Source organism: Esox lucius, chromosome 17 (assembly GCF_011004845.1).
Source record: "Esox lucius isolate fEsoLuc1 chromosome 17, fEsoLuc1.pri, whole genome shotgun sequence".
NCBI lineage: Eukaryota > Metazoa > Chordata > Actinopteri > Esociformes > Esocidae > Esox > Esox lucius.
The window spans coordinates 11707975-11835389 of record NC_047585.1 but is presented as its reverse complement, the minus strand read 5'-3'; the positions used below and the strand labels follow the sequence as shown (position 1 = coordinate 11835389).

Sequence of the window (127415 nt, the reverse complement as noted above, 5' to 3'; positions counted from 1 at the left end):
CTCCTGGCTAAAATTTGTTTGAGATGTTTGAGATGTTTCTCATCAGACCAGATAATATTTTTGCTCATGACCTTCAGCTAGTATGCCATATGCATTTTACTCAGGAGTGGTTTGAATCTTGCTACTCTACCATTAAGACCTGATTGATGGAGTGCTGCAGAAATGGTTGTCCTTCTGTCAGGTTCTCTCATCCCTGCAGAGAAACCCAAAGTGGCCTTTGGCTTCTTGGTCACCACCCTTCTTGCCTGGTTACTTAATTTGGCCTAACATTCAGCTCTAGGAGGAGTTTTGGTGCTTCCAACCTTCTTACATTTCACAACAATGAAGCCCACTGTCTCCTGGGAACCTTCAGTGCTTTAATCAGTGGTTTTTGCTCTGACATGCACTGAGAAGGGTGGAACTTTAAACAGACACATGCACTGATGAGCCAAAACATTATTATCACCACGTGATGCCAAAACAGCGACACCGACCTGCTCAGGCAAGGACTCTACAAGACCCCTGAAGGTGTCCTGTGGTATCTGGCACCAAGACATTAGCAGCAGATTCTTCAAGTCCTGTAGGTTGTGAGGTGGAGCAGCTGTGGATCGGAATAGTTGGTCCAGCACCTCCCACAGATGCTCAATTGTATTGAGATCTAGGGAGTTTGGAGGCCAGGGCAACACCTTGAACTCTTCACCATGTTCCTCAAACTATTCCTGAACAATGTGTGCCGTGTGGCAGGACTCCTTATCCTGCTGAAAGAGGCCACTGCCATCAGGGAATATCATTGCCATGAAGGGGAGTGTCTGGTCTGCAAAAATGTTTAGGTAGGTGGCACGTGTCAAATTTGACGTCCACATGAATCCCCGGAACCCAGGGTTCCCCAGCAGAACACTGCCCCGAGCATCGTACTCCCTCCACCTGCTTGTCGTCTTCCCACAGTGCATCCTGGTGCCATCACTCCCCAGGAAAACAGCACACACGTACACAGCCTTACGCGTGATGAAAAAATACATGGGACTCATTGGACCAGGCAACCTTCTTCCACTCCTCCAAGGTCCAGTTCCGATGCTTGCGTGCCCATTGTAGATGCTTTCAATGGTGGACAGGGGTCATTATGGGCCCTCTGACGGGTCTGTGGCTACACAGCCCCAAACGCAGCAGAATGCGATGCACTGTGTGTTGTGACACATTCCTCCCGTAACCATCATTAACATTTTCTTGTGCCACAATAGAACTTCTTTCGGTTCAGACCAGACGGGATAGCTTCCGTTGACCTTGCACATTAATGAGCCCCGGTCACCCAACACCCTGTCGCTGATTTGGGGTTTGTCTCTCCTTGGATCCCTGTTGGTAGGTACTCCCCACTGCTGACCAGGAGCACCCCACAAGCCTTGTCATTTCAGAGTTGTTCTGACCCAATCATCTGGCCATAACGATTTGGCCCTTGTCAAAGTCACTCTGGTCTTTACTCCTGGCCATTTCTCCTGCATGCAACATGTTGACTACGAGAACTGATTGTTCACTTACCATCTAATCTACCCAGTCCTGACATGTGCCTTGATGAGATGATAAAAGTTTTTTACTTCACCTGTGAGTGGTCATAATGTTTTGGCTCATCAGTGTGTGGCCTTGCTGAGTACTTAAAATAGTTCCACTGCCAACACCTCTGTCTGTTGTTTTTTGTTAGCACTTTCTGTTTTATGTATATTAATTGTATGGTCTTCATTTACTAATTAATTGATAGGAATGCATGCTACTACTGAACTGTGTGGTTGTTTCAATTGTTTTGAAATGTATCCACTTAATGGAAATCACTCTGGATAAGATTGTCTGCTGAATGACGAAGATTTTAATATACCTATTTTCCTTTAGTTATTCTCAATAAATTGGCAAAACATTTTTGTCTTGGCCATTATGGGATATTACGTATAGATTAATGGAAAAAGTTATTAAGTATAAATTAAGTCTACAACTCTGTATAGTGTGAAGAATGTGTCAGAATACATTGTCAAGGCACTGTATAGTATTATATTTGTAACCGGTTTATAATAGCACTAAGGCATCTTGGCAAAGTGGATAGTGAACACAAATCAAATACTGAGTAACTGTCCAGAAAGACCAACTGCAATTTTGATCCAAATCTCAACCTGAAGGCAATATCAGTGTTCAGTGAGCTGCCAAATCAGAGCTGGCCTTGTTTTCATGATAATTGGCATGTCTTCAAACATCCCACAACTGACACTGTAGTTTATGTGCTAAACGTCTAGTTACACTGACATGTTTATTCACGTTTATGCATGATAAGGTATTTTACTTCTCCTTTTAGGTGTTGAAGGGAGGTGGTATATTTAATAGTGCAAAGGCAGTGTTGAGCCCAGAGGGTCCATCTACAGTTGAAAATGTGACATCTCTGTTTTCCATTTTTTATATAAATTTGCAAAAAAATCGAATAAGCCATTTTTGTATTGTCTTTATCGGGTACTGTGTAGACATATGAGAAAAAGGATTTTAGAAAAAGGATGTAACATAAAACATTTGGAAAAAGTGAAGGGGTCTGAATACTTTCCAAATACATTGTATAAAAAGGTACACAATGATTTATTAGACAAAATTGTGATAAAAATTACAATAAAAAAAGCATGGGGACATCAATATTGATTTATGCATTAGATAATTTGCTAGTTTGACTTTTTGGCAGGCATTTATTGAAAACAGGGCTCAATCCACAACCATGGGGTCAGTTTTTGCACCTTTTATCACCAAATCCAACTTCTCCAATTGAACTGCCAATGCTGTTTATGAGTTTAGTAGACAATATTGGCAACTCAATTGGAAAAGATGGATTTATTGAAAACAGATTTATTGAAATGTGTTGCTGGCTTCAAATTCGAAGTGGGCATACATTTTTCAAGAGACAATAAAATGGCTTTGTACTATTTTCTATTGCATATAGCGTTTAAATTATTTGCACATTTTTGCATTCTGTTTTTATTTCCATTTTCCACAGAGCCCGAATTTATTTGGAAACAGGGCTGAAGAAGGAAACAAAACAGTGCACAATTAGCTGGACTGGAAAACAAATTTATTATTGGATAAGAAGCTTGTCATCACTTACAGAGGAAAACAGAAAATAATTATTTTAAGATTCAAATGCAATTGGATTCTCTGGGCTAAAATTAGTAAATCCTTTCATTATAAAAAACTAACTTACTTTAAATTTGGTGACAAAACATTACTCGCTAGACTAACAGAATAAAACAGAGAGCAATTTTGTGATTCACAATGTCCTTCTGCTATTGGGCAAGTATTTTCATTTCCCGAGGACATTAATTAGAGTTTCAGTAGTTATGTGAATTGTTATAAACACTACACCAAAAGCAGATGCTAATCCTTCAAACATACACAACTTTCTGGAGGAGTGTCATCTCCACTGCCTGAATCAAAAGGATTCAGACTAACTGAAAGCAGGAAGAAAAACAAGCCTAAGTAATGACAGGACCCTAGTGCCAGATGGATTCCCTGTGAATCCTATAAATGATAAACAATATTCTCTCACCTTACCTGAATGAACAAAATGTTTGGTTAGGCCAGTGATGAGGCTGGTACTTCATTTTCACCTTCCGATGTTTGTCTGTCGTTGTTTGATTTCTTTCCAGCACTTTCTGAGTCTCTCTTTTCCACAGAACTCTCCTCCCTCTCCACATCCTCTGACTTTCACTGTTCCCTTTCCTCACGGCTAGCTTGGTTTTCTCCCTATTTTCTCCAGTTGATATCTTGCAGTGAGTACCCAGTGGAGTGACCCTAGACAACAATGTGAACCGTCCCAAGTTCTCCCATGTCACCCTGCTCCTCTGCTCACTTCACTGGCTTCCAGTTGAAGCTCGCATCCGCTTCAAATGCGTGGGGCTTGTCTACAGAACGACAAAGGGAACTTACCCTCAGAACCTTACGGCTCAAACCCTACATGTCAACCCGGGATCTTTGTTCTGCCACGTCTCGACTGATGACCATCACACTCTGAAGGGGCAAGGCAGATCTACTCAGTAAAACTCTGTCCCTGCACTTCAATAGTGAAATCAGCTTCCCTTGATTCTAGCATAGCAGGCTCTCCCCATTTTCCCGAAAGTAATCTGAAACCCTATGTCTCAAAGAGTACTTACAATAACTTACATCCACACTTTCTGTTGCCTTTGTAAGCTAAACCTTGCTATGTTTATTATGTTTATTTTTAGTGTTGTTTTCTTTTCAACATTGACTGTTGCTGATAAATCATTCATTGAGTAGAGTGTATTTACTACTTCTACTACTAGTCGTACAACGTTGTGTGGTTGTTCCACATAGCTTCTTAAAATGTACTATAATTGCTATGGATAAGAATTTCATCTAAATTAATACAATATTTATTTCAAAATGTACAAAAAGATGGATATCCGGAAGATGTATCGTCAGAACAATTGATTTATTAGCAGAAATATTAGCAAAAACATTTCCTATCAGCCTTAGCCTATTGGTGGGAATACTGGTGAATTCGGATCCGACCAGGTTAATAGATAAAAGTGACTTCGTTAAGCTAATTGTATTACGTCCTCAATGTAACTGTATGCCATAAATTGTTGTATATTTGCAAAGGTTATCAAATGTGGACCTTGACATTACTGCTCTTGATGTCAGAAGATCTTTGGCCAAGTTTAATAGCAGCAAAGATTCTCTAAACATCTCTATATGAAAATCCAATCCAAATCCTTTCATAGTATGATAGACAAACTGAAAACAATCATAACATTTTTTAGGGAAAAAACATTAATATTTTTGCAACGGCCAATTCCAGGTCCAGACTATTTGAAAACCTATGGTTTTCAAGGATATGGTAATAGTCTATAGAGCTAAGAGGACCCAGACTTTCTGGAGAGAAAAACATTAATCCTAAACGATATCTGTTTCTCTTGGTTAGAGAAAAAAAAAGGGTCAGACAAAAACAGAAATACAAACGTTTCGTACCTACTTAAAATTAGAAGCCTGATTACGGGGTGAGTGGCATTTTCTCTTTTTGTAGTGATTGTATTCTTCGTCTTTACACTCAGCAATTACACCAGGCAAGTGTAGTATAAACGTCTCCCCAGTAGAGGGAGGGAGAGTATAGGAAATGAGTAGCAGTTTGGTTCATCTGCTGATCAAACTATGAAAATGTAATATAGCAATGGTTACCCTGCAATAATGAAATCCACAGCTCTGTTTTAGCAAGCACCATGTTCCAAACAACTGGGGCATTAACTGGAGCGACACATGCCATATTCCTTGAGAAACATTTCCTGTATTGCTAACGGCTGGGAGCAATTTATTTTGTTATGTTACTGATTAGAATACATTAAAATGACTATTTTATGCATGTTTTTGCTTACTGTTTGTAATACTGTGACACTTGTTGGTGTTCTAGAAAGAGCAGAATTAAGATGCTGCCAACAAATCCAGGGAAAGCAACATTTTTAAATGATAGGCTACCTGAAAACAAAATGAAAATGTTTTCCTCTAAGGAAGATGTTTTTTTTTTTACTTTTCAATCTCGTCTAAGATAAAGTACACCGGCCCGTCTGAGGATGTCATTGAAGATGTAATCTTGGAGCTGATCAATGGCCTTGTACTTGTCTGATCCACTGGGCCAAATGTGTAACCCCAGACCTGAGCTGTATCATATTGGAAACAGGAAGAATGACACGAGAATGAGTTTCTTTCATCTCCTCCTACTCTCTCTGTCTCCCTCTATATCTCTCTGTCTCTCTCTCTCTCTCTGTAGGCATTTGCTCCTGGAGAGGCAGCCAAGCCTGTCAGGGTAAGTCTGTCAGGGGAAGAAAAGTTGAGATGGAACAGAAAGAAAGGGAGGAAGACAGAGAGTGATGGTGAGAGGGAAAGAAAGACAGGGGGAGATTGACTGTTATCCAGAGAGTGAGACAGAAAATTTGAAAGAAAGTGAGAAAAGAGAAAATGAAACAGGAAGGAAAGAGACGGCGAAAGGGAGAATGCCAGGTGCAGAATTAAAATGACTAAAATTTAGCTGAATACTTTTATATTATTTTTGGTAGTGTAAAATAATTAAAATAATGATTTTGTTATTACGTGCTATGAAATTAAAATCACCTCTGAATAATTTGCCATTCAATTGAAATGTACCACCTCAAAAGTCTGTGATCCAATTCCGACTTCAGTCGATTCAACAAACAGTTCTTCTTTGTGTTCTGCAACAAAAGCTTTGAAAAAATTGCAGTCTAATTCCATAGGTGTTTATCATTAATAATGTAGACAGAAAATATTTTTGTCATTCTTAACTTTTTCATTGTATTACAATCATAGTCTGATATACAATATTTTGTGGATGTTTTGCATGCACTTGCCCCTCAGATCTTACATATCACAGGTGTTTGGTCTTCAAAGGTATCATCAGACTGATGAAAAACACCCACTGAAATCTTAAAATGTGCTTCACAGCATTCTTATATGTTATTAAGAAAAATGTTTTATTTAAAAAATTGCAGATTTGAAGAACCAGTTTGGGTGTTTCAGAGTAATTCTATTCTGTTTTCAAAACACATTCTGTGCATCACAACACATTAAAACCCCTGATCTTAGCTTCGGTTCAGTCCTTTTGTTGATGTAATATTCCTAGTGTTTTGAGTCTTTCTATTTTTACAGTGTAGAAGCCCCCTGGTGCTTCTATTAGGTTCTATCCAACAAATTGCAGCAATATCTTTGATAGTCTTCTATTTTCCATATGCTTGCAGTTGAAGTGGCTCTAAGCATAAGAATAGTTGGAAAGTGGAAACGACTGAACATTAAAATGGCCCTTAATGCAAACCCATTAGTGATTTCCTCAGTATCTCCATGGAGTTACTACTTGGAAAGGCCTGGCACGAAGACTTCTGTAGCCATAAACCTTGATGCTTCTCTACCTTTCCACTGCCTGTACATTCTGGGTGGTCCACAGGACGCTTGAGGAAAATAAGTGTCAGTGAGTATACCGACCTGTTGAATCAAGGGGCATTAACTGATGGTGTGGCTGAATAATTGATGGATCGCTACATGCCAGATACCATTACGGCTCCTGTTTTGCCTGCTGCACTTTTCTGGACTCTTTTCTGCAGAAAACAGCGAGGGGTTCACACAGAGGACTGCCTATGGATGTCATGGAGTTACTTGTCTCTCAGAGCCTGTTATTTTAAGCAGACCCACTGCAAACAATGGCCCTGTTCCCAGGGGTTCTGCAGTCTCCCCTACTCAGGGTGTGAGACAACAATTGCTGAGACTACAGGCATTTGGGTTGCAACTCAATCATCAAAACTGTAGCAACATAAATTCAGCTATGAAGATATATTGGCAACCGTGGGTAGATTTGCAGAAATCCAGGCAATGTCAATGATTTCCCCACTTTTTCAGAAATTGCCATTGAAGGATTCAGGATTTCCGTTTTCTTCTCTAACCGGGTTTCTGGAATCCAAGGCAATTATATTAAAATGTATTAAATATGCAACTCTTATCGATGGGCTAAAGCAACAGTGAAACCAAAGCATTCAACCCTGAAGTTAAGAAATGATTGCCATGAGCTGGGATTCAACCTGCTAACCTTGGAGCTGGAGCTCAAGGTTTACACCCATCTGCCGTCCCCGGGAAGCGACCTGCCTACCAGATAGTGACAGCACATTGCAGGACTGCACGGAAACACTCATCCATCCCACTTTGCAGATCCACTCACTGCTATCACCATTATTCACAGCTATGGTCCTTTAGTGGGATGTCAAATGCACATATGATAGCATCCCCGCGGAACTGTATTCCCCGCATTGCTTTAGCACCAGAAGTTGCCCGTTGTGTGACCTCGGCTGATATTAGGAACAGTGTTGAATGGCCATGAGGCTTCATGGTTAATATGTGTTCATCTTATAAAGACTAATGCTGGGGCCTCTGTGAGGTATTCCCATAATAAAGAGGTGTGGGTCTGCCTCCGGGGACGGCATTGCATTGATCTTTCCTCCCCGTGCAGATTTCCGAGCCTTACCTCATGGCTGAAGCCCCTGAATCACATGACCCGATGAGAACAGCAAGTCCACAGAGATGTGTAACCGGGATGTTCGCCTGCTCCACTTTCTGTGTAAATACACATTAGCACTGGAGATTAATAAGGTAATCTCCTTTTAGTGTGTGCTTGTGCGTATGTGCATGTGTGAGCATATTTGCTCGCTCTTATGTTTATGGGTGTGTGTGTTTTCGTGAGTCTGTGTGTATGTGAGTGTGTGAGATAGCAGTCGGAGCTGGGCGGGGTGCTGGGGTGTTGCCAGAGAGATATTGACAGGCTTGCTTCTATCCATTGATCCAAAGCTCCTCGTTAAAATGCATTCTGGTAGGATTTGTGTTAAGATGAACACATCTGTTTCATTAACTGGAGAAATCATAACCTACAAATGTGTATTTGCCATACCACGCAGCTTGCACCACAACAACAAGCTACTGGTTTAAGAGGAAGTGGAAAGAGACTGTAGAACAACTGTATACATTTGGACATTTATGGGACATTACTCTACGGGATAATTTCTTTCTCTCGTCCAGACCATGAATGTGGGAAACTTCTCTTAGGTGATTCTTTGAATTCCTGATAATTTATTGCTGCATGGAAGGCATTTCCCAATCATAAATCATCAGCCACTCAGTGATTCTCATGATCAGTGCAATCTACACAGTTTTTCCATAAGTGGTAGTGTGTACTATATATGTGTGTGTGTATCAATGTGTGTGTGTTTGTACAAGTATGTGCCTGTAGATGGCCTGAGTTTTCTATGACAACACTCTGAGGGTGTCCAAAAGCAATCAAAGTCAAATCCAAATGTTTGCCTCCTCTCTCCGCAGGCTATTTCAAAGCATTATATCGATTATTCTGCACATTTTTCTCTTTTGGGGCAGGCATAAGACAGTGCTTGAGAAATGGAGAGATGATAATGCAATTACTAGAGAGTAAGCTTTTTAGTCTGTGCGCACAGCGGTAATGCTTTGGGAGGAGAGGGTGAGTCTCTGAGAAGAACAGAACTCCCCACCTTAGAGAGTGTCAGGGACCTAATGCATCCAGTAATACTTCAACTCCTCTCAGCCAAGAGGTTTTCATGCAGACAAACAAACTCAGGGCTTCTCTGAAATCCTAACAAATAGTTTTTCCTTTTACTGTTTGGTGTTACAGCCTGCCCAAGGCACCTCTTTTATCCTCTAATCTCATCAGTTTCCTCCAGGTTTCCACTCCACAGTGAACATTCACACTGATAGAGCCTGAACTAGGAATTCCTGTTTGCTGTATTTCCTTAGGGCTTCCTGAAGGCTATTATCGGAAGGAATTAAATGCAGTGTTAATACATTGTGCATAAACACACTTTCCTGGATAAGTTCAAACATTTGAAAATTAAAAACCTGATTAATGGTATTTGTTCATTGTGTTACTGTTGTCCTAAACTGACAGTGCTTCTCTTAGCAATTATATTTAGCCTAATTTAGCCTACGTTTTTTTTATATATGCATTTATTACAATTTGCAGGTGTCAGACCACCTCTCTGTACTTGCAATGTCCTTGGCACTATAAAGGTCTATCAAAAGGTTAAAAACATTCAGAGGATGCATTTCACAGCCTAGTGCTAGCCCTTGAGATGTGAGATATCCACTGCTCGAGACCAAGGCATGGCATGAAAATGCCACTGAGTGGCGCCAAATCATCGAATGCCGTATTTTCTTGAGCTCGCTGATAACGTCGCTTGAAATAATACTCTCTTCTCAGGTGCGTGAGTATCCTATAGGATAGCCTTCTCTGCCTCCCGTTGCTAACGCTTCGGACCCCTCATCTGAAATGCGTCGTTTGTAACGATGATGAAACATACCTACAACAAATTACCAAAGCGATACTTGGTGATTTGCAACAATAATATGTTCTTGCGAAATAATTATTGACTATCAGTCGTTTTCGCGCTTTAGCGGTTGGAAAGTTCTGAAAAAGCGCAAAAGACCAGGAACTTCAGAAGACTTTGCGACACAGACACAGTCGCTTTGCGTTCAACTGTTCAAGCCGGGAGTCCGGTCGAGCTTGAAAGTGTATATGCAATACATTTTAGACTTCTCTCTCGACTCTGGGATTTGTGCGCTTGGGAAGCTTGATTTAAAATAAACATTGTTCTTGGTTATGTTTTTTCGTGGTGGGCACCTTCATGCGCTAAGGAAATGGTATTTCTTTAACATAACCCTGTTTTTATTTTTGACAATGGAGAACAAATGAGAGGGGCATTTCCCGGGATTAATTGACAGCACATCGACAGGTAGGCAATGCGTAATTATATTTTATCATTCTAGGCTCAATAATTTTGCTCATACGAGATTAATCTAGGCTACTTGGTGTTTGATATTGTAATAATGAATGCAAGTGTTAATTTGAGATATTTTTAAATAAGCAAACGCTTTTACACTTAAGGCTGTGTAGAAGCCTTAATGCATCACACTTTCTATGGACCGAGTATATGAATGTACAGTCACATAGCTACATGTAGGTGGCTACATACTGAATCTTAAAACCAAGCTCTCCGATGTTGAATAGCCTTCCCTTGTTTGGGACTGTTGTTATTTCTGTTTATGAAAACTGTATTTTTAAGTTGAAATGCTTAATTTGCATTTGGAATGCTTTCCATTGTCACAGATGGTGAACCAAACCAATACAATTCATTTAAATAATGGTTGATGAGAACGGCGCTTCACAATACAAAGCACAAAACAAACTGTCCATAGTCACAGCAAACAACAGAAATGTGTATTTCAGTTATCTATGCCTGAACACATACAGATACACACTTGAGAGGAGCATAGGGTCAAGCCGCAGGGCAGCTCCCTGGATGGGGATCACGTTTTGTGTTGGTTTCTTCAAGAGGGTGGGTATTGGTTTATTTTTTCTATCCCATGCATAGAATGGGAATATGCTTGAAATGGGAGGATCAAAAGTTTGCACAAGGTTATAAATGTCATCCACAAAAGTGTGATATTGTTGCATTTCTCCCTTATTTGCCAAAATGCTTATGTCATTTAGTAGATGCGCTTATTCATAGCAATTTACAGGAGGTAGTAAAGTTAAAGTGCCTTGCTCAAGGGCATATAAACAGATTTTGTTAACCTTGTCGTTACAGGGATTCAAACCAGTGGCCTTTTGCTAACTGGCAAATGCTCTAAGCACTAGGCTGCTTGCCCTGTCTTTGTACTGTACATACATTGTAATGCGGTTCATTTCCATAATGACATGACAAGAAACATGAAATAATTTCCTCCCCAGTGTATGTCACAGGTCCTGGTGCAGCTTAGAAAAAACTGATGAAATTCTGTGAAGGGATTCATTTACTCATAATCTGAAGGCCCATAACAGAGCCTATTTAAATATATTTTAATAAAGCATACAATGGCTGATTCCCTTTCTCTCTCTCTCTGTTTGTCTGTCATACTGTCTCTCTCTCTCTCTCTCTCTCTCTCTCACACACACACACACACACCCACACACACACACACACACACACACACACACCCCACACACACACTGTTCAACTAGTAATTTTTGGACATTTTTTGTAGCTTGTTGGTAGTGGGACTAAATTCCAAACCAGATACTGTTTTAGTAGTTAATTACTTTGCCACGTAATGGTGTAGTTAACTTCTTAATCTACACACCTGTTTTGTGAAAAATAAGAATGGTTGAAGTAGGCAACACTTATCACTTCCTGATTCTCACTCGTGTCTAATAGGCTACAGTCTTTGAAATACGTCTGATCTCTTTAAAAAGGTTCTCTGTTCTTGCTATTTCTGGTCAGTGAAAATTCTGATTTCCCAGTGATAATGTTTCAGAAAGTAGTTGGGATTTAGGGAACTATTTTTCAAAGTGGCTTTAGCTAAGTAAATGATATTTCTCTGAGGGTAGATTTAGTTCAACTTCTTTCAGTGTGAAGTAATTAGGAGCTTGGTAGACTATTTTTTCAAAGTAGCTTTCTAAACTCACTCACACAGCCCTGCACACGCTTGCATACACACACATCTACACACCAACACATACACACACAAAATGGACTACTGTTTTATGTGTATATTCTGCTTTTTTTAGGCCTACATAATATATATTGCTACATGAATTATTCTAATAGTGGGGACCCTAAATCACATAATTGTGATCACCTGGATTTGATGATACATTCCCTCTAATTTGTCTGTCCAGACCACATTTCTGATGCTATTCAGGGAATATTATACACTGACATTTGCTGCTATGAAATTATGACTCATATAACTAGGAACTTTTAACAAAAAATAAAGACCCAGTCTTTCATCAATTCAAATTAATGTATCACGGAAGTTCTTTGTTGTAGACAAAAATTGCTCCCAAACACCAAAAGGCCAAGCATTAGTGGACCTGTCTGTGTTGAAAACTAGGAAAAGCTGAGCTCCGTGCCAAGACACAATGCGCATTGGAGCGGGAAGTGAATATGACTGTTCACAGTATGGGGCTCTGTCTTTTGAATGTGATTTTTCTCTTGGTTCTCAATGCTCCAATAAAGCAGCTGTCTGATGAAGGAGATAGAGAAACAGTGGATTTGTGTTTTGGGGACACAAACAACTGTCCTCTTAGGAAATCAGCCATGCTCTTCCATGTCTGCCCCTGTAGATATTTATGATTATACCCCCACACAACACAGCACAGTGGGGCATACTCCTTCTTCTGTCTCCCTCCTTCTCTGCTACCCTCCCTGACTCATTCTCTCTGTCTGTTTTCCTCTCTCTTTCTCTCTCTCTGTTTCCCTGTCTTCCTCTCAGCCTACCGCAACTCCGCCCTCCCTCTCTTCCTCTGTCTCTCTGTCTCCCTGTCAGCCCTCTCAACCTTTCCTCCCTCCCTCCCTCCCTCCCACTCTCTCCCCTCCTTCTCTTATTTCCTCTCTTTCCCCCTCTTTCTGTTGCTCTCCCCCTCTCTCTCCGCCCCTCCCTTCCCCACGCCCTCCTCAGCTCTTTATCTCAATTGATCTCGTCTTCCTACCTCGTCATCCTTGTTCTCCGTTCTTTCATCTGTCCTTCATCTCACTCACGTGCGTTGTGCGGTCAGCTGTTTTTCTGCAATTAGCGCTCTCATCGCATTTCATCCTGCGGAACACGAATGATAATAACCTTACAGCTCCTATTGCGCTGCGGCAATACAACTCGGCTGTGATTAATTGAAGTCCCTCCAGAGAGTCAGAAGGAAGCGTAGCTCTTCCCTTTCACTCCCGCTGACAGGCAACCCATTACAGTGGTTTACAGACTGCCGTCAGGAGACCCTGGAGCCGCTTGCGGTCCCACTGTTGTTCTGAGTTGTTTTTTTTAATCGGGGCACGTGATTGGTAAGGTGCTGCTGACACCCCGACCAACCCGGGATCATTCGGGAGTTAGCTCCTGGTGTTGGTTGAATTGCACCGGGTGCAGCCCGTGTTGGACAATTCCATAGGCGCCGAGTTGGGTGGAGGGTTCACGGAACGGGGGGGGGGGGCGTCAGAATAAGGGCTGTGGTGAAATTAGGCGCAGCTCGGTGAAATTTGGACACCCGCGTTGGTGTCCTCAGTTTCATCTGGGTTTACCTGTGGTTGAAAACGGAGATGTTTGGGCTGCAATGTGGCGCGGTGTTTTATTTCTCAGTGGTCACCTACCGAGCAGTATGGCCCAGACTGTTCTCCAGTGACCAGCTGCGGTGCTATCAAATGCACGACGGCAGCTTCTGACCCGTCTCAACGTCAGCGGCACACCATCTGCACTCGCTTCCTCTTTCTCTCTTTTTAGCTCTCTTCTCTTACTTTATATTATCTTGGCACTAAAAGAGACATGGTGCAGGAGAGGTGCAGTCGCCACGGTGCTTTTTTGGGTTTCACAAAGGTATTTTGGTTAAAATGTGGTGATGGAGGAGGAGTCTAAGTGCGTCAGGCAGACAGAGCTGGAGTGGTGATCACTTGATATGCATGAGACAGCAGGTGATTTCTAGAAGAAGCGAAACATGAGGGATACGAGGCTTGTGTCTAGTTTTAAGGAGAAACCCCTAGGCAGTGTTTGTGTTCTCTGCCGGCTCTTGGCTGTCAGATCAATTGTCGAAAAAAACCTGACTCTGTTTGCATACAGGGGAAAAGCAAAAGAGGTATTTTGCATTTTCCGCACGATGCACATGCTCGTAGCCCACGTGAAGTCCAGCTGGAAATCGTGCAATTATCTCACTGAGACGAGCTCAGGCAACCAGAAGAAAGAAAAACATTATTCACAACAACAAAATGAAGGGGAAAAAATCTGACCACTCAATTTTGAGTTGTCGAAATTGAGGGGTCAGAGTGGTCACGTGGTGACGGGATCACGACGTGAGGCCTACGTGAACATCCACTGTCTTACACACGGCATCTGGCATGTCACTTTCCTGAACAAAATGAGCAGCGTTACAGTGTCCTCATAACCAATCACCTACCCAAAGCGCAGTCGAAGACAGCTCATGCAATATGGCAGTTCATAACCGCGATGTCTCAACGGGGGTTGAGCGCCTTATGTTCCGTCTACAGAGAACAAAAACGCCGGATTGCGCGTAACACCATACACAATTTTACAGGGATCCGAACGCGGCTCATGGTGGCGTGTCGGAGGGAAAAGGCTTTAGGTCTTGCGTCAGACATGTCGCATTTTAGTCTATACGAGGCAGCCAGCCGTGTACAGGATTGCACCATATTTTAGCAGTTCAAAGCGCTTCAGCAAAAGGCCCTTTCTCTGGTGTTCTTCAAGGGCTAATATGTTTAGTCGGGTCGTATATCACGTTACACAGCGTGTCCCACTCTACCCTTCGGAACCACTGAGGTGGATGCAAGAGTGTTTCAGGAAAATATCTGAGCTTCATCACGGCTTGTGAGAGAGAGAGAGAGAGGGGAAGCAGCCACGGCGACGGCTCTCGCTCCGTCTTGTGAGAAGGTGGAGGAGAATAGCCCATGTTTTATAGATGCCATTTAAAGAAGCATGCCCAAGCTGGGCCAGCCGCAATGAACTGTAACCGCGACAAAACACCAAGACAATAAACAAACAAATTGGTTGCCGGGGAGCCAGCAGCGTCACCGCGGGCCGATGGCGCGGATGGAGAGGCGGCAGGCAGGGCGGGCAGGCAGCCACTCCTGAGAGATTAGACTGAGAAACACAACTCCCCTCTCTTATTTATTTATGCTTATTCTGTGTCACTCTGCTACTGCGTGTGTGTGTGCGCGGGTGTGTGCGCGCGTGGGTGTGTGGGGGGTTGGGGGGGGGGGGTAGCGCACGTTGTTACTGTTTCGTAAAAACGTAACGGATCTCAGCTGCTTCTGTTGTCCAGCCAGCAAACCTGATGTGGCTGCAGATTGGAGTCCCATGGGACTGTCACGTAAAGTTCATATGGCATTTGTTGTGAGGCGTCGTTTAAACAGCGTGCACGTTACCCAGGGGGGTGGGCAACATATTTTTTAGTTTTGAACAGGTTTGAACTCTTATTTAATGGAAAACTATGTTCATTTGGTTTCAGCGTTCGGCAACAATGGACTCTCAGACGCTGCTGGGACTGCAACGGGACCCTTTGCTGTGTATCACGTTTCGTTCTGATTAATGTCAAGTGAACCAGAAAGGAAGCACGGCACAACGTTCTCTCACAGCACTACGTATTCCCTTTGTGTTCGACCGTACATCGTTTTGTTTCTCTTTTCGACGCTAACCCTAACCCCTTCAAGTGAAGGACCACAGTACTGTTAAGGAATTTGGGGACTGCAGCAGCGCAGGAGACTCCCCTATCCTGCCTCCAGAAGTGGACGGCACTCTGAACGCCCAGACAGCTTAGGAGCTCACTCCCACTTCTATAGAGGAGTCTTTCCACACCGCTGGGGAACCGTTTCCCCTCCCCGGCCCTTCTCTTTTCCGCTCCTCCCTGTTTTGAGCGTGTCGACATTTGGCAGCCTTTACTCCCACCACCTTGCAGTTGCAGTGAATTCCTATTAACTCATTCTCCACGGTAGCTGAGGGGGCTGGGACCCAATCCGTCCGCTTTTCCTATCATCCCTGCGAAAGGCTGGTTTGGGGAAATGGAGGTTTGGAAGGGCCCAGTTCCATGCTGCCTTTCCTTCAGGTGGAAGGGAGCAGTCATTTCTTCTGGCCGTTTTTTTAAGCACAGAAGGCACCCTGAAATATATTTATTTTTCCTATTTGCTGCCCTTGTCAGGCTCCACCTCATGTCTGTAATCATTAGGCTGCAATTTGGGCGGAAAATGACAATTACCGGGTTTAAAAATGAGCCTGTTATTTTCTATGTTTATTATTTCTTTGTTTAGAAAGGCTGGGGGGATGGCGACTCAGCTCTGATTATAATTAAGAAAATAAAAAAATGCAGTTATGGCCACAGTCTTTTCTTGAAGGGCCAGAGTCTATGCGGTTGTTCATATCCAGTCCAGATGAACTGTTGCAACTCAGACTACAGCATGGTTTCACTGATTAAGGGGTTGGATCCGCCACACCAACCTGCAAAACTGGGAAGCGGTGTCATAACCTTACACAAAGGCGGTTCAAGTCTCTCATCTTTTGATCCCTTTACGGACGAGCTGGGACTTCAAAGAAAGGGCTTATCGTCAGAATGTTTTACCCATGTTATTAAATATATTGTACTGAGACTGGGTCTCTTCCTTGATCTATCTGTAGTACAAGATAGAAATGAGAAAAATAAATCAGCCATAGTTCTGTTGTTATCTCTCTGATGACAGAATTAGCTGAAGGGCAACTTCAGTTCAGTTCTTCGCTTTGATAAGATCTCCAGCCTGATCATATTTTTTGGTTATGTATACGTTTTAAGCTGTATTTTTACAACATGCTGGAGTCCCATCGTGTCATGGTTTATTTAAAGTAACTTTCATTTATTTATTTCAAATGCATGTAATATGTTTGCTATGCTACGTTTTGTAAGACAGGTATTGCAGTTGCCTTGAATTTGAATAAGTTGCCATTATTTTAATGGAATGGGAGAGAAAGCATGTTAAGAACTCAGGTGTATGGTGAAATGTTTTCAACCTGAACAGGATTCATTTACTACAAAGGACAGAAACTATCAGATGAATGATCAGTAGCCTCCATAATGGAAGCAAATACAGCATTTGGGACTTTTTCACGATGCAAATTCTAATAATTGTTTTGTTCCTGTGAGTCCTTAATTACACAATAATTACTGAGCTACAGCCTGAAGCTGTGTTTTCCAGGTCTTATGTGCAGCTCTTGGCTTTTTTTCCTTGACGCCAAATTCATGAGACTCCTGCTCTCTTATGGTACCAAGTTATGTCCTTTTTAATGCCATCAGAGACTCTTCTGACGTTGCATACATTTTTGGAACTAGGGCAGGAATCTCTCTCTCTCCTTCTCTCTCTGCTTCAGTGCTCTGTGCACAGTGTGCAGGTGACTAATTTCTCTTGGGCTTTGGACTTTGAAGCAGGAGAAGGGCAAAGGAGGAGAAAATGAAGAGGAGAGGGAGAGGCAGCGTTCGGCTTGGCAGCTTAGAGCGGGCCGCCCACATCATAGAACCCTGATATCTCTTCTCATCTTCTCCCTGTCTGTGTTCACTCCCGGCCCTGAGTGAGCCCAGCATGTGAGGCCCGCTAGTATCTGCAGTGTCGCAGTGTTGTCAGTATGATCAGTGTTTACTCTTGGAGAGTTCAAGGTACTTCAGATGGACCTATTGTAAAGCTGCCATGAGCCTTCTCTTTCTCTGGAGAAAAGACAACAAAGATGTGCTATTTTTGCGTCTTCCCGATTCCCGTTCTTCATTGTGGTTGTCAGCAGAGTGGAAAACCCATGTCACTCAGAAGGGCAGTGGGTTCTCCTTTCCGGCTGTGCCCCCCTCCCCCCTCCCCCCCCCCCCAGGGTTCAGCTGTCACGGATTGAAAATAAAGGATGCCTGTGGAAGGCAGGGTTTTACATATAGATCATAAAGACTCAAATTCAACCACATTTGCATTTGCATACAAGTGCAAGTGACAGTAATTGATTATCCATGTCTATGTCTGTTCCCACTAGATAGAACACAGAGAGGAAACATACCAGATTAAAGATTGAATTTGGCCATGATGATTCAGCAAGTCCTTATGGTATATCTTTAAAGGAAACACATTGAAGGGGAAAAACAAGAAAATCTGCAAATAAAGTGCTACAAAAATGAGTTTGGCTCTACTTTTTGTTGGGCGACAGGGGGACAGGGGGTATTGAAGTGGTGTTGCCACAGCGATTCCACTACACCCCTGACAGCCTTCCACCTTCTATAATTAGTAACATATTGAAAAATGTTTTCTCCAGTTCCCTCCGTTTCCCCTGCATGTCTCTTAACACTCCCTCCCCTGGCCCTAATTCATCTAACATTTTCAAGCCGGGCCTTAATTATTCATGCCCCCCACGGTGGCCCCCTCCTCCCTGGGTACAACACGAGCAGAGTGTGTCTGGATGGACATGCTGCCGGGCCTCTCATTAATTGATGCCACAGTCGATGCCCCAGCTTTCCTCCACTAATGCACTCTCCCTATCCTGTTTCCTTCCCTGCGTTACCGTGCGCTGCCTCTCTGTCCGACAGAGGGTTGAGGGCTTTTCAGAGCGGGCGTAATGTCGTGATGTCGTTCCGGGGGATGAGTGGAACCTCAGGGAACCCAGGCTGATTTTTACGATGAGAGGTGAGATTGGAGGAGAGGAATTCCAGCCATGGTCTGACTACTGAGGTGTCCACGGATGCCGGATCGCTTTTTTCTCTCTCTCTCTCTTTCTCATTCACTCACTCTCTCGTTCATTCTTTTTCCTCTCTTTATTTGGTTCACTTTCTGCCCTGCTTTTATTTCTCCTGAGCCAGGTCCTACATCCTTCCTCCTGTCAGTATGGCATGGAGGTAGTTAGGACCGTCTCTCCTGCTGCTTCATTTAACCATCTGTCTAGAGCGTGGAGCACAGAGGAGGAGACTGAAGGCCAGCCTTACTAATTGTTTTCCACAGAGAGTAAAAAGTGAAGGAGGTCGAATGGAAGGTAAAATAAAGACTACAGGAAAGAGCTCTGAGTCTGTCAAATACGATTCAGGAACCTCCCAACAGCATTAGCAATTCCCTCTGTTAGTAGCAGTCGGCTTGATAATCGACACACACGATTTATAGTGTTTACAGTAGTGGCTTAGGGTGCATATCTGTAACCATAGATTACACAGCAAAACTATCGATCGCACCCGGAGAGCAATACATCTTTTGTTTGAGTGTTGTTTTTTCTTCGGTTGTGTGGGTAACCCCAGCCCTTGTAATAAGACTGAAAAGAAGGGGCTCCTGCCTTAACTTTTACTTCGACTAAGTATTTTGCTTTCAAAACACAGGCTGTCGTGGAGTGTGTGTGTGTCTCAGTTTTCTTGTGCGTGTGGGTGTGTGTAGGTTTGAATGTGTGTGTGTTGCTTTGAAACAAGAAGTCCACATTCAGGCTGACGCGTACTCTTCAGAGCAGGCTAGACCACTGTATTAGAACTGTGGAAGAAATCAATTCAGGAAATATAGAGGCAATTATTTTGTCTCCCACACACACATGCTGACAAAACAAGAGCTAACGGAGGCGAGGAGCAGTAGAATTAAACAAGGAAATAAGTCTGTGTGCTGTGGGCTGGGGACTGCAAATGCAGGTGGGTGATTGAACATCTTGGCTACTCCTCCGAAGGTATAATTAATGAAGTGTTAGAAATGATTGTCTTGTTAAAACCGTCACTTTTATTATTCAGGCCCAAGAAAGGCGATAAATACCATGTCTTATAACAATTTAAAGAGTAACTATCACAAAAAAAAAAACTCCAAAGGAAACTTGCTTTTTTAGGCTCAGCCATGGTGAAACATCAGTTTGAGTCTTCATTTTGACAGTTCATTGCTAAAGTGAAATATGTTTGTATTTTGATAGTAAATCTTGCTCTTTTTGCCCCAAACCGTTCCACCATGCCATTGAAATTTGTGACGTAGCCTAAAGGCACACTTTTCTCATCTCAAGGGAGAAGTTCACTCCCTGCTAGATGTGCTGGGCCTCAAGGCTCAATATAAAAGTAGATGACAGCGTGCAAATCTGGCTGTAAGAGTTGGAGAGGTACAGTGGATATAAAAAGTCTACACACCCCTGTGAAAATGCCAGGTTTTTGTGATGTAAAAGAATGAGACAAAGATAAATCATGTCAGAACTTTTTAAATTTTTAATGTGACCTATAATGTGAAATATTCAATCGAAAAATAAACTAAAATCTTTTAGGGGGAAAAATGCAAAATAAAAACCTTACAATAACCTGGTTCCATAAGTGTGCACACCCTCTTATAACTGGGGTTGTGTCTGTGTTCAGAATTAACCAATCACATTCAAACTCATGTTGAATAGATGTAATTACACACCTGCCATCATTTAAAGTGACTCTGATTAATCACAAATAAAGTTCAGCTGTTCTAGTAGGATTTTCCTGACATTTTCTTAGTTGCATCTCAGAGCAAAAGCCATGGTCCGCATTGAGCTTCTAAAGCATCAGAGAGATCTCATTGTTGAAAGATCTCAGTCAGGAGAAGGGTACAAAATAATTTCCAAAGCATTAGATATACCATGGAACACAGTGAAGACAGTCATCATCAAGTGGACAAAATATGGCACAACAGAGACATTACCAAGAACTGGACATCCCTCCCAAATTGATGAAAAGATGAGAAGAAAACTGATCAGGGAGGCTTCCAAGAGGCCTACAGCAACATTAAAGGAACTGCAGGAATTTCTGGCAAGTACTGGCTACATGTGACAACAATCTCCTGTATTCTTCATATGAATAGGCTATGGGGTAGGGTGGCAAGACGAAAGCTTTTTCTTACAAAGAAAAACATCCAAGCCCGGCTGAAGTTTGCAAAAACAAACATTAAGTCACCCAAAAGCATGTGGGAAAATTTATTATAGTCTGATGAAACCAAGGTTGAACTTTTTGGCCATAATTCCAAAAGGTAATTCCAAAAGGTATCACCCAAAGAACACCATACCCATAGTGAGGTATGGTGGTGGCAGCATCATGCTTTGGGGCTGTTTTTCTTCAGTTGGAACTGGGGCCTTAGTCAGGGTGGAGAGAATTATGAACAGTTCCAAATACCAGGCAATTTTGGCACAAAACCTTCAGACATCCGTTAGAAAGCTGAAGATGAAGTTTACCTTTCAGCATGACAATGACCCAAAGCACACATCCAAATCCACAAAAGCATGGCTTCACCAGAAGAAGATTAATATTTTGGAATGGCCCAGCCAGATGTGCCATGCTAAGATGTGCCATGCTAATAGACTCCTACCCAAAAAGACTGAGTGCTGTAATAAAATCAAAAGGTGCTTAAACAAAGTATTAGTTTAAGGGTTTGCACACTTATGCAACCAGTTTGTTGTGAGTTTTATTTATTTATACATTTTTCCTCAAAGATTTCAGTTTATTTTTCAATTGAGTTGTTCACGTTATAGGTCACATTAAAGGTGGAAAAAGTTCTGACATTACTTTTTATATCCACTGTAATGGCAAGCAAGCAAGCAAGTTACTCAGTTTAAGGTAGTACATAGTTACAGTATATTTGCATTAGAAATATACTAAATTAGGAAGAATACAGAAAGCATGGCCATGCAAATACAGAGAAGATTAGCATGCCCTTGACATTGCAAACAGTGCGCGATAAGTTATTTAGCTGTATTTCAATTTCAAATTTGTTCTTTTTCTTATTGAATAGCCTGTACACTATATATGTTTTAAACATCCTTGGGAAGTTCTTCTGCCTGTCTGTGGGAGCCATGAGAGGCCGAGAGGCTATATAGGAGAATGGTGGGGAGGGGCATGTGACGGATGTAGCAGCCGGTGGAGATCAAACAGAGCCAAACAGCACAGCTGAGCTCTGTCAAGTTCCACATACACAAACAGGGAAGTCACAAAATCAACTCAAAGTCGCTCTGGCAGCTTTAAAAACTTGATTTACTAGATTCTTATACCAATAGAAGTCGGTGGAGGGGTCTGAAAACCTAAAATCTAACAGTACAGTATAGTCACTAAATTGGCAACACTTGAAGCAACATATGCATGGCAGCTATGAGCAATTCCTTCAACCAAAGTCAAATTGTTTTTACTGAAGGATAAGCCACTTTTAAATGGGTCTTGTCCCTCTAGCATTGAATTTTTTTTATCCTCCCACAATAAAGTTATTGTTAACAATTCCACCTGAAGGGCATTAATATAGGGTGGGCAAACACTGGGAGGTTGGTAAAGCTGAGTGGCGTAAACTGGGATTTACGAATTTTTTGAATTTGGGAACGCCTACTGAATTGTGCATGTGCAGCAACAAGTCTAAAAAAAAACTATTCCACAAAGGAAACTGTACTGAGATTAGATGTTTCATGGATAAAAATATCTGCAGAATGTCTGCCCAGTACTATCTCGCTTTATAGACATTTAGTAACCAGCTACGGGGCTTCCACTCCCTGTGGGGAGTGGGAATGACGACCTGATGTTTCAGATTTACACATCTGGTGGGCTATCTGTCTCCCTGTCCATCTGTGGAATTACTTTTTAATAAACCATGCAACATTTTTTACTTTTTTAGTGTTCATTCATACCAAATGGGAGCTGCTATATATTTCACAGAACATTCTAAAAAAAAACTTTTACTCTAAGAACTGTGCAAAGATTGTTGGTGGAATAATGGACAGAGTTGTCTGGGAATATCGTTAACAGTCATCCATAAAGTTGTATAATTTGATTAACATGGCGGTCATTGGTTTTTGCTTGGCATCCATTTTAACTCGCATCCTTCAACCATGGAGTGGCCTGTAACCCAGTGGAAGGACCTGTCGAACTGTAAATGACCACAGCAGTATTTATTTTTTGGCACACTATGTAAACATCTTTAGCCCGGAAAAGATGGCTTCCAGCTCAAGACTTAAAAATCTGACTTTCCACCCAGAAAACCACTTAAAAAAAAATACAGATAATCTATCATCTGTTTTTAAGCACTATTTGAGTGCTTAAAAACAGTGTAATTTCTGTTATTTAGTTCTCTTATCTGCTCTCAATGGTTCTAATAAAGCTGATACAGATTTTTGGTACACAGAGCTTCACACTCTTAATACTAGTTTTAAATGAGGTATGCAGAGCTCAACACCATAATCCGTGTTGAACAGAGGCCAAATGGACGTATAATGTCCATAGGCCTTATGCAAAGATGTACAGCACATCCTTCCTGTATTACGAGTTTGGAAACAGCCCAATATCATAATCCTTGAAGATTAATTAAAGGGCCTCAATTCCTCTGGCTGACAGTCCTATTATTTGCCTACGGGGAGTTCTAAGGACTCAAAGTAGACAGTGTGTATGAATTTGATGGTGTTGGAAAAGGGAGCGAGGAGCTGATTTGATTGTGACGGACACTAGCTAAGTTTGCATTAGGTGAGGTTGAATCCTGCTCTGACAGAGCCTGGCCTTAGGCTGTGCTGGGAATAGAGGGTAGTGGTGGGGGTGGTGGATCCACACTCATATGGACTCTCCATGCATGGTGATGGGTTTAATCTGAAGGCATTTCCCCGAGCGCCAGAGCTGCTGGAAGCTTGCTCTAGGAAGGCGTTCTTAGCGTGTCCTTTTCAGCAAACATGTTCTGTTCAGTGACGTAACCTGACAGGCTAGTCTGTGAAGCTGGAGTGACCCAGCAATTCTTCATTAAACCCAGGAAAAAGATGGCCATGATTTGTTAGATGTCATGCAGTTTCATCAGTAGAATGGTCCTTTACAGGAAGTATCGTTGACGTACGTGACCGTTCCAAGGTTTGGGTTCACTTAGAGATGTCCATGTTTTCCATGAAAACATACGTGAAAGGAGTTTGAATAGGAAATTTAGCAAAAATATGAAATACAGGGGCCTCTCAAAAAACAATTATATCATGGAAAAGTTTTTTTTTCTTCATTTTGTCCAGTAAATCAAATCGAAAAGTGTATTATACATTTTATATTCTAATATTTTGAGACACTGGATTTTTGATTTCCATGAGCTATAAGCTGTAATCATCATGATTGCAACTAAATAGGCTTGAAATGTTTCACTTTCTGTGTAATTAATCTAGAATATATGAAGGTGTCACTTTTTGATTTGAATTACGGGAAAAAATTAGCTTTTCCACGATATTCAGATGTTTTAGATACACTTGTAGTCATTGACACCAACATTGCTTTTGTCAAAGAACCCTCTATTTGCAGCAATTATAGTCTTGCAGACCTTTGGCATTCTAGCAGTCAGTTTGTTGAGGTAATCTGAACAGATTTCACTCCATGCTTCCAGAAACCCCTGGATTGGTTAGAGGGACACTTCTTACGTACAATAAGGTCACACTGCTCCCACAACAGTTGAGATCCGGTGAATGTGCCAGCCACTTCAATATAGACAGTGTGCCAGCTGACTGCTTCTTCCCTAAATAGTTCTTGCATAGAGCTGGGATTTGGATCAATTCCCTTTGGTCGTAGGAAATTGGCTCCAATCAAATGCTGTCCACAGCGTATGGCATGGCGTTGCAAATGTAGTTATAGCAGTGTGCCAAATCTCCCCAAATCTACCACCACCAAAGCACCCCCAGACCATCACATTGCCTCCACCATACTTGACATATGGCGCTGAGCACTCATCCAGCATCTTTTCATTTGGTCTATATCTGATGAATGTCCTTTGCAATTCAAACACCTCTGTCCAGTGACTGTGTCTGTGTTCTTTTGCCCACACTAATCTTTTCTTGGTATTGGCCAGTCTGAAATATGGCTTTTTCTTTGCAACTTTGTCTAGAAGGCGAGCATCCCAGAGTCATTTCTTCACTTTTGTCATTGAGACTTGTGTTTTGTGGCTACTATTTAATGAAGCTGCCAGTTGAGAACCTGTGAGGCATCTGTTTGTAGACACAGACGTCTAATGTATTTGATACTCTAATGTGTTTTTCCTCCTGCTCAGTTGTACACCGTTGCTACCCACTCCTCTTTTTATTCTGGTTAAAGCCAGTTTGCACTGTTTTTTGAAGGGAGAAGTTCACTGGGTTGTATGAGATCTTCAGTTTCTTGGCAATTTCTCGCATAGAGTAGCCTTCCTTTCTTAGAATAAGAATAGTGTGATGATGTTTCAGAAGAAAGTTTTGAGCCTGTAGTCAATGCCAGAGTGAGTAATCATTACCACTGGGCCACTGGTTGTTGGTCCCGAGACATTGCGTGAATCCACCTGCTCTGAGAACATTCAGTTTGCCTCTGCACATTTAGTATTGCCATTGTACTTGCATTTTTACAGTTGTTACACACACGTCTACCTCGAGGACCTTAGTGCTGCTATCTCTGCATCACGGTTGCTCATGCTACCCTACTACAGTACTCCTTTATTTGCCTCGTTTACACATCTTGTATGCCATTTAGAAATTCCAATTTGTACCCGAACAACTGTTATCCCATTTGTAACATAAACTATACCTAATACTTGTAAACCTTCCGCTTTCCTCTGTTTGCCTTAATTGCACATCTAGAATTGACATTTGTACTGCATTTGCCTTCATTGCACATCTATACATTCCACTTGTAATATAAATATACTTAATACTTGACGTTTTCTGCCCTCAATTTGTAATTCTGGTTAGATGCTAACTGCATTTTGTTGAACTGTACTGTTCAATGACAATAAAGTTGAATCTAATCTAATCTAACACCTTGCTTGTAGATTGGTAAATTGTCATTAGGGGGCCATGGAACTAAGTTGCTGGAACCCGACTGTATTTGTTATTCATTTTTGCTGATCTAAGCTAAGCATTAGCCTAATGCCATTGCCAGTTGCGTAATCCAGTGAAACATATTCTAATAGTGGAATTAACAAATAACTTGTGTGCTCTGCATTAATTACAGATCTCCCTTGATTAATGTTTGTAGATTTATGCCATTGCATATTCAAGTAGCCTACTTTATGCATTTGGTTGAATTTGGGAATCATTTAATAGAGACATAACTATTTAGTTGTATCTTTCAGGAAATCTAATGTTTACAGACCCCCACCTGAACCCCATTCCAACAACTATTCCAACAAAGTACAATACCTTAAAGCTTAGGTGTGATCAGTGTCCAAATTTTACTTGGCTCACCTGCTAAGGGGACTGGTAGATTAAAAAATCCACCAGCCCAGCATATTTGTACCGGTCAAAATAATAAATTGCCTTTTTATGTCACACAGAACAACTCATCACCGCAGCCTCAGCATCATACTGTAGCCAGCCTGTTAAAACTCCTTTATCTCCAAACCTCCATTTCTCACAAAACCAATTTTTTTATGTGATTCGGCCCCTCCCTATTTTTAATGATATTTTAAAGCTAATTTCCTGAAATTCAAAAAAAAAATCCCATGAAGCTGAGAACAATGGCCCTTCAAACACTGTATACACATTCAGCATTGTAGATGTAGCAGTATTCCTATATAATTATTATGGCAACAAAATGGTCTGAGAATAGCCCATCAACAAAATTACATGTCACATTGTTTTGGATGTTTCACAGATTTCCTTGTCCTATGAAATCATTCACATTTTAGTTATTCAGGATCAAAACCACATGCCTTGTTTTCCGACAGGTTGTCTAAAAGATGGGGGTAAAGTGGTTACTAATAGGGAAACTTGTAATACATGACGTATTGTAATGTGAAAATATTGAATAAATAACTTATAATGCCTTTATGTATTAAAGGCTTTATAACTACACTCACTGATATTAAGAATGTATATTGTATATGCTCATTGGTCAGGATTTGATTCCTATAATCCCTAAATAAAAAACCTTGCTCACCGCTGTCTCTATTGGTTCAGTCAGTCTCGTTACTCTCTGGGCCACTCAGTCTTCCAACTTCTTAGCTTGCTCCTCCTCCAGCATCTCTGCCCCAACTAAAACCATTATTTGATTTGTAGAAAGCAGTTACAGGGGGTTATTGAAATGAATGAGATATTATTGCTTTATATTTAAAATTCTATTTAAAAGTTTTGTCAGTGAATCTTTTAGGCGTTTGAGGCCTTTTATTGTGGCCAGCCTAAGGCACAACTGTTCAATAATCATGCTGTCTAATCAGCATCATGATATGCCACACCTGTGAATTGGATGGATTATCTCGGCAAAGGAGAAGTGCTCACTAACACAGATTTAGACAGATTTGTGAACAATATTTAAGAGAAATAGGCCTTTTGTGTATATAGAGAAAGTCTTAGATCTTTGAGTTCAGATCATGATAAATGGGGGCAAAAACAAAAGTGTTGCATTTATAATTTTGATCAGTGTAGATATTCCATAAAATAACAGCCGTTTCCAGCTACAATAGTCATTTACAACATTAACAATGTCTACACTATTTCTGATCAATCAAATATATTTATAAAGCCCTTTTTACATCAGCAGTTGTCAGAAAGTGCTTTTTAAAACGCCCAGTCTTATCAGTTTGATGTTATTTTAATGGCCAAAAACAAACACATTTCTAAGTGACCACATACCTTTGAGTGTAGTGTATATTTTGCATTTAGATCTAAAAGCCTACTTGAGAAATAATTAATAATAATGTATCTTTTAAAGCCACAGGCATCATAATAAACTATATTGAAAGATCCCACTTCTAAAGGACCCTTTCATGGATGACATTGCGTGAAAATCCAACAAATGCTCTTGGTATGCAGTGTCTGTGTTTCGTAAGGAGTCATTGGTGGTGGTTGAAACACTGGAGCACTCCTCTAAAACATGTTCTCTTTTTTGACTATGTTTTGTGAGGAGTCAGTCCTACCGCAAAGGAGAATAAATCTGGTGTGAAAAGGAGAGAAATTGAATGGTTATGGTTCATTGCTAATGAACAGTGGTATGTAGACAGACAGTTTTTCTCTCTCTCGCTCTTTCTTTCTCTCCCTCTCTCTCACTCTTCTCTCTCTGACAAAGAGACTCAGGGGTGGTTTCATGTTTATTTTTCCTGCATTTCTTGTAACCCTCAGATATTGTCCTGTACATCCTCACTTTCTACAGTAAAATGTTTGTTTTGTACAACTTCTACAAAGCATGCTGATGACGTGTGTGTATTTGTGTCTGTGTCTGCATCCATTTTTGTGTGTGTGTATACTGTATATTGGGTCTGTGAAAGGTAACACATTAACACGTGCGATTAATTTAAAATGCATAACGTTAATTATTTGTTGCCATTATCAAATTTTTCTTGTTTGAGACTCAGAATCATCCATAGTAGGTGCTTGCCCTGGGCAGGAGCTGTCACTTTCTGATTTGCAACAGTATATGGGTACCTTTATTGGCACTTGACTTGTGTTGGAGTTGTCCGGAGTGCTTCACATGAAGAGTGGAGAGTAGCCTTCACATTCCTGTCGTGAATCGTGTTTACACGCCACTTGTGTGTGAATGCTTGTATGGTAAGTTATGCTTATTTCATGTTGTTGCTAGCCTAAGCTAAATGCTGATGTTGTCGCCAGTCGCATTCCCACTAAAATATATCATAATAGTGGAATCAACAACTTCCCTGCTGTGCATACATAAATTACAGATCACATCTGTGGATAAACATCTCTAGCTACCTTGCCTCACTCATGCCTTTGCTTATTTATGTAAACTAGCTGACTGAATTTGGTTGTGTTGGGGAATCATTTAATAAACATATACTTATTTGGTTGTGGCCAAAAACCTATTAGAATAGCTTATTGTTTCCAGGCCCTCACTTGAACCCCATTATAACCACCAAAACTACAAAAAGCTTAGGTGTGATTCAGTGTCTGAAGCTTTTCAGATGGGGGGGCTGATATGTGTTTCATACAGAATCCTCTAATAGCCGTAATTGTACTTGATCAAGAGCACATGTTTGGACATGGTAGAACTATTGGATCAGAGACATACAACTTCCCATCTTTATTTACATGAGCTACATATGGATTCTGACAGTCACTGTGATAATTTGAGGGGAGAAATTTAAGGGCCATGACATACTTGGAAAAAGACATTTCTAATCAAGCACTGTCCAAAGTTTACAATAAAACATAATGTCTTTCACATAATGCTCTGTTTTAAACAGAAAAGTTTCTTTATACAAATTTGAACACATTCTAAAACAACAGATGTTTTGGCAATTAATCGCAATCAATTATTTTAATCATTTGACAGCACTAGTGTATATTTACATTGTCCTCTGTGGATGAGTGTTGGAGGTATTTAGATGCAGTATGTGAAAATGCCTGGTGGAAGCATCTTGAAAGGGCCAGACAGATAGCTCAGACACACCTATTTATCACCCTGATGCAGAGAGTTCATTAAAAATAGCCTCTACAGTCTCCTCAGATCAACAGCGGGCCTCTCGGCCCTCTGTGGCTGAAAAAAAGCAGCCTCAGCCCAAACAGACTAAGCTAAAAACACACACATGTGAGCACACAAACACAAAGCAGGTCCCTTTTGAGCCTATTTGGACTATGTGAACACAATTTAATTTAAATAATATTAACCTAATACACTGCTCAAAAGAATTAAGGGAACACGTAATCATCACAGTACAACACCAAGTCAATTAAACTTCAGTGATATCACTCTGTCCAGTTTGGAAACAAAAGTGATTGTGAATCAATGTCACCTGTTTTGGTGCAAATGAAAGTCACAACAAGTGCACTGTAGAAGCAACAGCAAGACAACCCCCAAAATGGGAATGGTTTTGCAGGTGGTGGCCACATATAATTGCACTCTCCATATCCTTCACTAGTTTTGCTTTTGTCCTTGTCACTACTGGTATGATGAGGCGGTACCTGCAGCCCATTCACAGGTAGTTGAACAGGTAGTCCAGCTCTTCCAGGATGGCACATCCATACGTGCTGTCGCAAGAAGGTTTGCATGGAGGAAATACCAGGAGATGGGCCGTCACACGAGGAGAACTGAACAGGGCCGTTGAAGGGCATCAACCCAGCAGCAGGACTGTTTGCCCTTTGTGTGAGGAGGAACAGGAGGAGCACTGCCAGAGCCCTATAAAAAGACCTCCAGTGGGCTACCGGTGTGCATGTTTCTGACCAAACTATCAGAACCAGACTCCATGATGGTGGTATGAGGGCCCAACATCCTCTAGTGGGACTGGTGCTCACAGCCCAGCACCGTGCAGCTCGATTGGTATTTGCCAGAGAACACCAGAATTGGCAGGATCACAATGAGCACATGTGACAGACGTGAAAGAGAAGGGAGAAGGGAGATCATACAATGTGATTTTCTGGATTTGTGTTTTAGATTCCGTCTCTCACAGTTGAAGAGTACCTATGATAAAAATGACAGACTTCTACATGCTTTGTAAGTGGGAAAACCTGCAAAATCATCAGTGTGTCAAATTCTCCCCACTGTATGTATCGGTGAATCTGACGCCGCCAAGCAGCACCACCGACTCTCCAGGAGCTCACTGATGTCCTGATCCAGGTCTGGGAGGAGATCCCTCAGGACACCATCCACCGTCTCATCAGGAGCATGCCCAGACGTTGTCAGGAGAGCATGCAGGGATGTGGGGGCCATACACACTACTGAGTCACATTATGAGTTGCAGTGATGACATTTACACAAGTTGGAATAGCCTGTGATCTCAATTGTTTACTTAGTTTGAATCCAGTCCTCAATCGGTTGGTGATTTTGGTTTCCATTGACCGTTGTTACATCATTTTGTTCTCAACGAATTACACAATGTACAGTAAAGATTTTGATCTTTAATCTATTTCGTTCAACAAGACTTTATGTGTTATTTAAGGGTTCCCCAAATAATGTTGAGCAGTATATATAAATGCAATTTTCCATTCATGCTAGCAACGAGAACCAATTTGATGCCAGTGTGGCATATTTGTAGTGGCTTCCCAACAATGTATTCTTCTGATTCTGTTCATGGAGCTTGGAGGGTCTACAGAACCAGACTTCCTACGTCACCCCTCATTCCACTCAAATACACACTGAGCCAGATGTCGTCTTCAGACCTCCACAGCCGCAGGGAGTGTCGGAAAGTGTTATGCTACCTCAGAAAGTGACATGCCACAATTGCCATTTTCACCCATTTACACTGCAAATTTCTTATCCCTGACGCAAAGCTCCCATTCAGGCTCGTTAATCTAAATTAAATTAATGTAGTTTAAAAATGACATTGATGACCACAGGCTAGCACTAATATAATATCTCCCCATTGAGCACCAAAAAGGGGAGGGAGAAAGGGGTGATGGGAGAGAGATTGGTGTCCAGTTGTCCAGTCAGTGGGCCAAGAGCAGACAGGTGGCCGGCCTCTGTTGGAGATTAGCCTGCTGGTCTGCGGTCACCATGGACCTGGGTTGGTCAGTGAAGCCTTACCTCTGTGACCTCCTGAGGTTTGCCATCACGCCAGACTCCCTGGCCTCTGTCTGCTGTCCATCGCCAATCCTAGACTCTAAACGTTTTATGGTATGAAGGCCTGCAAATGTGCTTTAATTGGGTTGGAGTTGGCATCCGGCCTAGGCGCGTGTGTGCGCATGAGTGTGTATGTGTGTGGGCGCGTGTTTTCTTCAGCGTTCCGGTGTCTACGGATGGCGGTGTGGAACAGATGTGGCATTTAAATGGCCTGCTTTTTGGGAAGCAGGTGGCTGAGTGTGATAGATCATTCATGTCATTGTCAGCTCGGCTTTGTTCAGTACCTGTAATACTGCCGCGCCGGATCCTTGGTGTCCGTGGCACTTTAATAGGCACTGCCGGGAAACCTCAGGGCCAGATAGGACGAGCCTTTTCAAACAGAAACCCATCCTGTGGTACCTTTGGGGTTGATCTCAGCTATTTTCTTTCATGTTTCCACAAAGAAAAAAGAGAAAGGAAACATCCAGCGCTTGTTGGTTGAGCAATGAAATGAAAGCCCTTTGATATTTTAAGTAGAAATTGAATCAATATTGAATTCTAACACCTCTTATACAGGTATGTTTGATTAATTAAACTTATTTTAATATAAAACAGGTGTAAAACTCTTTGTATTTTTTTCTCTCTGAATAGTCTTGCATCAGTTTTAAAATGCAGCATTTAAAAAGGCCGTTTTTGGAAGATTTCAAATACCTAAACTTTTATCCAAGTTTCAACGTCCTTGTAAAGCCCTTGGTGTTTATTTGATTTAACAAAATCAAATAATAATCAAATTAAGATGTCTATTTCATGTGATTATTTATTAATTGATGTCTCTCCCTCATTTTAAGGTACTTGTGAACCCTATTTCATGTGAACCCTTATTTTATTATGGTGGAACTATTTGTTTTACATCTAATAGTCAAATCGTTTTGTAAAAGCAGGTTATCAGGGAGGTAAGCAGGTGGTTAGAAGTGTTAAGCCAGTAACTGACAGATAGCCGGATCGAATCCCTGCACCAACAAGGTGAAAATAAGTCATTCAGTTCTTCAGTAAGGCAGTTAACCCTATTGGTCTAGGGTCACCGTCAATAATGGCTCATCCCCAGGTTGTGACCCTGCTCTGTTCAGTGGGTTCTCAGGGGAAGGGGGATATGCAAATAAAAATGGTGTACAACACAGTATTCATGTATGAGATGGGAAAATGATAACCGCATACTAATTATTATAATAATTAAATCAGGTTTTAAAAAACATGCTTTTATACAGGTTTCACACAGGCAAGAATTTCATTAAATAGCCACTTCCTTTAACAATCTCCAATTCCACCGTTTACAATGCGTGATTTCATGATTTCCAGTGACATTTTGAACACTGTTACTGTTGAACCTACTAGTGATAATGTTAATGTTATATCAGCACTATTACTGACATCACTGTTACTGTCAGCTCTCTTACTGACAACTGTGATACTGTCAGTCCTGTAACTGAAACACTGGTACTATCAACTCTTTAAACCCTGTTACTATTAACACTGTAACTGACCTTCCTTTCACTGTCAACCCTGTTCCTTTCAATCCTCTTACTGACATCCCTGTCACAGTCAACCCAGTTACTGAACACACTGATACTATCAACACTCATTGTCATTACTGACATCCCTGTCACAGTCAACCCAGTTACTGAACACACTGATACTATCAACACTCATTGTCATTACTGACATCCCTGTCACAGTCAACCCAGTTACTGAACACACTGATACTATCAACACTCATTGTCATTACTGACATCCCTGTCACAGTCAACCCAGTTACTGAACACACTGATACTATCAACACTCATTGTCATTTCTGACATCCTTGTTACTGTGAGCTCTTTTACTGATGACCATGATAATGCCAACTCTGTTACTGACATCCCTGTTACTGTAAAATAACATCCTGGTTATTTTCAATCCTATAAGTGTTACTGTCAACAGCGATACTGTCAACCCTGTAACTGGGAACACTGGCACTGCCAAACCTGTTAATGACATTCCTGTTACTGATGTCCCTGTTACTGGCATCATTGTTATTATGAACTCTTTTGCAGACAACCATGATAATGTCAACCCTTTTACTAACAACCCTGTTATTTCCAATCCTGCTACTGACATCTCGGTTACTTTCAAACTTGTTTCTGAGAGCCATGATACTGTCAAACCTGTTACTTACAACAGTCGTATTTTTAACCCTGTTACTGACATCCCTGGTACTGACAACTTTATTATTATCAACCCTGTTACTAACATCCCTGATACTGACATTCCTGTTACTGTCAACTTTATTATTATCAACCCTGTTACTAACATCCCTGATACTGACATCCCTGTTACTGTCAACTTTATTATTATCAGCCCTGTTACTAACATCCCTGATACTGACATCCCTGTTACTGTCAACTTTATTATTATCAACCCTGTTACTAACATCCCTGATACTGACATCTCTGTTACTGTCAACTTTATTATTATCAGCCCTGTTACTAACATCCCTGATACTTACATCCCTGTTACTGTAAACTTTATTATTATCAACTCTGTTACTAACATACTTGATACTGAAATCCCTACAGTTGTCAACTCTCATACTGACAACCATGAAACTGACAACCCTGGTAATATTACCTCTTAGTATTGTTCAACCCTGTTCCTGGCAACTTAGTTTGTCACATAGAAAATGCGATATGTGTTTGGTGGCTAGGTGAATTTTAGCAACAACAGTTTGCATTCAAACCAATGTTCCACAATCTGGCAAAGGTTGTTTTAAAATGGACATTCAATGGATATTCAATGTCTTAAAAAGAAAAAACTAATATTCAACAATTGGCCATAATAATAATATCTTTCCCTTACATTTGAGCTAATACCATTAACATTAACAAATTTAAGGAAAAGATTTAAAAATGATATTAATATTTGACGATATATTTCTAAATGACCACACCTACACCATTCAGTGCTTGTTTTCACTTTGAACATAAATGGAGTGAACAGTGTTGGAGTTTTGCAGGAATTTTATTTCCCCCAAACTGACGTTTGTCAATTTGCCCGAGGATCAAGAAGAGAGGAAAGGTGCCACTTTTCAATTTGACCAATGAAAAAGTCTGCATTTTAGGATGCACCCCTATTACTGCTGATATTATTATTATCTGATTACATTACAAATATTCTATATATCGCTCCATTAATATACAATTACTACAGTCTACTTAACCTTGAGATAGGAAAATGTTTTTTTATTAAGATTAATTAGGTGCTTGTTATGTCAATTTGCAAGTTACACTTCTGAAAAGACTCCAAATTGGTGGAATGACCCCACTAGCCCTGGCCACATAGAGAGAAGATATGGGTTACTATTCATGCGATGTGACAGGAGAAGTGTGTGTATGATCATAATTACGATAAACGTTTATCCTGAAACACTAAGCACATTTTCTTCTCTCACAAAGTGTATTTTCAGATATTATTACTGTGCTGTAAAATGAACTGAACTGATTATGATTATGCAGCATCTCATTTTATAATGATGTGTGCTCTCCTCCGGGTGTGTCCCATTTCTCCTCTCTCTCTGTCCCCAAGAATGAGAGGAGAGGGCGTATGTTCCAATAGCCCCACAGTAAACACGACTAAAAATAATGACTTTGTGGCTTTGTTTGAGCTTTGCTGCTCTTTGTCTTCCCCACAGGAATAACTTTCTAAATACACACTTCAAAAATACAGCTCTGCATGCTTTCCCTGTCACTCTCTATTTTCAAACATCCAAAAGCTGTTTGAACTGGCCTACTGTCAACCCACATGCATTAAAAATATTTTTTCTACCTGTGTGTGGTGAATGTGTGATTTGAGTGTAAAATAGCAATTGAAACACAGAGCGGTAGAGAGAAAGGAAGGCAGACAGACAGAGTGAAAGGGACAGGAACATTTAGTTAAGTTCAAAACTCCTGAAAATATGAGAGACCTTATTATCTGGTCAGAATGACAACCTTTCTGTCTAGATTCAGGGTTTTTGAGCAGTGTCTGGAAGCCCGTAATTCTCTTTTTGCAGCCCACATGCTCTGCTGAACTTCCCCATGTAATTATGTGTAATCAAATGTTTATTATTCTCTAACAGCATGCCATTCCGTGTAATAATACAAAATCATCTCATTTGAAAATGATTTCACAACAAACACTAATTAGCTCATAGAAAGAGGTGAGATGTTCAAGTTCTCCAAACAGAGGTGGTGGATGTACTAGTCGAAACACTGTGATAATGGAGGCCCAACTGCTCTACGTCTCTCATCTGTCTCTTCTTTTTCTGTTTGTCTCTCTCTCTCTGTTGTCTGTTAAATGTTGGCTCCTCATAAGACAGCCACAGTGTTTCGGTCACAGCTCGATTGTTTACGTGTTTGTAAAATGTCCAAACCTAATGAAAATTGCTGATTTATTTAACCTAGAATGAGCTACTGAATACGGCTGCTTTGTGTCTTGAGGTTCTGTCATTCCGCCCATGACTCCCCGAGTTGGATGTTAACTGGTTTCTCCTGGAAGTGGAAGTGGAGGTGTAAGGCAGGACTCTGGCGTGTTTTAGACGATGAAGACTATGGAACACTTCCTGTGTATTTCCTATCCACTGAGTTTCGATAAACCTCTGATTTAAACGTCTCGCCGACACTAGACAACTTTATTCTGTCTTCAAGCCTGCTTTCAGCTTGCTGATTGCATACAAGAACAATGCAATAAATCTGAAGGTGGAGGCGTTTGCTTTTCATATCGACCAAGGTTAGTGGTCACTATTCTGTTGTCACTATACTGTCTATATCCTTATTGGTAATCTATGTTCCTCCACTGCAAATTCGACTCTATTTCCCCTCCCGCTGGAGGTAGCCAACCCATGTGATGCTTCAACTCATCTCTGTGTAAAGACAGAGACATGAAACTGCAAAGCCAGTCAAATATACATATGATGTGTGGAAATGTAGTGGCATGGCAGAGATTGCCTTGGAACCACACATCCGTTATGCAAAGACAAGAATGCCAACATACACTACTACTCTGACAGGGTCACAGCTGACATGACTGTACGACGACATCTGCATCTGATCAAAAACCTTTGTATCACACAGCAGTGACAAGCCATGGTTAAATGGTGAGCTTAGGGGCCTCCTCTGTGCCAAAGAGGAAGCCCAAAGGCCTCTCTGCTCTGCCATAAAGAAGCAAAGACCCCTTTAAAGGGAAGCCAAGAAAATCCTTAAATCAAGAATTGGGTCATCCAAACATGGGTTCAAAGTCAGGCTGGAAAGCATTTTTCCTGCAACGACTGCTCATCAGTCTGGAAAGGCATCTAACAGACTGAACTACAAACCAAAGGGTCCCCTAGGTGGAGTGGACCCCTCGCTGTGAAATAAACAGAAAGCAGTTGGGACGGGGATTTGACTCACAAAGGGCCCTGGATCAACCAAACCCCTCCTCCCTTCCCACCTCCCCCTCTGGACCTCCCCCTAATCCCCACCCCGTTTTCTTCAGGCACCTCTATTCTTGACCTATTCCAAGAACACTCCACCCTCGTCACTCCCTCTCCCAGCCTGTCCCCGACTGGCCTCGCCTCCTTCCCCCACCCGTTGTTGTCACAAAGCTGGGGGTTGGGAGGAAACAGAGCTGTAGGGTGCCTGCCGGCCCAAACAAGGAATCTCTGGCTGCCCTTAAGCACTTTGGTGATCAGCTCCCATAGATAATTTCAGACATTCAGTTTGTTTCAATCGTCCATTATTGTTTCCGCCCCCCCCCCCCCAAAAAAAAAAGAGTATCCTGTCTGAATGACCTCAGACCTACATTATAATACTCACCTCAGCCCTTAGTCCTGTTCTCATAGACAACGCTGATACCTCAGTTGGCAGAGCAACATCGTCCTGCAGAAGACAACACCCTGGCCATCACTGATGGAGATTACAGTCCATGTATCGTGGAGAGGTCGGCCAGCTGGTGGACTGGGGTAGTCAAAATTACAAGGAGGTTAACGTACATAACAGACTGGAGCTGGTGGTGCACCTGAGGAAACGCTCCTAACCTCTGTCCTTTCTTCCCACTTCTCTCCCCACCTTTCAGGACCAAAATATCCCGCCACCTGAACAGTTAACCCGTGATGTGGCCCTCAGCAACTGCCATCTGTCCCAGAAAGACTAACTCACCACATTAAGCCACTTTCAAACTGCAAACTAAATAGCTGCACTATACAGCACTCAGATTCTGTTCTCCCTCATCCATACTGAATATACTATAATGAACCTGTAAATGTGTTCATGAGCTGTAAATCCATGTGTGCCATTATACAGACCACTCACATCCTGTTAACATGTATGCTCACCGTCCATTATAGAGGGTAACATGGGGGAGAAAACCCCCCCAGATAAAAATGCAATAGTAAAGTTTGGAATAAAATGTGTATATGGAGATGGCCATGAATAGGGGTAACATATTAATAAAGAAAATAATTGGCCACTGTTGAAAGATTTGTAACTTAATAAAATGTTATTTTTTTTAAAGAGGCACTTGCCTAGATTGGGCGGTAACATGCCTACCTATCATAATTTTTTGCTTTACCTCACATCCACATTAATTAAACTTTCCCTACACTCTATTAGGTACAGTTAAATAAAACTCATACTCAACATTTGAATAAGGATTTTCAATTCCAGCAGTTTAGACACATATTTAATTATTTGTAATACTGTAGGCTATTTATTGCATTTATAACGCCCTGGTGGGCCCAACATAACATTTAAATCTCGTCTTTGTAGACAGTCAAAAAAAGAATCAGCTTTTGTCTTCAGCCTTCCTTCATTGAATGTGTTCAGGTAAAAAATACATGATTGGAAATAGTATTTTAGTACACCTAAAATTATCTCCTGATTTAATTAAAATACAGCTCCAGAAACAAATAACAGAGCACTGCATCTTTTTCTTTCCTTTCAAAAAAAGTTGAAAAGGAAGGTTTTGAATGAGTAACAGAAGGGTTAAAATTAAGAGACCACTGCAAATTGAACGCTTCTGTTCCTCACTCATAACATTCCTTTTCAAATTTTTTGGAAAGGAAAGAAAAAGGTGCAGTGGTCTCTTAATTGTTTCCGGAGTTGTATATAATATATCTGAAATAAATTAGGAGTATATTTTAAGTGTACTAAAATGCTATTTCCAATCATGTATTGTTTGACTTAAGCACTTTCAACAAAATAACTGGATCCATTTCACACTTAAACATACTTATTAAAATGTTAGTAGTACTTAAAGGGGCCAGATGGAGATTCTAACTGTACTACTAGAACAATTAAATACAAGTGTAAATGATCAGAAGACATCTGCAGTTAATCTTGAAAATAGAAAATTCAGAGTGAATGATATGCCCCATTCAGACTTTCTCACAGGTCTGTCTATCAGCTTGGATTGACTTGTAATCTGATTAAACATGCTTTAGACACTTGCAGTACTACAGTATGCCCCACACCCTACACCAATACTAGCCAATACTCTTTTGGTCTCATTCAAGTTAAGAGAAAATGGAGACTAGTGGTGTTATTGTTTAAATTCATAAACATTCTTAAGTAATATGTTCATAATATATTCAGTACAACTCAAGCAGTTTTACAGTACAACTTAAAATACTACACTTTTTTGTGTAAGGGAGCTGGGATAGCCTGTGTATAAGTTAAAATCAGGAACAAATTATCAACCATAAAGTTTTTTTTAAAGAACAAACAAATTGATACCCCATGTTACCCAATAACTGTACATTAGGTTGTGAATAGCATGTTAAGTATTTGTAGAGCATTACTATCAGATGAACTAAGGAACTATCTAAATAAAGTGTAACCTTCTTTTATATCGGTCTCTCTCTTTTCCATCCATTCTCTCTCTCTTTTCTCTCATATTTTTCTCTTTTCTCTCGTCTTATCTCATCTCCGGCCGTCTCCTTTTTCTATCATGTCTCTCTCTTGTCTCTCCCCGTTTTGTGTGAAGAAAGGCTGCTCTAGTTCTAATGTGTTTCAGTGCTCTGTGGTTAAGACTCAGGTCATGGATCAGTGGAGGCTTGTTTTGAGGAGGCAGCTTCACTCAGCCTCTCTGGACCACCAGATGTAGACAGCCAGGGCAGGAGAGTACTGGAGAAACAGTCAATGTAAGTGTTGGGAGGTGGTCACTCAAACACCTAGTGTAGGCAGGTGGAAAATAAAAACACAGAGGCGCATTGAGGGTTCTCTCTTTGAATGTAAAATGTAGATGTACAGAAGTAGGTTCTGTCAATGGGGGCAATGTTGAGCTATCTCAGTATCCTTGCTTCAGGTGAATCTCTATATTGGCTTTTGATGGCACTAGTGACTTGGACTGTACATCATATATGCCGCAAAAAAATAGCCACAAAATGGCTTTCTTTACCCTAAATCCTGTAGGAACTATTTGTTCCAATTATTTTCTTATAACTTTGAATACTTCTCATGGGATGGGAACCTTTAATTATTTCAACTAAATCAGGATTCATGTTTAGAAAAAATCCATCAATTAAAAATGATGTTGTTTTCTGGCTTTGAGTTATTACGTAATGTATAATTAACCAGTTGCTAGGTTATAAAGGCATGGAGAAAGTAAATTAATCTGAAGAGGAACAAGCCAATTTTAGGCCAGTTTTGGAGAAGACATTACGTGATAACATATGCGAAATTGCTCTGCCCCCAACCCATGCTCACTGGCACTGTCTCAGCTGCTTATGGGTGTGTGTTCATTCTGCGGTCTATTCATTACTGATAGATGCTGCTTTAATTAAGTTGCGAGACATTGCAAGCCAGGGAACAGCGTGATAGAGCATTCCATAGTGAGTTACAGCTTTTAGGTCTGTAGTTTACAGATCTGCCTAGTGACCCTTTGCCCTACCCTTTCTTGCCCTCTCTATCTCACCCTAAGAGATGCAGATGTTTGTGTTCTCAGAACTTTTAAAACGTGTATGTATGTCGATAATTTCAAAGGTGAAATTAGAATGTACCATATGTAGAATTAAGATACAGTCGTAGTAGTAGCGCTACAAGCCGATAATTAATCTGAAATGACTGATCGTAAGACCTAAACTGCAGATGGGAGCTGTGCCAGAAAAACAACAAACCGTATCTGATAAAAGCCTACTAGACTATGTATAAATGCAGCAGATATAACTTCATTGTCCCCCGGGGCACTGACCTGTAAACAGTAATGCAGAGAGAAAAATGGCACATTCTACATTAGAGTCAGAGAAAATTTTGCTATTTATTTAAAACTGGTTGGTTTGGTTGGCAGGCCCACTGGAAGTGGGAGGGCCCTGGGGCACGCACCCTTTTGGTGAACCGACCTTGTGTAGGTCCATAGGAATAAAATTAAATATTCTAAAAAGTCATACTGACCAAAGAGCAGCAATATTTTTAGCTTATCTTGAGATATTTTGCCACAGAAAGCACAATGGCCACCCCTGGTGACTACCGGATGCTCAGTCTTCATCAGTTTCCTTCCTAATATTGTCCAATCTGTGTGTCTCTTCATTAGTCTGGGCTATTGTTTGCATTTAAGACTAGGGGCCATGTAATGGGTGATACAGCAACAGCTTTTTTAACAGTGAGGCTGTTTATATCATTCATACATTTTACACAATATTCTGTTGCACATGGAGATCCTAAGATTTGTGTTCACATCCAATTATTGGGATTCATCAGAATGTTCACACACAGCTTTTACACATGTATTTCCATTCCATGTGATGTTTCTGTGCTTGGGAATGAGCATTACAACCTATTAAACGGCCTTCAGTCCCCTGTGGTGTTCCACAGCCCTGCTTACTGGCCTTGGCTTGTTTCCATGTCTTTGCAATTGGTTTTAGTGTTTGTTACAATTATTAGCTAACAGTGTCTATTTCAAATCGTTTGTACTTACACAATTGTTGTTAAAATTTTGGCAGTAGACGCCCATTGGCTGACAGGCAATAGCCTTTTTTGTACACTGTTAATAATGGACAGGTGTCAAACTCACTACATGGAGGAACAATATAAAAATCGTGAATGCCGCCCAACTCTACGCCTGTCCTCAATCTCTACAAAACTTGGTTCTGCCAAGCAAAGACAACGCCTTCCACATTTCATTGTCTATTTACTCCATGTTACAGTCTTAAGAATACACTCTATTCACGCACTTGTATAGAATTTGTTAAACGATAAAAAGCTTTTCTTTATCTCCCTTTGTATCAATACGGATCACATCACGATGGCAAGCTTCCTTTTGTGTCTGGTTCTGCCGAGGAGATGTTCAGCGTGTCACTGGTAATGAATAGCCCTGAGCTAATTAGGGACATAGGCAAGGGTGTACATCCAGGGGAAACCGACAGAGAAGAAATTAGGATGAATAAATAAAAAGCAGGAGGATTACAAAGGAGGAGGGGCCCCTCCTGGCTGAGAAACAGATGCTTGGGCTATATTGTCGGGATGCTCACCGCTGTTTGGCAGAGGACGTGGGGAGATGGTGCCAATTAATTAAGCGGCTCCTCCGTTTACACAATAAGGCTTCACATTGTCTCTTGCGGAGCACTCCAACACACTGTCCGCCCGCCTTTTCGCTCCCCGGATGTTTTGTGATGAGGGGTGGGGGGATTGCGTGGGGGAGTGGGGGGATTAGATGTCATCACCGCCCATCACATGCCTGAACTGAAGCAAACTTTGGATTGCCAATTTGTGTCGTGTTTGATATACAGTAGGTGCTGATTGTTTTGGAACAGCTCCTATTTCCCTCAAGGAGACAATACATTCAACACATACACACACACATTTCTAGCTGTGTCATGTGCTTTGAGTTCCACCCACAACACAACCACAGCGGAACATCATGTTAACACTGGTTTAAGACTTTATTTTAAGGCCCTTTCTGTCATGTTTTTTGTCTGTGATAGCTAATCCAGTCGTAGGCCGATAAGAGGTTCCTATACAAAAATTGTATACTGTTTGGTTCCTTTGCAATATAACTGACATAGGATTGTCAGGCTTTAGGCGACTCTACAATGTGTATACTTGGGTAGAGTAAAATATTTAATACAAACATTTAATCAAGCAAGTCACATTGGATGTTTGTTTTCAAAGACCACATGAAGCAAACATGACACTTTTGGGCAGGACAAGAGAGACAGTCAGGTTTCACTTTATATCCACTACTAATGTTTGCCTGTTAAATATCCTATAGCTATAGTTAATATACAGTAGGCTATCCAAGACCTGATAAATAAATGTTCTCCTGCCCAGGGCTTTGCTATGCCTTTGCTTCGCTAACTAAATAGCTACGGATGGGTAGCTCAGGGCTTTGCTATGCCTTTGGTTTGCTAACTCAATAGCAATGGATGGGTATCTCTGAGCTTTGCTATGCTTTTGGTTTGCTAATTTACTAGCTACAGATAGGTAGCTCAGGGCATTACTATACCTCTAGTTTTCTAATTTGCTAGCTATGGATGAGTTGCTCAAGGCTTTACTGTGCCTTTGGTTTGTTAACTTGCCAGCTGTGGATGGCTAGCTTATAAGACCAGGTTTTCTTGTTTAGAACAGGAACAGACCACTGTCCCCCTTGATCAAGTGTTAGTAGCCTCAAAACTGCCCTAATTTGAAATTGTTTAATGTATTATATCAACCCACTCTCTTCCCTTTGCGTATATATAACACGGGTTCACACTTCACAATTTCGTGCTATGCATAAGGCTTTTTGCGTGCAGTGCAGATGCAATCTCCTTCCATTAAGAACTATGGTGAATAAATGCGATATTAAAGTTTTACCTTTACCCTTTGATGTTCTTTCAAGAAAAAAGTAAATCTACGGCTTTTAAACAATTAGTAAATCTTCGGGAAATCCGTGCCTCGATGATGGTGACGTCAAATATGTTTCAGTTGGTGCGTGTCAATGAAACTATTTTATTGACCATTATTATTAATGGGAGGAGATCGCGTCTCAACTGCACGCAAAAAAGGACTTTGGCGTATGCATAGCATGACATTGTGTGAACCCGTGTTATTTGTACGCAAAAGGAAGAGAGTGGGTTGGATTATATACAGCTGCCAGATCATATCGTCTAACAGGAGAAATGTATTGTTCTAAAAAATATATTACAGTTTGTTAGTGTCTTAAAAATATTGAAAGGATTTGTATTATGAATGTAAATAGCATGTCAGACATCCTCCCAATCAAGATTCTATGTTTGAATTGCCTGAATGAGCTGGGTTGTCCGTCCAAGTAGGTTCTGTTTAAGTTCGTTCACATGAACTGGGGCCAATACTAGGGCCAGAGCTAGCATGTCAGACTTTACATACAGAGAGAAGACTCAACTAGCAACCAGATATCCTGTTATGCACGTAACAGGATACATTTCGTGAGACATTTTATGCACAGTGGGGCTGGAGTGTTTTTATGTATTCATGATTTCACCCCAATGTATTTAATTTTTTTTTACAGATGTGTCTTTAGACAGTACACGTTTGCTATCCCTACAGCTAGCTAGAAAATTAAACAGGGCAATCATTGAGTGTGTAAGAATCAGACTAGCAGCTATACTGGCAATTCCTTGAAAGGGTAAATGTTAAGATTCATTGTTACTGCCAGTTACTGCCAGTTTTCACAATGAGATGGGGTACTCGTACTCTATACCTAGTTGTAGGACGATAAGATTAGATTAAACTTTATTGTCATTGAACAGTACAAGTACAGTACAACTAAATGCAGTTAGCATCTAACCAGAGTGCAAATAGAGAAGGGCAGAAAATGTTCAAGTATTTACAAGTATTAAGTATATGTATATTACCAGTGGAATGTGTAGATTTGCAATGAAGACAAATGCAGTAGAAATGGAAATACTAAATGTGCAATAAGGCAAATAGAGTGTGGCAGACATTTTACAGTATTTGGTATAGTGTATGTTACAAGTGGGATAATAGTTAAAATGGCATATTCAAGATGTGTAAACAAAGCAAATTAAAGAGTGATGTATTAAGATAGCATGTGCACCCGAGATACAGAGATAGCAGCAATCAGGTCCCGAGGTTGACATGTGTGTGTAATAACTGTAAGAATACAAGCACAATGGCAATTCTGAATGTGCAAAGAGGTAAACTGAAGGTATATGTGCAACTGAAATGCAGGAATATCAGCTGGATGTAGGACGATAAGGAGACCAGAGTAACTCCAAAAGCCATTAGGTACAACATCTTGTGAACAAGTTGGCAAGCCTGCCAGAGGAATCCAGCCCTGTCTTCATTCAGTTGTGTCACCAAAGAAATATGATTCATATGCAGAAAATTAATGAATCTATAGGCTTTTAGCTTAACATTTTGTTTTGTTTCTTTTCTTAATCCGAATACAGCGGCAGAAAGAATTATGAGACCACAAACCTTTTTCTAACTTTCCCAAAAAGTTTAAAAGGAAAGTTTTGAGTGAGGAACAGAAGCTTTAAAATTGCAGTGGTCTCTTAATTTTAACCTTCCTTTTCGACTTTTTTAGAAAGGAAAGAAAAAGGTGCAGTGGTTTCTTAATTTTTTCTGGAGCTGTATTACATTAAATGGCCAAAAAAAGGCCTGCAGTATGACCCAGGGACAAGGAAAGAGGCTTTGTTGACTTTTCCACTGAAAAATGACAATTAACAATGAATATATAAGATCACGCATGAATGCCTTCATTAGAAAATGTTATTGGGCTACCAGGGATTGTTCAATTCTTATTTTATGTATTGTCCATCAAAAGTTTTGTCTGCAGTGAAAACCTTTTACTAGACAATGAACATCTGCAACCCAGGCCCACAATTAGGGTGCTCATTCACAAGCCGTCTCCAGTGCCAACGAGAACCTGCACTGTCAGCTGCCCACCCTCTCACAAAAGCATGTTAAAGCTAATTGCCATCAGCCAATTTAAGAATGTCAGACCGATGAAGCAAATGCTAATTGAGTGCGTTGACACCATCAGACCAAATCCAGTCACAGAACAGCTAGTGGAGATCATGGTTGTGGAAATGGAAACAAAATCACAACCAACAGAAGAACATTTCATGCAAAACATGTAGGAATTACTCAATGACTGTTTCACCTACTTCTTTCACCTGTTTCATCAGCAGTCGGCACAACTATGCCAACTTACTAATCCAAACCCACCCAGTATTGCTGTGTACACTAAGGAACCAGGGGCATGTACGCTTCCCTACCACAGCCATGCTCATCCTCCATGTGCAAATAAACAGCTTGATGTCCACAGCAGGCCTTGATGACTCAATCCTATGACCCAATCCAACATATCATGGAGTCAATAGATAAGTCCACCAGAGTGTTGCCATCTAATGGTAGTTTACCAGTGCTACATCTTAATTTATATACTACATACAAAAGTTGGCGAATTACGAATAAAAAAACAAAACAGTGACAGTAATTCGTTATGTCACCAACAAAAATATTGTAAACGGATTACAGATATTTTTGAAATGTATGATTACTTTTAGATTACTTCAATTGAAATAATTATGACACACTATATGTTTGAGTTTATTATTTAATGTTATAAAAACTGCATCTAATTTAAATGCGGGTGCCGGGGGTTACTGCAACATTTTCACAATGTTGGTTGTGGGGCAAATTATCAGACTACTGCAGGTTTAGTTTATGCGCGAAAAGCTACGGATATCTTAATTTTATATACAACGTCAGTACCCTTTTCGAGTAATTGCCATTCATTTTTCAACAATGTTTTGAAGAAATTAAAAACATGAATAAATAACAGAACAGGCATCATTCGATTTTGGATTATGTTCAGATAAAAAGTCATAGTCTGGAAGATCGAGGTTTATTGGATTAATTGGAATGACTGAATATCTGACAGACCTTTAGCATGTTATATATATATGTAGCCCAATCATATTGATATTTGAAAAAAGTTACGTTACTGATTACAAATTTAGACAGGTTACTTGTAACTGTAATAGATTACATTTAAAAAGTAACCTACCCAACCCTGCATACAAGCCAATAGTACTGCCATTTTACTACAATGGAATGGTCATAAGAATTGAAGCCATAGTGAGACTGCAGACAAACTTTACAATGCCAAAACCATATGGTTTGGGACATACATTTCTTAATCTGACATACTATATAATATGGGTAGTATGAGAAATTAGATGGTGCCCAAAGAGACTGGCAAAACTGACACTGCACATTTCTTACACAAACAAGTACATCAGCATGTCAGTTAATAGAGCTACATCTGTACAATGAAAAATTAAATGTGAAACTATTCCCGTAAATGTTGTACATTGAAAGATCTAATGACATGTTTTTAATATTGTACATGGAAAGATCTAATGAAATGTTTTTAATATTGTACATGGAAAGATCTAATGAAATGTTTTTAATATTGTACATGGAAAGATCTAATGAAATGTTTTTAATATTGTACATGGAAAGATCTAATGACACGTTAAACCTGTAAATATTGTACATGGAAAGATCTACTGACATGGTAACCCTATAAATAGTGTAAATAGATCTGTAAACCTTTTAATTTAGTTAAATAATGATTACGACTGTTGAAAGTGTTCTCTTATGCCTAGTAGCTACCTGCCATTAGCCAATAGTTAATCAATTACAAATGAGGTTGACACATGAGGAAGCATTTAAATATTTTTCTTGTTTGCTTGTACAGTACCTCCAGATATACAGTACAGGCCAAAAGTTTGGACACACCTTCTCATTCAATGCGTTTTCTTTATTTTCATGACTATTTACACTGTAGATTCTCACTGAAGGCATCAAAACTATGAATGAACACATATGGAATTATGTACTTAACAAAAAAGAAATAACTGAAAACATGTCTTATATTTCAGATTCCTCAAAGTAGCCACCCTTTGCTTTTTTGATAGCCCTGCAAACCCTTGGTGTTCTCTCTATGAGCTTCATGAGGTAGTCACCTGAAATGTTTTTCACTTCACAGGTGTGCCTTGTCAGGGTTAATTATTGGATTTTTTCCCTTATTAATGGGGTTGGGACCGTCAGTTGTGTTGTGCAGAAGTCAGGTTGATACACAGCCGACAGCCCTATTGTACAACTGTTAGAATTCATATTATGGCAAGAACCAATCAGCTAAGTAAAGAGAAACGAGTGGCCATCATTACTTTAACAAATAAAGGTCAGTCAGTCCGGAAAATTGTGAAAACTTTGAATGTGTCCCCAAGTGCAGTCGCAAAAACCATCAAGCGCTACAACGAAACTGGCTCACATGAGGACCGCCCCAGGAAAGGAAGACCAAGAGTCACCTCTGCTGCTGAGGATAAGTTCATCCGAGTCACCAGCCTCAGAAATCGCAGGTTAACAGCAGCTCAGATTAGAGACCAGCTGAATGCCACACAGAGTTCTAGCAGCAGACACATCTCTATAACAACGGTTAAGAGGAGACTGCGCGAATCAGGCCTTCATGATCAACTAGCTGCTAGGAAACCACTGCTAAGGAGAGGCAACAAGCAGAAGAGATTTGTTTGTGCCAAGAAACACAAGGAATGGACATTAGACCAGTGGAAATCTGTGCATTGGTATGATGAATCACAATTTTTGATCTTTGGTTCCAACCGCTGTGTCTTTGTGCGACACAGAAAAGGTGAATGGATGGATTCTACATGGTTCCCAACATGAAGCATGGAGGAGGAGGTGTGATGGTGTGGGGGTGCTTTGCTGGTGACACTGTTTGGGGATTTATTCAAAATTGAGGGCATACTGAACCAGCATGGCTACAACAGCATCCTGCAGCGACATGCCATCCAATCCGGTTTGCGTTTAGTTGGACCATCATTTATTTTTCAACAGGACAATGACCCCAAACACAACTCCAGGCTGTGTTAGGGCTATTTGACCAAGAAGGAGAGTGATGGAGTGCTGCGCCAGATGACCTGGCCTCCACAGTCACCGGACCTGGACCCAATCGAGATGGTTTGGGGTGAGCTGGACCGCAGAGTGAAGGCAAAAGGGCCAACAAGTGCTAAGCATCTCTGGGAACTCCTTCAAGACTGTTGGAAAACCATTTCAGGTGACTACCTCTTGAAGCTCATCAAGAGAATGCCAAGCAGTAATCAGAGCAAAGGGTGGCTACTTTGAAGAAACTAGAATATAAGACATGTTTTCAGTTATTTCTTACTTTTTTGTTAAGTACATGAGAATCTACAATGTAAATAGTCATGAAAATAAAGGAAACGCATTGAATGAGAAGGTGTGTCCAAACTTTTGGCCTGTACTGTATGCCAGATGATTATCACAGCCTAAAGATAGCTTTCTTTTTATTATGTTCAGTTACCTAACTAGCTATCCATATGTGTAGCTAACACATTTGTGTTCTTGCTAAAAAGACATGTTTTAAAAAAACATTGGGGATGGAATATTAATAAAACATCCATTCACGTGGTTGGTTGTTTTATTTATTACATCTGAATATTATAACAAATGCGCACATAATTCTAAAATTGTTGGTCTGTTGTTGAATAGTGACGCAAAGACTAACAAGATGTTGTTGGATCTACAATAAACACTGGCTTTATGTGTGAGGCACTGAATTTCTTTTTTCTGCTTGCGACTCAAATTCACTCACTCTGTGTGTACTCTTCCTCAAGCGTGCACACAACAACTTGTTCACGAGTCGTGTTGTCATATCTTTAGGTGATGTATAATCGTGCACACACGCACCATTTGGCATCTACCTGGCACCATACAGAGGCTTCAAAACAGGACCTGGAGATGTTCCTGGTCAGGAAAAACAATCCTGAAAAAAGTGGATTTATCAATGTACGTACATGAAATTCCTTTTAGGATATACATCAATACATAAAGCACAAGTAGCACAGTTTGCCGGGCTTTTTTTCAGAGGTATACGACACAGCCACTCAATTCCCCAGAGTGCTTCTAGTTTGTTAAATCTCAATGTTTACTGTCGGACCTAAATAGCGTGCGACGTGTGTGTATTTGCAAGGCCGGAGCTGCTTGTCCGTCTGTCTGTGTTGGTGTTTGTACTTGTGTGGTAGATGACACATTTCAACAGTGTCACACAATCTGACATGACAGAGCTGCGTTGCATGGTTCAATATGACAAGGCTCTCAGGTAGCAGGCTGATGTCGATAGCAGATTGTCACTAAGCTGCCTATTCTGAGAGACGGCCAGAGGAACGTGTCTGGACTTTCTGATTGACTGGCGTTGTTGAATTATGTAGTAGTAGTTATAGGTAGGGCTTTTAGCTGGTGTAGCTAAGCCACGTTAAGCCTAGTCAGGAACCACTGTGAATATGTTTTACTGGCAATGTATCACTTGTGGTTTATTTTCCTGTTACTGTAGGTGCCTCTGATTTAAATATAGACCTGGAATCCAGTTTCACTGCTTTTTTCTCTCCATTCTTCCCCTTTAATCAGGGACTGATTTACACCTGAGACACCAGGTGGGTGCAATTACTCATCAAGTAGAAATAAAAACCAGCAGGCTTTGGACCTCCAGGGTAGGATTTGAATACCCATTTACATTTAAGTCATTTAACAGACACTCTTATCCAGGGCAGTGAGTACATACATTTTCATACTGGCCCTCATGGGAACCAAACCCACAACCCTGGCATTGCAAGCACCACACTCTATCAACTGAGATGGATGAAACCCATGCTGCCATTTAGAATATTTAAATTCTCACTGGCTATGTGATTGCATTTGTGTGGCCTGTTTCTGTGCTGGTGGTCTACATTTCAATGTGTAGGTGAGGGTGGGAAAGGTTTACACATGCTGCTCTGTTTTTATACTCCTACAGTGCTAGTGGGAATTTCCTTTCGATTCGGTAATGTTTAATCATAGAGGAATTGGAAAAAAAAGAAAAAATTGCAGAGAGAACAGAAGAAAAACACTTTGATCATGTCCTAGATTAACAGGAGATGAAAACACAAGCCAACCAATGGATTAGACATCCCATTCCAGATATAGTATGCAACATGCTATTTTTCATGTTGATTTCAAATTTGGTCCTAGTCATTTTACTTAACCAGTGACACAGTTTAAATTTGTCCAACAAGAAGGCTGTATTCTCGTAGCTGACGAGCTGAAGAAAGAACATGAAATCTCCAGCCTGTATACAGTGGTATGACGGGTATGTTTGTTGTTAGATTCTTCCCTTGATCCATACCAATGTTCTCTTTCCTCTTGATTTTTTTTTTCTGCTGAGAAAAAAAAGGTCAGCACCACAACACGCCTTATCTTTCAACCCTGCTACCAATAGCAATAAAAAAAGAGGCTTAGGCATTTCTCTCAGTTGTATGTCCCCTGAAGGAGGTGAGACTGAGACAGAGACTGACAGGCAGGCAGGCATGCAGACTGACAGGCAGGCAGACTGCTGGAGAATAGAAGAGAGATGGCAAGGCATAGGAAGTAATAGTCAGCAGGCCACAGAAGTTAAAGCCCCATGTATGACCGTTCTTCCTTCTTCAATGGTAACCTGGTTATCTGATGAATACCAATCTGCCAATGCTATATATATATAGGATGGAATAGGGCTGATTGGTTATTTATTAGACCTGCTCCAAGAATGAGATGAATTAAATATTACCCAGTTGTCATATTTGCCCGGTTGTCAGTGGAACGCAAGGTCCCATAAAAATTTGACTTCCGCATTTAACCCAATTCCTTGGGGTATTGGGCTCTGCCACATTGGGCGACAGTCAAGCAATAAGGCTTAACTGTCTATCTGAGGAACAGAAAAACAGATCGTTTTCCCCTGCTGGTTCAAGGATTCGATGTAGCAACCTTTTGGTACATAAGAATCCCTGCAACCCAAAGGTACATTTAGAACAGAGGTCCAAAATGTCTGTTTTCAATATTATTTGAATCAATTCAATATTGTTTTATAGCTTTGGTATGATAACATTGTAGGATATAATTTTTCGGTGTGTGCATTTAATGTAGAACTGACTTAACAGTCCACACTAAAGAACAGAGCTGTCGATACAGATTGCTATTTTAGGTTGTTGTTGTAAAAGTAAATGTACACACCTCACCACTCATTACTATCTTTAATGTTTCATGATGTGTCATGTTCTACCAAGTCAAGCTGGTAATAATGACAGCTAGCTGTCAGATGTCAAACACTGATAAAAGTACAGTAAATATATTCCTTTTTTCTCCATCGACTTTCTTTCGACTCTAATGAGGCTATCTTTATTCACTCTTGAAATAGACCTCATCTTGTCATGTTTGCCCTAATCCTTCTGACAGCTTGCTTTTGGGTGTAAAGTATATACCTTTCGGCCATTATATTACAAACACCAGTGATTTGGCTGCTTTTAAAATAATAATAATAATTCCACAAAAAACATTACTCATTGAATCTTGATTCAGTACATTAATGTATCACTATTTATTGCTACTTACATTAATTTATTTTCTTGTAATCACAAGTTCTATTATTCTGATTATGATAGCATTTGCAGGAGAAACCAATGTAGGCCAGTTTCACTTATCTACTTCACATTTCATTGCAGCTCACCTGCTCTTGTAAGCAAATTCTACTGGCTATCATATGGTCTATGGACTCAATTAATACTTGAAGGCACAAAAATCACAAGGCAACATTAATCCAACCCATGTTAAAAAAATAAAAATAAAAATATATGTACAGTACTGTTCAAATGTTTGGGGTAACTTGGAGATTTCCCTTGTTATTCATTTGTATCTCCAGCACAATACCTTACTGTGTTTTGTCACTTTCTCATGTCATTTCCAGCAAGAAGATGTCTACTGGTCAAAAAAAATATTCACTATAGCTCAAAATTTGGCATGCGTATAAATACTTCTGGACTTAACTGTACATGAAATTAGTTTGAATATAAAATATAGCTAAATGAATAGGAAATATAGACTGGGTATGGCATGGCGTTGCAAAATGGAGTGATAGCCTTATTTCTTCAAGATTCCTTTTACTCTACAAATCTCCCACTTCAACACCAGCAAAGCACCTCCAGCCATCACATTGCTTCCACCTCGCTTGACGTATGGCGTCAAGCCCTCCTCCAGTATCTTTTCATTTGGTCTGCTTGTCACGAATGCTCTTCTTTGTGATCCGAACACCTCAACAAAAAAAATCCAATCTGTCCAGTGTCTGTGTTCTTTTTCCCATTTTAATCTATTCTTTTTATTGGCCAGTCTCGGATATGGATATTTCTTTACAGCTCTGCCTAGAAGGCCAGCACCCCGGAGTCACCTCTTCACTGTTGTCGTTGATACAGGTGTTTTGCAGGTACTATCTAATGCAGTTGCTAGTTGAGGACCTGTGGGGTGTCTGTTTCTCAAACTACGCACTCTAATGTATTTGTCCTCTTGCTCAGTTGTGCACCGGCGCCTCCTACTCCTCTTTCTATTCTGGTTCAAGGCAGTTTGCGCTGTTCTGTGAAGGAAGTAGTACACATTGTTAAACGAGATCTTCAGGTTCTTGACAATTTTTCAAATTTCGGAATAACTTTCATTTCTCAGAACAAGAACAAACTGATGAATTTCGTAAGAATGTTATTTGTTTCTGGACATTTTCAGCCTGTATTTGAACCCAAAATTGCTGACGTTCCAGATATTCAACTAGTCTAAAGGCCTGTTTTATTGCTTCTTTAATCAGCACAACAGTTTTCAGCTGTGCTAACATAATTGCAAAAGGGTTTTCTAATGATCAATTAGCCTTTTAAAATGATAAACTTCGATTAGCAAACACAACCTGCCATTGGAACACAGGACTGATGGTTGCTGATAATGGGCTTTTGTAGATATACCATTAAAAATCGTCCGTTTCCAGCTACAATAGTCATTTACAACATTAACAATGTCTACACTATTTCTGATCAATTTGATGTTATTATAATGGACAAAAAAACAAGGATAATTGACCCCAAAAATTGAAAGGTAGTGTATACTCTGAAAGGATCTGGTCAATGGAGTAACGGAGACCTAAATAAATCAATTAGAAAGCGAGCATGCACATTTATCCAACAACTCCCCATGCCAGATCGTTTCCTCTCCTCTCTGAATAAAAGCTGCTTTCCGGTGAGGCTGGACTCTGTAAACAAATGTCCAAACTGGATTGATTAAAGCTTCTTTCACTACTAAAACCCATCTGTTGGGCCAATCAGGGCCCCCTCCACTGCATCACCCAATCTGTGTCCCGGAGCTGTGTTTAATCCCAGGGCTTACATTAAAAGAGCAGGCGTGGAGTGGCATTTCACTGGCCACGAGCAGGACAGGACTAATTCAGATCCGCTTTGAGAGCAGTGGTTACAGGAATTAGGCGAGGGAGCCTCTGTCAGCCACATGATCCATGGCACCAGTCACCAGCAGCACTCACAGACTGAACTGTTGAATTTAGTGTGTCATAGGCCCAACCTCCCCATTCCCAAAATGATGTGCATCACTTGTCCTCAGGGGATATTGAATATGTGCTGCAGTGCTTAGTGGAAATGAGTGTTAAGTGTAGCTACAGGCGATGGAGGTGAAAGGGACATGGAACAGGAGGCCTTTCTCACTAACTTTTTTCTCCACTGTCTTTCTGTTTGTCTGTCTCTCCGTCTATCTTCTTTCTCCCCCTGTCCTTCTCTCTTCGCTTACTCCCTGTCTTCTCTGTCTCCCGTCTACGTCCCTCTCCACGGTCTCACTATCTGGCTTATCCCACATACCGGTTTTACTTACTCAAACGTCTTCTGAGGGCAGAAAGAAATGTGATTGGTTCAGTTGAACACCCAGTCAAATGGAGAGGAGGCGGTGCTCATGATCATTTCAAGCTGGATTGAAAGAGCCAGTAAATGTTATCTAGACCAAGAATTCACAGCTGAATGTTAGCCACATTACATCACATTTATTACATAATCAAGTAACATTCATTATAACATAACAGGCAATCTTACTCTTTTGCAGGTGTTAGCAGAATTGCGTGCTTCTTGATGTAATTTGAAATGTTCATGAGCACCGCCTCCTCTCCATTTAGATTGGGTGTTCAGCTGAACCAATCACATTTCTTTCTGCCCCCAGAAAACGTTTGAGTAAGTAAAGCTGGTATGTGCTTCATTATTCTGTCTCCACTTTTACTTTCTCCCTCTGTCCTTACTCTCCCTCTGTTCTCTCTTACTCTGTCCTCGCTCATTCACTCCCCATCTATCTACCTCTCCTCTATCTCAGTGCAGTAATGCTGCAGTCAGGGCTGTTTCTAGGCATAAAGCTTAGGGCCCCTCTACCAATAGTGGAAAGGGGGCCCCAAATCAAATTTTCCTTAGGGCCCCGAAAGCACTAGAGCCAGTTCCCTAGGACTGCTGTGTCGTAGGGAACTATGGAGTCGTACTTTAATGAGCACTGGTGACCAGATCACTGCGCTGCTCCCTGAACCGGGTCTCCTGTCAGAACAAGCCGAGCACACAGCTGCATTGTAGAGACACCACTACTTACTGCACCCCGGATCCAAAACCCACGTGTCGTCTGGACACAGATGAGGAAATATTGGTGCAGTACTGGTTAGTTTTGACATGGCCCAAGTCCGCCCGGCTGTACAAGTTCTCACTCTTTCTCCATCTCAGTCCAAGTCTCACTTTCTCTCATTCATTCTTTCTTCCTCTTCGTTAGTCTCTGGTGGGAAGGTTTCCTAGCTCATCTTACTTGCCTACACTCGGCTCTAATGGTGCCCGTGAGGCTCAAATTAAAGAAGTGTTATTTGACACACCTCCTCCGGGTTTGGAGGAGAAGCTCAGTGCCGATTATTAGTCAGTGCCTGAAAGTAATAGTCCAAGGAGTATGAAATGACTTCAACAAATAATCTCTTCTCCGTGTTAAAAGCCTTTTCCTCTGACCCATAGAAATAATGTTAGTTAGTTCACAACAATAGCAGGAAGGGATTTTGTTGAAACAACACACTAGTATTTTATGAATAGGAACAGAATGTTATCCTGAGACTGAAGGCCACATGTTTTATGTTATATCTTTTTGTGTTTAAGTTAGCTCCGTTTTCATTTTTCACTGAAATTGGAGTATCATTGCCCTCTTCGAAATGTTCCAAACAGTGGTTGTTGAAGCACATAATTGAAGGTCACACAACCTTGATGGAAGATTAACATTTCATTTGTAGAAGGAACAACAGAAGCACAGAAAAGGCATTCAAAGGATGGCTGTGAAATTGATAACACAGCACATCTCAGCATTCACCTGACGCTAGGTAGAATGCTATTAAAATATGTGCTGTGCTATGGTTTTACATTGAACACCCTGAAAGCATTTTTCAACCTCTGGGTCTTGAGCTTTCCTCTTGCAGTGTGGCACAATACACCACCAAATATTTCACTACAACATCAAGGTTGCTCACTTTTCAATTCTTCAGTTAGAATTTTTACTACTACACTTTCCTCACTGCACGTTCATGGTATTCATTCATTTTTTTTCAACATGTTTCATGCTGCATGCTCAAACCACATTTAAGAACTTCCCTCTTGACCCTATTTGAAAAGGTAACTGGCAGTATCTGTATATAAGTGAACTCAAACTACAAACAAATGGAAAATAACTGACTGGTAGGGACCTACCCAGGGCATGAAACAAACTTTTTTGTTCAATATAAAAAAAATCTACTGGCAACTCAAATTCTTTAATAACTGAAATGCTTTTTTCCCATAATTTTTATTTTATTTCCTTTTGAATAACTGTAACCCAGCAACAAACACTATTTGTACATGTCAAGGGCAGGTGGCGCTGGACAGAAATATATGTAGGTTTTTGTTTTCAGTCTTAGCAGTCAGTAGCACTTGCTTGGCAATCTAGCTAACTTTATACAGCGTGTTGTTTGAAATTCCCATTGTCATAGCCTATCCTAGCCATGTTATATAACTTGAACCAAGAAAATAACCACATTTTGTATTCATGTCCTAGGATAGTGATACTGGACAGAGAGATAGATCGAGACAGGTGGCAAGTTAAAGGAAAAACCTGAATAAATTAGTGGAGGAACATGGATACACTTACTCCCACACAGGGGTATTGCATGATACAATTAAGCAATTAAATTCCTATCACACTCGGTGGCATTTTTATTATTACTTGGTCTCTTCAAGGATGAGAGTGTCCCTATCCACAAGACACGAGGGTTTACTAAATGGTTTAATGAGTATGAAAAATATCCTATGCTTCCTTTTCTTTGGCCTTTGCAGCCACCAGATCTCAAACCAACTGAACACCAATGGGAGATTTTGTCAGCCCTCTCCACCACCATCATCGAAACACCAAATCAGGGAATATCTTTTGGAAGACTGGTGTTGCATCCCTGCAGTAGAGTTCCAGAGATGTGTAGAATCTATGCAACGTCGCTTTAAGGCTGTTCCGGCGTCTTGTGGTGGCCCAACACATTACTGAGTCACTTTGTTGGTTTTTCCTTTTATTTGTCACCCATCTGAAGGTAGCTTTCTATGTTTAGTATTAGTAGCACTCTAGCTGATGTTATATGTGCTGTTTCAAATTTCTGTTTTTCCTCAGTTGTACTGCCTGTGGTACAACCATGAGAGAGAAAATAAATTATTTTTGTATATATGTGTCCTAGGATAGTGAGGTAGGACAGAGAGATTGATAGGTAGCATGCTAAGTATTAATAAATGGATAGACACAAATTTGCTTGTTAGAAATGGCCTTCATGCATGTGAAAGGCCTTTTATCATGTACAGGACATTATTTTCTTCAGGCATTGGAAGGAAGGCATGTGATTATTAGACTTAACTTGCATTTAAACCAGGAAGAGCTAGCAAGAATATTAGACCCTGTTCTAACTTTAGATCCTAAGATTAATCCTTTCCTTTAACCTTTACTTGAACCTTAACCCTTGTACAATATTTATTATATTAATTTCTTCCTTTGGGGCATATCTGATAAAAATGTGTGCTGCACACAAAAAAGGCATTTGTGTCAATGACATGAAAAGCTGTAATGGGTAGATTTTTTCCTTGGTAATGATAGCTATACTTCTTATAGTTTTTTCCATAGCTTTAACCGAATGTCTTGAGATTGGTAGGGTTTTCTTTTGTGTACTATCATCTGGGGGCCCAGGACACTCCCCTCCCATCTGCATTTGGTTGTCTATGTTTTAAAATAATCATAAGGACCAAATTATGAGAAAAACACTGAGACTTAATTTACTGCGTCAATAAGCTAACAGTAACAAACTATTTTTCAAGTACTCCATTTTCTAATAACCAGTGAAAAAAATTGTCCAGCTTTTGCATGGTGGGAATCATACAATAAGCTCCTTTACATTTTTGTGATCTGAGTTTGTAACCAAAATCACAGATGAGACAAATGTCCAGATGCCCTTTTACGTGCAGGAGGTTGCCTTGGTAACAGAGCCAATGGCACTTGAGTCTGTGAGAGAATTTCCATGTGCCACTTGCTACTGTAGCTTGAATCTAACTGTAGTAATCGGACCTCATTGTTAGCAGTTTCATTTTAAACTCAAAATAACTTTAAAAAGCCATCAAGCCTGTAAACAAAATAATATAAATAGAAACATGAGGACAAGGTCTCCCCAGTGGAGAGGTTTGAGAAGAAATGATGTCACACAGGGCTTTTCAAAATGCATCTGTCATTACTTTTCTTACAAGTAGGCTAAAGGACATATAGCCTGCTGCCACTGCTGTGCATGGTGAGTTTAGAACGTACCATCAGCTCACTTCACATCCAGCTTGAAATGTTGCTGATGCTGCAATACACTTGGTACTTTATGTAGCTTAAATAGTTCACATGGTTGGATACAATTACAACCCTGCTTCCCAAGCCCTATATTTAATAGAAATAATACAAAGACAACCTGGTGGAACATCTCACTACTTATGTTGATTGGAAACAGGTCAGTAACATGATTGGGTATAACAAGAGCATCCCAGAGTGAGTCTTTCAGAAGTAAAGATGGGGAGGGATTACACCTTTAACAATTTAAGAATTACATTTCTCACTGTAAAAATTGTTGTGGAAATAACTGTATGGGCTCAGGAACACTTCCGAAAACCATTGTTGCTGCATCCACAAATGGAGGTTAAAACTCTACCACGCAAAGAAGAAACCATATATGACCAAGATCCAAAAATGCTGATGCCTTCTGTGCTCGACCTCATTTAAGATGGACTGAGGCAAAGTGGAAAACTGTCCTGTGGTCTGATTAATCAAAATGTGAATTTTTTTTTGCCAATCATGGAAGCTACGTCTTAAGGACTAAACAGGAGAGGGACCATCTGGCTCTTTATCAGTGCACAGTTCAAAAGCCAGCATCTGTGATGGTATGGGGGTGCATTAGTGCACATGGCATGGGTGACTTGCACATCTGTGAAGGCACCATTAATGCTGAACAATATATACAGGTTTTGGAGAAACATATGCTGCCAAACAGACAACATCGTCTTTTTCAGGGAAGGCCATGCTTATTTCAGCAAGACAATTCCAAACCACATTCTGCATGAATTACAACAGCATGGATCAGTAGTAATCGAGTTCAGGGGCTAAACTGTCCTGCCTGCAGTCCAGACCTGTCACCCATTGAAAACATTTGGTGCATTATAGGGCTACACGATATATCGTTTCAGCATTGACATTACCATGTATGTCACATCGCAGAATTAATACGGTAAACATATATCAGTCTACAATATATATATTTTTAATGTTAAACTAGCATTATATCTGCCTATATAAAGTCATTTACTCCGATTCATGGGTTATTGGATACACAGTTAATTTTTATTATTATTTTAAACACGTGGTTGACATGCTGAGCGAGGAACAGGCAAAAAAGACCGAAATTGAGAATTTGGTTGCAAAAACAAATGCATCGTCAATTATATGGAATTCTTCTAGCTACAGACAGGATGATGTTGACCAAAACAGGTACTTTGTTGAGAGTGCCTTGCAATTGTTGCCACAACACGAGGCAACACGACCAATTTGTTCAATCATGTTGCACTACATCAACAAGAAATATAGAGATGATGCTGCTCTGGAGCTGCTTGATTGTTTGGACCCCCGTTTCAAGATGGAGACAACAAGCCCCAAGTCAAGGCCAGAGTGGCATCAGAAATGATGGAATGCCAGGAGGAGACATCAAGCAGCAGCACTGAAGTGGAGCCTGAAGTTGCTGATACGTCTCAGGCAAAGAAAGCCAAGAAGTCCTTGGGAAGTTACTTCAAACAGAGCGGAGCTGCAGCAAAGGGTGATTCCTCTCTGACCCACAAGGATGCTGTGGAAGCAGAATTAAACAACTACCTGCTAACACCTTCCATTTACAAAGAGGAAGATCCACTTGCATGGTGGAAAACACACAGAGTAAGCTTTCCTGCAAGTATTTATCCATTCCCGCTACAAGTTCCCCCTCAGAGAGGCTTTTCAGTACAAGTGGCAACATTGTCACTTGCCAACGGTCATGTCTTAAGCCTGTAATGGTGAATAGACTGGTATTCTTGGCCAAAAACCTTCATGTTTGAGTGAGCAATGTATACATGCTTAAAGTCAAGTTGTTATATTTGAACAGAATTTAGATTTACTATATTATTCTACAGTTGTGAGAAATACATTTATTTATTTTACTAGGTACTCTGTTTAGAAAGAAACCAGATTTTATACAGTTGAAAAGTTTAATTTGATCTGCATTTGTCTAGCCATGATGATCAACACTGGTTTTCTTTGGCACTGTTGCTAAGAATAGTTTATTTTAAAAACAAAAGTTTGTGAAATACAATGATTCTGGGTGGATATTTGTTATTCATGTTAAGTTCATTGATATTTATTAGTTAGGTTTTGCTTTTATTATTACACATCATTAGTTTTATAAACACTGTATTTTGTTTTTGTAAACCACTCAGGATTGGTGTATAGCTCAAAAAGGGGTTTGTAATTTAATTTGTAATGTAATAAAATGTTAAATGACTTTTTGATTTGATTTTGTCATTCACATGAATTCCCTATTGTCATAATAAAACGTCCTCTGTTAGAGAATGCTCTGTTTCAACCTGGTTGGAGTACAGAGATAAAGCCTCCTGTAATCACTTGGATCCCTTATAGACACCACACCTCTTCATTCATAAACGAGCCCCTTTATTTTAGGGTAAGCAACATGCATTATTAATATCAACATATTTTATATCATTGACTTTAGCCTGAATTGAAAGAAGAGTATTACATGAATACAATAGAACCATGGTGAATTAAACAGTGTATTAATTAATATAATAAATTAAACTACCTAAAAAAGTCAAAAGGTAAAAAGTCATTTTCAGTTAAATTTTCTTAATTTAAATTTTCCATGAAGATGCAGTTCCCTACATAATCACCCCAATCATTCTAGAATAATGTATTATTCTCAAATAGAGCATTTCAAGTCATCTGGTGAAGACATCCTGTATTCGCAATCGCAATATACATCGCAGAAAAACAAATAGCACAATGTCAGTCCTTTCCAATATTGTGCAACCCTAGCGCATTATGAAAAAATAATGCATCAAAGGAGACTCCGTATTGTTGAGCAGCTTAATTCCTATATGAAGCAAGATTGGTAATACATTTTTCTTTTAAAACAACAGCAACTGGTCTCATCAGTTCCCAAAGACTTACAGAGTATTGTTAAAAGAAGAGGTGATGCAACACAATGGGAAACTGTTCCTATATTTTTGAAAACATGTTGCTGGCATCAAATTCAAAATTGGCATTTTTCCCAAAACAACAACATTTCTCAGTTTCATCATTTCATATGTGGACTTTGTACTATTTTCAATTAAATATAGGGATACATTATTTGCACATTTCTGCATTCTGTTTTTTATTTTTTGCATTTCACACAGTTTTTTTGGAAACAGGGTTGCATGATCCATTCATAGTTAAGCTATAAAACTAAATGGTGGAAATTCTTGCAATGGATGATTTATTGCTAAATAGGCTTGTAATGGATAGAAACCTGTATCCGCCTAACTACAAGGCCAGTGAAGTTGATACTGTGCTAGCCAGTGGATGATCACTTTTGACTATCTGCATTTGTGTAATAAAAAAATGTTTGGTCAAATATTTTGTAAGTAAATCTTGATGTTTGGCTGAATTAATACACCCGTTACACGCACTGAAGGAGAAATAGTTTTATCATAGGCCTTTTCCATGGCTAAGCCTGGGTAACATTGATTTCCCACTCATTTTACTAGTTTTTATGATTTATCATGTCTTTTAAAAAAAAAGATGCAGTGTCAGTAGCTTATTCTAGATGGTTCTCACATCAGGCATTCTATGAAGAGAGAGAGAGCAAATGCTACAGTGTGGTGAAAGAGAGAGGGAAGCAGGAACGGTGGCGGTTCATTGAGTGTTACTCTGCCTCGGTTCATATTGCGGTAATCTTACCTGACCCTATAGCCACTGGACACTGGGGAGAAATAGGGGGCCCACAAATACCATGTGGATTATGTAATGGATTTCATTGTGTCCGTTAACAGATCATTTGACACTGTAATTAAAAACACCTCGCTTGAAGCTTGGAATTAATCAATCCCCCTGAGAGGCGAGGAGAAGGAAGATAAGCTGCAAGGAATATCTTCAGAGCTGCTGGAGAGCCAGAGGTATATGGATATCTTGTGAAGAGAGACAATGAGAGAGAGTTTAAAACAAAGAGAGACAGAGAGAGAGAGAAGTTAGAGAAAGAGACTGAGAGAGAAACAGAGATGGAGAAAAAGACAAAGAAAGAGAGAGGCAGCGTTTGAATGGATCCTGTATAAGACAGACACACAGAAAGACCATGTGGGCAGCCTCTAGTCTTGTCGCTGTAGTGCCTGCCTTAGGTCTGATAATGCAGACGTGGGGACATGCTCAGTGAAGTGCTCATTAGGACTGGGGGATGACAGTGAGCCCCAGGTCACCTGCAAGGTACTAACTGGCAATTATGTGGACGGTAGGAGTAGGACTTCCAGGATGTCATGGCTTTCCCTTGTCCCCTCTTTTCCCCTTTCTGTCTCGCCGTTTGGCGCAGTTTGCTGTACCTGAGCATAGCCTAGCGTAGCATTCCGACATCAATTTCAAACTCAATACACCCCCCACCCCCGACACACACACACACACACACACACACACACACACACACATACACGCAGATACATTGTGAAAGTTCTTCTAAAGTGTTGAACATGCAGAAGATAAACCCACTCAAATATATATATATTTTTTTTGATTAAATATATCTCACTAAACTCAGGAACACTAGATAGGAGAGCAGCAGAAGTGCCAGTCATGCAACAGCAGTCACTGCCTCCTCAACTTGTCATTCTTATTCTGCAGCGCCAGCACACAATCCCAGCAGTGGCCATGCTTGGCTGGCTAGCAGATTTCTTCTTGATCTGAGCTGTATGTACAAGGACTTGCTGCTGGGAGGGAGAGCGTTAAATGTATATTTTGCGACATTCCTTTCAACTGATGGATGAAGACTCAATTTGTTGTGTGCTATTGCCATCTCAGTTGTTGGGACCCGATTGCATAATGTGGCTTGAAACTGCGTGTTCTTTTCTGAGTAGTAAAGGCTGTGTATTTGTATAATCAAAATACATTCTTATTCAATGCACCTGCTGTAAATACCACTTTAGTATATATAACTTATGGATTTTCTCATATCAGCTCAGTAGATTTTCTGTGATTATATTCAAGCGGCATTTCCTTGAGGAGTTGAGGGAGAGCCTGTATTCTCGCTTACCCGGCTATAGGCGCAATGAATAAACAGTCAACTCTATTCCCACTTGCAATTGTGTGCACACTCACCAAAAAATGTGCCCTCATTTATACTTTAAATTAGCTCGTATAAATAGGCTGAAGCGTGCCCTGAAAACACAAACAGCAGAAGACTCCCTGCAGGAAATACACAAAGGCACACACAGCACAGAACAAATTCTCTTCAAGGGACTTTAAAAGGGAATTAAGCAGGCCTGTCAAAAAATGAAACTGGCTTTGGGTTTAAAAAAATATTATTTTAGCGTTTTCGCCCCTGCTTCGCTGCTCTCTCTTTTCCCAGATTGCACCGGGCCCTGACAAAACGGCTGCAACTAGATGTACAGCGGCTCACTTTAGATCGAATGCGCAAAACAACAACCTTAGAGTGCAGCCATATTCCTCCATCTCTGAGGAGGAAACACCCGCTGGCTAACCAACTGATGTTCTCTCATATCTACTGTAATTAGTGGGTTTCAATCTCATTGCTCGATTATTGTTGTCTTGGCAACAAATATTTTTCCATCTGGTGCTTTAAAAATACTTTTTGTTAGATCCATGAATTATATTCCACTTTTGCCACTTTAGGGTTTTGGTTAAGTTGACCTGACCCAGGCCTTGAGGGATCTAAAGTCTATGGTGATTAAAGAGCAAGCTTTACTCTATGCAGCCAGATCCCCATTGTGTCCCTTTTCTTGGTAAGAACAGGCTGGTAATGATTCAAATTAAACCTCAAAATTGCTCTGAGATTTTTCTTGTCCAAACATGTCAGGCAACTCAATTAACAGAAACCCAATTATTGTCGAGCTGCTCTCGCAGGGGTTAGTGTTGTAAACACCTCAATTAACTACCCACCAAATGGATATTATCTTAAAGGATGAAACTAAACAACAACGGTGCTTAATGTTGAGCAACACGGCTGACTTGTTAAGCCCCTTCTTATCCGCATGAACCTGAAAAAAGCTTCTTTTTGTTTATTCTGTCTGCTGATGTCGAACAGCAACCAGCGCGTGAAGAGGTGACCACCCGCACCGCTGTTGTTTTCGAGTAGCATAACTGTCACTGAAACCCTACACATTGTACATGGGAACGCCCCCATCTGTAAAACCGTGCTCTTGATCATTCCGGACTGGCAATTGGGTAATATCTGCATGGCGGGTAGCAGCGCCAAATGTGGCCTTTTGTCTTTGCTCGGATGCACATTGCTGCTACTTCTAAAGGCTTCCTCCTCAACCGTGCTGATTTTCCCTGTCTCTTTTTTGTCATCGACCAGCTCTTCATGCGCGACTGGCTAGGGCTGACTTTGTTTTACCATGTCCAGATTATCCTGCTCATCCTCGGTGTGTCTGTATTCTCATGCCTGTTCGATTCGGGGACTCCTTGTTTTTTTTCTTCTTCTTCTGGCCATTTCTCTTTGCTTGTTCCCACAAGTGGCCTTTGCTCAATAATACATGAGTGCATGCAAAGCTACTTCTGGTGGAGCAAATGGAATGAGAACCCTGCCTGCCTCACTGTAAATTATTCATCAGGAATGAACCTCAGTCACTGGAAGGTATTAGTAGGTATTTAGGTGCTGGAGCATATTGTTGTAGAGTTCTCCGAGCGTTGCCCTCGGTTCAATCAGGTGGTCAGAGGAGGCACTCTCACATCAGCTGCCAGGGGGTCACTGATGAGGTCCTTTCTGTTGATTTCGGATAGCACGGCACTCATATTCATGAGTCTAGCCTCTCTCACACTCAAAGCAATGGCAAAGAGGTGCTCAGCACTGTTTAAAGGTTTATTATTAGAAAATCTAATTTGTTTTCGTTGAAGGCGTTTGTGCGTCACAAGCATCACGACTGCGTGTGACCTGTAGGCCCATGGGGAGCCATGTCTCCAATTACAATCCCATTCTTTTTGCCGTTTAGCAGATGCTCCCATCGGTCTCGTTTCAAGTAGTTTTTCCTTTAACAAAGTATTTATCAGCCAAATTCAGGGCTGCTAGGATAAGAGAAGCGTTATCATTGCTTTGAAATTTCCAGAGACCATAATCTAAGCTGAGGTTGATGACCATGTTAGAAGGTGTAAGAATTTCATTCCGTGACTAATTTAGGCAAAGTGGCCTCTGGAGAAATGTTGTTCATGTTCTTCTGGTGCCATTTTAGCAACCTCTGAACTATATGCTATTATGGTGTGCAGCACAGTGTGAAGCTGGTAAAATAAGAAATTACCTATATACATTTGAGTTTGTGCATTTTATTCTACGTCAGAAATTGCCCCCCCCCCCCCCCGCTCTTATCATTATCAATGTTATGTCAGTTTGAAAAGTTCCGTCAAAAGCTTGAATACTTTCAAGTTTTAAATTGACCCATTTAAGTCTCAATGTAGGGCTTCACTGCGGGATTCTGTAAAAAGTGCTTTCTACAGGAGAAGGACTATCAAGATTCTGTCATTCCTCTGAGAGAGATGAAAGCTTGCTTCATGCAACATTTCATTTGGAGCTGGTATTGGGGTCGGCATTAACCAACGTCCTCCCGTTGCTTTGTGACTGCCAGCTTGGTCTGGCACTGAAACAAGGGGCTTCATTCTACATCAAGTGGCCCAGAGTTCCAATATTATGCCAGTAAATCATTGAGGATAATTGAAGGGGAGATGTAGGAGATGGCGTATGGTTTAAGTGGCGGCTGCTGGGCGTGGCTGGATCAGCCCCACATTCAGTCACTATCTATGTTCTCAATATCCCGCTAATTCTGATCTGGACAGGGGCACTCAGTCGTTTTGGAGTTTAATCATATGAGTGCAAGCATCAGAGTTTGTGTTTATTCTAGAGTGACTTAAATTGCTTTAAAGCAGCAGCATAATTTTCTGCTTCAGCAGACACATTGTTGGATGAAATTTGGAAATAAAGCCTGAAGATCCACTTAGCATGACTTTGATCTTATTACAACTTATGCCCAGCTCATGCATTCAATTTATGTCAGATTCTCTTCACGGTTTTGAATATTCATTTAGGGGAATGGAACCCACAGTCCAAAATGTCATTTGATGTGTGAGTCTATATTTGAAGTGACAACTGCTTTGACGGAAAGTCCCCCGCATAAAGAACCAACAGGAAAAGCTTATTAGGAAGTGTATTCCTCTAAAATGCAAATTACTCAGCAATGTATTCGCAAAATCTTGAGTCCACCAGGGAAGTACTGTCAATTTAACTCAGAGTAGGCAAGCATGCCATTGCCGGGAGTTGATTCTTTCTTCAAAATATTTAAATGCACCTGTGAAAAGGCTGTTGAAAAAAACATCAAAGGCCATGATATATACAATGACATCAAGGCATCTGGCGAAAAGAAAAGTGCTGTTTTGCTTGTGTAGGAAGCATCTCTTCACAGCAAATATAAAACCTTTGACGTTACGAGAGTATATACAGTCTGAGTAGTCCAGCCAGCCTCGCCATCTGGGATGTTTACTGCAGCAACACATTAGTGACTTGACCCCTCACACCTCACCTCTTTTCCACAATATGCACGCTGAATGCATTGGCCCAGAACATGCTGGGAAGAGAGTGGACAGGAGTCAGGAGTTTGTGTGTTTGCGTGGACCGTATCAACGCGGAGTACCCAGAAGGCCTATCACGGCATACAGCCGTTCAGAGTACCCAGGACAGGCACTGGAGCTGGAAAACTGTTGCGATGACCTCCGCTGTACCATACATGGGACGAGATGTTTTCAGACGTTAGCTCCTGTAACAGGGCCAACAGGCCTTTGTTAGCCTGTAACGGAACTAATGTTGCAGACTGACAGTGAGGAGTGAACTGTGTGATTCTGACGTATGTCTCGAGTTCGCTCAATTCTGTTGGGGGCTCGTTTTTCATACTTCTAAACCCAATCTGGTTGTCAGCCTTAGACAAGATAAAGGTTGCCAGTCGCTCTGAGTGTGTTTGCGGTGGGTTATTGAACCAGAAATAAGTATGCAAATCAGGAGGGCGGGGGTCTTAGACAGGAGAGAGAGGGAGAGAGATGTGAGGGAGAAGAGAATCTCTGTCTGTGGAGGGGAGGGCAATTTGTTAAGCAGATCTCTTGGAGCCATTGTTAAATAGTGCAAACTAATAGCTCTTAGAATGGCTGTCGCTGTTGCCCTTGAAGCACAATGGGGCTAGTTTTAATTGATTGGTTGGTTCAGAAACAGAACTGCAGGAGCATGGCAGGAGTTCTCTACGCTCCGCAAAACACCACAGGATGAATGCCTAGGACTCACAAGTCTCACCTCAAATATGTTTTCGAATTGCATACTTCCAAGACTGAGGGCAACAGTGCTTAGTTATTCTACACTCATTCTAACTGGCAAACAAATACCTTCGTGCGGTTGCAGAATTCATTTAATTTTTTACATTTTTTCAGAACAGGCAGTGTCTTCTTCCATGCACTTTGGCTACAAAGCCAAAATGGGTCCCTGAAAATGGAGTACTACACTCACCTAAAGGATTATTAGGAACACCTGTTCAATTTCTCATTAATGCAATTATCTAATCAACCAATCACAGGGCAGTTGCTTCAATGCATTTAGGGGTGTGGTCCTGGTCAAGACAATCTCCTGAACTCCAAACTGAATGTCAGAATGGGAAAGAAAGGTGATTTAAGCAATTTTGAGCGTGGCATGGTTTTTGGTGCCAGACGGGTATTTCACAATCTGCTCAGTTACTGGGATTTTCACGATTTTCACCATTTCGAGGGTTTACAAAGAATGGTGTGAAAAGGGAAAAACATCCAGTATGCCGCAGTCCTGTGGGTGAAAATGCCTTGTTGATGCTAGAGGTCAGAGGAGAATGGGCCGACTGATTCAAGCTGATAGAAGAGCAACTTTGACTGAAATAACCACTCGTTACAACCGAGGTATGCAGCAAAGCATTTGTGAAGCCACAACACGCACAACCTTGAGGCGGATGGGCTACAACAGCAGAAGACCCCACCGGGTACCACTCATCTCCACTACAAATAGGAAAAAGAGGCTACAATTTGCACGAGCTCACCAAAATTGGACAGTTGAAGACTGGAAGAATGTTGCCTGGTCTGATGAGTCTCGATTTCTGTTGAGACATTCAGATGGTAGAGTCAGAATTTGGCATAAACAGAATGAGACCATGGATCCATCATGCCTTGTTACCACTGTGCAGGCTGGTGGTGTTGGTGTAAGGGTGTGCGGGATGTTTTCTTGGCACACTTTAGGCCCCTTAGTGCCAATTGGGCATTGTTTAAATGCCACGGCCTACCTGAGCATTGTTTCTGACCATGTCCATCCCTTTATGACCACCATGTTCCCATCCTCTGATGGCTACTTCCAGCAGGATAATGCACCATGTCACAAAGTTTGAATCATTTCAAATAGGTTTCTTGAACATGACAATGAGTTCACTGTACTGAAATGGCCCCCACAGTCACCAGATCTCAACCCAATAGAGCATCTTTGGGATGTGGTGGAACGGGAGCTTCGTGCCCTGGATGTGCATCTCACAAATCTCCATCAACTGCAAGATGCTATCCTATCAATATGGGCCAACATTTCTGAAGAATGCTTTCAGCACCTCGTTGAATCAATGCCACGTAGAATTAAGGCAGTTCTGAAGGCGAAAGGGGGTCAAACACAGTATAAGTATGGTGTTCCTAATAATCCTTTAGGTGAGTGTATGTCATAGATGTGCCAATACACAATGTCATCAAAACGTTCGCTATCAAACTTGGAATTTGGCTGAGTGAGGTATGATAGCGATTCTATATGTAGATGCACAGTTTGTTATTTGAAAAAAAAAACTGACTGCATCTTTAAATTGGGAGTTGAATTCACATCAATTAATGATTTATGTGTACTGTACGTCAAAGTTCTGAATTTTTCTCTAGGCGGTTCAGTTTCTGAAAATATGAACAGTATCTTATTGGCCCTATGCAAGTGACCCCTGGGTCAAGTCCTATATTACGTTTTCCCATGATGTTCTTCACTGGTTGTAAGCTTCACTTTTTCACAAAATGAATCAAGAGTCGGTACGTAATCTTTTATGCATAATCTCAAATCAATCTTAAATAGATCAACATCTTTTTATAAAACATCAAAAATTCCCGATCGTAGGTTATGCTTTGGGATCTTAAGTCTTTGGCTGTCACCTAAGTAGGGTGATGCCATAAATAGAAACTCACTCTGCTCTGCGTGTTGCTGCCAGTCTTGCCATATGTTCCAGTGTTAATTGCATTTAAGATCCAGAATGTTCTGTTTTGTTTCCTTGATTGAATGCCACAGTGTGCTTAAGTAGGCTATTCCCAAAGAATCTTCAATCATGTTATACCATTAGTGACCAACTGGAGATCGACTTGTCATTTCATCGTCTCCTGTTGATCTTCAGGCCATCGTATCTGAACCATAAACCTAAACCACTGGGGTTTAGCGTGAACTCCTGCTCTCCTTTCTATCTTCCAGGCATGAGCCTCTTCCAGTCGTTTCCCCATGACATGTCAAGCCTCCCTTGCCTATACTGTAGCAGATGTCTAAGGTTTGTGGTCCAGGGACTTCATCGTAGTGAAGAATAGCGTGTTCATTCAGAGAGCCCTCAGGGTGGGTGCTTCCACACACAGGAAGACCGTTTGGCTGCTTGGCTTCCTGGGAGGCTGGTAATGTCACCCCAGCGCCCTGTGCCACCTCTAAAATGTGGCTAAATCCTACATCCCTTTATGGAGAAATGAAAAAGGGAGTTTAGAAGAACAGAACTAAATCTGTCAGACATCTTCCCACACTGAGTGGAGGATTCCAAAGGGACTAATTAGAGAGGAGAAGCCGGCTGAGGCGCTCATCTGAAACCATATCACTCTCTTAGAAAGTCAGGTACAGAGTGCAACTCAAGCCTACATCACTGACTCACACTGTCCAATATGGGCATTTGAGACATGTTGCCATTTGCTCTCAACGCCTTCTCAAAGCTCTGAGAGTTCTTAGCGGGTTCTAGTTGCGTTTCCCTCTGAATCTAATTTGTATCTAATTTGTTTTGCCGACTTGCCTTTGGAAACTAACTCGATCAGGTGATTCAATGTTGATATTGTAGGTTTGGATGAAAAATGTGCACGGCGTGTTTCATCTACAATATTCTGTACAGTGTAGCACAGTGTATTGAAATTCCTTGTTGTGGTTGAATTTTGGAGGAAATGAGTGCTGCTATACATAATTGATTGCCTTTCGGAAGCACAACACACTGGGGAGATTAATTTGTGAATAACGTCTGATTTCTGTGCAATATGATTAATTTCATGCACAGAAAACATGTCTTGATCGACCCTAATGCGTATAATTCAGTGAATCCGGTTTGGTGGGGTTTCCTTTACTTCAACCTAAACTGTTCAAAGGACGTTTGTTTGGGGCATCATCTGTTGGATAGACATGACTTAGCTTGAGTTGATTTTGTGGGCTTGACAAGTGGCACTCAGTCAGCGGCTTTAGACCGAAGAAAACAAGTCTGGAATATAGCAATGCTGTTTTGTTTTCCCCTCCATCCACAGTACTTCCACCCCGTTGCACGCACTAAATCCCCCAGCTCTGTTGGTTCCATCCACTCACCTTCGGTAATTAATCAGAGAGTTCCACCGTTTAAGCCTCAAGTATGTAGACCTGCTAATGCTGAATGACCACCCTTCAGGTCCGTTTTCAGCAGGCCTGCTGGTGCCGTATCCTGGACCTACGCGAGCGTTAACCATCTTCTCTCGTATTGTCGAGCCCTGTGTAGCCGTCAGATTTGGCTACTGATTTGACGGCACCGCTCTAAACGCCTTCCCATTTGTCCGGTTTCCCTGTTTCCCTCCCATCCATTCCTCCAACTGGTCCTTTCGTCATTTTGTGCGGAGGCGTGCAATCGTCCCCTTTACGAAATCCCTTTGGCCACCTGAACACACCGGCCCGTCCGTTTACACGGAGGCGGTACCTGAGACCGGGGTCACAGTGTTCCTGTTGAACACTGACTCCGGTGCTTGACTGGGCTTGCCGAGTGCATTGGAATGGACCCGGTGAGAAACAGAAACAGACGCTATCCCTCTCCAGGTGTGACAGGACCCATTAAAGCCACATCCTCCAGATCCACTAGAGAACTGGACGCAGTCTAGCTTTACAACTGTAGTGGATTTTCTTTATCCTCTCCGCTCCCTTCACGAGCCGCTGCCAAATAAGCAAGAGTTAAGCTCTTTGCATGAAACCAATCTTTTCACTAATTTGAGTGGATGGACTGGCGAGGAGTTGAAAGGATGCCTGTGATCTGCCACTGTTTTTCCCGTGAGAGGAGCGGGCTCTGTTGGCAATAAGATGAGCTGCTGATTGCATTGTTTGCTCTCCTCTCAATGGGCCTCTTACAGAGCCACGATGTATCACTGGACCGTGGACCCTGAACACTACATGAAGATTACTGAGCTGGGAAAGCCTGGCGAGACAGACCACCCAAACACTATTACTCAGCCACATCCCGTAGGTACAGAGAGCATGGAGAGAGAAAAGGGGGATTGGACAAAGACTGACATCATTTATGAACAAGGAAACGGGAAACGGGTAATAGGAGACATTCAGACGTAATTTGTTCCGTTTATAGCTCTCTTAGAACCCTACAGAATAGAATAACACTTTATTGCGGTACAATAGAGTAGGTCGTGGTTGGTTTTCCTTGCCCACAGTCTTACTGTAGCGTTGCGCTTACAAGGCATGTCCATGTCACGAATACTGACAAGCAGCAATCTACTGTACGTTTTTTCATGGGAACACAAACGATGCGCCAATATGAAATATTGCGCTGAATCATGCCGCACTGAACCAAAACATCAACAGAGTCGGCTTGTTTGTTTGTCTCTGGGAAGAAAGCTTTGAGAGGTGTACATCCTCCCAGTCAAACACCAAAGTGCCTTCACGGTGTGAGAAGGAAAGCACTGCAGCCTTGCAAGCATGTAACCACAAGCTCATGTATAATTCTGGCTTGTGGGAATCGGCAGGATGGGACACCCTGCTGTGTTGGAAACCCTACAGTTCTTTCAGAGGATGATCACTAGGGCTCTACCGCAGCATAAGGAGGCCGGCGCCCAAAGCCACTTCCATTCTCCCGGTTGTGGTTTTGTGAGTCGCGCCCTGCCTCTTCAGTTTTGCTGCTATCTTGTATAAACGTGCCGATCCAGTGAAGATCATGTTCATATTGCCTTGCAAGGTCGGTGTGGTCCGTGTATCTAGTTTTGCCATGATTCAGTGGTTCTTTTTCTTGGCTATACCTGTAGATCACCCCCAAAAATGACCTACCTCATATGTCCTCATGACCTGCCTAAGATATCACAGTGAAACGACTAAAATGCCCTGATGACTGGCTTGATGTAAGCGACTGACGCATTTTTCTCCCCCCTTTTTTCTTCAGAATGCGGGAGAGAGACCTACGGAGCGTGTGCAGAAGGGTGCTGCTGTTGGCTGTCTGTGTGGTGTCCCTCTGGGGGCAGCTGACTCTGGCGTCCTCACACAGAAGTCACATAGGTACGTCCACACAGTGACAAATGCACATCTACATTTATGTCATTGTAAAGAGCAATAACTGTGTGTGATAACATGAACTGTTTAACTGTTGCCATGTAACGTTATGTTATTAAACAACAGACACTTTCATCTAAAGTAATTCCTAATCAGTATATCGGGATAAAATGGAGACGGCTTCATGTGGCTTTTTCACCAGGTGCTCAATGCATTTCAAATTGTTTGAGGAAGAACATCCATTATTGGTGAGCGCTACCCTATTTGTTGCCAGGCAGACATTTTGTTCAGACAGCTCGCCACATAACATTGCAATTAGGTACCAGCTATCACAGTGGAGAGGTGAGGATTTTCCTAATGGTCAGTGACTAAGATAATGAAGCCTGCTGTAAGTCATACTGGTTACAGGTCATTGCTCCAACAGACCGCACTGCAAATATGAATGCAATTAGTGGGCACTCAGTAGTTGTCGGACACTTAAACAAGGAGTGGCCAATAAAGATAGGAATGACGGGTCGCTCCAGGGTCACGTTATGATCTGAATTGTCTTTAAGCTTTGGCACTTTAAATGAAAAACACCATAAAAACAATACTGTACTGCAGCTGCAAGAAATCATGAACTGGGTTCAGGGGATGACAGAAATGACAGAAGTTCAGTCGAATGCCAAAGCAAGAGCTCTGTCAAGTTGGAATCTTACTTTGAATGCAGTCAGTGAAAGAATTGCCATGTTTATCTTCAGTGCCACAAGGATGATGCAAGTGAAGTTTAGTGCTCTAGGCTAGTTATTTTTTAATGCAGCAGGTAAAGTCTTAAAGTCAGAACTTCATGTTTTGAGTTCATTTCTGGGGCATTTTTTCTGTTATATGTAAAAATAAATTAAAGAAATAAAATAAATTAATGTTAGTTTATTTTGGTCTATGGCTTTGAATTTAGGGACTTTATTATGTAATACCAAGAAGACCCCAAAAAAAGATCTTATAATGTACAGATCGAATACAATTTAGTTTAAGCAATAGTGAAAAAGATCAACTGGTTTTCATTTTTAATTTGTTACAGTGTCCTCCACAATTATTGGGAATGTGAAGCATTTTTTCATCCTTTAATCTATACTCCAGAGATGTTTGTATTTTAAAGCAAACAATAACTTTTAAGGGATTTTCAGCTTTTATGTTAGAGTATTTATTTACATGAATGACAACAATAATACTGGGACAATTGACTTGACAGGTGTTTCTGGTTAGTCAAGTGCATTCTGTTGCATCATTTGTGCTGGCTTAAGAGAGTAATTTGTGGCGGCACAAGAGAGCCGTCAATGTCTGCCCTGATGCCTAAGCTTTGCATTTGCCTTTGGTGTATTTGTCAACATGAGTACTAAAGAGGTGACAGTGAAACTCAAGAAAACCATTGTAAGAAATCAGAATCATAGCTAAATCCTTAGGCTTAATAAATACAACAGTTTGGAACATACTTAAAAAGTAAGAACTCACAGGTTTTTTCAGCAATGGCAAATGGCATAGCAGGTCAATGAAGACCTCAACAGTGGATAACCGAAAGATGCAAACCATAATAATGAAGGTAAAAACAATTGTCATAGAGATAGGCATGAATTTGTCTGCTGCTACCACTATGGTTTGAGCATGTCTGCCACTGGAACTCGCACATGTCTTCATTGATCAGCGACAGAATGAAGACTGAAGATGGCTGCAGAACAGGCCTGGCAGATTGACAACTGAGAAGATACCCAGCGTCTGGTGGGTGAAGGGATTGTAGACCTCAAACAGTTACTGTGTGGCCAAATACTAATAAAACATTGACATTTGGGCAAAAAGATTGTCACTTCTTGTTGCCTGGTTCAGGGGTCTAATCCAGTACCTCCCGTGCACATGTACTGGTCTGAATATGGTCAGAATATGGTCCAAATGAATTATGGCTCGCTACCATATTTTGGAAGTGGTTCAGATGACAGAAAAATGGTGGCACTGTTGCTTCTCCTCTCTGACATGAATGAATGGGGAAACTCAAACTATTTCACCCGCCAACAACATTAATATTCATGAAAACTTCTCCCCATCCCCATCTTTATAGGCTTACTCTTTAATTATCTTGTTCTCGGCTGCTTGTTTATCCATAAGAGCCTGTTCATCCTGTAGTTTAAAATGCTATAGTGTGAATTTGGTAGGATTGAGGGATTGTACAGATTTTAATATGCCAATTGAATTGCGATTGGGATTCTCCAGAGTTTCTCAAGCCAATTAGTCCTGAGGCAACGAGGTGAAAACAAGACACATTATGGTTCAATTCTTAAAGAGTGTGAATATATTGTAATGACGCGGCAATTGTAATGACCTCCAGATGCAGATCGTGTTTTCAGGAGTTTTCATCTTTATGTTTACAAAATTGTCTGAGGAATTTGTCAAATGGAATACAGAAAATGTATAATGACATACAGTACATGACCCATGTATAAAAAAGCTGATATTTTAGTGGTGTAATTCAACGCTGTGAAATGTTTGTTTATTTGCAGATATTGTATTTTATAGCATGTTAATGATAATGTCCAACCAATCAAACATACTTATGCATGCATACGTTTTAAAGCTATTAGTCTAAACATTATGTATAATTTTACAAGTCATTGCCAGAGTGTGACAAACAAATCCACTCATATAATGTATTTGCTATTCCTCAGGAAATTCCCTTTAAAAGTTCAAAATTAAATTACTATTACAGTAAACCTGTCATAGCTATCCTAGAACCAACCTCAGATAAATCACCTAGGTACACTTTCAATGATCTTATAAGAGCAGTCAGTTCTATTCCTTTTGAACATGTTAAAGGATTAAAGGATTACAGATTAAATTAGTTTAGTTGTCAATACACACATAGTAAAATGTAATGAAATGCAATGTAATGGAATGCTTTTAACTCAACCTCTCCAAATTGAAGAGGTGCAAAGATCCACATTGGGCACTTCGGGAGCAATTAGGGTTTATTTGCCTTGCTCAAGGGCAGAACAGCATATTGTTTCATCAGTTTAGGGATTCAGTCTAGCAACCATTAGACTGAAATGTTAGCCCGTAATGGGATTTATGACATCTAGTTTCTGTGTGGGAATTTCGAAAAAAACATTAATGGTCTTTTCTTGAGTAATTTGACCACGTCAATAAAGAAAGGAATAAACACTTTGTGTTTACAGCTTTGCTCTGATCCCTTAAAAACAAGGACAGATATTTACACCTTTAGGAGAAGTGTGAACCTTAAGTTCTGAGTGATTTCTGTGACAGAGAGAGGGTGTGGAATCTCAAGGTGATCGGGTGGAAGTTGTGACTTCACATTAAAATAAAGAGCTCATTGTTACAGCAGGCAACTAATGACAGCCAGCCGAAGAGACATCTCTGTGTTTGACAAAACAACAACAATAGAACACAAATGCGGATGGGAGACGAAATGAAACCCCAGGCTACTATAGACAGGAAACAGAGAAGTTAGACTCCGTATGGACCTGAGGTTTAAAATGTTTTCACAATAAGCACTCTGAGCATATTACCTTTGAGTCTTCAATGAATAAAACTGTCTAGCGTGGAAAAAAGAACCAAGTCTACTGGTATCCAAGCCATGTACAGACATTCTCCGTAGCAGTTGTTGTACCATTAGTAGTAGATGTGATTGATTTGGAGGAGACAGCCAGACCACAAAGCCACTCAACAGCCCCAGGAAGTGGACTAGTTGCCAGCCACTGGTCTCTGCGGGCAGGGCCAACACTGAGGTAATCACATGGCAGGTCCCGCAGCTACAAAGGTCAAACCAAGGTGTGCCCAATAAACAAACCTCTTTAGCCCTTCTGTTTATTGAGGTAGGGGCCTTGCCAGAGCAATTGAACCTTTCACCGTAACCTGATGAGAGCACGGCCGAGCGCGATAATAAGACTACAACCCCCAGAGCACCATCCACATTCATTAGTTAGTCATGAGAGAGAGCGGGGGAGAGAGAGAACGCGAGAAGGGAGTGGAGGAGGGATAGGGAAAATGGAAGAGAGGGAGGTTGAGGGAGAAAGCAGGTACTTTTATGTGATCTGTACAATTTAGATTCATGAAATTGGGGGGTCAAAAGCAAGCCGGAATCTCTTGCCAAACAGGAATCACGTCTTTCAATGGCTGCGGTTCATAAAAAAAAGACCAAACTCCATGCGTTGAGCAGACTTTATTCTCGTTTAAAGCACAGCGATCAGGTACATTCTGATTTGTTAGCCCGTCAGTAGCCCATGGGCCAGATGCTGAGATGCAGTAGGAAGGAGGACGGTGTGAAAGCATGTTGGCCAAGATGACTGGGTGATCCAGTGTGACCAACTCTGCCTTTCTGGTGAGGAAGTACTCTGAACAGAGCAATTGCAGGGTCATAGACAGGCAGCGGTAACGATTGAACCGTACTCGCACCAAGCTTTCATTAACATCACATGAGACTTTTGTGAAGATCCAAGTCATGCGTATACGTTATGTGTTGAAATTGTGTGGTCGGTCCTCTTAAATTCCAGCGCAATGTTTGTGTACTTTCTTGTGTTGAGTACTTTATAAAAACGTAAGGATCCTTCTCACGTTGACTCATGCTCCAAGGCATGTGCGTTGTGATTTTAGTCATTCATTTACTGTTCTCCTCTATCACGAGGAGACAGTTCCTTTGAAAACCAAGGAATTAATTCAGTGATCCGTTTTCTTAATTTCTATCCCAACTGATGACGGTGGTTTGGAGACTCATGTCTTTTTCAATGGGTTTTTTTGAGCACAGGATTTTCTTGCCAGGAAGCTTCTGCTGTACCTGTCAGTCACTGTATATCCTTACACAACCAGCCACACAGGTGTCTGGTAACCAGCGAGTAATGAACCAGAATCTGATAACCAACACCTTCTGAGTCTGGAGTTAAACCCAGAAATGGTTGATTATTGCCACAACAAGACATTCTTCACTAACACTGACATGTGTACCCCTGTGAATATGGCAGTCATTCCATACCAATTGTGAGCTATAGGTACGTGCAGGCTTACCACTGAGAAGTTCCTCAATAAACTGGATGCTATTTACTGACCTGCCATCCAATTTGTCACCACATCCCTCTTCAGCACTCATCACTGTGACCTTTACAATCTGTTCAACTGGCATTCGCTGCATGCGGTATATGAAGCCAGCTAACCTCCAAAAGCTCTGGTAAATATCTTACTATAGCCACTCCTAAAACCCCAACTACTTCATTTGCCCATAATTAATTTCAGTTGCCCTAAACAAAAAAAAAATTACTAGTGATTAAGGCCCTACCTCATCACAGCAGCTCTCTGTGGACTTGGGAGAAATTGATGACGAGAAACGTGTCCTCTTCAAAAAGTGTATCCAGTGCCGCTAGGCTTGTGATCAAGGTGTTCACTCGACTAGGAAGTGAAGACCAAGTCCTTACTTTCTGGAAGGAATGCATAATCTGGTGACTCGAGTCGACAAAGCCAGGTGATGCAGCTCACTGCGAGTGACTACCGCTGCACCATTCTTACAAAAACAAACGAACCAACCTGCTATCTCAGGGGTGGGCAAACCTTTTGGCTCGGGGCCACATCAGGATTTTGAAATGAAGGGCCACGTTTGTTTTGTAATTTGTTAATCGTAAATGATTTGGGGGCCAGAAAAGGGCAGTAATTAAAACATTTATACAGTAGGTCCATTGTAATTTTAAATAATTAAAATCCAGATTCATATGTATAAGACTGGGCTGGTGAGTTATTTTGTACCTCAAAACCACTTTATTACCTGATGGTCTTTATTTGTTATCATATTTCATATTTATGTGGTTCTGTGTGTTGTAATGTCTTCTTGCAACTGCTTTTGCCTTCGGCCAGGTGATCATTGAAAATGAGAATTTGTTTCTCAATTGACATACCTGGTTAAATAATGGTTAAATAAAATGCCTTACTGAGAAAGGTCACATTGACAGGAGCTTTGACCAAGCACAGATATTTGCACATAAATATTTGTGTTGGGCTATTCTTATAAGTTTCTGTGGACCGGCTATGACTCATCGCTTTGCCCGTCTTTAGACCTACATCTGTTTGGAATAGAAACCAAAATCATTTTTTTAATTTAAAGTCAGATATTGACTGACATTCCGTGTTAAAACCACCCAAAACCTTTTCCTGCCTACAGCGTTTTCATTTTAATCTCCAAATGAAACAGTCAATGTAATGCATTTCCTGTTCCCTATCCCCTTGAAAGGGCTACTGTACCTTCTTACAGTGAGATATTGATATCAGATCAGTTCTGATTGACTGACTGATGTCTGCACCCTGTATTCGACTCTATGCTCTGTGTGCAATGTGGTCCTTTGTGGAGCCTTGTAGATTTGTAATGGCGAACATCAAGCGGCCTACAGCCAAAGCTGGGCAGACAGAACCTCATAGCTCTGGGACTAGTGCTGACATTCTGCTGGGCAGCGGGCGGCCGGTGGACTGCCGGTGGCGGGCAGAGCAGGTCACGTCCTCCCCAGGGACAGGGCTGGACGGGGTGAACAAGACAGAGCTGTTTGGCGTGTGTGTGTGTGTGTGTATGTGTGTGTGTGTGTGTGTGTGTGTGTGTGTGTGCGGTACAAGGCGATGGATCGGGTGACATTTTAGAGAGCAGGTGGATGATACGATCGGGACAGGAGACGCAGCTGCTGAGGAGATAGAAGAGATGAAATGTGAGGCCTATTTAAAATGCACTGTTGGGTGACAGACATGTTGTCAGGAGGCTCTATCTCCTAGTGGCAGACCGGTCAAATTAGAAAAGCCTCATTTACCTCATTTCCCCAAGGTAAAATCCTTGTCTAAACTTTGTCACTTCCGTTTTTGCTTGCGGGGCGATGGGGATTTCAGTTGTGCAAAGGACGGAATCAAAGTCTCCGATTTGACACGTGTTCAACGTTCGCGCACAAACTTGAAATCACCACGGCAGTTTAAAGGCCACCTTCGCCCCGCCTTAATTTGTTCTGTATAATCCATGACAACCCTGACCAGGAACTCCAGCTACTTGTAATCACAAAATAATATGTGAGCCTTGACAGATTCTCACTGTTTACATGCTGAATGCGTCTGTGAGAGGTGGAAAAGCCTCAGCCTGCCACACTATAGACCACTGTGAATGGCAACTGGGCATATGAGCAGAGAGGTTGAGGCAGAGGCAAGTATTTTGCAAATGAGGACATTGAGGCTTCCGCATTGTGATGCATCTAAATGACACAGTATAGTAATAAATAAAATCCATACGGTAGCTCCCCATGAGTAATATAAAAGCAGAAAGGCATTGGGAGTGTGCTAAATCAACACAATTTAAGTCAGCCAAGTCTATAGTGATATTTACTCTTTCACACAGTGTGGAAATGACCCATAACCTTTTCCTGCCTACAGCGTTTCCATTTTAATCCCCCAAAATTAAGCAGTTAATGTAATGCACGTGAACGGCGCATTTGAATATTGGAATGCAAATGAACGACGTTCCATGGATAGGGGATGTTCTAATGCACATAGCAACATTGTCTGGACACAGCCCTCAACCGTAGCATATTAGACCTATATCACAAACCAATTGTAAACTATTTACCAATAAGAATCGTTTGTTAAACAATACCGTATATCTAATCGAACATCTACAATTTCAAAAAATTCAAGTAGAAACCAAATCCTAGAAACATTCTCAATGGCAGCAACGTGGCGTCTGAATAACACTTGGACAAACACTCTATCTAAATGCGTGGCTCTAGTTAAGTGGGGTATAATATAACTCTGCAAGAACTGAGGTCCTACAGTTGGACATTTGAGGCACTCTATGTGTAAGAGGTAGACAGTTGGAATTGAATATCCCATATGCAGTCCGCGATGTGCTGTTGTTCTTCCGCTGTGTTTTCTGAGATGAACATTGCCTTATAACTTGAATAATTGATAATGCAAACGGGTGAGTCATGAGAGAAGCAGGTTTGCTTGAAAGTGAACATTATCCGAAAAAGCATTGTTCGACTTGCACGCATGCCGACTACGGCACAAGAGCAGTTACAGCTGTACTTAACAGAGGTTGAGTGTGGTTTGATTCGATAACCTGTTAGTGGGGAGTATCTCTGAATGATCTCAAATGATTGCACTGGCAGGCCCCTGCTGCGGCCCAGCGGTTTGTATCACTCTCTCCTCTCCGACTCCATTTATAGTTCCGATAGAAGGCCATTATCTCGCACCACGTTGGAAGCTAGTCGCTTGCCGTTATCGCTAACTACCCTGAAACTCAAAAGAGACCTGGTGCGTTTTTGGATGTTGATAGAAATGTGATGGTAATGATTTGCAATGATGATCAATGCAATTAGGGAAGAAGTGCTAACAGCGCAGCAGTAATTGGGTCTGCACTGAGAGCCTGTCCGTACCCAGCAATTAGAACCCCTTTTAAGTTCAGTCAATTTTCTTGTTGTTAACTGGAAACGCTTGGTTGAGGCTGAGTACCCAGGATATCACCTTCCGATTGGCCACCGTCCCATTCTTTTACACTTCTCTAGGGATTTTAATGTTGTGGAACATCTTAACACTTCGAATAATTCAGAGCCATATATATGCCAATGTAGGCCATTATATACAATAAAGATTATGTGGTCGTAATCTGCCAAAGTGAGGATTATGGCTCTAAACATGTTCCGCTTGATATGTCTTATTGGGTCTAGCTGGGAGGGTACAAAGTTTTCAGAACCAGTTGGTATGTAGTACCTATGTATAGTATTTTACAGTAACTATAGGGTAAAGACAATGAGTTATTGCAGGGCTTCCCAATCTTTCTTTCACCCCAGACCAGAGCAGTCACATAAATATTTTTGCGGCAGGGCAACCAGTGTGTGTGCTGCTCATAACTGAAAACAACCAATATTTCTTCTATTTCTTTGGATTTTATAGACCCCAGCACAGTATTGCAATGTAAAGATAATTCCTATGTAACAAGAACACTTTACATTGGAATATCTTAAATTGATTTCAAGCATACATTGGATCTCTGCAGGCTAAAGAAACCACTGATCCTTGCAGGCTAAAGAAACCCTGGGCTTTTGTTATTAGCAAAGTTATTTGACCAAAACTATTTATTCACCTCACTCCTGTTCAAACTTCTCATGAAAGTCATAGTAAGTGTGCTATTAATATTGTTTATAAATGATGTACATGTAACCTTTCTTCTGTAACTACAGTGCACTGAAGTTAGCCTGGCGACTTTTGGAATCTCAAGTGTTATGGGTGTGAACTTACACAAAGATCTTCAGTGAGTCAGAGATGTCAACTGGTTCACGCGCTCGGCTACTCTGAGTTACTGGTATTTGATTACCTATTTGCGCGCTAGAGGAGAAAATATTAGTGTTTATGTCAAGGTCTGGAGGCAGCAAACACTCTGTGGTCCGGTACTGGTCCAAGGTCCAGTGTTTAGGAAAAGCTGAGTTCCTGTATGTGATTCTAATGTACTATATTTAATATTCTGTTGGTTATCGAAAACTTTCTACAATTGCTCATTAAGATTAATGTTTTCAAAGAGTGAGAATAACATTTGGGAGAGTTATGGCGGAACTATGAATATTTGACAGCAAATGCGGTTGGGGATGATTGGCTCAAATTGCTCCATGGTGAGCCGTGATTGGCTCTTACCACTTTCCGGAGAACATTTTATTTCTATGGTCTATTCAGTGTAAAGTAGCAGTTAATGGGGTTCTAAATTCATGCAAAATATATTTTCTATTCCCTCTGGGAAATGGCAAGATGTTTATGTTGTTTATGGGCTCATTATTGTGATTATGCTTTATTCCTTCCCACAGGAATGTTTTCACATAGCCTAGCATTTGAGTGCTTTGGCACAGTCTCAACATGGCTAAGAATGTCAGGCAAGTTGAATGTCCTCTTTTAAAACGCTAATTCCCATGCTGTTATTACTATTGCAGATTGATGGCCCTCCATCATAAATAAAGACATTTGCTTAAATAACTGTCCTTTGAAACCTCTTTTCCATGAAAGTGCAGTTAGATAATATAAATCCTTTCAGACATTTACGAGTGCTCATTCCCAGCCAAGCAACATTGAACAGGGTTTTCAATGAGAGAAGCCCCCCCAGCAACTGCCATTGAGCCTTGGGTAGCCTCTTCTTGTATGCCTTTCTTTACAGCGATGCTACAATATACTAGCTGTTCACCAGGGGCTGAATCGTGACAGAATAAAGTGATATCAGCTTCTGAAATGCAGTCTATCAATCGCCTTGCCATCTCTCAGCCGTGATCCATGTCTCTTTTACCTCCTGGCTTGCATTGCTCTGCAGGAATGAAGTGCTGCACAGTGTCTACATCAAAACCATAAAAAAACAACCAAGGCGTAGCTGTACGTTTATGTGAATGGAGCATAAAATCGAATCGGTGGGGCTGCTGAAGACTTTTTTTGAAATTGCTTTTTTTTTTTTTAAGGTCTGTCAGAAAAAAATGTGCAGGACGAGCTTTTGGGGAGAGGCACATTTATTGTTTGTGGAGAGAAAATTGCCAGGTCATCTGCTGCTCGACCCTGGGCTGACTGCAACTGTGTCAGGCACTTAAGGCCGGTTTGTGAATACCCAAATCACTTGTACATCATGGCAATGCACTACTTAGTGTGGTATGCAATCAAATAATTCATGAAAGGTTGATTAAAAGGGAAATGACTGGCCTATTATAGGTAATCTTCCACCTTTGTGCATTTTTAAATGGAAATATATGCAGCCTGTTCAGCTTATTCCGTCGGCTGTAGCTTTATTTAGAGTAAAAATAAATCACGCACAAAGACGTCTCTCTCATTATTCAAATCATCATTCCCTCAGCGTTGCCGCGTGTAAAAGTCCCACGCAGCAAGACCCTGTTCCCCGTTTGTTGCTTCGCAGCTCTCGGTGTCTCGTGACATTCTGCCTGTCACTCAACTTTGAGAGGAGAGCATCGGCGCAATCTGTTTGGAAAAAGGGAAAAAAAGCAATCCATTCAGAGGTGACACCACGTCACTGACAGATGTCAAGTGCGTGCGACGTGTGAGGTGAGGGAATTGAGGCTCGTACCTCGCAGGACAGGGGAAACGAGAGCAGACGCCCACAGCTGATAGCTCCAGGACAGTTTGAGAGAGAGCGCCATCGAGGTGTTCGCCGAAGTGTTGCAAACAGAGGATTTTAAATGGTTAATAACTTTTTAACATGTTGTGCTACAGATAACTGGTTATGTGAATGGAACTACAAAGCCAATGCAGTCATACAGTAGTGTAGCCCCTGGCAAAGTGTTACTGAAATGCTGCAATGCAGACACGAAACAAACACTGGTAGAATGTGCATGTACTGCCGAATAGCTCCTGACGTTAAAACAATAACGTACCGCACTCTGTGTCTGGTGTTTACACAGTACTTATTGATTCTACCGGGGAAAAAAGGAGCCTCCCAATCAGAAACACCTCTACTCACCCACACGGTGGATTGTGCGGCGTACGACGCTCTCAGAGCCAGAGTTTAATAATGCTGTGCTCCCCCACTCCTGCATTTACAACGACTGTCAAGAGAACGGAGAGCCATTCTGAGACACCATTTATTTCCAGCTGGCTTCGTATACCGTGTGTGCCTGTGGATTTAATAACTTCAGAGGCCATTCACTTCTATGGGTGCGTGATTCCACAAGGGAGCTGGATTGATCAATCAGCGGTAGGACCCTAACATTGTGGCAGAGAGATGAATAGCGCTGACGAGCAGTTCATCTACACAGCTCGGCCATACATTCACTAAGTGTCAGTGCCCAGTCATCGGTTTCCTCAACTTCACAAATGGGCTTCTGTCAAGTGTGGAGAAGGAATAAAGAGAGATCATTCGAGGATTTTTCTCGACCTCTGAAAGTCTGACTAGCGTCTAAGGGTGTCGCGATACACTTGATGTTCAAGTAATGGTCAAGTGAGGCATACTCGTCTGTCTATATTTTATGGCTTCTTTACACGCTGACCCCCCCCCCCCCCCTTCCTATCGGTTTGCTTGAATAGCATCTTATACTGTTGCTCCTGCCCATGTCTAATAGTTTAGTTCAATACCTGTGCAAAATAAAAACTGTTGAAGATTGTGTCAAGTCCACCAAAGAGGCCACGACACCCTTTTACTCTCTTGGTTAGGTTCTGGTTGCTTTAAACATTCCTTTCTTGCTTTGTTTTGTTTCCCAGGTAAAACAATTGAGCGGCTGCAGCAGGCCTTTCTGTGCCAGTATATGGAGACTTGCCTGTGGAGTTTTCTCTCGTCTGTCTCTGTGATGTTGGCTTATTTCCTGGGCACAACCGAGTGTGATTGTTGAGCTCAGCAGGTTTTCAGCTGGAGAGATATGAGTCAATCTCTTCAGAATACCGTAAGCCAATTAAGCACAGGTCTTCTGAGACTTTCCTCCCATTGCTCAGGAAGCTTGAGGGATAAATGTCTCAGCAAACCAATATTTCTATGCCCTGCTTTGTACGCAATAACATGATAGAGTTGGGAAAAACAATCCTCCACCATCTCTTTTTCATACAGCCCCTTTGCCTAGCTCATACATCTCTCTCTCTCTCTCTCTGTTCTCCACTTGTTTCTTCATTTGCAAATGTTTACCTCGCATTTTAACCTTAGGCTCGATCCCAGGTATTACATCACTGCTTTCACTATTGACAAAACAATATGCAGCAGACAGCCACGGTCATACATTCTGTGTTTAGTGGCTGTACTGTACTGTACCATCTTTCCTTAGTCTTAAATCGTTTATGAGCAGCTTGAGCATACAATTTGGACATCATTTATTCATGGTGGGTTCCTATTGTCTACCTGCTTTAGATGCCATGTTCTGGGCCCACGCCCAGCCGTGACTCTGTTTACACTGTTGTGATTTAGCCTGCCTATTCCACGGGTTGAAGTAAGCTGATCAGCACAAACAGGAAATCAGGTTAAGGACATTTTGTTCCTCGTCCTTTTCTGGTTCAGCTAAGACGTCCGTGAAGCTGATCCAGAGGCTCCGTTCCGTTCGTGCCTCAGTGGGCAGAGGAGTGAGTTTCCTGTCCGTCAGGGAAACTGACACTGACTATTCCTGTCAACATGATGGTCAGGAAATAACATTACCTTTGTGACGCTGATTGAACTTGAACATTTCGGATAGGCCCGACAGTGTCACCCAGCCCGAGCGAGTCCTGAGTGGAGTGACTTTATCCCAGTTCCCCTTCTACCGGTTGATCAGGTAGGTTCTACCATTAGCTTATAACAGTTTCTTAAGTGACTGTCTGTAAATTGCTGTGGAGACGACTGTGTAATTGGGTTTGCTCTCTCCTTCCCTCTCTGTACTTATCCAAAAGACCTTTTTCTACCCTCCACAGTGTTGGTGAGTGAGTAATAAGTGTGAAGACCTGCTGAGGCTCATGCAACTCGTCATCACTTTACAGGATTAGAGGAGTTCAAATTCGCCATACTCTATGTGATGTGTAGTACAATCAGAATATTTCATAGAGACTGTTTATACAGTAAAATCCGGTTCCCTTATCAATCTCATGCCATTGGATTTGTCTTGTTCACGCGGGTGTTTTCAGTGTGCATGTAGCAAAGTGTAAAACAGAAAATGCATAATATTCCTATGCGAATGGGTCTTATTTGAGGTTATACTGTAGCCTGTTCAGAACTCTAACTCTCTTTAACCGGGTTTCAGTTAAGCCATTGATAGCTATCTATCAAGGTTTTCCTCTGCGGAAAGCCGTGTGAATGTTATTCTTATGGATTAACATTTTGAATATGGCCTACAAGCATTGCAAACCTTTCTTATGGTGCTTTATTATAAGCCCAATGTCACTGTCGGCAAGCACATAGATTTTATTAACTTATGATTTGCTTAAAACCATCCACAACGATGGCTGCCGAATGATGAGACTGAGATTGTTGGGATGGATCCTCTCCAGGTTTGTCGCTGGAGGCGATGTGATGTTGTAAAACTACAGCATGTCCTGCCTTTCGCCTCCTCATGCCAGACTGAACGGTTGAGTCTGACGCCCTTGGTCAGATGTATGTACAGTTACCAAGCAGTGTTACTCTTTGTCTTACCATCTAAAGTAGAGGATAGTTGAAAAATGTTAAGATGACAAAAGGTTTTCCAGCATTCCTAATTGGAGGTTTTTCATGCCTTATGGTTCTGGTCAACCAACTTGTATTTCTGGAAATGAAATGGCTGTGGATCCAACAATTTTTTGTTCTTTCCTCCACCTTATCAAAAGATCTCAAGATTTCCAAACTTCTGTGGGTGTGTGGAACACATTCAACAGCGGGTGCCACTGGTCAAAGTACACAGATAGGTTACTGTGTGGTACAGTTTGTTAACACCATCTGCTGTAAAATGGGTTTGCTGTAAACAAATTCAACGCACTGCAGCCAGACAAAACAATACTCAGACCTTGAAAAGGAGCATTTTAAAGTTCCATGTCTCTGTATCAGATTATGCGCGATTTTCAATCCACCTTTAAGATTTCTTGTCATGAAGGAGTGACCAACATTTGCAGGGAATTCATATAAAAAAGCCATCATGGTTGAGGATTTCGACGTGCTATGGCAGCTCCTAGTTTATACACTTGTCTAGTGGCTCTGAATAGAAACTGCACTTTTGGGGGATCATCAGGCTCTGAATCTGAAGGAAAATTAGGAGCCAAGAAAAGTTTGCAGAAATTAGAGATTGAAAAATGCAACTGAATTGGGAAATATAATATATTGGCTATCTCAGGCAGCATAGTTGTATCAATAACAAGAAAGTGCACCTCACCCCCCAGACACGGCCAAGAAAAGCCTTTCCCACAAAACTCAGTGTTCAAACAAGGAGACTTGCAATATTTTATGAGAGAATTTGTCAAATGTCTGAATATTTTCGCAAGACTCTTTATATACTGTATATAAAAAAAAAGTTCTGGCTGCAGACCTCCTTTAACCTTGTACTTTTAACTTGGAACTAACTTTATTAAACTTGTCAGAGTAATTTCTTTTCAACTCATGCATGGAAAATCAACACATGAAGATTCAGACTCTCCAGATTTGTAAGTCCGTCAGAATAGTCCTGAAAATGTATCAGTAGCAACATCCCTTTGGATAACTTAGACATTTCTGGAAAATGAACCGAGCTGTGGAAGCTTAGAGCCTATACTAGTCTTGGATACACATACAGTGGGCCATCATTTACATTCTCATTTAAACTTGGTCATGGTAAATGAGATGACATGGTAAATGTTGATATCCACTTAAGTGCTGCATGTTGGAACTGATGGCTTCACTGAATGTAACTAGATAAATAAAAAAATCCATTGCCTATTATTTGCATTGTTATCAGCAAGTTTGACTGACAAGTTAAGACAAACTTACATTTATTTAAACCAGAATGCTCTTATTTTCTCACTGATGCAATTTTGATGACTCTCGGGTTCAATGCTGAACTATTTCAACCTCTTCGGAGAATACATGGTCTATGTTTTCTCTTTTTGTTTGTTCTGAAATTCAATAAACTGCCATAAGGTGATGCACATTTTTACAAGAAGAGAATTTTGGCTATTTGCTTTCCGTTTGTTTTTTATTTTCTTATTTGTCATCATGTTGACCAACTATTGTTAAAAAAAATGTGACAGCAACTCGGATAGAACATCTTTGAGCAGGGAAATTGAAAGAAGAGTACATCAATCAAATGATCATTTTGTGTTTCAGAGGCTGCACAAAGAGCATTTTATTTTTAAATGACCCAAAGTCCCAATAAGAATGTCACAGTTCTGTTTTTTTATTTTAGATGTTTCCACCAATCATCATACATTAATTGGAAACATTATTCCTGAGAAGTGAATTTCTTTTGACAAGTGCTAGTTCTATCTTAAAGTCTTGAAATTGCCAGGGATTTCTTGTCGGTATGAATCCATCAGTGTCATATACATTTTGTTCAATTATTCAAGTACTCAGGCACACCACAATGCTGTATGTACTATTTATAACATAATGTGTTTGGCAGTAAATCGCATTTTAAAACTAAAGTGTAGATTGTTTTAGATGTTCCATCATTTACAGTGTGTGCGCTATACACCAGCAAGAAGAAAAAACACTTTAACACCTAACTGTTTTTAAAGCAGTTATGCCATAATTCAAACTATCTGAGGGAAGAAGAAAAAAAATCTACAGCCATTAGATGCTCCTTTTATTCTCCTGGATTCATCAGAGTTTCTCCTCTCTATGACTCATAGCTCTAAATAACTTCTGGATGCGTGTTGGCACTTATCAATCAGGGATCAATGAATATCATTGCAGAGAGAAGCACTGTGCTTAAAGTGCTATTGATCGGCTGGAGGTCCGGACCTCACGCCAGTCCTCATTAGTGGTGCCTCCATCCCTGCTCCTCTCTCCTTCCTGCTGACGTGGGTGCGGGGGTGATTCTAACTGATGACAATACTAAGTGCTTTAAGTGAAACGTATTGATCACAGGTGTTGGGAGCCATTTGCCCAGCTGTCTGGACGAGCACAGGAGCACAACACAGCAGGAGAGACAGCATCTATCTAGATGGCACATTGAGACAGTATCCCAACAACACACTAGCACTGTGTGTGCCCTCTCCATTGATTTACAAGAGATCTTTTGTTGTGCATAGCTACCAGCCAAGACTGTCCACAAACCTCACCTGACATTTAGAACACTGCAGTCCGTCTTTTGATTATAACCCACCACTGAAAATACTTCAGTTTTATGGATTGACCATAACAAGGATTGGGAACAATCTTATTGAACATATAGAGGGTTTTTCGTTGATGGAAGCCTATCATTTGCAAGAGTGTGGCGCTCCGCAGGGCAGCCGGCTTGAGCCATTATCGCTCCTACCAAGGAACTTTTTGTGAGGAATCAAGAGATTTTGAGTGAAAGCTGTTTGTCTTTGCACGCTTCCTGCTCAATATTATAATAAATTACGGACACCCTCAAGGTGTCGTTCCAGTCAGCTAAAACTAATAACATCATATCTGGGATAAATCACTTGCTCAGCCCTAGACCTAATATGTATTGATTACAGAATAATGTAATCAATACATAATGTAATCAATATATAATGTAATCAGGATTAGAAGACTAAACTGCTGGGTGTAAACAGAGATAGTGAGCTGTCATGGTTAAAACAGATATGCTCAGTTATTTCTAAGATAGAGAAGGTCGGCAGAAAATTCAGTCAAACAAACATGTCCTACAGTGCCTTTTTGTGTCCAACCCGCACAGTTGCCTAGTTGTTCGGTCAAGTGAGGCAGGGAAGGACAAAGGTAAATTGTTTTTGCTCCAGGACCAAACAGCACGTAATATATGTACCTGAAAGCTGAATGTCAATAGCACATGTCAGTCTTTCCTGCGAGAGACTGACCGGGTCACTATTGGTCTTTGTGAGAGGTGCTGATGTATTAAGGGTACCAAGCTGTCAGTTGGAACACAGCTCAGACACCCATCGATTCCACATAAGACGTGCCGCCACGGGCATCTTCACAGTCCAGGACGGAGCCTGGGAGGAGCACTAAACAGAGCCATGACAACACCAAGCGTTCTGCCACCCAAGGGAACCCAAGCTAGCAATAAACATGTTGTTTATTTTAAATTGTATTTTCTAAGTTAAAACATATATCTTTACTTTATCATGAAGAAACAACAGTGCAATAGTCATGGTTGTAATATGGAGTGATATACCATAGACATTCAGTATGTAAATGTAAATGTAAATGTAAGATTCACAAGGTTTACTGTAGTATATTTTCAATGGATAATGTATGTATTTTCTGTTTTTTCTTTTTGGCTAGAAGAGTAGCTTCTGCCTTTGGCGGCATCTAATAGCACCGCTAATAAAATTAAATAAAAACTAAACACACATATCCTAACCTCTGTCACCTCCCTCCAATCCTGCTGCCCACGCAGCCTGGTGTGGGGTTTGACTCCTGAGTCAGTAACCTTGACTGAAGAAAGCTTGAGAGGCCTGCGGTTTAATCAGTAGTCCTCCAAGGCTGCTCTCCACACAGCTCCGGCTGCATGCTGCCTCCTGCACCTTAATGAGTAAAACCTCCCAGTCTGGCAGCCAACACCCAAGCCCTGTAGCTCTGTGGCTTTGGCTCTTCTCCTCTTAGACCACAAATAGTCTGGTGGGCGTGCTGGGGGTGGACGAGCAGCCAATGAACCGGATGACTCCGCGAGACACGGGCCTCGGTTTGAGGGGTTGAAGTAATTCCACTGCAGGTAGAATGTTGACAGTTCTTTCTAGTACAGTAGATCAAATTAACACAGTGAAATCACAGGAATTCGCTATTGTGTCATTTCACCGTTTCAATTTCTTAGAGATTTTCGAAGGCTCTTCTCGGATCGAATGCCAGATGATTCCCTTGAGCTTTGACTTTTGATGGTTTTGTTTATCTTTCAGTATAACCAAGTGTCCCACAGCTCTACTGGATTGTTATCGATTACCTATCAGTCACAGGCAGCCATTTGTCTTTCGCTTCCAGAAAGTTTGAATATTCAATTTGAGCAATTGGAACTTTGGAAATTAACTGTGACCCAAGGGTGTGCCTGTGGCTTAAAGATAATCACAGTCGAGGACCCTCACCTGTATTTGCATTAGTAAGTTTGTGTTGGCTGAAAAGCACTCAATCGCCAATTGTTGACTGGCCTTTTGTTGGAATGTGAATGGCCCCTTATCGATTGGAAGCAAAATGTTTTTAGTGTTGTAGATGAGATTTTTGGATTGCTCACTAATTGCAAGATGGAGACCCGTTTTCAATCTATTTTCAACCCGGGTCCCAAATTGAAAATCTTTACGGATGTAATTAAGTCTGATCTAAAATGAACACTAAAACGTTTAATTTTCCCTTCTTCTAGCCCTGACACTGACATGAAAATACCTAAAGTCTTTCTTAAAAAAAAAAGAAAGGCAGTGAACATATACATAGAAAGTATATTTCGTTCTTCAGACTTTTGCATATTAGCATATAAATTCATATATTTAATCATTTATCTGATGCTCTTACCAAGACAGACTTAGACTACATACTGCATACATTCAGTTCTTTTCATTACAGTGGGTTGAGTCAACTGGAAGCTAGGTACGATTAGGTAGCCATCTTACGTAAGGCGGTGTTGGAAATAGCCAGGACACCAGGGCTGATTTTCAATGACCACAGAGAGTCAGGACACCCGTTTAATATCCACTCCAACAAACCAGTGGGTAAAGAGGCCTCCTACTGGCCCTCCAACAGCACCTCCAGCAGCAGCTGGTCTCCCATCCAGTGATCGACCTGGACTGACCCAGTTATGCTTCAGGGCAATGGGATGCAAGGTGCTACATGTTGGTCAATACCTGCAGGCAGTGATCCTTTTTAGCAATAAGTACTAGTGTATATTTACAAAAGCACATGTCACAGCTTTCTACCTTAGTTTATACACTGCTGTAATTTTCTAGCTTTGAAAGGGAAAAGTCACATACATACTGTGGCCTGGAAGTGCTAAACACAACCACAAATACAAATACACACCCGCAATTAAAATACTCCCTCTAATAGTGCAAAACACAACCAGTAATACAATTGCACACCCCCAATAAAAATACTCCCCCCGAAATTGCAAATCATAACCAAAGCGCAAAACACAACCACTAATACGAGGACACACCCCCCAAACCTAAACACATTCCCCCAAAAGACGAAACACCATTAAGTGAAAACGGATAGGGTAGGGACAAGGCTGTCATTGCTGATTGGATGCACAGCCTGTTATTCAAGGTCAATTGGAAATGACAGTTTAGTATCTAGCTGTTTAGCTACAGTTTCAAAGAGGCAAAGAGAACTGATATATCAAGATAGGAACATGTATTGTCCTTACTGGGCACTAATTTGAACAAATGTTTACAGTTTGAGTGGTTGTGCATATTATTGTGAGCTTGGTAACACCACTACTCTTCTACATAGATAAGACATCCTTGTTTGATGTAGTGGGTAATGCGCCCGGCTGTAGTTCCGAAGGACATGGCTTCGAGATACTCCCTGTCAGAACATTGGCATTTTTACTCATTTTAATGTTGTGAAAAGTTGACAGCATACCTAAGAATATCTCAGAATTTAGGTTATCTAGCTCTAGCTGATGATGTTCATGCATTGCTGATGTGTAGCTGCAGGGTGTTCACAAAAAAGATTCCCATGGTATTTACGTATTTACAAAAAATGGAGCTTTTGATGAAGGATTTCTTTTTATTTTCATATTTATTTTAAATAACTGGACATATAGACAGCAAGCTGGTGAAGATTTACATCTCCGGATATTATTACTGGTTGTGTTTTGCGTTATTGTGGGGGGAATTGTTATTGTGGGTGTGTTATTGTATTAGTGGTTGTGTTTTGCGTTATTGTGGGGGGAATTGTTATTGGGGGTGTGCAATTGTATTAGTGGTTGTGTTTTGCGTTATTGTGGGGGGAATTGTTATTGTGGGTGTGTAATTGGATTAGTGATTGTGTTTTGCGTTATTGTGGGGGGAATTGTTATTGTGGGTGTGTAATTGGATTACTGGTTGTGTTTTGCGTTATTGTGGGGGGAATTGTTATTGGGGGTGTGCAATTGTATTAGTGGTTGTGTTTTGCGTTATTGTGGGGGGAATTGTTATTGTGGGTGTGTAATTGGATTAGTGATTGTGTTTTGCGTTATTGTGGGGGGAATTGTTATTGTGGGTGTGTAATTGGATTAGTGATTGTGTTTTGCGTTATTGTGGGGGGAATTGTTATTGGGGGTGTGCAATTGTATTAGTGGTTGTGTTTTGCGTTATTGTGGGGGGAATTGTTATTGGGGGTGTGCAATTGTATTAGTGGTTGTGTTTTGCGTTATTGTGGGGGGAATTGTTATTGGGGGTGTGCAATTGTATTAGTGGTTATGTTTTGCACTTGCGGGCCACAATACATAACTGATGATGACGTTTGACACTTCCTTTTGAAACATAATGCTTTGTGACACTTCCTTTTTGAACATAAAGGTCTAACACTTTCACTAAATTATCCATGTTTCCAAGATTTCCGAGTTTCCAGGCTGTGACAAGTAAAACGACTCCAGAGATTAGACCAGTAACATATTAGTCCATGTATCATGCAGGTGTGGTAAATAGTGATAGAGAGTATGACCCGTAGCCTAACCCTATGCAGAATAGTGACCAAAAATAAATAGACCCAATCGTACATAGTGTGGCCTATCTCTAGGACATTGGCCTAATACTTTATCTTGCTGCTTGGTTCCCGCGTAGAACAATTGTCCTAGACCTACAGTACCTCATACAGCTGGTGTTTGTTACAGCCGCCTCTGTCCTAGACCTACAGTACCTCATACAGCTGGCGTTTGTTACAGCCGCCTCTGTCCTAGACCTACAGTACCTCATACAGCTGGCGTTTGTTACAGCCGGCTCTGTCCTAGACCTACAGTACCTCATACAGCTGGCGTTTGTTACAGCCGGCTCTGTCCTAGACCTACACTACCTCATACAGCTGGTGTTTGTTACAGCCGCCTCTGTCCTAGACCTACAGAACCTCATACAGCTGGCGTTTGTTACAGCCGGCTCTGTCCTAGACCTACAGTACCTCATACAGCTGGCGTTTGTTACAGCCGCCTCTGTCCTAGACCTACAGTACCTCATACAGCTGGCGTTTGTTACAGCCGGCTCTGTCCTAGACCTACAGTACCTCATACAGCTGGCGTTTGTTACAGCCGCCTCTGTCCTAGACCTACAGTACCTCATACAGCTGGCGTTTGTTACAGCCGGCTCTGTCCTAGACCTACAGTACCTCATACAGCTGGCGTTTGTTACAGCCGGCTCTGTCCTAGACCTACACTACCTCATACAGCTGGCGTTTGTTACAGCCGCCTCTGTCCTAGACCTACAGAACCTCATACAGCTGGCGTTTGTTACAGCCGGCTCTGTCCTAGACCTACAGTACCTCATACAGCTGGCGTTTGTTACAGCCGGCTCTGTCCTAGACCTACAGTACCTCATACAGCTGGCGTTTGTTACAGCCGGCTCTGTCCTAGACCTACAGTACCTCATACAGCTGGTGTTTGTTACAGCCGGCTCTGTCCTAGACCTACAGTACCTCATACAGCTGGCGTTTGTTACAGCCGGCTCTGTCCTAGACCTACAGTACCTCATACAGCTGGCGTTTGTTACAGCCGCCTCTGTCCTAGACCTACAGTACCTCATACAGCTGGCGTTTGTTACAGCCGCCTCTGTCCTAGACCTACAGTACCTCATACAGCTGGCGTTTGTTACAGCCGGCTCTGTCCTAGACCTACAGTACCTCATACAGCTGGCGTTTGTTACAGCCGGCTCTGTCCTAGACCTACAGAACCTCATACAGCTGGTGTTTGTTACAGCCGGCTCTGTCCTAGACCTACAGTACCTCATACAGCTGGTGTTTGTTACAGCCGGCTCTGTCCTAGACCTACAGAACCTCATACAGCTGGCGTTTGTTACAGCCGGCTCTGTCCTAGACCTACAGTACCTCATACAGCTGGCGTTTGTTACAGCCGGCTCTGTCCTAGACCTACAGTACCTCATACAGCTGGTGTTTGTTACAGCCGGCTCTGTCCTAGACCTACAGTACCTCATACAGCTGGCGTTTGTTACAGTCGGTCCAGATGTCCCTCAGCGCTTGCTGTTACTGCAAGCTAATGCACCAATCGATTCTGCTGCTAATACTCTGGTTATATAATGGCTATTTTGGAGATGAGAAATAAAGTTAGTACACCAAGGAACCTGATCCTCCTCTTTGTAAAGTGACCATCGACTTATTTTCAAAGTTGTAAAGAACTGCTTTTCAAATTTCAAAGGAAATGTATACTGTACATTGACTGGTCTTGAATATACCTCTCCCCTTGGGAACCTTGAAATCCCCTCTTACCAATTGAATAGCCTAAATAGGGGGATGATTTTGCTCTTGGTTACTCATTTTGTTGGCTGATAAATGAAATCAGAGCATCAGCTCCGCATTAGGTTATTCATAATTCAGCTAGCCTCATTTTGGATCATACATTTCTCGGTCTTACAAATGTGGGACAAATGTACACGTCTTTAAATGTGGAGCAAATCAAAGTGTATTCTGAAGTGTTACATGAAATGCCAAAGGAGAAAGGTTTGAAAACATACTATCACCAACGTGTCAATTCATAGTTCAGTCATCTCCACTGTCTTCATATTATACTTAGAATGAATAATTCAGCACCAATCTATATGGGGTACTTTTTAATATGAGGTCCTCTCTTAGTTCATGAAGCAATTATTATATTGTCCATGATCTCACTATGGAGGACGTAGTCCTCTCAGGTTTTAAGGAAGTATTCTCTGTATGCATAATGCATCAGTTGAAGGGGAAAAAGACTACCTACATGGAAAACAAGTTTAATGCAGGTTAGCTATATGCACGTCCCTGGCCAGTAGGTTCTGCCTTCTCTGGCTTTCCCAATGGGCTTTTAAGGTCAAGAGTATTCACATTCAACTATCGATTTCTTTAGTTGTATGATACTGTATACTACATGCAGAGCCTGTCAAAAGGGTTCATCCTCTCTGGGTATTCTTCACATTTAGGGATTGACATATTTAATATCATTGTTTTGTCACCGTGCTGCAGAGAAATACTCAGTAAAAAAGCAAATAGATGATTCCTATTATTATTATAGATAGTAAATAACTATTCAATTATTAATTATTATCAAGTAATGAATGAATACATAAAAAACTGAAAAAAAAAGAAAATGTCTTGGTTGAATAACTAAGCACCTTTTTGTTGTAACAAGAATATAAACGTTTTAATATTCAAAGATTAATCACATTGGAAGTAGCATGGACTCTATATACAATAATATGGGCTAGCATGATAGTCACCCAACAATCTACAGTTTCTCTCTACCCCACACATACCAGTATCTCTCTACCCCACACATACCAGTATCTCTCTACCCCACACATACCAGTATCTCTCTACCCCACACATACCAGTATCTCTACAGCACAGATTTAACAACAAGGAGCTGTTTCCAGTTCCTCTGTAAAAAGGCTTTCGACTGGTAGGTAGAAACTCAAGAAGCAGACACTGAATATCTCTTTTAACATTGTGAAGCTCTTAATTAGGTTTTGGATGGTCTATCAATAAACCCAGTCACTACAAAGATAGTCTGCGCCTTTCTAACTGTGTTCTGCTGGAGAGAAAGCAAACAGCTCAAGGATTTCATTACTAGGAAACTACAGAGTTTTATGGCATGTGAGAAAACTGAGGACAGATTGGAAACTGCATAATTACTGCAAAACACAACCCTAAATGACAGTGAAAAGAAGAAAGCCCGTGCTGAATTTAAATATTTTAAAACATACATCTTGTTTGAAACAAGCAACTGAATTATTTGGCAAAAAAAGTGGGAATTAATTAATGTAATTCATATTTTGTCCAGAAACAAGTGTTACGTTTGGGCCACATCCAACATCACTGACAACCTATCTAAACCTGTTCTAACGTGATGCTGCCTGACTACTTCTCTAAACCTGTTCTAACGTGATGCTGCCTGACTACTTCGCTAAACCTGTTCTAACGTGATGCTGCCTGACTACATCTCTAAACCTGTTCTAACGTGATGCTGCCTGACTACTTCTCTAAACCTGTTCTAACGTGAGGCTGCCTGACTACTTCTCTAAACCTGTTCTAACGTGATGCTGCCTGACTACATCTCTAAACCTGTTCTAACGTGATGCTGCCTGACTACATCTCTAAACCTGTTCTAACGTGAGGCTGCCTGACTACATCTCTAAACCTGTTCTAATGTGAGGCTGCCTGACTACATCTCTAAACCTGTTCTAACGTGATGCTGCCTGACTACATCTCTAAACCTATTCTAACGTGATGCTGCCTGACTACATCTCTAAACCTGTTCTAACGTGATGCTGCCTGACTACATCTCTAAACCTGTTCTAACGTGATGCTGCCTGACTACATCTCTAAACCTGTTCTAAAGTGATGCTGCCGTCTTGTTGATGAGGGTATGATCGTCATTGGGAATGACTGGGGAGTCTTTTCAGGATGAGAACAAGCTTAGGCACAATCCATCCTATGCACCCAAATGTGTTTGACTTTCTGTGTCTAGTTGTCTTCCCCTCACTGTCCACGCTAGTCAGGGGCTCATCTGTGGCGAAGAACGGAGGCCAACTGCAGCTTGTCCAGAACAAAGCAGCACGTGTAGCACTTGGGTACGGACGGAGAGTGAATGTCAATGATGTGCATGTCAGCCAGCCTCTCCTGGCTGACATGCTGGAGGAGCAATTGGCTGCATCGCTGCTGGTCTTTCTGTGGGCTGTAGAGGCGTTGAGGGTCCTGTCTCCTCAAGTACTTCAGACACACAATAGGACCTTTCATGGCGAGCAACCAGAGATCTCTTTTAAGCTCCTGAGTTAAGTACGGGCGCACAACACAATAGAGAGCCTTGGCCAAATGGAACTCGTTGCCATCATAGGGAACTTTAATAATACAACGATAAAACAGAAGGATGCCTTGCTGTGGGACGGGGACTGTGACCAGACGTGTTCTGCTGTTGTCTACTTTGTTATTCTATTGTTGTTTCGTTTATGAACGCCTATTAGATCATATATAATACTGCATTTAACATGTGTTGCGCTGTGCTGCCTGGGCAGGACCTCCTAATAAATGAGTGAATAAATAAATAGTCTGTTGTCCATGTGACCCATATCAGATTTTGCGCAGTCACACTGATGCAGTAGCCTCTGAAGTAGCACAGAGATGAAAGCGCCTATTTCCCTGTTCTCCAATATGTTGGGGCGGTTGTCATGGTAATGGCAGGTCATGTAAAGAAAGAAAAAAACACAAATCAGATTTGGGCTTCCAGAAGGGGGTTGCATATGGAGGATCAGGTTTCTATCAGGATTCAGCTCTCCACACAAAGATGCTAGGAATCTGACATTTTGCACATTAGGGAAAAGCTCAGATAGGTATAATTGTCCAAAGATCCAAATTGTGCTGCCTGTGTAAATGTACTGTCCTGTTCAAATATAAACACTGAAGCCAGTTCCAACCCCTTTCCTCTGAATTCTTCCCCTTTAATCAGGGACTGATTTACACCTGAGATACCAGGTGGGTACAATTACTTATCTAGTAGAAATGAAAACCAGCAGGCTTCAAAACTCCAGGGCAGGATTGCTACTAACCTGCCCTCTAACCGTACTCCACATCTAGGAACCTGTTAGGACTAGAGGCTTATGTGACAGCCCTGTGGGACTCAGGTCAAACCTGGGCCCCGTGAGTATATTCCAGGTCCTGACAGAGATGGCCGTCGCCTACGTGTTTGGCTGTCTTCTGCTGGAGCCAGAGTGACAAACATGATCATGACGCAGAGCCATCTTTTTGTGTGTGTGTGTGTGTGTGTGTGTTGTAGTACATGTCAAAGCAGGAACCTGTGAAGTGATCGCTGCCCACCGCTGCTGCAACAAGAACAAGATCGAGGAGAGATCACAGACGGTCAAATGCTCCTGCTTCCCCGGACAGGTTGCCGGGACAACAAGGGCGGCCCCGTCTTGCGTGGATGGTACGGCCATTTTTATTGTTGTCTTTTATTGACAGGATAGTATTGTGTTACCAACACATTCAGTGGCAATAGGCAAACACTGTCATAGTCTTGTATCACTTGGAAATAATTTATTCCAAATCGACTCTTCGACTTTTCAGAAAGCCTGAAATAGGGAAATGTTTTCTGATAGGCCTATTCCGAGCACTTCAGAGCCCTGTTGTCAGAGCATTCGTCTGCATTTGTGATCTTTTAATCCAAACCAGCCATCTTCCCATTGAACCAGCTGGCTGTTTTCTGGTCACTGGACTCTCAGACAATACGACCCGTCGTGCTGAAGTTACGAGGGGATGGCGGGGGGTTAGGTCATTTAATATCAAGTTGACATTGCCCTCTGCGACAGGTGAATCGATCCCTGTCCTCTAGTCTTTACTGTTATGCCTCTTACATTGGCTTCCTCCCATCTGGAAAACACTCACTGGAGCTTTACAAATGTCAAGGGAGACCTCACAGACCTCCATGGACACACCTGCAGACCGCAGAGCACCGCCCCCCCCCATCCCCCTCCCTGTGGAAACCTCCGCTGCTCAGCTTATCTGCCCTGCTGCCTTTGTCGGCTTGACATTGACCCGGGGCCCGCGATTCACTCGCGGAAACGCGGCGCTCAGCCAGGCAGCCGACTCCTAGTCATCTCTCCCTCAACTCCCTCTGTCAGTCGCGGATCAAATGGCTTCACACTGGCTGACGTGTTCCTCCATGGGTTCAGTTCTTACTGTAGTCTGGAAAAGAGGAAGTGTCTTTTTCCCTCGTTTTTTATTGTTGTTGCCGTGGGTAAAGTGCCTGCGCTTTTCTCACACATACTCTCTCCCTCTCTCTCTCTCTCCCTCTCTCTCTCTCAGCATCCATAGTTGCTCAGAAGTGGTGGTGCCAGATGCACCCATGTATGGATGGCGAGGAGTGTAAAGTCTTGCCTGATCTGAAAGGCTGGAGCTGCAGTACGGGAAACAAAGTAAAGACGACGAAGGTGGGTGCATAATGTAAGCCAATGCACGGCGTGCACCGTAAAACACGCACACAAACACGCGCTCGCCTGCGCACGCGAAAACACGTAAACGTCCGTGCACGCTTATTCACCCAATTTAGGTGACTTCCGTATGAAAAGTGACGTTCTGATGTGTGTCAGGCGTGAGACAGGCTGACAGGCTCCGGTGATGAAGTTGAGAAAGGATCCTGTTGAAACAGAAAAGGCTCGTCTGAGGATGAGCCTACATCCCAGCTCGTACAGCGGCTGAAAACAAGCCCACCTAGAAGACTCAACATCACCTCCTGCCTATCAGTGTACAGAGAAACCTTGTGCTTCCTTCTAACCCTTCTAACCCGAGTTTGGCGTTTGGTTAAAGAAACAGGCTCAGGCTTCTTTGTTCCACCGTATTCTTGAACGGAGCATCAAAAGTGTCAGCAAGGAAAGAAAACACGGGCAAAAAAAAAACAAACAAAAAAACTATGAAACAACCTGTGAGGTAGCTTAGCTGCTGAGCTGGTTGCCGTGGAGTTTCCGAGCAGGTTGGTGCGGCTGCATACAGGTCGTGTGTTTAACTTATTTGGGATGAGGTATGAGGGAAGCGCCCGTGACACTGTGGGCCCAGAGCCATCCATCAAGGCCCAGTGTTTGACTCAACCAAATGCCTGTACTTGAGCTACCTTCTCCATTATTCATTATGCGTAGGGCCTGGAACGAGGCAGACCTTTTTATTTTTGCCAGCTTAATAATTTATACTCTCTATCTCTCAAAGAGGCATGCAGGTATGAGAGTCTGGCAGAGAGAGGCTCAGTTAGGCAGGGGGGAGACAGGCGGCGGGAGAGACAGGCAGCGTGGGTGAGAGGCGGACGGCGTGGGTGAGAGGCGGACGGCGTGGGGGAGAGGCAGAGTGGGGGAGAGGCAGAGTGGGGTACAGGAGGCTGCTACACAGTAGGCCCAGACAGAACCTGATTCTGTTTGATTTGAGGCCCCTGTGGACTTCCCTCTATGTTCCCCACCACCACTCCGCAGAGAAACAGCGGGCGAGGAGCACCATAAACAACTCGACTACAGGGCCCAGGGACATGTTTCGGCCAAGGACCCGGTCCTGTAAACAGGTGACATCTGTGAAGATTGACCGTGAAGGGCTCCACTCATCGGTGCTGAGGTATTAAAAAGGTTTTAGTTCGGTGGTGTCATAAAATTCCAGAATGATATGGGGTTGTCCTTAAAGCATTTTTTGGGGAAAACATTCAACGGTACATCAGTGTGGGTGTTATCACAGACGGCGCCGTCGGTTAATCGGGTTTAAGTAACGCTACGAGCGTTAGCGCTGCTGTTTTCACGGTGTTCTAGCTGTAGTACTTTATGTTGTAATAGAAATCCTACGAAATCCAACGGCTTATCAATAGGCTATCAGAGGCTCCCAATCTCCCACACCTTATGGATCCAAGTCCTATTTATGGCTGATAACAAATGAGGCTGTCACTTCCCGTGGTGATAGATTGGCAGTAACAGATCACCTCCACAAAGCCCCCGGGGCATCTTTCGGACGACCTTAACGGCTCGTCTCTCCCGGCGTGTCAAAGAGCAGAGAGGCAGCCTCGCGCCGGGGCCGAACCAGGGCACGTCTCGGTAAAGCCTGTCGGTAAAGTCACGCTCTCCGCCGCTTTCATTTCATATCAATCAACACATGCCACACATTGCAAACACTGAAGAGCCACAGTAAGATGTTAATTATGGTGTTCATTATGGGGGGGAATTAGTTAAATGGGCAGATATAGGGTTGCATAAGACCAGGTCTATACAAAGGGCTTAGTGTGTCTGGACTGAGAAATGATTGGAATAGCTTGTGAGCCATGAGCATAAAACATATGGTTATTGCCTGTAAGTCCATGGTTAAGTCCAGTGAGTTGATGTATTGCTCATCGTAAGCTTTGACATGTGATGTAACATGGTTAAGAACTCAGTGTCGGCACAAGATGCTGCTATCCTGCCGTGTCGTTCAAATACTACCACGTGATGACATTTGACAGGTGTTAGAAGAAGCAGTTGGAATTGGTATACTGTAGTGTATACTTAGCTATCGGTTGACCACATGTATGCCATACCATTGTACCAAAGCGACAGATGAGGCCATATGCAAATTTGGACCCAAAGTAATATTGTGTGAATTCAATTCACACCCTTTAAATACAATTTAAAGTTTTTCCTTCTTTCTTTCTTTTTTCCCTCCACAGACAGTAAACCTCCAGCAATTGCATCAAGCTGCCTGTTTTAGTGAAATATTCTACCTGCTCTCAAAAGGCACCCATAGACCATACAGAAAAAACTGTTTGCCAATAGTCCAGAATATACTACTTCAGAAGTTCCAGTCACACATTTCCTTAATAACCAAAGTCTGGCCATAATAACCCATACAGCGTGTTTTTATTCACTTATACACGGTATCACTGCTTGTTGTATATGGCTGATATACAGCCTTTTCACAGGAAGAATAAAGATACCATCTGGCATTTCTGTCAATACAGAGGTAATCAATATACTGCCGGGTCTGAAAGATGCCCTAAGTCATGGTATCGATCATTGATCTATTTCTTAAGGCCCATTAAGCTGTGTCTAAAAGCTGTGATTTCCTCTGCAGTTTTCGAGCTCCAGTGAAGGCGGTGGAATGAGATCTTTGATGACTCTTTCAGCTGCCACAAAGCAGCACAGAGACAAGACAGAGACACGTGAGGCAGGCTGTATTGATTCATGTTCAAATTCAATGTCAAAACACAGCGTCTGTGTATATTTCAATGCCTCAGTGATAAAACACACACTCAGGCAACAAACAAAGAACATAAACTAACAGATACTGTGCGTCGTTATCGCTGGGAAGCGTTTGTTTGTCTGTCTGTCCACAAAGATTTGAATAGGAGTTAGTCCGAGCCTGACTAGTGAAGTGTAGCCTTTTATTCCCCTCCACGGCACTATCTACACCGCCCTTTGGTTCCTCTTTTATTTTTACGTGGGCCAACTGATCGTTCTGCCTCTGCAGCGTTCTCCAAATCCCAAATCTGTTCTATTTAAATATCATGGTTATTGTTTTTCCTTTAATACTCAATTGGTTCCAGCCTGACACGTAGCAACATTGAAACTTAGGGAGTCCGTGCAAAACCTTCCATAGCTTCCGAAGGTAACTGGTTCAGTGTTGCTTTCCTGGCATTGAATGCTTCCAGTGTGATCCTACTGCAGGAGCCAATGCTTTGTGGATCTCTAGTGTGGCTAATGTTGAGACTGGATAACACAGCCAACCTGCTGGCTTCTGCTCACTGGAGTCTCCTCCGTTTGGACGGCTTCACGCGGTGTCCTGGAATGAAACAAAACACACAGTCACTCCTTTCCAACCCCCCCCCCCCCCACCAACACACACACACACACACACAACTTGAATCCTGACGAGTGTCACTGCCATCTGAAGATTAAACTGTTCCTCCCAAAACAGCAAGAGGCGAATCATCTGTTCCCGGGTCTCAGAGCCCAGGAACGGAAAATTACAGGCCAATTGTATTTTTAGATGTTCAGTGTTTGTGTGTGAAGTCAGAACGCGAGTGAGACACGATGATGGGAGAACAGTGGGACATCTCCTGTCACCAGATCCGCAACCCCTCCCTCGGCACGGCTTTCCAGGCCACTCGCTAATTAAATGACACTAATAGGTGTCAATATACAAATAGGAACACATAGGAAAGTGTGTCATTCTGTTAGCAAGCCCCACTTCTAATTCGTCATACTAAACTTTTTAGTGTGTTCTACTTAAAGGGTAGCACACTGACGAAACAACACCTAAGCAACACTTATAAGACTTTGTTAACTGCAAAGCTGGCACATGTCATAATACAATATGAGGGCCCTTCTAAATAATATTCAGTGAAAAAATTATACTAGCAGTGTGTTGAAAGGAACTGTTTTAGTTTCAAAAGAGATAATTACTGTATGTATGGTATATTTTATTTTATTACACCTAGCGGACCACTGTCATTTCATATACACTACAGTATGCGCTGACCTGTACTCTTTGACCTGACACCCGAAGTCTGGTGAATATGAATCACCTTTAATGGTTAAACACATTTATACATATTCGTTGTGACAGCTGGGGATTCAAAGGCAGCCCGGAGTGTGTAGCGCGTTTGGCTGGATGGACACTTGAGGATCTACACATTATGACAGATATACAGTATCTCACAAAAGTGAGTACACCCCTCACATTTCTGAAAATATTTGATTATATATTTTCATATGACAAAACTGAAGAAATGACACTTTGCTACAATGTAAAGTAGTGAGTGTACAGCTTGTATAACAGTGTAAATTTGCTGTCCCCTCAAAATAACACAACACACAGCCATTAATGTTTAAACCGCTGGCAACAAAAGTGAGTACACCCCTAAGTGAAAATGTCCAAATTGGGCCCTAATTATCAATATTTTCCAGCACTGCCTTAACCCTCTTGGGCATGGAGTTCACCAGAGCTTCACAAATTGCCACTGGAGTCCTCTTCCACTCCTCCTTGACGACATCACAGAGCTGGTGGATGTTAGAGACCTTGCGCTCCTCCATCTTCCGTTTGAGGATGCCACAGATGCTCAATAGGGTTTAGTTCTGGAGACATGCTTGGCCAGTCCATCACCTTTACCATCAGCTTCTTTAGCAAAGCAGTGATTGTCTTGGAGGTGTATTTGGGGTCGTTATCATGTTGGAATACTGCCCTGCGGCCCAGTCTTCGAAGGGAGGGGATCATGCTCTGCTTCTGTATGTCACAGTACATGTTGGCATTCATGGTTCCCTCAATGAACTATAGCTCCCCAGTGCCGGCAGCACTCATGCAGCCCCAGACCATGACACTCCCACCACCATGCTTGACTGTAGGCAAGACACACTTGTCTTTGTACTCCTCACCTGGTTGCCGCCACACACGCTTGACACCATCTAAACCAAATACCTTTATCTTGGTCTCATCAGACCACAGGACATGGTTCCAGTAATCCATGTGCTTAGTCTGCTTGTCTTCAGCAAACTGTTTGCAGGCTTTCTTGTGCATCATCTTTAGAAAAGGCTTCCTTTTGGGATGACAGCCATGCAGACCAATTTGATGCAGTGTGCGGCGTATGGTCTGAGCACTGACAGGCTGACCCCTTCAACCTCTGCAGCAATGCTGGCAGCACTCATACGTCTATTTCCCCAAGACAACCTCTGGATATGACGCTGAGCACGTGCAGTCGAGTTCTTTGGTCGACCATGGCAAGGCCTGTTCTGAGTGGAACCTATCCTGTGAAACTGCTGTATGGTCTTCGCCACCGTGCTGCAGCTCAGTTTCAGGGTCTTGGCAATCTTCTTATAGCCTAGGCCATCACCAAATTTGACACACCTGCTCCCCATTCACACCTGAGACCTTGTAACACTATCGAGTCACATGACACCGGGGAGGGAAAATGGCTAATTGGGCCCGATTTGGACATTTTCACTTAGGTCTGTACTCACTTTTTTCGCCAGCGGTTTAGTCATTAATGACAAATTTACACTGTTATACAAGCTGTACACTCACTACTTCACATTGTAGCAAAGTGTCATTTCTTCAGTGTTGTCACATGAAAATATATAATCAGATATTTGCTAAAATGTGAGGGGTGTACTCACTTCTGTGAGATACTGTATGTAGCTTTGCAAAGTAGCGGGCAGTGGGGGTGTGGTGCTTGGCGCTAGGAGATGGACCTTTTGGAATAAACAGCGTTCCATGCACGTTGTGTAATTAATCACTCAATCTTCTTATCGTGGGCTTGTGGTCCAGCAGTAAGGTCAGATGGACAGAGGTTTGAACACACGGCCATGTGTCATAAGCAGCTCAAAATGCTAGTTTCATCTTTGGCGTCGTCCAGTCGTATTAACTAACACCCTGCTGTCTTCCCCTCCGTTTACAGGTCACACGATAGTGCTGTGTCGTGGATCTGAAGGCATGGCAACTGTCATCTCTTCCTTGACAGAAACCTTAAGGACTTCTTGGATGTGAGGACTATGTTTTGAAGGATTGTGGGAAGGAACTTGGAATAGTAGGGGGGATTTAAAAAAGAAAGAAAATGAAAAATGGACATTCCATTGAATGGATGCAGAGCAGAGACTTAACTTGAAGATCCCATAGAACCACCTATCCAGACTACTGGACTACTGATTAGATCAACTTCCTAGACGTTATTGTACCAACCACCAAATTCCTGTAGGAGATTCAAACCTGCAAGATATTTATTCAGTGAAAAGACAAACTGTGGATTACGCAAGCAAGATAAACCTTAATACGAATCATGTGACGTGACATTTTCAAATCCTTCTCCTTTTTTTGCCACATGGAGCTCAGTGACTCCAAAACAACATGTCTGTGTTCGAGAACAATTTAGATCATAAGCATTTCCATTCCTTTTAAGCCTTATGAAGCAGACATCTCTTCCTTTTAAGGTTTTTTGATTTACAAAAAAAAAATATGTATTACGTGTTTGGTTTTAGTAATTCTGTTGGACTATCAGGTCTGCTTTTGATGACTTGAGACATCAAAGGACATGCTACAGTACTTATGAGTATGTTGCAGTGTTTGAATTTAGGCACCATGGTTTCACCAAGCCAATTGAAATGACATAAGCTGAGCTCCAACTGTTTTAATATCTGTTTTTAAAAGCCTGGTGACCAACATTGAGTAAAAGTGTCAGTATTATCTCAATAAAACCTATTTCAAGAGGATATCCCTGAATGGAAAAAAAGGGTTTGGTCTTGTTTCATCGTTTAAAAACATGCTGAGATGTAACAAATTGTATACCTATATCACCAGTAACACATTACACTTTGCGGTCTGATAACAATCACCCTCAAAATGACCATCCAGTTATCCGGGTTGATTATACATTGTGACAGAAGGGGAAACCTTGAATGGCCAAAAAAAGACAAGTAAAACTCATTGCTACAGTACTGACATCAAAACACTGCTCTCGATACTGAAGCCAAAATCCGCTCATTCTATGGGAAAACACGAGCTGTGACAAAGCCTGTCAGCATTATGCATGCGGGTCATTCTGGAACTGCAGTGGCATTTAGGTATGGCAGTTTGCATCAAACTCATTGTTGGGAGAGTTTTTTTTTTTGCTCTGTCTTGAAAACCTGACCGCTGACGTGAACCTTTTAGAATCTTTGTCTGTATAATAAACTAAAAATGACATCTCTAAATCCCCAAAACATGTAACTACAACTCTAATTGTTACTACCGGACAAGTCGATGTGCTTACCCATAAATGCAACCGGTTTCTGTTGTGTTTTATCAATGACTACTTGTTTTAACATGTTGTCTATGTGGTTGTGAAAAGGCCAGGAAGGCAACGGAACTCCAGAATGACCCATGAGCTTATTAAATGACATGATTTATATTCTGACGGTGAATCCAAAAAGTCCTGTTTACGTCGCTGTCACAGTCCCAGACAGCCTCAGTGGGACTTGTCTTGTCTAAGGCAAGGGTAATGATATTAGCATAATATAATTTTCCAGAGATCCACACTGGAACTAATTTACAATTAGCCAGTCCTGCAAATAGTGGAATAATTGAAGGGGAAGAGCACTCAGAATTAATTCAGAGTTGTGTTCATCAAAAAGCTCAGATTTCAACAATGCCAAATCCAGAGATGGATACAAATGACTATTTTTTGTGAATATACCAACAACCCAGTTTTTTTTAAATATCCATTGCGGTCATATAAGACAGGATTAGACACTATTTATGACATTGCTTTTTCTCTAGTCTTTTACATTTTGTTTTTGTGTTTTGTGAATAAATGTGCATGGCAATTAAAAATACATTTTAGGATATATTTATGCAAAATAGTAGAGCATAAATCCAGAGTTCAGTGGAAGTAGCACACTTTCATTGTTAAGTAAAATGAGTAGATACATGTTTTGATGGTAGTAATAAACCAATACTGTAAACCAGACCACTAAGGTCAGTTTCTTCAAACGTTTTGGAGGCCATTTAGTCAGTACATTTTCCAATCAGTCTGCCCTCTGCTACGGTTGATGAACGAGAGCCCTTTTGCGCAAAGATGCATTTTCCTTCTGAGCGATTTCCTGTTAGATAGCCGCATGCCAGAAATCCCCAAAGCTTTGTTAGTGCATGGCGTTAAAAGCAGAAAATAAACCGACTATGGAATTCAGGATGCACGGTCTCAAACGGGTTGTAACAGGATGGCGCACAGAAAAAGGGAGCGGGAAAGACCCGGAAAGATGAAGAACGAAAAGCAGAAGGAAGGAGAGACTGATTATTTCTCTCCAGTGTCGGCCCTGCCTGTCAAACCGCCAGGCTGTTTGTGTTGCAGTCGTAATCTTTCGGGGGCCAAGACCATATGGCACATCCTTCCATTTCCGACCGGATATATACTGCGGCCATTATAATTGTTGATATCCTTATCAACATGCTGCTTCATTCACCCTCCCTATGGAAACCCAGCACAGGTTAGAAGGAATCAGGCAGACAGACAAGCCGACAATCTGCAGATTGGTGGTATGGAGACATGCAGGACGCAGGTGGAACTGTGTTGATTCATGACTTGAGTAACCTCAGCAGACCTGGTAATGTTAGGACAGGTAACCTTATAATGCCGGGCCCTGGCGCCGCTGTAACCACATGGACGGGTGTTGGGATGGGTAGATGCTGTGTATCTGTCGTTGACACGGTGTTACTAGGCATACTGCGTTCAAGGCATTTATGGAAATGCATGCATGCCTGTGTTTATCAAATTGATTAGAGATGCCACTCCAATGGCGGTATCTGAAGCGTTAGGGACAGATTTGATGAAGTGTAAGTTGACATGTTAAACAGCTCTGAATGTGGGAGCGCATGTTTGTGTGTGTGTTGGGGGGGTTGAGATTACTGCTCATTAAATGTTCAGTGGCAAGGGATAACTCCTATAGAGAGAAGAAACTTTTAAAAGAACCACGCTTCTAGAGTATAAGTACACTTTGTCTTAATCACGCTACCGCTCAATCTTAATAATTCCAAGTCATTTACTAACAAAATGGCGGTTAAATAGGTTCATTGTGCAGTTTAGCCACTCACTGCTCTAGTAATTGTTTTAATGAACATTAATACATTATTTGCGAGCACGCTGCACATCTGTTGCTGAAAGCAGCTCCAGAACATTCAATTAGTCAGTGTAAAAAGAAACTCAGTGTGTTTTACCTTCATTCGTGTGTTACCTTTCGAAAAACAACTACTGCTACTGAAGTTAACCAAAAAGGCTTTTATCTTAATGCAACACAAGAGAAGTGCTTTCTGGAGACTCACACTGAAGCTTTAGTCAAGGCATTTAATATTTTGTCTGTCAATTATCTGCTGTAATTGAAACAGTATATTCACCACAGGATGCTCCTAATAATGAACGCAATTAATTAAGTATAAATTGTAGGAGAGACACGCTCCCAAAGACCAGACCGCAGGGAATAAAGCGGTACAGGGTGATACGGTTAGCGATCCAGGTTGCCTCTTGTTTGGTTCGAAATCATTAAATTACAGTAATGACTAATTTCTCATTCTAACATGCAATACGCCAGAGACCACCAAGGATTTAATAAAGAGCTTGCAATGAATAACAAACACTGAAGGGCTCAGAGAGGGGCTACGTGATTATACAGAGTAATTCCAAAGTGCATTAATAAAACAATACAGAAACATTCCTAAATCATTTGAGATAATGCTGATTTGCATAATTCATTAAGATTAATCAGGAGACAATCCACTGTGGCGCTTGCTTGAAGAGAAAGGGAACACATGACACTGGTGCCCAAGGAAAGGCCCTTTCAATCGACGAACAATGATGTGAATCTACCCTTGGATATGAGAATTAACCTTTTTGCACTTTGATGTCACACATGAATCCTCCGGGTTTTGCATATCTCGACATAAAAGGCTTTCAACAAAAGTTTGCGTGCAACAAATTATTTTGAAACAGCCCGAATCTAAGAAGGTTCTTGAAATTTTGAAAAGACAATGAGTTCTGAAGCGGTAAACCTTATGACACCTCAATTCGCTCAACAGATTTAGTAATAAGTTGGTGATTTCCTTGGCTTGCAACGATGCAAAAGCTTCTGACTAGGAGACTAGTGTGTCCGTTCATGCCATATTCTCTGTCGCAGTAGTATTTTGCTAAGCTATTACAATAGATATATTTCCATTACCTGTATTTTCTAAATTGTAAAATGTTTTATGATGTAAAAGACATTGTAGATCTAGAGAGAGAGATTACAAGATTGGTAACTGCACAGTCTGGTTTTCAAGCAAAGCTACAGCAGATAGCTGAGACTAAGCACAGGCAAAGGACGTTTCTTAAACCCAGTGACAGTTACAGCATGAAAAAGAAATACCATTATGTATGGAGGTGTGAAAAAAAACTAAACGCAAATACTACTAAAGAAGAAATTTCATTTTTAGAGGCTAGATGTTATGTGTGGCAGTGCAAATGTTTATGGCAAACTAACGAAACCCGGTTTGAGTAAATGTAGAACATACAATTAAGTTACATTTATTACCAGTACAAAATGGTGGGTATAAACCTTTAACGTTGCAGGCCTGACCCAAGCTTGTGTTGTAGCAATGCTGTAGGTTCCTCTGGCTGAACACAGCCCCACCTAACCAGGTGTAACCAATAAAATCTGTTACTCATGCAGATCTCTTTCTGACCATAGGAACCAACCGGGACTGACCAGTTTCGGCCACACTAGGCAAAATGCAAGTGTTTGACTGCCAGAAGAGAGATTAGCACAATAGCAGCACTCCAAACAACAGTTTTTAAAAAGTTTTTCTGTAAACCAGAGGCAGGCTGCGCATGCTTTTCAACAGATTATGAAGCAGTGTCTATCAATATAAACACCTGAAATAATCATCCCTAGAATAACATTTTATTAATAAACATTACCAAAACAAGAACAAAAATAGCCTGGAATGTAAAATGTGTTCTGAATGGAGTTCATAGGGGTAACCTGCCAAAAAAAGCACATACCAAAATATACCCCAGTAGGACAGAGACTGAACAGGGTTATAACTGAGTCAACAGCTGTCGACATCTACTGTATGGTCTAAACTAAGCCCGGCTGAGCCCTGGCACCTCAACAATGTCTGATCTAAATCAAATAAGCTAAATAAACACAAATATTATAGTGTCCTTAAAAGAAATGTCCAGTAGAAATGTTAAAGGATTGGTCCCAAAATAATGCTAAAGATTTCTATAAACATTTTCTAAGAAGAAAATGAGTCATGATCGAACATCCTAAGGGATTTTCTTTCATTAGGGATCATCTCATGTAGGAGACGTACAGTACCAGTCAAAAGTTTGGTCACACCCACTCATCCAAGGATGTTTCTTCATTTTTACAATTTTCCACAAGGTAGAATAGTAGTGAAGACATCAAAACTATTAAATAACACATGGAATCATGTAGCAGATTCTTCAAAGTAACCCCCTTTGCCTTGATGACAGTTTTGCACACTCTTGGCATTCTCACTCCTTCAAGACTGTTGGAATGCTTTTCGCAATTAACACTTTTTGGTCCCCAAGCCATTTTTGGTTATATTCCGGTTATTTAAAATTGTAAACATTTATTTTTAAGATGGATTTTCTATAGATTGTGTTGCATTTTCATATGAAGTTGTAGGACCTACAGTATCTCACAAGTGAGTACACCCCTCACATTTCAGAAAATATTTGACTATACCTTTTCATGTGGCAACACTGAAGACATGATACTTTGCTACAATGTAAAGTAGTGAGTGTACAGCTTGTATTACAGTGTAAATTTGCTGTCCCCTCAAAACACACAGCCATTATTGTTTAAACCACTGGCAACAAAAGTGTCAATTTCTTCCATTATTTTCCAGAACTGCTTGGGCATGGAGTTCACCAGAGCTTCACAGGTTGCCACTGGGGTTCTTTTCCACTCCTCCATGATGACATCACAGAGCTGGTGGATGTTAGAGACCTTGCGCTCCTCCACCTTCTGTTTGAGGATGCCCCACAGATGCTCAATAGGGTTCAGGTCTGGAGACATGCTTGGCCAGTCCATCACCTTTGCCCTCAGCATCTTTAGCAAGGCAGTGGTCGTCTTGGAGGTGTGTTTGGAGTCGTTATCATGTTGGAATACTGCCCACTTACACTCACACCCAATCTCTGAAGGGAGGGGATCATGCTCTGCTTCAGTATGTCACAGTACATGTTGGCATTCATGGTTCCCTTAATGAACTGTAGCTCTCCAGTGCCGGCAGCACTCATGCAGCCCCAGACCATGACACTCCCACCACCATGCTTGACTGAAGGCAAGACACACTTGTCTTTGTACTCCTCACCTGGTTGCCGCCACACACGCTTGACACCATCTGAACCAGATAAGTTTATCTTGGTCTCATCAGACCACAGGACATGGTTCCAGTAATCCATGTCCTTAGTCTGCTTGTGAGATACTGTATGTAGCTGTCCCAAAAAAGAAATGAAATATTATTTCAGATGATAACAAAAGTGCCTTTAGTGTTATTCTAAAAGTGGATTCTACAGAATTTACCAAGATTTCAGGAATGGCTGAAATGTGCCCTTGGCCAAAATGGTGGAGCCAGGGTTGCTGCCAGGAATTTTGGGCCCTATGAAAATATATCACATGGGGCCCCACCCAGGGGTGCTGGGGGTGAGGCGCGATGCATACTGTGGAATTCACTATTTGATGCAAGACTGATACCCTCTATAAGAAATGTGCTAAAGGCCATCTGTTACATTCTAAATGTAATTTTAATGGTAAAAGTCTTGCCTGGAAAATTCTCAACATTAACTAATAACTTCTATCACTTATACAAACGGAGTCACTCAATGTTTTAAACTGTCTGGCATACAATACAGACTATAGGCTGTTTTTGTTTCAAATAATGATCATTATGTGGAAAAAATAATTAGTGTTTAAAAGGATTTGATCATTTTTCTGTTTTCCATAATAATAAAAGAATCCCCCGGACCCCCTGCAATTATGCCAACTGACATGTCCTTCAACACAATGCTGCTCACCTCCTTCAGTTGGGAGTAGGGCTGGTTCAGGGGTATGGGGATGGACAGACATTGCTGGTTCAGGGGTATGGGGATGGATAAACAGAGAGTAGGGCTGGTTCAGGGGTATGGGGATGGACAGACAGGGCTGGTTCAGGGGTATGGGGATGGACAGACATTGCTGGTTCAGGGGTATGGGGATGGACAAACAGAGAGTAGGGCTGGTTCAGGGGTATGGGGATGGACAGACAGGGAGTAGGGCTGGTTCAGGGGTATGGGGATGGACAGACAGGACTGGTTCAGGGGTATGGTGATGGGCAGACAGGGAGTAGGGCTGGTTCAGGGGTATGGGGATGGACAGACAGGGAGTAGGGCTGGTTCAGGGGTATGGGGATGGACAGACAGGGAGTAGGGCTGGTTCAGGGGTATGGGGATGGACAGACAGGGAGTAGGGCTGGTTCAGGGGTATGGGGATGGGCAGAAAGGGTTTCTGAGCCTGAAGCTGCATCTGTTGGGCCTGGAAACTGGCAGGGGTAACATACTGTCGCCCTTTCATTTTTATTTTATAGTTTTGATATCGTTTTGATATCGTTTTACAATGTGGAAAATACTGAAACTAAAGGAATACCCTAGGATGAGTAGGTGTGTCCAAACTTTTGACTGGTACTGTAGCTTTGGAAACTGTTTAGGTGAAATCGTAAGCACAACATATACAGATGTCGCTCATCTAATTCCAGGGCCAAGGGGGTGGTCCACAACAAGGCATGCCTCGTTATACTGTGGTACAGAAAATACATAAAATAGAAAATAAGATTAGCCACCAGGGGGCACTTGTGAGAACATCGACACCTGCCTGAAACTTGTTATAAAAAAATATAGAGTTTTCTGCTTTTAATTCAAGCTTGTGTCTGTTTTTATATGGCCAGACAAAGAAATTCAAATCGGCGGAATATAGTCTACTATAATCCCATTTATGGATTGTTATGTTGCTGTGTTTGATTCTATAAACTTCCAACTGTCACACAACCGCTGACATTACTGAATTGTAATTTAGATGTCAGTTATTTTTGTAAAGTAACAAACTTTTTATGTCTCTTCATTACACTTCACCATGTTTTAATAAACATTTAAATTATTGTTTTAATTTGAAGAGATTAACTGTTTCTGAGAATATACATTTAATTGTAGGTCTACACACATACCCTAAATCTTTCCATTTCATTAATCACAATTATTTCAACTGAAATTGGGCCTACAATAATTTGACTGGAATTATAGCTGTCGATTACAATGATTAAGTTAACATTTATGTAGGCTAATTGGTGACTTTTAACAAAAGCGAACATTAGGCTTGCTTCATTTATGCTACATTTCTGCACTAATATTTCCTGAAGACTGCATCTGTTTTTTTCAATAAACACTTTAAAGTAATAATACATTTATTTTCTATGATAAAGTACAATATGACAGTAGACCCAAACAAAAATATAATTTACATATGTAACATTGCGAGTTTACCTGAAGGATGTTTCGGTTGTTAAAGGGGCAACACGCTACACGTTCAACCCATCGTTACTTCATGAATATTTTCAGAGGTGAATAATGATTGATTTAAAAACAAATCTAATAAAATGCCATTTGAACAGAACATGCAATTCATTTATTTAAAATGGAATAAAGTCAACACATTATTGTCAATTACTATACATTAAGCCAAGGAAAGAGACGGGAGACTATGCATTTTTTACAAGACTTGTGCTGTCTCATAAATTATATGTTATATAAATTATATGTTTTTTATTAAAGGTCTTATGAAACATGAGAATAAGATAAAATGACTATTTCAAAGAACACAGGCTATTTCATAGGAAGCTTGATCCTCTTCATGGTTCTATAGAACAATTAACAAAATGTCATATACTCAGGCAGATTGTGTTTCATATTTTGTTTCTCTCCTAATAAAAAAAGGAATTTCATGAATAAGATTGCAAAACTGGTTTTTAGGGATGAAAGGATTCTGTCCTGCTGCATGTGATCAACACTGATCAACTACACTCACCTAAAGGATTATTAGGAACACCATACTAATACTGTGTTTGACCCCCTTTCGCCTTCAGAACTGCCTTAATTCTATGTGGCATTGATTCAACAAGGTGCTGAAAGCATTCCTTAGAAATGTTGGCCCATATTGATAGGATAGCATCTTGCAGTTGATGGAGATTTGTGAGATGCACATCCAGTGCACGAAGCTCCCGTTCCACCACATCCCAAAGATGCTCTATTGGGTTGAGATCTGGTGACTGTGGGGGCCATTTCAGTAACGTGAACTCATTGGCATGTTCAAGAAACCAATTTGAAATGATTCGAGCTTTGTGACATGGTGCATTATCCTGCTGGAAGTAGCCATCAGAGGATGGGTACATGGTGGTCATAAAGGGATGGACATGGTCAGAAACAATGCTCAGGTAGGCCGTGGCATTTAAACGATGCCCAATTGGCACTAAGGGGCCTAAAGTGTGCCAAGAAAACATCCCCCACACCATTACACCACCACCACCAACCTGCACAGTGGTAACAAGGCATGATGGATCCATGTTCTCATTCTGTTTACGCCAAATTCTGACTCTACCATCTGAATGTCTCAACAGAAATCGAGACTCATCAGACCAGGCAACATTCTTCCAGTCTTCAACTGTCCAATTTTGGTGAGCTCGTGCAAATTGTAGCCTCTTTTTTTTTTTTTTTTTTGTAGTGGAGATGAGTGGTACCCGGTGGGGTCTTCTGCTGTTGTAGCCCATCCGCCTCAAGGTTGTGCGTGTTGTGGCTTCACAAATGCTTTGCTGCATACCTCGGTTGTAACGAGTGGTTATTTCAGTCAAAGTTGCTCTTCTATCAGCTTGAATCAGTCGGCCCATTCTCCTCTGACCTCTAGCATCAACAAGGCATTTTCGCCCACAGGACTGCCGCATACTGGATGTTTTTCCCTTTTCACACCATTCTTTGTAAACCCTAGAAATGGTTGTGCGTGAAAATCCCAGTAACTGAGCAGATTGTGAAATTCTCAGACCGGCCCGTCTGGCACCAATAACCATGCCACGCTCTAAATTGCTTAAATCACCTTTCTTTCCCATTCTGACATTCAGTTTGGAGTTCAGGAGATTGTCTTGACCAGGACCACACCCCTAAATGCATTGAAGCAACTGCCATGTGATTGGTTGTTTAGATAATTGCATTAATGAGAAATTGAACAGGTGTTCCTAATAATCCTTTAGGTGAGTGTATGTTATCAATATAACCGGTCTCCAGTCTCATTGTTAAGTTAGTTTGCATTTAAGGTCAAGGAGCATGATCTTTTATTTGGGAGTATCGCCCATTAAGTGTGATTAGCGCTTGCCTGGGTACCAACATCAACCTAGCATTTGCTCTACTTTGAGATGTGTTTAAGATGTGTGTGCTTCAATCATACTTAAAAACCAATGGTACAGCACAGTAGTCAGATTTGTATATTTTTCTGTTAGCGTGAGGCAATTTAATTTAGTCTTGCGGCTTTAGGCTAGTTTAATGAATAACATTGGACATTGAGATTTTGGTTGCATAGGTCTACACAAATAGCCAGAGCTGTGTTCGACACCACCTGAGACCAAGTGAAAATCTAGTTCGAAGCAAATCGAGTCAAGATCAAGTTACGCCTCATTCCCTACTCGGAGGAGGCACTCTATCGGTTTCCTGCTGAGAACCATGGCCTCAGATTTAGAGATGCTAATCCTCATCCCAACCGCTTTGCATTCAGCTGCGAACCGGTCCAGTGAGTACTGAAGGTCATAGACTGATGATGCCATCAGGACCACATCATCCGCAAAAAGCAGCGATGAGATCCCCAGCCCACAGAACTGCAACCCCTCCCCACCCTGACTACGCCTCGATATCCTGTCCATAAAAGTAACAAACAGGATTGGTGACAAAGCGCAGCCCTTGCGGAGGCCAACCCCCACCTGGAACAAGTCTGACTTACTGCCGAGAACCCGAACACAGCTCTCACTTTGGACGTACAGGGATTGGATAGCCCTCAAAAGGGACCTCCTCACCCCATACTCCCGCAGCACCTCCCACAGTATTTCCCAGGGGACCCGGTTATACGCCCTCTCCAGAATGTACATTATTTTAAATGTTATTTAGACATTTTCATTATTATATTTTCATTATTTCATAAATTGTCAGGCCTACGGTACCTGGATGTGGTCATTTAAATGTTATATATTTGTCAATGCAATTGATTTTTAAAATATCATTAATGATTTTTAATGACTTCCATGACTTTTCCTAAATAGGTGTATATTACAGATGTTGCTTATCTAATTAATGCTTTTTCTTACTACGAGAACATAAGGTAGATTGCATCAACAAACGGTAGATTGCTGTCAAGCAGTGATTGCACTAGTCCAAACGCATGGTGGTGCTAGACTGCTGAAAATGCTATTAGTTCTCGAAAATCATATTCTAAACGATAATAAACACAATGTTCACAATGTTATCCTAACATAACAGGTTGAATTTAAAAGCAACATTTAGCCTACACAGAAATAAAGACTATTTTTTAAACACTTGAATAATCTTAAGAAATAAAAAACAAAGCAAAGCTATTTGTTAAAATCATATTTTTGAAGTACGTTATGGTAGAAATACGCATCTTATGACAATTCTGAATTAACTTCTTTTTTTTTACAGCCAATTATGGCAGTTAAAATTCCAGAAACCCGGGCTTTAATCTACCGGACACATGTTTTAAATAGCTGTATAATAGCCTGCATTTAAACAGGAATAAAACACTAACAGTATGATCCAATTATTTAAATTAGTCAGCAGAATGAACTCTTCATAATCTTTGCGAACTGAGCCTATAGCCTACAACTAGGGCTGATCTAAATAAATGGAGACAGATCGCAATTATATTTATTAACAACGATCTTTTTGCACAATATTTTGCAAAAAATCACGTTTTCCAATCATGTTTTTGAAGCCAATGTTAGAAATGTCTCAACAAATAGGCTACCATGCTAATTACATCAGTTTCCATAGGATGTCAGAGCGTTTGACATAGGTATATAGGTGCAGATCATTTACTGAAACTCACCAAAATGTAACCGTAATTTCGCAACATTATTATTTAATTGACAAACGCGTTTCAGACGCTTATTTGCCGCATAAACTCTGATTCACCAAAGGAAAAAACACTCAAGCGTGTGTATAATATTTTACCTAAGAGGGTAAGATGGGGTAACTCACCCCCCCTAAAAACATTGTCTACTTGTGGACAGAACAATTAAAATGTTGGAGGAAAAATGTGGACGATGATTAGGCTTAGGAGAATAGATTATAAGGGGAACCAAATACACTGAAAATAATAATAAACGCAACCATTTCGTTTTTGCCATCATATATCATGATATGAACTCAAAGATTTAAGACTTTCTCTATGAACACAAAAGGCCTATTTCTCTCAAATATTGTTCACAAATCTGTCTAAATCTGTTTTAGTGAGCACTTCTCCTTTGCCGAGATAATCCATATCACACGTGAGGCATATCAAGATGCTGATTAGACAGCATGATTTTTGAACAGGTGTGCCTTAGGCTGGCCACAATAAAAGGCCTCTCTAAAATGTGCAGTTTCACTGTATTGGGGGGGTCCGGGGCGGTCCAGGGCGGTCCTCACGCAGTGCAACACATCTCCTTCACATAGAGTTGATCAGGTTGTTGATTGTGGCCTGTGGAATGTTGGTCCATTCCTCTTCAATGGCTGTGCGAAGTTGCTGGGTATTGGCAGGACCTGGAACACGCTGTCATATATGCCGATCAAGAGCATCCCAAACATGCTTAATGGGTGACATGTCCAGTAGATGCAGTTCATATTTTTTTTGATATTTAAATAAATGATGTTTTTACAAAATGGATTCATTTTCTTTGGACTGGGGTAACTCAGCCCCCCCACATGGGACAACTGGGCCCCCCAGGAATAATGCCCACCTGTGGACACAAAAGTGTCACGTATGAGGTTGTGGTACGACACAGGCGCAGAGTCCAAGTAGTTGTAATAATCCATGTTTAAAAAAAAAAAAAAAAGGGAAGACAAAACAAAAGCAGCAACCAGTGATGTGGGGTATCCAAAGGAAAGACAAAACCAAAATGAACCACACCAGGTGTGGCCACACAGGGAAAATTAATATGGTCCCAAATTGGAGGCAACAATCTACACCTGCCTCCAATTGGGGAGTCCAAAAGGATCGGAGGTGGCTAGAGGTGCCACCTAACGTCCTGTCCTGACTATGACCCCAGCCCAGTGCACAGATGGCTAGGGGCATAGCCAGAACGTGACAGTACCCCCCCCCAAAGGCGCAGGCTCCGCAAGACTGGGAACAACCCAGGGGGGTGGGAAGACGACACCTGGACAGGTGGAGGCTCAGCACCTGAAGCTGCCGGTACAGGCTGGGGAGACGGAGCCGGCGGAGGGTCAGGCGCCAGGAGAGCCGGCGGAGGGTCAGGAGCAAGTTACCCCCAACACACTCATCTAACATATTAGTACTTTATTTAAAAAGTATTCAACATTTTCTCTCTAAACATGTGGATTATTTATCTGAAGGCTTTACTACTTGTCCATAAAAATGTGTATAGACCTAACCTAATTTCTGGAAATCTTTAGACATTTCAAAAAATGTGATCAATTTACATCAGAATGATTTTCCTTTTCAACTTTCCAAAAAAGTTGAAAAGGAAAGTTTTGAATGAGGAACAGAAGCGTTCAATTTGCAGTGGTTAGGGTTAGGGTTAGAGGTGTTGTCTATGATTCCTTCCAAAGTGCTTGTTGTCTATGATTTTAAGACATAATTACCTCATGATTCCGCTTTGCAGTTCTGAAACTGTTCATTTTAAAATGCCGGTCTACTGAGCATGTCTAGTTCATTATGCTCATTGTTAGCCAAAAAACAGTAGCTACAGTTGCAATTACAGTTGTGCTCAAAAGTTTGCATGCCCTTGGAGAATTGGTAATATATGTACCATTTGTAAAGAAAACATGAGTGAGCAGGGAAAACACATGTATTTCTTATGGGATTCATATTCAACTGAAGGTCATAATAGAATGGCACATTCATAAAACAAAACATGGCAACAAAGAAAAAAATGAACTGACACCTGTTCAAAAGTCTGCATACCCATAGTTCTTAAAACTGTGTATTGCTCCCTTTAGTATCAATGACGGTGTGCAGTCTTTTGTAATAGTTGTTTATGAGGCTCCAAATTCATGCAGGTGGTATAGCTGCCCATTCATCTTGGCAAAATGCCTCCAGGTCCTGCAAAGTCTTTGGTCGTCTTGCATGAGCAGCATGTTTGAGATCTCCCCAGAGTGGGTGGATGATATTAAGGTCAGGAGACTGTGATGGCCACTCCAGATCCTTCACCTTTTTCTTTGGACTCAAACATACGGAGGAGCCATCTACTTCATTTCAACACAATAAATAATCAAACACAAAGCATTTCAATTAGTAGAATGTCACTTTTCGGAAAAAGTCCCCTTTTGTTACCAAACATGCCACTGGTGTATATCGCCAAAACGTAACATTTTTGTCTCATCTGACCACAACACATGATTCCATTTGTAGTTCCAAGAACACTTGGTAAAGTGTTGCTGCAATTTGTGTGTTAGACTAAGCAAGGGCTTTTTTTCGTGCATTCCTTCCAAAGTGCTTGTTGACATAAGGGTGTATGCAGTTCTGAAACTGTGATCCTTGGATCCTTTTTTGCATCCTTGTATTCTTCAAACAAAACGATTCTCAGTGAGTTGTATTACATTTGTCTGAATAACAAAGGTTTCAAAATTATTGGTACCCCTACAATTACCGAGTGGAAGGAGTGGATAACAGCACTGAGCCTCTTCCTGTAAAGTCTGACAAGGTTTGTGCACACATAGAGGGATCTTGGACCACTCCTTCATGCAGCACATTTCAAGGATCTTAATAGTCTTAGGCTTGTGGACTGAACTCTTAATTTCAGACCACAGGTTTTCAAGTGTAATCAAGTCTGGATACTGATGGCCCGATACTTTTGTGGTCCTGCAACCATTTCTGTGTTGATTTAGATATATGTTGGGGTCATTATCTTGTTGAAAGATCCATCCACAGCAACGTCTCAATTTCCTGGCAGAGGCAATCAGATTTTTTGCCAAATATTCTGGTACTTAGTGGAATCTATTATAACATCTATCTACAGCCCCTGGACCACTAGTAGCAGAACAGCCCCAAAACCTCAGCGATCCACAACCATATATTACCGTGGATATTTAATGCTTTTCTTTGCATAGAGTCCCCTTTTGTTTGCCAAACATGCCAATGGTGTGTATGGCCAAAAAGTTAAATTTTTGTCTCATCTGATCACAACAACACAGGATTCCAATCCTAGTTCCAATAACACTTGGTAAAATGTTGCTGCAATTTGTGGCTTAGGCTCAGTAAGGGCTTCTTTTGTGCATTTCTTCCAAAGACTTTATGGACATAGAGTTGTTGTCCAACAGTTGATTTGGAGACATGACCCCATGATTCCACTACACTGTGAAGTTCTGAAACTGATCTGGGATTCTTCTTTGCCCTTCTATCCATCTCCCTAACTGTACGTGTGCAATATGCACAGTCATGCTATATTCTTGGCAAATCTGCAACTACTCCAGACTTCTGGAACCTTTTGATCATCCCCCCTGTATTTTAAATGGTTTATGTTTTGTTTTTTTACAGCCTTTGCCTGGTATGTGTATGTCAACAACAAATTATACCAAACATAATTATACCCAAGAGATACAGTACAGGAACAGGTAAAAGGTATCTTGCAGTTCCTGGAGACTGCAAACAACTAAAAAGCTTAGAATTTCATGTCAGGTGCCACTTTGTTTGGTTAAATGTCCAGTATTCTTTAGGGGTGCCAATACTTTTGAAACCTACTGTATGTTTTGCAGAAAATAATACTACTCAAAAATGTTTTTTATTTGAGAAATCAAAAAACAAAAATAAAAGTATACGATCCTACTTATGCTTGAGCCCAAAATATGACTCATTGTTTGTGTTGTATATTATATTTTTGCATTCACTTCTATTTCATGAAGGGTGCCAATACTCTTAGTTGATTGTATGTGGTACTGAATTGAATAACATTACTGTTTTGGTCTACATTTGGGCTAATTACTGTTTAAGCCTACATTGCACTAAGGGCTTAGAAATATGCTAGCATTGCTAGTTGGTTTAGACAGTACAGTGTTGTCTTTAGTTAGCAAAATTAGATTAAAATGTCTATCAACTGTATGAGAGATACACAGAACGGATGCAGAAGGTGTGTTCATGGCCCTGGTGGGCATTTTACTAACAAAAACAGTGCAAATCAATAATCCTTCTTTATCGGGAGGTGGCCTCCCAATGGGCGTTTAGGAGGCATGGGTGCTTCTTCTTTGTCCACCAATCAGTGCACATACCAACTGTAGCTAGACAGCTTACTTTATACTGCATCTAAAATCAATCTGGTGAAACGTAAAAAATTACAAAGCATTTAGATACTCTTTTATTCATTGTTTACAGATGGTATCATGTTTTCAAGCCTGAGTAATGCACTTAGTAATACACCAAAATCCTCAGCACTCATTGAAGATGCACTGAGTAGAATTGTCAGTTGGACAACGCTCAAACATTACAATACTCAGTCCATGAAGAGATGGATTTCTGTAACCATTGGAGTGTGAACTTGGCCTTAGGGTCATTGTCATGCTGGAAAGTCCAAGAGCGTCCCAGGTGCAGCTTTCATGCAGAAGAATGCAAATTGTCTGCCAGTATTTTCTGATAGCATCAATTTTCTCAAAATTCCCAGAGAATTAGAGCTCACGCACCCCCAAAACATCAGTGAGCAACCACCATGCTTCACAGTTGGGATGGTATTCTGTTCACTATAGACCTTGATGACCCCTCTCCAAACATAGCTCTTATGGTTATGACCATGAAGCTCTATTTTGGTCTCGTCACTCCAAATTACAGTGTGCCAGAAGTTGTGAGGTGTGTCAAGGTGTTGTCAGGCATATTTTGTTACCAGGCTTTTTTGTGGCATTGGCACAGTAAAGGCTTCTTTCTGGCAACTCGACCATGCAGCAATTTTTTTTTCTCAAGTATCGCCATATTGTGCTCCTTGAAACAACCACACTGTCTTTTTCCAGAGCAGCCTTTATTTCTCCTGAAGTTACCTGTGGGTTTTTCTTTGTATCACGAACAATTCTTCTGTCAGTTTTGGCTGAAATCTTTCTTGGTCTACTTGACCATGTCTTGGTATCAAGAGATCACTGAATTTTACACTTCTTTACAGCTCCGGATTAATTAAGAGACCACTGCACCTTTTTCTTTCCTTTCCAAAAAAGTTGAAAAGGAAGGTTTTGAGTGAGGTCCAGAAGGGTTAAAATTAAGAGACCACTGCAAATTGAAAGCTTCTGTTCCTCACTCAAAACTTTCCATTTCAACTTTTTTGGAAAGGAAAGAAAAAGGTGCAGTGGTCTCTTATTTTTTCCGGAGCTGTATAAGTGATTGAACAGTAATGACAGTTATTATCTGCTCCCCATGGCTCAGTATTTAGCCTGCTGAGTGCATCCACGTGAGAGCTAACAAACTCATTGACTATTTATACACAGACACTAATTGCAATTTAAAAAGTCACAGGTGTAGGTAATTAACCTTTATTTGTCGTTTTCACCTGTGTGTGTCACCCGGAACAAGGCCAAACACTAAAGGGTATGTAAACTTAAAATCAGGGCCATTTGTGTGATTTCTGTTATTTCATTATGATTTAAAAAGGAGCCAAACAACTATGTGATAATAAATGGCTTCATATGATTACTATCCTTAAATAAAAGACAATGATCAGTCATATTTTCCAAATGAATGTCAACATTTCACAATTTCTGCCAGGGTATGCAAACATATGAGCACAACTGTATACTGTACATTTAAATAGTCATTTTTTTAATACTGTATGCAGCCAGTAGGCTAATGTAATGCCTTCATAATTGTTCTTGACCCTACTTAACTGCAAAACACATAGTTAGGTAAAACATTAGTGCTGTTGTGCTGCTTCTTGTCCAAATTCAAGTTAACCATGTAAAAACTATGCAGACTGACTTTGGGAGACTGGTTGCCAAATATTCTACAGTGTAGTGCCCTAGTATAATGTCTTGTCAATAAAGAGTTGATGTTTGCACTTACTGGTATAACTTCAGCAAGTGCAACATAAATCTACACATTTTTGATGAGTTGTCTTTTTTCTTGGTGAGGCCATTAGCCTGTTAGTTAAGATCCACTGTACACTTTGTTAATTAAGGATCTGGAAATTAGTGCATATTTAGCAGTACACTGTCACTGTCATTGGTACAGTCAAAAACTCAGAACTAACAAAGTGAATATTCATGATTAGATTAAGATATTTTGTTGTTTTTGCTGCTTAACATTTAGAAATGTTCCTGTTCAGGTTGATAAGTGACTGCTAATGTTTACATGCCAGACTTATCAGCAGGTGGCTTGGCGAAAATCAAGAAATCTCTGGGTGTTGTAAATGTTATTTTTAGCATTAATGCGGTGGACTGTGGAGTGGATTGCAATATCATATGAACACGTGTTGGGGTTGACAGCATCATACTCATACTTTTTCCCTCAACAAAGTTTGACATAAACATACAAATACGGTGGCTCCCAAAAGTATTCACCCCCTTGGACTTCCACATTTTATACTCACTTTTTGAAAATGCCCGTTCTAGATAGTTTCACATGTGGCGGTATATTTTCTAAATGTCTTAATAATGGCCTGCCATTCTCCAGGGGATATTCAGCACCTTGGAAATCTTTTTATGTCAAACCCAACTGGTGCTCACATTCACACAGATGTACTCCATTCAACTAATTATGTAAACCCTAAGGACAAATTAGTGTTACCACTGCTCATTCAGGTGTGTCTTAGCAAAGGGTTGAATACTTATGCAATCAACTAGTTTCCGTTTTATACAGGACTGGGCAAAGGTTTGAAGGTATGAAAAACTTCTGTAAAGTAAGCTTTTAATTATAGACATGTTAATAATTTATATTTATCAATTAACAAAATGCTAAGTAAGTGAACAGAAGAAAAAGCTCAATAAAAATTTTATTTGGTGTGATCAGCCTTTTCCTTCAAAACAGTATAAATCCTTCTAGCTACTTGCACACAGTTTTTGAAAGGAACTTGGCCCAAACATCTTGGAGAACTAACCACAGTTATTCTGAGAATTTAGGCAGCCTCAGTTGCTTCTCTCTCATGTAATCCCAGACAGACAGATGTTGAGATCAGGGCTCTGTGGGGGCCATACTATCACTTTCAGGACTCCTTGTTCTTCTTTACACTGTAGATAGTCCTTGATGACTTTCCCTGTATGTTTGGAGTTGTTGTCACGCTGCAGAATAAATGTGGGACAAATCAGATGCCTGCCTGATGGTACTGCATGATGGATAGTATCTAGCTGTACTTCTCATCATTGAGGTGACCGTTAATTCTGTCCAAATCCCCATTTATATTGCTGATGCAATATAACTACTTTGTATCTTGTTGCTGTGCTCAGTCATGGTGTATGACTTTTGAAAGTAAAATTAGTTTAGCTGTTCCTTACCCCGTTTTATTCCTCATACATAGTTGTTTCTGTTTCAGTTAATTTGTATCAACCTACATATAGAATTGATGATCACACTTGTTTAATCAAACACCTGACTATATGCCTACAAAATCCCTGAGTTTGTACAAATGATATTTTGAAGGTTAAGGGTGGTCACACCAAATAGTGATTTTAGATCTATCTTCTGTTCACTCACTTCGCATGTTGTTAATTGATAAATATAATCTATTTACATAGACATAATATATCTATTTTTTAAAGCATTCTTACTCTATAAAATGTTTGCCAGACCGTGTAAGTGGAGCCGGCCAAGAAAAGTGAATGTTTCTTACTGAGTGAGTGAGTAAGTGACTGACTGAGACCACAAACCCTTGCGCAGTAAAAGAAGAGGGGTTTACATGATCCTCTCGTCTTTTCACTTGATTGTTATTGTGTCAATGTCATTCACTAATGATTGAAAAACAAATGTTGTTATGCCATGAAATGAAATAGCTTTGACAGTGAAAATGTGTCTTCAGTCTCGCTAGCAATTGCTTATTCTTATGACTATTCCAATTAGTAGATACTAGTAGGCTTATTACTGGCTAATATCCTGTTAAAATGTTCAGTGGCAAAAGCCATACAGTTCATAGATGCAATTTGGGGTGACAGTAAACTTAATAAGAAATGTTTGGCAGTTTAACACAATGCTTAATGGTGTCTGGCTAAATATTCAAACTTGGCGTGATGTTAATGAATATACATTACTTTATAACTAGCCATCTACAGTCATTTCTTTCTAATTTAACGTGTTGAATGTAGAGTAGCAACCCTGTTATACCTGTTGTTGAGTTGGATGTTAGCTAATGTAAGGAACTAGTTTAGACAACTGTATAGTTTAATGCAAAATTATACAGACACTGCACATATATAGTTTAGTGGTGTAGTGGTTAAAGACAATCTGTCATGTAGGAGACCCGGCTTCAAATCCAGCAAGTGCAACAACATTCATCCCTTTGCAGACCGATTTGTTCCTTTTTTTGTTTTTACACCTGCCTAAAACCTTTGCACAGTACTGTATTTCTAATGAATTTTGAAAAATTCACTGATGCCCTGATCCATGTCTGGGAGGAGATTCCCCAGGACTCCATCCACCGTCTCATCAAGAGGAACCCCAACGTTGTCAGGAGTGCATACAGGCACGTGTGGGCCATACAATCTACTAAATCACATTATGAGTTGCCGTGATGAAATTCATGCAA

General features: G+C 41.2%; 1 protein-coding gene across 3 annotated transcripts; it reads left to right on the top strand.

Moving 5' to 3' along the window:
- The first annotated feature begins 9803 nt into the window (after nt 1–9803).
- On the top strand, nt 9804–107157 carry si:dkey-238f9.1 (chemokine-like protein TAFA-2). Of its 3 annotated transcripts, XR_004574620.1 has the most exons (6): nt 9804–10316; nt 72642–72754; nt 99238–99387; nt 100266–100403; nt 103029–103116; nt 106348–107157. XR_004574620.1 is itself a non-coding variant. In XM_010893066.3 (5 exons), exons 2-5 carry the CDS (start codon nt 72643–72645, stop codon nt 106357–106359), a joined length of 399 nt encoding a protein of 132 aa, XP_010891368.1. In that variant the 5' UTR covers nt 9804–10316; nt 72642; the 3' UTR covers nt 106360–107157. The 3 variants fall into 3 exon arrangements, 2 of the variants coding, with proteins under 2 accessions (XP_010891368.1, XP_010891369.1); XM_010893066.3 differs by lacking the exon at nt 103029–103116 and having other exon boundaries at nt 100266–100390; XM_010893067.3 differs by lacking the exon at nt 103029–103116.
- Nucleotides 107158–127415: the final 20258 nt, after the last annotated feature.

Coding starts and splice junctions, on each gene's coding strand:
- si:dkey-238f9.1 (XM_010893066.3), top strand. CDS start 72,643: ATGCGGGAGAGAGACCTACGGAGCGTGTGCAGAAGGGTGCTGCTGTTG. Junction 72,755..99,237: donor CTCACACAGAAGTCACATAG/GTACGTCCACAC, acceptor TGTGTGTTGTAG/TACATGTCAAAGCAGGAACC. Junction 99,388..100,265: donor GGCCCCGTCTTGCGTGGATG/GTACGGCCATTT, acceptor TCTCTCTCTCAG/CATCCATAGTTGCTCAGAAG.